Source organism: Falco punctatus, assembly GCF_963210335.1.
Source record: "Falco punctatus genome assembly, chromosome: 6".
Classification (NCBI taxonomy): Eukaryota; Metazoa; Chordata; class Aves; order Falconiformes; family Falconidae; genus Falco; species Falco punctatus.
In genome coordinates this window covers 44,917,686-45,020,167 of record NC_137585.1, presented here as the reverse complement: position 1 = coordinate 45,020,167, position 102,482 = coordinate 44,917,686, and the positions used below count along the sequence as shown (strand labels likewise).

The window sequence follows — 102,482 nt, the reverse complement described above, 5'->3', positions numbered from 1 at the left end:
AGAAGAGGTAGGAGCAGGTTTTCAGCACTGCTTCTCACATTGCTGTGAGACAGGATGAGAGACGGTCACTGTGATGAAGAGCATCATTACCACCCATACTTCAAAAATGCTATCAGGTGATTAACTAGAATTACATGACTCAGTGGGCCTTGGATGGAAATAAATGCCATTTTTTGATGAATGTGAACAACATGGAAGCAAAAATAAATTAACACGATTTCCACCATCTTGAGTCATCCTCTTAGAACAAGATTCTACCTTGGAAATGATTACACAAAAATTGCACCATTATCCAACATATTAGCTGGCAAAAGACACCCAACCCTGTCAGTTGATTTTTCGTTAACTAAATAACTTTGAATATTGTAACTTTTTTGCTATGTTCTCCGCAGTACTCACACTGAGCTAGATTCTTGACATCATGTTTCTCGTGTAAATTAATTGTTTTCCAACAGATAACAGCTGTGTAATCCTGATGTTAACACTAATAGAACCAAAGAAAGAATCTGGGCCGTGCTACCATTCCTGTTAATGAAGCTGTACAAGGGAGGAAGACTTCTGTTTAACCTCAGTTAGCATTAATATTTGTAGAGCTGATAGTAGGAGAAGTAATTTAAAAATTAGCAAGTTTGATATAGAAAACAAGAGAGGCACACAACTTCATAATACTGTTTGTAAAGATTTTTTGCATTGTAAAGCTGTGTAGAACTACGGCACTTCCCCACCCCCCCTTCCCCACCAAAATCTGTTTTGCACCGGAATTAAATTTCAGTTCATTTTGGAAGGTGAACTTTAACTTGCTGTAATGTTACTTATTTCAGTATAGATATATACACTGGTAGAGATTGAATACTGTTGGTATTTTATTTCTAATATTGCAAATGTATTGACCACAAGCACAAGATACACATAAAACTGTACAGCAACATCAGTTCCCAGTCAGACTTCCAGTGAAGTACTAAACTCTTGTCAATGTAGTGATGGAAGTGGCTGTAATACATTTTAGACACCCTCATATTAACTGAGCTTAGAACCACCTCTAGGGGAGCTAACTGTTACTGTAATCTCCAGATCTGTATAAAACTGCTGGCAATTTTAACATGTGGCTTTTTTCCTCAGGGATGTGCATGTCGTCAGTAATATCCATCTTCTAAAACACTAACTGAAAAAAAAAATATAATCCCTATTAAAGGATTAATCTTATTAGGGGACTGTCAATACCGGTCCAGATGATTGGTCTCCTACTTTAGTCAAAGAGATTTTAGAGAGAAATTGAGGAAGTTTATAAGAAGATCCTGTTCACAGTATTTCAGCTGCTCTTACAAGCTGATTTCTGTCAGAAAACAGTACCGCTGAATACGAAACATAATGCATACTTTTTTCCTCAGGGTTAGCCTCGGCTACCTGTTACCAGAAACTACCGTGTGCCGCACGACCGCGCCGTCGGGCCCGTCAGCGCTGCTGTTTCCCTCTCTCCTTCAGAGGCGAAACTGCAACGATCGGCTCGGAGCGCCGTATTTTGGTGCCGGAGCTGCACAGCGCCGCACCGGGACGCATCACCTGGGCTTTAACCCCACGCGGTTCACCAGAGGGGGATTATTTTGGTACGGCATCCTACGGTACTGCCCCTCGCCCCAACCGCGGAACGACCGCTGGCGCCGGAAGCCCGCGCAGGGGCGCTGGCGCACACGCGCACGCGGAGAGCAGAGGTCGCGCGAGCCCGTTTCCCCGGCAACGCTGCCCCGCCTCCCCCCGCCCCGCCCCGCCACGCCCCGCCCCGCGCGGCTCGCCTCGGCCAACCCCGGGGCGGTGGCGTGGCGCCCCCGCGCTCCCAGGATGCTCAGCGCCTCGCGGGACCCCGGCGGGCGGAGGCGCCGGCGGAAGGTGAGGCGCCATTTTTAAATTCCTCGAACCGGTGGCGGCCGCGCCGGCTGAGCGGGCCGGGATATGAGGGGCAGGGCACTGCCGAGGGGAGGCCGGGCGGGCGGACCGACCGAGGCCTTCTTGCTTGCGGCGTCACCTCGCGGCGTACGAGCTGGGCCTTTGCCCCGGCCCCGCTCGCTCCTCCCCTGGGCCGTTAGTTACCTAGCAGAGGGGCCGGCAGCCTGTCCCGCAGGGCGATTGTCTTTGTCTTGTGTTCTGCCTGGCGGTAGCAGCCTGCCGCGGCCTGTTGGCGGGTTGTGGGCTGGTGGGTTCGGGAATCGCCCAGCGCAAGCCGGGGCGGCAGGGTTCCGGGGCAGGGAAGGCCCGCGCGCTGCCCCCTGTCACCTGCTGGTTTGCGTGCTTGCTTTTGCACCGGTGAACTGCAGCCGTGTGCGGTTTGAGGATAATGATTATTTTCCCGCTCTTCTGGATGCATGACGTCCGTATTAGTGCTGTTCCTCAGACCAGGCTCCTATGTCCGTAAGCCACAGGAAAATTAACAGTAAAAATATTATGGTGACTTAGAGAGCTTGCTTTGCCTCTCACGTGCTCGTTGCCTGCATACTGTAAGGTGCATATAATCATATTTCTGCCTATAGGAGGTGTAGGATACATATACTAATATGAGACCTTTGCCCTGTCTGAACATCTTGGTTTTGAAGTCAGTATGAAAGGGATGTGATTTTTCAGAAGAGTTTTGGTTGTGGACTATAGGATTATTTGTGACAAGCAGTCATCTCTATGCCCTAGTTAAACTTTGAATGAGATTCTGGTGAGCAAAAGTTTCTCATATGTGTTTGAAGGGCTCTTGTCATGAAGAAACAGTGGAAAACATGTGTAAATTACTTGTTCTTGAGTACAGCTGGATTTACCCTCTGTGGCTCCCATACAAAATTTCAGTTTGATTAGTAACTGCTGTCAATTTGACCTAGTAGTGTATGTGGTTAGAACAAAAATTCCAATTCTGAGTTAAGACACAACCTTATTTGTTGCTTTTCACCTAATTATTAACCATATCTCTAGTAGAAGACAGAAATTGAACGGGTGATACTGTGTGCCATGTGTAGGGATGGACACTCAAATAATGTATGGTTAATTGGTGGAATTTGTAATTTGAACAGTGTTGTGGAGGAAGCAATAGTAGTTTGAGAGTGATGTCTCCTGTAATGAAGAAGCTGTACAGATGTTCTCAAAAACGTCTGCAGTAGGTGCACAAAAGTACTAAGTGTTTATTTTCACTGGATTCTCTACACTGATATCTGAGCAGTAGCGAGATTATGGAACTTCCTGTAATGAAAGTTTGCATGTTTCTCTGATATTTCCCAACTGCCCCCATATATATATATATATATATATATGTATGTATGTATGTATATTTAAGGTGATTACTTTGGCTGTTGCAAGTTGTTGATAGTGTGTTAGTAGAATATGGACTGTTAAAATAATGAGAGGTATCCTATCATATTTCTTAAATGATATAATTTTCTCTTGTTTTTTATTCACTTGATGTTCATGGGAAGTCTTATCTCTGTGGGTGTGTTGCATAGTCTTTTAAGGTAGGATGTGTTTCACTTCGACTGTCTAAAAGCTACGTATCTGGCTAGGTATCTAGCTAGGTATCAAAGGCTGTGATTTCGTGAACATCCAAGTTCATGATGTGACAACTCTGCTCCTGAAAGGAGAAAGCCTTCCTCCTCCTCCTGCCTATTTACTTGGCTCTTTTTCCTTTCTCCTAGCCAGTACCAGCAGCCTACTTTCACTGATGTAGCTTGTTGGATTTTTCTGAGAGCTACTGTGACTCACTGACCTCACAAAACTAGTGAGTGCTTTCTGCTTGTTTAAGTGCGTTGGCTTCTTGAGTCAAATCAGTTCATGGAAGGGTCTGATGAGTGACAAATCTAGGAATGGGGATGAAGAAAGGAGAAGTGGAATCTTCCCATTCCTGGTGACAGTGAGCCCTCATATTGTTCATTATCTAGTCTTGCTGTAGACTCTTAAGCTTAAGGAGTGGTGTTTGAAGGAGCACTTTCACGAGGCTGTGCTTCTTTTGAGTGTCTCACTCTTTCAGGCAAATGGTTTGTTTCACAAGACCTTGGCTGATGCGATTAAAAAAAAAGGAAGAGTGACAGAAGCAGGCAAACAGATTAAACCATACACTGTGTGAAACTGCTGTTTGGCTTTCAGCAGATTTTAATGATAATTTTATTGCTTGAACAAAACATGGCACAAGGCTAAATATTATTAATTTTTTCATCAGTAGTTGCAAAACTACATTCATTATATCACCTGTTTAAAACAGTGTTCAGAAATGATAAGCTTGCAAGTGTGACTGTGCTATGGAAAACAGAGCCATGAGCGAGTTATATATGTCACCCAGGTGAATTACCAATATGTGCTGAAATAACATAATTTGGTTGTGTTGGGTAAGCTAGAAGGAAACTTTGTTGTTGTAAATAACATAAAATAAAACTTGGAATATAAATAAATAAAATTATATTGATATCTTAATATTTTCTCTAAATGCAAGTATTACCATTTTAACTGTTTGTAGCAAACAAAAAATTAAAATAGCTGAAAAATCTTTTAAAAGAAGAAAAGCCCTTTCACAATGTCTAGATACAAAGAAGCGATGTGAAGTAGGTCTTTAAGCAATGTTTCCATATGAAACAAACAGTTGGAGAAGAAAGGCAAACCAAAAGTGATTCTTGGAAAAAGATTGAGTTACTTCACTTAGCTAGATATTCTACAATAAATAGTGCTTTATTGTGGATACCGAGAGTGCGTTTCCAAGGTTTCAGGACTCTGTACTGATACCTTTATATGTGTACCTGCACAAAATGATGTTAAGATTTCATAGTATGAATTTGGCACAACTGATACAAGTTTGCAGTTCTGTAACATGATAACATTTGGCAAATATATAGCTGGAGAATTAATTTTAGATATGGTGTGATTTTAGTTTCTTTGAAGTATGTTTTATGGTTCTCTACCTCTTGAACAGATCTCCAAGAGAGGAAGAAATTTTAACTAGTGTTCCTTTAAAGTATTTCTCAAAAATTATGGGTGTATTTTGTGTAATTTTGAAGATTATTTAAGTTCTGTTCATTGACTGTGAGCAAGTACTGTAAGTCATTAGCACAGAAGAAATGCTTGTTAGGAATATACGTAGAGTATTTGTAGCCCTGAACAGTGTTTACTATTGACAGTTCACTGACAGGGATTATTTTATGATTTTTTTTTTTTTGGTGGGGAAAGCTTTTTATTTCTAAGAATGTGAGTTGGTTAAATATTACAAGTTGCGATTAATGATTTCAAAGAAAGAGCTCTCATGAAGTAATGAAATATCTCTGTTACTGTAGTTTGTTTCAGTTATCACCAGGACTGCAAATCATGAAATATGCCACTAGATGTCCCTGCAAGCCAAAATAGTTTTGTTTCCTTAAATACATACTGCTTAGGGTTTTGCAGCCTGAAACAATTTTTTCTAAGATACATTCCCACCCCCACCACCCCTGTCCTTTCCTTTTTCATGAAATATTCATGCAGATGAATGCATGACCAGGTGTGTGCCTTGCTTTATAATTTGTGAACTTTTTGATAGTCGCAAAAGCTACAGATCTGAGCAAAAGCTACAGATCTGAGCTTTGGCTTACGGTTTGATAGTTACATTTCATATCTGTAGCTTATGAAAACAAAGACCTGTGACAGAGAAAAATACTATTACCTGGTGGTTGGTTGGGTATTTGTGGGATTTTTTTATTATTATTTCTGTTTTTGGGGGGGTGTTTGTGGAGGTTTTTTCTTTGGTGGTTGGTTGTTTTTCTTACAGTGATCATAACTGTGTTGGTATGCTTAGAAATTCTTAGGGATGTACTGCCTTCGGTTTTCTCAGTGTACCAGAACCTCGCACATGGTTTGTTGTCCTTAGGATCACTGACCAGTTCTCCATACAGCTGTTGGTTTAACAATTGAAAATGACTTTATATTGAGTTTGGAAACTGCTCGTCCTTTGTTTCTCAACAACCAACGAAATTCAGGAATGAAAAAATAGATACTGTATTGATTAGAAGGTTCTTTGAAACTTGTGCTATTAATGTTTGAAATTGGTTGTGCATGTAGGACAGTCACTGAGGAGAATGTTCTTTTTTTTCCTGATTTCTTCCCCCTTATTCTCTGAGCAAATGTGGGTGAAGCAGAATACAGTTGCTGTTGTTGCCTATACTGGTGGTATAATTCTGGTAGATTTTCCTCTGACCTTTTCCCATCTTAGTGATGGAGCAGGGAAAAGATGTGAAAGAAAATTTAAATGTAATAGTTTTTTTACATTGTTATATCTTTATTGGAATGGGCACTGACATGCAATGTTTATTTTCCTATATGGAAGATAGATTTTCATCTTACTACTTGTCCTGAACTATTGTTCAGGGGTTTATAAAATCAAATGTTAAATGTTTTAATATAGACCCATGAAAGGTTTAGAGTAGAATGGTAGCAAACATTATATATTAAACCATATATGTAAAGATGGGGAGGTAGAAGTGATGGTGGAAATTGAACATTTTTCCGGTTTTGAGTTTTACTTTGTACAAAGTTACAGTTTGTAACTTTGAATTAAACTTTGTACACTGCAACCATAGAGTTCTTAGGCATCAGTCCAGCTATGCCAAAAGCTAAAATGGCAGAGTAGTTGGTTTCACAGCTTTGTGACTTCCCTAAAATTCAGTTACAGTCCTTCCTGCCCCAGAACCCTTAGAAGTGTCAGTAATGATCAGATAAATACATCTTGCTTCTATTATTGAGAAGAATTAATGAAGCATATTAGAATATGTCCTCATTTCTCAGCATCTGTCAGTTTGCAGCTTTCTCACACCAAACTGATATTGTCAGATTTGGCAAAACTCTTTCTGGAAAGGTCACAAGAAACCACTAGATAAACTTTGAAAACAAGGAAGTGACATGTATCAGTGATATATTTCAGGACTGAACTCTGAGCAGCTATCTTCCAGTCTTTCCATGAAACCTTAACTCTTCTCTTAGGGCAACAAAGTTGAAGGGCCTAGAGCACAACTCTTACGAGGAGCTGCTGGGGGAACTGGGGTTGTTTAGGCTGGAGAAAAGGAGGCTCAGGGGAGACCTTATCACTCTTGACAACCACTTGAAAGGAGGTTGTAGCCAGGGGGGTCGGTCTCTTCTCTCAAGTAACAAGTAATAGGACGAGGAAATGGCCTCTAGTTGTGCCAGGGGAGATTTAGATTGGCTATTAGTAAAAATTCCTTCACTGAAAGGGTGGGCAAGCATTGGAACAGGCTGCTCAGGGAAGCAGTTGAGTAACCGTCCTTGGAGGTATTTAAAAGACATGTAAATGTGGCGCAGGGGTCCTCAAACTTTTTAATCAGGGGGCCGGCGCGCGGATGCAGTGGCAGGCAGTCACCTGCGGCTGCTTGGTTCCCCCCCCAACCGCCGGCGGGGGGGGGGGGGGGGCGGGGGGGTCTGTAAATACCGGGGGCCGGATTGAGGACCCTGGGGGGCCGTACCTGGCCCGCGGGCCGTAGTTTGAGGACCCCTGATGTGGCACTTAGGGACATGGTTTAGTGGTGGACCTGGCAGTGCTGGGTTAACAGTTGGACTTGATGATCTTAAAGGTCTTTTCCAACCTAAACAATTCTATGATTGTTATTCCAGAGAGGGCTTGATAGGGATTAAACAGTGAGAATTATCTGTTCTTCTTCCAGTTGAAATGGTCGTGTATCGAGTCGTACAAATTGTTAGGGTAGTGTGACAGACTGTGATAAGTAGTAGTAAAAGCTATGTGTCTGGTGTCTGTGGTGTCTGCTTGAACTCTGGATAACAAGGTGTAATTAGGGCATTACTAGCATCATAGTTCGATTCTTAGTGTACAGCATAAATAAAAATGTCATGTAATCTGTTAGATAAAGTGCTTGTGTTTATTTTGTATTGACTCAAATAATCTCCATATTTGTTTATTCAGTGCCCCTGGAAGGGCTTTTACTGTTCAGGGCAGGCAGAACATGCAGAGAAGAGTTGCTCTTTCTGTAGAGGTTTGTAACATGAGTTACAGCAGAGCTAGGGTTTTTCTGTACTGAAAGCAAAAGCAGCATGTGAAATCTTTGAACTGTGAATGTACTTGATTGCTAATTAGATGTGCTTGGTTTTTTTCAGGTGACTTGATCTTCTGGGATGTCAGCAGAAAAAGTGAATGGCTTTGTAAATTAGTTATAATTTTATTTTGTCCTTTCCATACTCATTGTGAACAGTCATCATAAAATGGATACTTTGGGCAGTCTCCTTCCTCCTGCGGTTGGAAATGGTGATACGGCTAATTCACAAGAGTTACAAAAACTTCTGATTGATGAAAAAATGCGATGTGAACACCATAAAGTAAATTATCAAACTATAAAGGCAGAACATCTAAGGTATATGAATTTAAACAGGTTTCTTCATTTGAACTGTTAAAAGGTGAAGCTGAATGTTAGGTGGAAGGGTGAAGGTGTGCGTGTATGTTAGCTATTTCTGTATTTAAGAACAGATTTAAGCATTGCTCGTATTAGAACAAACAATTCAAAATACCTTAAGACATTGCAAATACATGTTTCTGCAATACTTTTTAGGCTTGTAAATATGCGATGACTTTTCAGTATACTACAGAATAAGGATATTAATAGCTTAGTTCCAACATGGTATTTGCATGTTTGCTTCCGCACGTTAGTTTTATAAGCTTTAAGATCTAATTTTAGAGGGTAATTATAAAATAGCTCTGTATTTTATCTTGCAGATTACAGGAGGAATATACAAAATCACAAGATGAACTGAAGCGGTTGTTAGTTGAAAAGCAGACTGTACATGACAAATTTCAGTTTCTTCTTGCTGAATATCGAGAAGAGTTGCTGGGTAAAACTCAAGAGCTGGAAAAACTGAAGATGCAGGTGAGATAATTTAATAGCAGGATTTAATATGAATTTTAATCCTGTAATAGGGCCATGCATATATTTCTGTTTATGTGAACATGTATATACCTAGTTTGAATATATTTCAGATATCTTGAAATTCATCCGACCCCAATAATATTTCTTCTCTGGAGTGACTATGGGTTGAAATATTGTTTTCTTGTTTGTCTGAATCTTCCAAATCCTGTTATGTGCTATGTTAATAGTAAGACCTTTAGTCTCTGTCTGTGCATGCTGTTGTGTTATGGGGAGAACCATCTTCCCTGGAAAATAACCTAGATGCTTAAACTTGTTAGGATAAGTGACTGGAAAAATAGATATTTGTTTCTGTTCATGAACGATAGCTTTCTTCATCTTTAAAAAAACAACAACAAAACACAAAGCCAAACAAAACCCCCTCACATTTAAGATAACTTTTGATGACACTTTCTAGATCTGCTTTTTTCCTTAAACTAATTCAGGACATGTTCTTGGGAAACAAATACAGCATCTAACAAAGGATCCCAGGCTTCAAATGGAGATGTCCCTTGCTACCATAACTAGAATAGTTTCAGGGACTTCAAGGTACAGATAAGTGGAAGAAAAGTAGAATAAATTAGGATATGTTGGAGGTTGTGGATGACAAAATTTTAAACATTTTCTTGGTATTTAGTTTGCTATATATACACTTTCAAAAGTGTAACTAAATAATTAGTAGCTATACCCAAGAAAGCTTAACAGAATACCATGCAGCATGGAGCTTAAGGCAGGTTATCTTTCCTGATGTTAATTTCATTTAAAACCAGTATCCATGTGTCTGTGGGAGAACACGTATCTAATGTGTTTAACAAAGCATTTGTTTGGTGTTGCTCAGTTTGATTCTTTGGGGTTGGTTCACTTACTGTTTAAGGTTTTCCAAACACCAATTCTTTGTCTTTTATGTGAGACCACTTTTCCTTCCCCTCTCTCTCCTGCAAAGGAGATGAATCTCTTGGCAATTCAGCTTGACATTTGTATTCCTTCTACCAGTAAATACTGACATTTTAAATGCCTCAGTTATCCTCATAGAATATTTTTAGTTCACTAATCTGGTTTTTTGCTTCTGTAACTACTATTGAAAATTCTTCAGAAAAACATATAAAATTAAGCAGGATTCCTAAAATCTTAAATACTTTATTCCTGGTTATTTGTCCTATCACAGTGTAAATAAATGAATACGACTAGTTATTTATGATACCTTTCTGTCTTAAGGTGCTAACTCCTCAAAAATTAGAACTGTTAAAAGCACAAATACAGCAGGAATTGGAATCTCCTATGACAGAACGTTATCAGAAGCTAGAAAATGTAAGTAGTAAGTATTTAAATTCTATTTCATTTAGAGTAGAGATCACCAGTTCATAGTTGTTGGTAAAACCTTAGGAAATTAAAACTGAAAGGGGAGCAAAGTATGACATTCTTTGTCTGGTACTGTTGCCCCAGGCAATGAAGGTTGAAACCTTAGAAGAGGGAGGAGGAGGGATTCAATTCATCAAATATAACTTGTAAAATAATGGGAATATTGCATGGACATTTGAAGGAAATAAATCTGAAAACTTCTCTGATGTTTTTGTGTTGGTTTGGGGGTTTTTTTGTCTAACTTAGGAAGTGGAAAAATACAGAACAGAATATAACAAACTTCGTTATGAACATACTTTTCTGAAATCAGAATTTGAACATCAAAAGGAAGAGCATGCACGTATTTTAGAAGAGAAGAAAATCAAATATGAGGCTGAGGTACATTGAATCTTACAGTAGCTTAAAATGTATCTGATCACAATGTTCAGGCAGCTTTGCTAAGATGTTGGTACTTGATGGGTTGTCAGTTTGACACCATTTCATAATGTGGTGTTTGTTTCTGTTCTCTGCATTGTCAAAAAACTTTTATGACTTAGCCTAAAGCTGTCTCTGTGGGTTTGCTTCAGTGATGTGTCGCAATATCGTTTGTGCTATTATAAGTAATAGACTTGCCTTCTGATAACTGACAGTCAGTAGCTTTGCTTAAAAAAAAAATTGTTTAATTTTTTAATTGCAATTGTTTTGGAATTTGAGACATTATGCTAATCTGAAATTAAAAAATTAATCTAAGCTGTTGATGTAAGTTTAGATTTTAAATTACTGGTGTGGCAACTAATCCAGGAAGAAGGCTGCGGAAGACATTGTTAATAGCAGACAAGGGTACATTTTGCAACAAGGTTGCATCATGACAGTGGTGGTCAAAAAGATACTGAAAACTTTGGTAACTTTATTTCAGTTGTATTAACTCTTGAATAAACAATTCTTAAATTTTCTGTTTAAGATTTGGACTTTCAGAAGTGTAACTAAATAAATTGCCAGCTTATTTATGTTTTAAATATATGCAGCAGTGTAAATGAGTGTTGTATGTCATTTGCATATTCATTTAAGTATTTGTCTGGGAGCATATATCCTAAGATGCTAGACTTGAATGTATTAGTCCAAACATGAGACACAAATCCAAGCAATCATCACTTTCAAAATCAATCAAAATTTGCAAATGTAATGCATTGAAAACTGAACAGTTGTCCTTTTCGGAGTGAAACCCACATGCTGCTTTACAGCCAGTCTTTCTTGTGGGCTTGTTGAGTTTGTGCTAGTCCTGCAGCTAGTTAGCACACTTACAGAGAATGAAACTACCTTGAGCTCAGGGCACAATGTGATTTAGTTCCTCTTAGAGCCTTTTTAACCTTCCATGCCATTTAGCATAAGGAGGCTACAAAACCATCCTGATTCTTAAATGATGGCTTGGACATGTCATGCAATAAGCATTTGAATCTCCTCATAAAAGGGATTTGGAGGGCTTTTGCTGCAGAAATTGGCTTTGTTCCACAGAGGTCACTGATGCAACTTCTAAAAATTGCTGCAGATCAGAGTTTGGACTAGTCTCCAAATATCAAGAGAACTCTTACATACCATACTTGCTCACTCTTTTGCCCCCAATATTACATTTAGTCCATATAACTAATTTTGAAACAATAGAGTTTATATATTTATAATGTTTGTTAGGTACAGTCTTGAGATTAGTTTGTACCTATTATACTACCTTGAAACAGTAAGTTTTGGGGTTTTTTGCATTATTTTCTGGCTGACAGGGCCTGATCATGTTGATTATCTTGAGTTACTAGCAGATTTGAGTTCTGTTGTGGTTACAGAATTGTGGAATCATAAGTTGGAAGAGACCTCCTTATAGTCCAACATCCTCCTTAAAATATTGAAGTGTAACGAGATAGGGTTTCTCAGGGCCATGTCCAGTTAATTCTTGAACATTTGCAAGGATGGAGATTCCACAACCTTTCTGGGTAAACTATTTCAGTACTTAACCATCTTCGTGGTAAACTTTTTTTCCTAATATCTAATTGGAATTTCACATCTCCCAACTTGTGTCCATTGCCCCTCTTCCCATCACCATGCATCTCTTTCTCCTCTCCAAGCTGAAAAGGCATAGTTCTCTTAGCCTGTCCTTACATGTCATATTCCCCCACCCTGTGACCATCTTTGTGAACATCCACTGGACATGCTCCACTTTGTCGTCATTCTTCATGTACTGGACACAGACTCCACATGCAGTCTTAGGAGTACTGGAAAGGGGACACAGGATCACTTCCTTGGATCTGCTAGCTAGGTTTCTGCCAATCTGCATCTTTGCTGAAAGGGTACTCTGCTGACAAATGTTCAACTTATTGTCTGCTAGGACCCCCTTTTCCATGGAGCTGCTTTCTAAACAATTGCCTCCAGCCTGCACTGTTGCACTGGATTACTCCTTCCCAGATGCATGACTTGCCCTTGTTGAAGAGGTTCCAGGCAGCCCATTCTTTCAGTCTGTCCAGGTCCCTCTGAATAGCAGTTCTGCTTTCCAGCACATTGACTATTCCCCGCCCCGCCCCCCCCCCCCCCCCCCCCCCCCCCCCCCCGGTTTAGTGTCACCTTCAATTTGCTGAAAGTGTACTCCATTCAGGTCACTAATGAAGGCATCAATCAATATTGGACCCTGTACTGATCTCAGAAAGACCCCACTAGTTACAGGCAGCCTATCAGGCTTTGTACCAGTGATCATCACTTGCTGAGCCTGGCAGCCCAGCCAATTTTCCACCCACTTTATCATCTGCTTTCCCAGCCTAAATCTCACCGATTTGGAAATTATGAGAGACTGTATCCAAGGGCTTGTTTAAAATCAAGGTATACAGGATCCACTGCTCTCTCCTTATCTGCAGCGCTGGTCACCTCTTTCTAGAAAGCAGAGAAGTAGGTCAGGCATGATTTGCCCTTAGTAAGTCCTGCTTTCCATCACCTTGTCTTTCATGTGTTTTGAAATGGCTTTGAGAAGCTTTGTTTCATAACCTTCACAGAGACTGATGTGAAAGCCGATTGTCCTATAGTTATCTGGATCCTTCTTCTTGACCCTCTTGCTGCTCTTGATGATGGGCGTGCTGTCTGCCTCTTTCCAGTCAACAAGAACCTTCTCTGATCACCATGACTTTTTAAAGATGATAGAGAATAGGCTTATGATTATATCAGTGAGCTTCTTCAAAATGCTTGGGCCCATTCCAAGGATTTGTGTTTGTCCAGTGGATTAAATAATCCCTAACATTTTCTTCCTCTACTCTGGGTACTGCTTTACTCCCACAGACTGTGAGGGAGCTCAGGGACGTCTGAGGCCTGAGGACAATCGTTATCAGTGAAAACTGAAGCAAAAAAGGCATTGAAGAATGGGTCTGTTGATTTTCTTGCTCTAAGAAAGAAAATAAGTGTGAATGTAATTTAATAGTTTAAATGCACACTGCTGCTGTTTTCTGAATTGTCAACTGCTGTATTTATGCTGCCTGACACTTAACCAATGTAAAAGCTTTTATTTTTCTGATTAAAAAATATCAGATTGCAAGGCTGGATAAAGATAAAGAAGAGCTCCGTAATCAGCTGCTTAGCGTTGATCCCACGAGGGACAGTAAACGTGTGGAAGCACTCTCTAGAGAAAAGGCACAACTGTATCAGAAACTAAAAGGCTTAGAAGCAGAAGTAGCAGAGCTAAGAGCAGAAAGAGACAATTGTGGTGTGCAAGCAGAAAGTGTTCAAAGAGTACAAGTACGACAGTTAGCTGAGATGCAAACTATGACAAGGTCTCTAGAGGTAAGAATTTTTTTTCCGTTTTAAATTTTGCTTCCTTGTAGAGTGTAGTGAGGTTAATGCTTGGCCTGTTAGAACTGTCACTGAAGTCACTGATAATTTTGCCATGGACTCCACAATTTCAATTTGTACATTTCAGATTTTAAACCAAATTCTAAGTACATTGGGAGTCACATACTGCCAATTCAACTTTGGAAAGGTGGAGATCTCAACTCAGAGATTCTGTTGAATGATCTCCTTTCTAAACATGCGAGTGATATTCATGTTTGCAGTCAGTAAGATGGTCACGTTAGCACATGTCACTTGGCTGGAGTTAGAAACTGATGACAGTATGTTAATAATCTGCTATAGTAAATTTTTTATACTTTTCAAAAATGTTGTATGGTGCTCCCCTATTTCTTTAATCCTTTCCTCATCTGTTGTCTTTCTTGCCTGCCCATGTCTCTCCTTTCTCCAGCATGTTACTGCAATTGTTTAGTTTTTGGTTGTTGCTTCCCTTTTAAAGAACCTTTGCTATTTTCTGGCCTGTTATATGCTTCCCCGGGTTTCATTGTATTCCTCATCTGCGGTCTTCAGTCTTCCTCTCCGTTCTTGATCTCTCTTTAGGTAGTGAGTCTTTCCATGTAGATTTCTCACACAGTTGCATACGGATAGATTGTTCATCTTCCTTTTTACTGTTATCAGTGCAGTATATCTGTGTTACAAATGTTCTGATCAGAACTTAAAAAGTGCTGTAATATTCGTAATGTAGAAAACTTTAAAAAGTCTTGCTGGAAATAGGTCAGTTTGGAAAAAGGAAGTTGAAATCGTAGGTTAGATTAACTTTTTGATGCTTAGTAAATCTCAGGGTCTTGAGTCTACAGTACTCACAGTAATTGCATTTTATTTCCTCTCCATGATGTTAATTCTTCAGTTATTATAACTGCATAGGCCAACATATGACATCTTTTTGAGCACTGCTTGTAGTTATACTGGTGTTTACAGCCCAGTAATTTACTGGTAGGAATACCTGCTGCCTCCTAACCAAGTCAGATTGCCTCTTGTGAAGTAGGATTGAAAATATGTGATTCTGTGCAGGCAGTGCTAGTAAAAACAGTTGTGACTTTTGAGTAAAATTCAAGACCCTTGTTGTATTGGAACATACTGTTGAGCAAAGATAAATACTTATATATTATATTACCATATAATATAAAGGATCAGTAATATCTGAAAGCCCAGATGAATTGCACCTTTCAAGTGAATAGCAAGAGACAGCCTTGCTCCAAAAATCTTACATATAACTCCTTTATTCAAGGCAGAAAAGAAGTCTGCTGAACTACAGATAGATCGAATTGAGAAAGAACTGCGAATGAGTCATGAGCAAAACATACTCTTGACTAGCAAACTTCACAAATCTGAACGAGAAGTCAATTCCTTAGCTGCTAAAGTAAGTGCTTTAATGGTATCTTAAATACATGTTTCAAATCCTGTTATGTTCAAATTTTTCCATTTATATTTTACATGAAGAATAAAGTAACTGCTGTAACTTAAAATAGGTTTGGAATTTTTTTCGCGGTTTCAGTTGGAAGATGTAGAATATGTGACTTTACAGGAAAAATGTCACCCTTAAAACTAACTCTATAGATTGTGGTTATGCTGTTTTTATTTCATTTTCTAAATTTTTTTCTAAACAGAACACACCTCGAAGATGTGTCTGTTTGTGTTTTTAGTATTAATGAAAATAGCCAGCCTTATTTGATAGAAACAAGCATTACTTTTTCATAAAGTGTATAAAAGTGCAATAGAGTTTTAAATTGTTTTTTAGGTTTTGGTGGTTTGTGGTTTTGTGTTTTTTTTTCTAATGGAGCTATGACTTCTGGAGATCTTACAAAGTGTCCTTTGAATGGGCTGCGTTAGCAACAGGAAGCAAGCTGCATTGGAATCACCTGTGGAGATTTTGGTTATATTAGAAGGGGGATAGTCACATTAGCATAGCATTCCTCTTGGGCTAATGCCAGCATAGCTTGTACAAAAACATTTCTGTACAGCACTGCATAGTATCATTTTAAGTAGATCATTGTCTTGCAACATGTTTGAGTATCTTAGTTCTTGGGTTGGCACCAGATCTTAGAGGTTTTGGTCTATGTTTCTATACTTTCTTCTTTTGAGTTTTTAGAGAAATTTCTAGAAAAATACTTAATGAAAAAAGATCAGAAGGCTTCAAGTTTAGGGAAAACCTGAAAGTGCTTAAGGAACTTGACATCACTGTTTAGTATTTCAGCATAATTAGGTTAGTATGGATGCCAGATTCAGAGTTTTATCTGGTTGCAGTGACTCCTCAGCTACACAAAACAGAGAGATCCTTTATGCAATGCCATATGTGATGATTTGAATAAACAAGAAAAATTGAAACATTAGTAAACTGTTTTACCTTCAAATGTTGCAGAATACTTACATTACTTTATGTAAATTTGAGTCAGGACGCTAGCCCTAATGCAATAGTTACTCAGGTAAGTATTAGCTTTCTGCTGTCTCTTATTCCCTCCTTTCTGGAGAGGCTACTGGGTAATAAATTTTTATCACATCTGTCAGTTGCTGGTATTTAATCCCCGTGTTTTCTTACCTTTCTGGAGAGGCTTTAGTTAATTCTGAACCAATTGTAAAGCTAGTAACTTTGGTCTTGTATATCTAGTAGTAGTAGTGTATCTGTAAGTTCTAATTTACGGTAAGAATAAGATATACCTATACCAGTATTTAAAGCTCATTTATACAGTGTGTCATACTTGTCTCATATGAATAAATAGGAAGGGAAAGCTTCTGTTAAACATTTTTTTTCAGTTGTCTATTGGAATAGAAGATTGTTACAGTCCTTACTTTTTGTATTAACTGTTGTTCTCTGCTCACCTCTAAAAGGACCAGAGAATTAAAATGTTCAGTGGTGTTTCTTGAAGGGAGGAAACCAGAAACTAATTTCTATGCTAACCTCCACCCTCTGCTGCACCCGCTCAAACTTACTTCTGAGCACAGGTGCATGCATTTGTATTCCAGATTTTGGTCCTTAAAAAAGCCACCTTAAATCTTTGCAAGTTGCCCTGAAATGTCTCTGCTTAGTATTTAAGCAACCAAATCCACCATGTAGTTACTTAATAAGCTACTATGTCGTTCTTAACCTTTTGCCACTTGTATATGCTAGCAGGTTGTAATTACATTTGTCACTGTGAATGGATTTTTATTTTAAGTGCTTTCCTCTAGATATTTAATTCTCATTGACCGTGTAATTACTGCATACAAATGCCTAAACTATAGAAAGTTTCCATGCAAGCAGTAATTTTCTTTGATTTGGTGTTCTTAAAGCTCCTGCTTTTATGAGGCCATTTGATGTGCATGTCACAGTTGTAGAGAAATGCACTTTAAAATTATGAAGAACTGGATTTTTAGAAAGTACTCTAGCACTCCAGGAGGTCAGGAGGACTGTAGGTAGTCACTAAATTGAGATTAGTTGGGGGAGGCAATTGATAATCTGGTTTTGCATATCACTGTTTTGTTTTACTTAGGGAATTAAATTTATTTTAGCTTGACTGAGGGATCTTTAGTCAGAAGTGAGGTTTGTGTAAACTTGACATGCTAATGCTTGAGTTAGCGAGGCATCAGAGTCTTAAACAATTTGGACCAGTATCATAGCAAGATATTTCCAATGAGTAGTCTTTCCAGAAGTACCCCAGTATTCGGAGGCTAGCTTGTGGAACGTATAGCATTTACTCAGAAACCAAGTTTTCACAGGCAGTCCTGTGTATCTGTGCACATATCACCAAGGCTTCTTAAAAGAGTAACTTTTCTACACTGTAGCTTGTAATAACTGCCTGGTTAAAGATGGAATACTTGCCAATAGTCAGTTCACGGAATATATGTTGTGTTGGAGCACTTTGATTCTTTTGATCGGGGAATATGTAAAACTTGCATTTCAAGGTGACTGACTTCTCATTCAATGATTTTCAGTGTGTGACTTGAGGAATTAATAAAAACCTGTAATAGCCTGATTATGATTTAGGGAATCAGATCATGTCAATAGCTTTAGTGTTACAGTATCTATATAATAGATACCATTAAAAATTCTCTACAAAAGTGCGTATTCTAGATTGTCTTGAGGAAACTGGATAAAAAATAAAATTAAGGTAGGTTTAAAATAAGCATAGTCCATGGTCATTTGGCAGATTTTCTTGTTACCAAAGGATCACATGAAAAAAACTTAAAGCTGCAAATATATATTTATTTTTTATTTGGGTTTTTCTTTTTTGTAATTCATAGGTGGAAGAACTTAAACACTCACACAAATTGGAAGTAACAAATGTCAAACTGGAGGCAGCAAGAACAAAGAGTGAGGTAGAAAGAGAGAGAAACAAGATTCAAAGTGAAATGGATGGTAAAACATGCAATTGATTCCTAAAGATTTCTTTTGTAACTTCTAGTTAGAATACTACAATTATATTTCCTCCAAACATTTCCCAGCAGCCTTCACCTTCTACTTCTGGTCTAGATTATAGATCTGACAATTCATTCTGTATCTGAAATAACTGTGTTGTTTTACTTGGTCTACTAGGTTAAGAAGATCAGTTACAGAACAATTTTGCATTTACTTAAATTGGTGACTTTGTGACATAATCTGAGCGTAATCTGTTTCAAATCGTGTACTTCATATAGTTATTTTTTATATTATTGCCAAATTTTAGTCTTTCACACTCTGCTTGAAACGTACCATGGGGTTTCAGTAGATGTTTTGTTTTCTGATTCTGTGGAATTGATAACAATTGGGTAAGGCTGCCGTGTGAACCAAAATACAATTTCTAGCTCATTCTTTGAAGAAAATAGGCAGTGTTCTAAGCTACCTAATACAGCTGAGAATGTAGACAACTTGAAATAGCTTTCTAGAGTGAAAAGGCCAAAGCTTTCTAGTGCTAGTTATGTGTTGATGATTTAAATCACTACACAGCTTTTAAGTGGACTGTACTCACCAATCTGCCATAACCTCAAAACAGTATCTTTGTCTTCCTGGAATAGTTGTTTCTGTTCACTTGCTTTTAGTATTAAGCTCCCTTAAGAGCAGCTGAAAAGTGGTGTTTCTATATCGACACTAACAGGATATTGTGAACTAAAAATGTTGGACCCTATGAAATATGAAACCAAATACAGACAAGATTTATGCTAACCTGAATTTGCTGTGTAATCCAGGAGAAATTATTATAGCATGTTGGCTTATTTGCCAGTGAACACATGTGTCTTGGTCACAAGTTTTTGATTTTTATCTTTTGTCCCTGCCTATAGAGTCATAATTTTAGAATTGCCGTATTTGGTAATACAAGTGGATTAAAATTTGAGATTTATTGTAGCCAGGTTACTGTAGCTTTGCTGGTAACCAGTTAGTGTTTACCACAAACTTTTCCATCAAAAGAAAATGACAAATTTTTTTGCTTGACCTTCTTGTAGCTATTGTGGAACTTTTTTTTTTTTTTTTTTAGTCTGGACACAACTACTTAGCAGAAATTGCTTTAGACTTTAAATCTATAATAATATCAACTGTTTAATTACTTTTGTATGTTAAAATAATAAACCATCGTAGACTGATTCCAGTATAATGGTTAATCTTCAAAAGTTTTTGAAATGTTGCTATTATACTAAGAAAGGCCATGCCTTTTCTGTTTTTCTTGGGTTTTTTTCCCCCATTCATTCATTCTATCATGTGAATTGTGATTTTTAGCTCTCTTATATCAATTTATAAAGTTATTTTAATGCTAGATTTTATCAGGTTGATATCAATAATGATATTTTACCTTTTTTTAATGTATAATGCAGGACTGCTGTCAGACAAGGAAATTCTTAAGGCAGCTGTTGAACGTCATAAGGTGCTTTTAGTAGAAAAGGATCGGGAGCTAATTCGTAAAGTGCAAGCTGCCAAAGAGGAAGTTTTTGAAAAAATTGCAGCCTTACAGGATGAAAAGTATGTTTGTTGATTTACTGCTCAACTTCTAAAGGAGGAATGTTTTGAGTAACTTAAAAATGTTGTTCATAGCAACGAAATGCTTCTGGCATTTTGTCATGATTGTGTGCATGTTCAATAACGTCTCAGGTTAGAACTCGAGACCAGATTAGCTGATCTAGAGAAGATGAAACTGGAACAAGATACATGGAGACAATCTGAAAAGGATCAATATGAAGAGAAACTACGTGTTATACAGATAGCAGAAGAATCTAGCAAAAAGGAACTTCAGCGTTTGCGGTAGCGTGGCTTTTCTAATCATAACACAAATTTCTCTTCCACCCCTCTCCCCCCACTTTCTTTACAATAGTCAGGATAAAGGTTTTCTGTTCATAGATACACAAATATTCATTATGGTAAATTAAAATTATCTTTTGCATTGTGTAAAAAGAGGGCAGAATTTAAAATGTGCTGTTGAAAAAAGAAAAAACAAGAACCAAACTACCAAACCTAATGTTTTTCATCCAAACATTTAAAATTTATTTGATTTTAATTAAATTTTTTAAGACATAATTTTTCAATGCTCATGTTTGTTAAAACTGGGTTCATGTTGGCTTCTGCCATAGCCCCAATTTTAGAGTAAACCATTTCCCTTCCCGCAGTGGCACCGTATCAGCAACTGGCAAACGGTGACCCTAATACGATGTCTCTTTGAGTTGATTATTATAGTTCTCAACGGTTTTACTATAGCATTTATATGAAGGTCAGTATGATAAAATGAGCAAAAGTCACACTCCAAAAGCAAACAAATCAACGTCTTATTTACTCCTAGGTGAATTTCAATAATCAATAAAAATATATTTTAAAACATTATTTTGTTCAATATTTATCAGCCTTTCAAATTTTGCAATATATTCTATTGTCAGACTGATTTGTCTTAACTTGCAATATTTATATTTTAATTAGATAAAAATAAGGATGTGTTATACAATTTTAGATTAAAAATTCAACAGCAAGCTATTCAGACAGAGGAGTTGGAAGAAAAGAAACGTGAAAGTGCTGATCTGAAACAGGTAAGGTTTTATTGCATTGTAATGTTTTATAGAGAAATAAAATCTTTCCTGCAGTTACCATGTCCAGTGTTTGAAGATTAGAATGAATTTTTAAGGCTTTTTTTCCTGAGGGACAAAATGCATACAACAGAGATTTAAAAGCAAAAGTGTTCAGAAATCAGTCATGCTTTCCTGGACCTTTATGAATGGATTACAGCCTTTTGCTTCATACATTTTGTGGGTACCAAGGATTTCAAAGCTGAATGTTTATAGACTGTTATATTGAATACAGTTATGTGCTATTTAACTGTTTCCATGGAGACTTAGAAATTGTTTCTAGGTAATGCTTTGCATTTACACTGCATCTCTCATCTGAGGTTCTTCAAGTGCTTAACAGATGTTTCATAAATGAATAAACTAGTGTAAAGAGGTATATTTCTATTGCAAAGTGAATTGATGGCAGCGTTGAAAATAAAACCTAATTCTTTTAACTCCTGCTCACCCATGATGTTATTTAATGGGCAAGAACATAGCTGTGGATCAAAGTAGTCTGCAAGCTGTGTGCATTTGGAGTTCAAGGCAATATTTTTTTTCCCCCTCTAGAAATCAGAAGGTGGGGTATATGCGTGTCTGTGTAGGGAAAGGATAAGGAAAGGGAAACCATCCTTTCTCTGTGTTTGCTGCAGGGATTGGACTTTTTATACTCTATGCTTATTTGTTTTTCTGAACTGGTTGGTACAGCCACTGCTGGCTATCACACGTTGTGTGTTAAGAGAGAGAAGAGTCTGGGTAGCTCCACAGCTCTGTCACTACATGTTGTGTGGTGATCTAGTTCTGTTCAGCCCTGGGGCTTAATTTTGGATTTCTTATATTCTGGGGGACACATCAATGACTGAAGAGTCCTGCCTTGCTTATCTTTCTTATTTTAGCTACAATAGAAAACCTTCTTTGTCTAGTAGTGATTTACTGTAAAGCTTCTGGAGAAGAGTAAAGAGAAAAGGAACAAATAAGAAGTGCTCATGAAAAGATAATGCAGCCACTTGGTATCTGCCTTTTGCTTTGTCTCTGTATCTCAGAGTTAATTGTTAAGTTATTTATATACCTTATCAGATAGAAAATTTTCTTTATTTTTGGTAGCAAATACACGACATGCAACTCCAGCTTGCCTCACTTTCTCAATCAGAAAATGAATTGTTGGAGTCTAATCAGAAGCTGAAGGAAATAGTAGAGAGATTGAAACAAGAATGTCAACATGCAAGGACTCAGGCAGAAAAAGCTCAACTGGAAACAGAGAAGTAATTTTTTTTCTTCCTTTTGGCTTTACTTTTCCTTTTCATATTGCTTGTGTTCTTCCACGGGGATTACTTAACTATGGATGGTAAATTCTGAAAAATGAACCATTGTAAAAAATGGCCATACCTTCTCTTATGCAGTATATATTAAAGCTTTGCTTGTGGTAACTTCAAAAAATAGGAGTTTGTTTCCATTCCTGTCTGTTACAATTAATTATTGAGTAGTGAAATACACCATCTGTATAAAAGGAAATCCTATTTATACTGAAGTGAATTCAAACATATTATAGTTTAAGTGGATCTAGAGTTTCACACACAGTTCATCTAAGAGTGTGAAGCATTAAGGGTGAAAAAAACATTTAAGCATTGTGTTATGCTTTGATAAGCTTTCAGGGACCTAGTCTTTGTATGTGTGTGTATATACTTTTTATTTTTCTGCTCACACTAGACCCTTTTAGCTGATAGGAGGCTAATAAATGCTTAGTGGATATCTTATTGTTGCTCTCATCAAAATCAGAAATAATCACTTTCCTTTTATGCACAAGCTTGACCACATACTATCAAAATATGCTAATAAATGCTGAAGGAAACCAAATCTTGTTCAGACTCCACATAGCAATGAACAGTTTCCTGAAATGTAAAGATTAGTTTGTCAGTTATCTGAAATGGCTGTTTGGTATTTCCTATCCTAATAACCAAATACATGTCTAATTTATAGTGGATTATTGTGTGCTGGGGTTTTAAAAAAAATAGCATCCTAGCTTAAATAGAAAACTTCCAAAAGGTACAATGTGGCGTTTTTTGTTTTCACTTCTCTTTTGCTACCAATTGGTACTGCAGTTGCTTCATTGTCATTAGCTTAAGTATTGCTTTTCAGTTTAACGTGAGAAGAAATGATTGCATTGGGACTGGGGAGCACATTCAGTTGTCGGTAGCATGTTGAATACCTTGGATGTTTATTTTAGGAAGGTGTATTCATATTTTGAATGAGATTGTCACTGTTATTTGAGGGGGACTGTAAATGTAATTTATGTGTTTGTGGCCCATAGACCAGTCGGGTTTTCCTGGGAAGGCAGTGGGAGGATCCTGGCAGTCCTCAGAGATCTTTCTATAAGTAAGCAGCTTTGCAGCCTGCATGTAGGTCCTCCAGGTCTGTCCTACTGTTACTGTGGGAGCCTTGGGACCGGTTTCCGTTCCTGTTCTGACCGTGGGTGATAGGACTTCCTTCCTCTGTTCGGTAATTCTTACAAGCTTGAACTTCAAGTGTTAAGTTTCAGCAAAGCAACTTGGCTTAAAGAGGAAGTGAAATAAGGACCAAAAGATAAGGAAGCCTAAGATAAAAAGTTCCAGATAACTAAAATAAAGCCAGTTTAGTTGTAAGTAGGCAAAGCAGCTGCCTGCCTGCCTGTACCAACATTAGGCTTGGAAATGAAAATGTGAAATGAGGACTGAAGGCAAACTGAGACTGATACAGATCAGAGATGAGCTTAAACAGGCACTTGTTAAGCATTTCAGGAACACTGTTAGTGGAATTGGAAAAAAGAAAAAACTCATGGCATTTTTAACCACTTTCTCAATTGAAATTCTTCTGTTGTTAAGCAGAGCTTTTTGAGAAAGCTCTTTGGTTCCTAGATAGTAGTAGTTTACAGTCAAGAACAAAGTACAAACCATGCTGGGTCTACTAAAAGAACTGTGTTGGGTATCAAGTGGGCCAGAAGCCTGGTTCTGATACGAGAGTGGATGATTCCTAATACCTCTGCTGTGGGGAAGGAAAAGGCCGTTTGATGAGAAATGTATGAGGATTCATTCAGAATCCCTGTAGGTAAATGGCATTAGCCCAGATTTGGAGTGGAATGGATGCATGGATACCAAGCCTTGATCTGCATTTCTTAAAAATTGCTGCACAGAATCTCACTATTTATTTTTTTAATAGTAATGTAGTTAAATATGTAGGTAGTTCTTGTCTACTTTGACGCACAATGCAGATAGCCCAAACAAGGCAGCTGAGAGAAACTGGCTTCTTTCCTATCCCCTGCTAGGGAACACAGCCTCGTTTTAGTATGTTTTAACCATGCAAAGGCCTGAACAGATAGCGCATGCTGTTGGTGGTGTGTGTTCGGCTGGAATGTTGTCTAGGAACCATATTGGTGGGAGCTTCATGTTGTGTTGGTGTTTGTTCTGGCTGGGAGAACATACTGGTCAAGTCTGTACTTCTCTGTTACAAAGGTGTAGTAGACTGCACAGGACAACAACCTATTATTTTACATTTTGCTTCCCAAACAGAAAAGGTACTTGTCAGCTCTTCTGACAGCTGATGTTTGGCATAGGTATCTACTGTGCTCCAGTGTCATTGTTTGACCTGAATTTAGAAATTTTCCGTGGATTGTTGGGCAGCTCACCAAACCACCATGCAGCTGACAGTTAAATAGCTTAGTGGAATCAGTTTTCAAAATTTGCCTTATAGTTGAACAACACCTAGGATGATGTTAATGCACAGGTTCGAATGTTGTTAGTCACAATTAATTGTTAGCATAATCAAATTAAATCAGATCCTTCAAGTATATAAAGGTAAGAGCGGTGAAAAGATCTATATTTTAAGAGCCTTAAGGCATTAATCGAATGCACTGCTTTGTCTGTATAACCTCTTAATCTTTTAATCTGATTTGTTCGAAGGACTTTAGAATATAAACGTATAGAATGGCTGGAGGAGAAGCACATGCTTACTCAGCGCATCACAGAGAAAGAAGAGAAATACAACCAAGTGAAGAACAAGCTATCTCGAGCTGCTGTTGCTCAGAAAAAGGCATGTTGACTCTTCTTTTTTTGAATGATCTGGCTTATGAAAAGTTGAGCTTTATTTCGGTCAGCTAGAATAGTTTTTAATGCTAAGAGTTTATTTACAGCCAACAAGCCAACAACTTTGTTGTAATGCCATCAAAGATTTTGTGAGGCTTTTTTTGTGCATGTGTGTGTGTATACAGTTAAGAGGTGGACTCCTTGATTAGTAAGAATGATGTTTTGGATACCAGACAAATTATGTTCTACTTTTTCTTGATGGAATGTTATAACTTCTCATAAGCTTGCATTTTATGAAAGAACTTGAAAGGAAAAGCTGATTAGTTGTTTATAAAAGCCTAAGATTACTTGGCAATTTTATACATTGAACATTTACAGGCTATGAAACCTGCCAGTAGCTTTTAACTTTGTAAAAGGTTGAGGTCAACATGAGGAGGGGAGAAAAACCACATGCATTTTTTTGGTCATGTTTATACTTACTTATACACGGGAATGAGTTTTGTAATTCTCAAATACAGTCCGTGTTTGTTAATACAGTTGGTCACTGACCAACAAGTGACTGACAGCTGTGGTGCATATTTCAGTTGCAGTTGTGGATGATTTCCCATCTCATCTGTTTCCCATCATGGAGATTCAGAACCTTCAAACGCCACAGCACCTCCTCTTAAGGAAGGAAAATCCTAAAGACTGTCACAGCTTGAAACCATGTACAATGTAGATTTAATTTTTACAGGATCTAATCTATCAAGACATTACTTAGCTGTTTGAAATGTCTGTTTGACAGAGAAAGACTCTCAATGACAATAAACAGAGGAGGATGCAAGAGAAACTAGAACTTCTGGAAGCCAAGATAGAAGAACTAGAAAAAGAAAACCAGGTGTTAAACAGGTAATAAACTTTGCTTTTTCTTAGCTTGAAAAATCGTACATGCCCAAGATCTAATTTAAAAAATGAAGTATTTTTGAAGATACATGACACTTAGTTTAGTAACTGGAGTCCCGTCTGATGGCATTTTCAGCACTAGAATTATTTAAATGGAGTCCGTTTGGGACAGGCACCCAAGAGCCCGTAAGACAACTTTGGAGGAAATAGAGGAAAAAATATCCGATGGATGCTGTTGCAGGAATCTCTTCGAAAGAAGAAAGTGAAACAGACTTCGTATTTGTAAAAGAAACAGACTTAGCATGCACTTTAAAAGACAAACTCCTATTTTTTTTCTTTATTGAGCACCTACAGAGGGCTTGATTCAAATAATTAATGTAATGTGACTGCTGTGGCTTACTGCTGTGAATGATATTAAAGGCTTAATTTATTCCATGTAAATTCTAATCTGTAATACAGGAGATACCTTAATATGTAGAGGGACTTCTCGAATATGCACAGGTCTTTCACCTTCCAGTTCTTCTGGTATATTGTTTTGCTTCATAGGGATAGTGAACAGCAGAGTACTTGTGGAGAAGTATGCTTCTGTGTCGGGACAATAAAGATTTTGAGCAGTAAGAAATCTCTTCTTTCCTAGGCAGAACGTTTCCTCTGAAGAATATGCACGCCTCCAGAAGAGACTAAAGGACTTGCAACGTAGGCATAATGAATTCCGGAGTTTAATTCTGAATCCTAACATACCATCACTCAATCCAGTCAGTATAATGTCATCATCTGCCTTGCCTCCTGGGCCTGAAGTGTCCTTCTCCCTTCTTCAGGTGGTGATGTATTACAAGTTGTGAAAAATAATACGGCAAAAGAGGGTACTGGAACACTCCTTCATCACAGACCTTAGTCTTAAAGAAGGAGTATTTGGTCTTTGAACGGAGGAAGGAAACTTTGAGGAAAGCTTCTAGTGACGTTCCCTTCCTCAGAATAGGAAGGAGTTCTTGAAAGACAAATGATACATTGCAGAATATAACAAACAGGCAGCTTTAACCCAGTTCTCTGTACTTTCTCCTGACAGTCTTTAAATAGTTCGTTCTGGGCAAGAAATACCATAATGGTGTTCAAATACCATGGTTTCATTATTAGAAAGCATCATTGCTGCTCTTGATTTCTTGTGTGGTTAAAAGAATTTTACTTACTCCCATGGGCTTCTGGGGGTGAAAATCTCTCTGGCTGAGGCTGACCAGGCTGACTTTACAGATCCTTGGTAACTGAGACCTCAGGTCTATGTCCCTCTTCATCTGAGAGGAGGAACGCCTGCACACGTATTTCTTGCTGATGCTGCTCATCATGAATATTGGAACAATACCAACAAAACATTGAGGAGTAAAATTTAACAAATAAGGATATTTTAGACATCAGTTTTTATTTTAAAATCACTGATTAAAAAAAATGGAATTATTGCTCACTTTGGTCCCCTGTAGGTGTGCAAAATGTAATAGAGCCACTTTTTTTGTATTATTTATTTCAAGGAGGAACAGCATCAAAGAGAACTTTCCCTTCTTCGCAAGCGGCTGGAAGAACTAGAAACCACACAGAGAAAACAGCTGCAAGACCTTGGTCCATCTAGAGAGCGAGCAGCGGTGGGTGCGTACAGGGATTTAGCTAGAAATAAGATTGCTGGAGAAAGTGATGCACAAAGTGAGGACTCCAAATAAAATCTGTAAACTCTACATGCTGTTAGTTTTCAATAGGTTAATCTTTGTACGTGCTTTTAATATTTTGCCAAAAACATGCTTATATGTGCCTGAATAGCGTAATATAGATTCTACATAGTTTTGTATTTATTTTTGATAGACTGTCATAAATTATCAAATCTTATGGTTCAAAACAGAAGTATTGAAAGATAACTATATTTTGAAATGTGTTTATATAAATGAGATAAAATTATTTGGAAGTCAAAATATATGAAATAATCTCATCACACGAAACTTGAAAAAACACTTATCAAAGTTTGAGTTGTGCTGATATTTAAAATAAAAATTTAAATTTTTTTTGTAAACCCTTTGAGACTTACTTGATAATATCCTCTTATTTCTTCAACGTAGAAGTTACTGTATCGGTGTGGAGTTTTGCTGGGTTACTGTTTTGATTGTTAACAATGCTGTAATCCACATTTGGATTGTCATTTTGAAGTTCCCATGCAGATAAAGAGGATGAAATGAAAAGGAAGAAGTGCTGAAAACTTTTATTTGCTACCCTTGGCACTGTGCTTCTATTTTTATAACGGGAATAAGCAATAATCGGGGTTTTTAATATAATGTAGTAGAGATGAAGTATAACAAATTGCCTTCACATGATGAAAATGTAAGTTTGTATTTGTTGCTACTGTAATTTGTTTACTTAACTATTATAAAATTATTTATTCAAGGTTGAATGCATTTTTCCCCTTCATTATCAGCTTAGTGACAGAAACTTGTAAAGAATCAATTATTCTTTTTACTTGATAGCAAAAACTTTCCTGGAAGTACAGGGATGTTATTATCTGGTTTTTGTTTGGTTTTGAGTCTTTTTTTTTTTTTTCCCCTCAAAATACTGCAGTAAAAGTATGAGCCGGTGAGATACACAGTGCAATTTTTCTTTTTTTAATAGCTTATTCAGTATTGTTATTAGACTGTAGTAATAGACAACTGACTAATGACAGTGCACATGGTGACATTTCTCTCCTGAGGCTGTGGTTTTGATTTTCCATACAGTCCCCAAGTGTAAGGATTGTACTGCGCTCTCTTGGGGAATTTTGTTAGACATCTCTGAGGAAAAGTATAACTACTGGAAGTAACAGAAACTATTTCTGTGGTCTCCTGCAGGGTTAATTTGGAAAAAGTACCTACCTGTTCCCCACTGGCTTTGCCCAGTGTAAGGTTCATACATAATGGCTGGCGGCCTGCATGTCTGTCCTCAGCTCCGCCTACGTGGCCTTCAGCAAGGCTTTACATGACAGCAGGGGGCAGGGAGGGCAGTTTACACAAACTAGGGGAAGTCTTGGAGGGCAGAAAAAGGGGTAATAGCAGGAGGAAGAATTATGGTTATTTGCTGGGTCAGCACCTCTCTGCCCTCGTGTTGCTCGTCGTTGGTTTTTTTTTGTACTTTAGAGTGACGGAAGAGGTTTGTAACGCACGCCTTGGAGCCTCACAGGGCTGGAACTGCAGTGGTACTTCTCAGCTGACACCAGTCAGTGTCTTGTGCTTTGTTCCTTGCATGACCTTGGCATTGCTACAAGCTGTGCTTGCCTTAACTGTTTTAAAGCACACAAGTTAATCAAAATAACCTCCAAATGCATTTTATTCTAGATAAACCCATACAAACACCAACATTTGTCATTTGCACTTTTTTTAAACCATTCATTTTAAACAACAGATTAACTTCTGTACAACAGGAATTACTTTACACATTAGTAAGATTTGACTTCAAACTAGATGACTGCAAAATAATGCTCTGTAAGCTAGTGTTAGAAAATATGCTGTTTGCCATAGCAGTTTGCCTGTAAACATATGAAAATAAGTTAAAGAGAAGTTTGCTTTCAGTTCAAGAGGATGCTATTAGAATTGTTGGGTTGCCATAATTAATACAGCTTTAGTCAGAGGTTGTTTTTTTGGTCCGTGTAACAGTGCATTGCAGATGTAGAAGATGTGCCAATGTTTTGTGTGCTGACTCAAACCTACCAAAAGAGCCACAATCACTTAATTATACTTCACATCACTTTGTGAGATCCACTTGATGGGTTACAAAGTCTCAGCATGACTTTAAATGGTTTACTAACAGAGTGACGCTGTTTAGGAGGCTTGAATAAAAGGCAATAATCCTATTCCAGGCTGTAGGCTAAAGCTACGGGGCCTGCTTCAACACATACTTAATCTCTAGAAATAATTAAAGCTATTGTAGCAAACAAGCAGTAGTACAAATACAGAATAGGACTGATTTTTGTTTCCTCATCATATAAACACATATAGTGAAGTTCACAGGATCAGACCCACGCAAACAGATTATATTTTACAGCTTTTCAAGCAGAAATGGTGGTGGTTTTGTTTTTTTCTGCCTGTACAGAAAGTTACTGTTGAACAAAACTATCACAGTTAATTCAAATGCACTGCCAGCAAACACCTGAAATGGAACAGAACTGCTGAGACAGCTGTCTAGCTGGAAAATCTGCTCATGCCCCTCCTTTAATTACTGTGCTTTTTTATTTATTTGATGCTGCTTCAAAACGTTGGGTTAGGAAGGATAAAAACTGAGCCCTTAAGGTACGAGTATGCTAAGCTTAAGTGATACTCAAGCCATGGTCCACTTCTTCAGGACAGAGGGCAAGATAGGTTAGGGTTGGGGTGGGACTTTTTCTCCAATTAAAATTAAACTTATCAAAATATATTGTGCAGAGAAGAGAACTGCTGAAAGTACTGCAACACTGTAGTGCAGTTTCCTGAACAAAGCCATACATTCCATCAAGTATAAAGTGTAAACTTAATAGCGAGTGTAAGCCTTAAATTTTTTTTTAAAAAAAAAAAAGCAAGCCATCACAGTATGGGTTGGTGGCTGCCCTCTCTGATACGCAAGAGGTACAACTTGTGCAATCGCAGGGTAGGGAGGGGGCAGACCAGTAGGCAACGTGTTTTTGTGTTTGCTTTCATCCACGTTAACAGCCGGCCTTGCTTCTGCCAAAGCATGGTCAGCGACGTGCTCTGCAGTTGAGCCTGGTACCAGCTGCTGGTGGCCTCTGCCTCTGAAGCAGCCGGCTTTAGAGCCGTTGTGCTGCAGCCTTTGGGCTCCTCCAAAGCAGCAGCACGTGACAATAAATGACTGGTTCGCTCCGCTGCTCGGGAGCCCCACATGTAGGTGTCCCCGGCTGGTCACAGCCCAGCACAGGCTTTCTGTACTGAACTTGGGCCATCTGCACTGTTCGCAGCCCATGGCGCACTCGCCCCTGCCAAGGCAGCGACAGCTCTTCCCGCTCCTGCGGGCCACCGCGCTACGCCACTCACCTCCAGGGGCGGACCCCTCTGGAAACACGTGGAAATGTCTGTCTCTCATCGGCGCCTTCCCTCCATCCAGGGACGGGTGGAGGCCTGCCCAGGTGCCTCTGCGCGACCGGAGCGGACTCCACAGCAACACAACACTTGGGCTTTGCAGTGGGTGGTCGGCTGCGCCGGCGCAGCAGAGCTAGAGCCACGGCTGCCGCTCCACGGCCTCGCACGGCAGCCCCTGCTGCAGCCTCATCTCAGCGGCATGGCCACACACCCGCTCTCCAGCTGGGCTGACTTTAGCCACCGCAGCAACTGTAATGGCCACCCTCCTTTTGAAATGCCCACACCTCGCAAACCCACCCCCCCAGCAGGACCACGGCAGGCAGCTACCCCCTCCCCATCCGGCCCTAGCTGTCACATTTGCATCAGTTTCTCAGACAGTCAGAGATTACTCCAGCCCTGCTGTTCCTACGTATTATTAACCTAACCCTCTTTTGACAAAGTCTTTGCGCAGATCAACCTGAAAAAAAAATATGCTGGCTTCAGAGTTGGGAGGCCCTTGTATACAGATGGCAAGACCTGCCAGGACTGCCAGCACCGACCCATGGGCTGACCACGCACCTGAGGACAGGTTTGTGCACCGAAGTGCAGCCATCGTCAACTGCTTCATCAACTCGGGGTGTCCCCACACACTGCAGCTGCATGGAGATTTCACCTGTGAAGCTGCTCACGGGTGTTTCACAGCTTATTTAAGGATGGAATGGTAGCAATGTAAACACAGACTGATGCCCGTCTAGTGCCTTTCCCCAAAAGCCTCTCCCTTGCTCAGTGGCTGGCTTTGCTTTGCACGTGGAATTTCTAACCTAAGAAAGGTAAGTACATCCTGCCATGCGGCATCTGGCCTTCAAACCTCAAACCCACTTTTTCTGCTAAACAAACACACTTGTCCTAAGTGTTGCTTTGGTGCTGTTGTTTTGTTGGTTTTTTTTCTTTTTTTCTCCAAACAGGAACCAGTGTACATTTGTCTGGAAGGAAGGAAACTGCAGCTGACCCGTATTCTCAAGCCGGAGCTCATCCTTACAGTTTGGAAGTATGTGGCAAAACATCAGCTTTCTCTCTTAAAAAAAAAAGAGGCAGGCAACTTACAAGTTCACACAGGCAGCTCTGAACTTGCAGTGTGTTTTGCACATCTCCTATGAGCTTGGTTTTAAGTAAGCAGAAAGCTTACTTAGGCTGTATTTTTAAACCAAAAGGTATGTGTGTTCAAGTACCTAAAAATGCTGGTCCTGCCAACGCTAGACTCGCTTTCGCATTCACATGCCCATGTTTGAATATGTAACCCTGCCCGTACTTCAGTCCCAAACGCAGATATAAATTGGAATGGTCAGAGTGGAGAAGTGTCCAAATGTTTCAAACCCTGTAAATACAGTCAGTCAAAACAGTTCTGGGAGCAGTAGCACTTTTTTAAAATCCCCCACAGTGATGCTGTGAGCCAGTGCTCTGCTCAAAGCCATTTGCATTTTTTCTTTTCATCAAATAAGGCTTTTACTTGCTGGAGCTGTTTCTGGACTTCTTCAAACCCCCGTTCTCGCTCGAGTTTGCTGACAATCTGTTAACAATTAGCAAAAAAATATTTTTTTTAGTGCTTATTTTACTCGCTGTTTTTTAAAGCCTGCTCTTCTGCATTCCAACAACTACTGGCAGAAAAATCCATCTGAATGCCTGCCTATATGTAAACATTCTTTTCTGACTTTAACACTCTATTTTGGTAGTTTTCCTTTTAAGTCATTGTGATTACAGGATTTGATACGCTTCCACAAAAGAATGACAGAGCCAAGCAAAAAACCCAAAACAAATCCAACACATGTTCATCTCTTGAAGTGTGAGGCAAGGCCAGTGCTCCGGTTTCACCCTAGAGCAGACTCGCAAACCATATTTATTTCTCTTCCTCTGCTCTATAAACCGAGGGCAGTAAACTGCCTCTCTTCCTCTAACTGGCCCACTTGGCACCAGCCCAGGCGATAGCAAGGCGCACTGCTGCTGTCTGAAAACTCTGCTGGCAACTCTACAAAGCGACTGAGGTCTCAGCAAACAATGAATGAGGTTTAGCTGCTCCCAGTCCAAAGCCGGAGGGGAAGGGCACAGGGAGGGTTTCCTTCTAAGGATGGGGTAAGTTTAGCCAGTACTAGCTTCAAAAACGCAAAAATGGGCACTAAGATTAGAAAGTATTCTGAAGTCTCCTCTATCAACAATTTTAATGAGCTTAATACAGTGTAGTGCCATTCTGAGGATCATCCCAAGCTTCTTTTAAGAGGAAAAGATTTGATGCTGCACCCAGATGATTTGAGACGCTAAGAGATCAGAACCGGTAAGCTAGCTAACAGGTGACTGAGAGCTGGATGATTACAGCCAGTGCTGATGCTGTGCTGCCGGGGATGAAAGAGAGAAAGGTCTGGTTGCTGGGAGACCCAGACAACCAGCTGGAAGTGGTAACGAGACCTTCAGGCAACACACCCCAGCTTGGCTCTTATCTGCCTCCCTGCGCAGTCACACGCAGCCTCTGTTAAGGATGCTGAGCAAAACGGAGTGGAGAATCCTATCGTGCAAAGCGGAGGGCAGGGATTTTCTTACAAAGCAGCTTAGAGGTAGCCTGTGACTAAGTGCTTTCAGTTGAGAAAAGATTTCTTTTGCTAGCAATAGCAGGGACCAGAAGCTATAGCTTTTTCTCTTTAAGAGAAAGACTATGAAAGCAGAGCGTAAGAGGGCTATGATGGGAAGGGAGCAGACGCCTCTTGCTGTAAGGCTGAGTGTGCTCTGCCGAGGTGTTTGTACCGACTGTTAAATCGAGACCCCCGGTGCTACAGTCTAATCTGATTTCTGAATCTCCAGGGAAATGGAGCGTGTGCACAGGAGCTGCGACAGGCGTTAGCAGATACTCTGCAAACACAGTAAAACAAGAAATCTGGACTATATAGGAACTTCCTCAAAACTGCAAGGGAGGATTTTATTGCTACTGTTCTGTGAAATCCAGTGGTGACAGTAAAGGTGCATTTACTTCGGCCTGTGACCCCTCTTGAGAGGTGGGGCTCCAACTGCCCTGGGGGCTACACTGCTCTGCCCCCCCTCCCCCCCTCCCCAGCTCAGCAGGAGGAGCAGCCTCAGCTGCATCACCCAGGGGCTGTCCCTGGGGCGGCACCCGCTAAGTCACCCTCAGGCCAGCCCTTGGTTCCTTCCAAGCCAAGGCCAGCTTCCAAGCCTGAGGTTAACATTCAGGGATTAAGCAGGAACAGCAGACATGCTTACCTCATCATAGTATTTCACTACGTATCTGTAGATTTCAATCAAGGCCACTTTCTCATTAAATTCATTTTCATGTTTCTAAACCAGAAAAAGGTTCTAGTCAGATAGTTCTCCTTTTTAAAAAACTTAACATACAAGAAAATGAAGTTGCCGCTTCTCAACCATACCTTAGATTCCTGAGTTAGAAATTCTTCAACCTCTGAAGTGGTCAGTGGAGGCAGATCCCTGATGGCTTTATAGTACGCTTTCACCTCCTTCTTGTAGAGTGGAATGTCCTTAGCGTAGAGAAGTTTATTTGTTGGTGCTTCCTTAAAAGAAAGTATTTGAAGCCTTGTCAATTTTCACAGCACAGATTTCCTAACGTTCCACCTCCACATAGTTAATTGCATCTAATTGTGTCTGTTCTCTTTGTGACTCATTCCTCTTTGTGGTGGTTATATGCAAGGAATTAAGGTTATGAAATAAAGATGAAGAACAGATGCAGGACCTCAGTAACAACGCATTGTGTTTCATGACAGTTGCCACGTAATTATTTCTATTGGCATCAGGAGCAATGAACATTTGTCCCTTAGACATATTTTTCTTTCTCGCTTCCTCCTCACTGCTCCCCAGGCCTGAAAGATGGTGAAAGCTGAACCAAAGGGCTTGAGGCTGGTACCCTGTTTACGCACAGCATACTGCAGTGCTGTGGAAAGGTCCCCCAGGGTAATGTGCCAGAGAGCCTTGCTCGATCCTGTCCTGGCAGGGGTTTCCCTAAAACTCTCCGGTCCCTACTACTCCTTTTGCTCAGGGGTTCGAGTGCGTGCAGAACTGACTGCCAGGCATGCACAGCCAAAGGGATGTATTTTTTTCCCCAGGACTTCAAGAACCCAGGTCAGCACTGACCTACCAGGCAGCTTTAGGCTTATCTGTGGAAATAAACTGCTGATGTTTGTTTGGCAGGAGCCGAAGCCCCACCTGGAAACCATGTTTTCAGAACGTAAAAGTGGGGGCTGGTAGTTTCCTGTCACTGCTCTAGTTTAAAGTCTGGGGAATAAATGACATCACCACGTGACATCTTGTCACTACTGTTTCCACTGTGCAATGAGATTATTTAAATGTTTGTTTTCTAAGTGGCTAAAGATGTTTTAAGATAAAAGGCTAACAATCATGAAATTAAATAGATTTTAGTACTAAAAGGCCACAAGATATTTACTGCACTGAAAACCTTTATCACATTTCAGCATCCCTTTTCAAATGGCTAATGGAAGCCGTAGTATCAACAGTACTTCAGAATAGATGTTAAGCATAGAAACCTGACAGACCATGCTCATTTGCAGTTTTCCCATCAAGTTATGTGATTAGTCTGAATTCATGACACTTCACTCCTAAAATTAGATAAATAAATATTTTTCACTTACCTGCAACAGATAAGCAGTTGGTTCAGATCACACAGGAAATTAGTCTGGTTTTTTTTAGGCTAAAAAACGACTAGCCTTTTTTTCTTGGTAGCGTGAGCCTGAACAAATGCTTCCTGCTTTGGTCCAAAGAAAAGGAAAATATCCTCGGGGAAAAATGAAGTATTTCTGCTCCCCAGAGTCCTGGACACTATGCTAAAGAGCTTTTGAATGTAACCTTTCTGGACTTGTTACTCCAACAAATAATTTTGCATATAAAAAGAGGGCAGCTAGTACATCTGAAAGGAACTGTTTCAAACTTTAAAGCTCTTTCAAGTATTCTTACAGCTCCCAGTAGCTTACTGTGTGTGTTTTCTGCACACTGGTGTACGGCAGACAAAATTTGGACTACTTACCAAATAATGCTAATATTTTTAAGACCTGTGTTCAAAAATTCTTTAAACCTTCATTAAAATCTTACAATTTCCACCCTCTCCCACACATTCTACAAACACACTGTGCAGAGACCAACTGCAGAGAAGACAAGCAGCAGTTAACTATACAGCATTTCAGCAGCTGTATCTGTCTCCTCCAGTGAATTCTTCAAAGTCTTGTGAGACAGAGCAACAAGGAATGGAAACCCAGCTTAATTAGGCCACTGACAGTTTTGCCCCTGATGTCAGCAGATCCAGGACTCCATCCCCTAAATCATTACAGAGTTGAAAAAGACATCGTTTGAGAAGTGCAGAAAAAAACTGGAAGGGCAGCATACCTTCCCCAGAGTCTGTTCTGCTAGAGAAAAGGCATCCATGAAAGCTTGTGCGATTACAGACAAACAGCCATCTATATGCGAAGTCTTCTTAATATCAAAGACAAACTGGGGATTCTTCAGTATGTTCACCCAGAAGCGAAGAGGAAGACTAGACAGAGAAACAACAAGCATCTTTAAAATTAACAACTCGGGTAGCACAACTGCCTTAAAATGGTAGTTTAATTACACTGCACTCATGGAAAGAAGCACATTTCTGGCTGTTAAAAAAGGGATCAGGGAACAAAGGCTACAGAGCAAACGCATCACTCGGTCACCCTTCCATCTTCAAATAATGTCACAACCTGCAGGTACTTCTGTCTGAGTGAGAAGTCACCATGCAGACTTACAAGTCCTGGAAGCTATGGTGGTTTGTATCGGTATCCAATCAATATACTAGTTACTGGGATCCACAGAGCCAAACCCAGACCTGCCAAAATCTCAATTCTTCTGACCGCAGGTGACCTGTTCCATCTTTGCAACTACCCTTTCAGAGAGTGCACGCACTCCTGTGCATATCGTATGGGCATACCTGTTGGTTTTCCATATGTGAACCACGTCAGGGTCAGTAATTTTTTTGCTCTCAGCCTGGGCATCCAGAAAGTCAAAAAAGTACTTGATGGCAACAGGTGCTTTATTGTTGGGTAAACTCCAAATGCTCCTGAAGAGCTTTTCAACAACTGAATGAATTGCAACCTGAAAAGTAAGAAAATGAACCATGCTATTTTTGCACAAGTGCTTTTTCTCTCAGAGAGCTGAGCGTGCCGCAAGGCACCGAAACTACAATACACTCGTGGCAAACATCTAGGCCATAGGTTATTGGCAAACAAGACAGTCAATAGTAAAACTGAAACTACAAATACACCATAATGATCTGCTTTCAAACGTCACATGGCCTATCACTTTACCAACAGAAGAATTGTGGTGAACTTTGTGATACATCGTAGGTGGAAGGAATCACTCCTTTCAAACAAGACAATATCAGCTCTTCAGATACTGTCAGCACTGTTGCTAAAGGCATTTGGAGCTTGGACTGGAAGCAAGAGGAAGGTGAGCAAAAGGAGTTTAAGCAGTTTTCTAGGGCACTGGTCTCCAGGGTGCTGTCTGCGACACGTGTTGAACACAGGTGCTCATCAGCACTTCACAGCCAAGTGACTGTGGCGCTTGATCTAGTTCTAGGATAACAGCTTTGGATGGCATATGAAGACACTAACATTAGAGAGAACTGAAAACTGGGTATTTCTGATCCAGAAGTGAAACTACTTGGCTCATAAAAGCAAAGGCTTGGCTGCTGGTGGACTCACTGATATCACAGAGTATTCATAAGGGGAAGCAAACAAAGCAAAACTGTTTTGTGCTTTTTTTCTTCACGTCTGTTCTGAAGCTCAGTTCAACCCAATTTTCTCTCAACAAGAAGGACTTAAGTGTACCCCAGGGCCTCGGTGCACCGCTGGCCAGTTCATTTCACGGGGCAAACTCTGCATCTGTGTCTCTGTGTGTGTATGGGTGAGAGAGAGAGCAAGGGAGAGACACGGCTCAATGCCATTTCCTTTAGTGCGCAGCGTATCACGGGTGGAATTTCGCAGTGAAGGGTATCACGGCACTGTTGTTCAGAGCACTATCCTGCTCTGGAGAAGATGATTAATTTAAAGCCCTGTAAAAGGACTGTTTCTTAAGAGTCTGATCTTTCCTTTTGTACTTCAGCCTTCCACCGTAAGATGTTACTGGTTTACTCCACTAATTCCTAAGGGCTTATGTTAGTTTCCACAGCTAATGAGAAATGACCAGTCTTCATTCTCACTTTGGGCAGTGTCCCAAATTACTTCAGATGCTATCAACAATCTAACTAAATAATGACTGATAGATTTTTAAATGCAAGGTGGCCATAATCATCATCCCTTCAGGCCTCTTGCATCACACAGCTCTCTGTGTTGTGTACTAATTAATATTTTAAGAAATATGCTGTTGCAAAGAGTTTCATAACCCTTTTGAGTAAGTCAGAAACAAGATGGCATTACTGGAGGGAGTAGGAAGGACTTATTCCTAAGGAAAGTGCATTGTATAAATTGGGTAATTGTAGTAAAACTCCAAAAGATCTATTAAAATGAAAAAAAATATAAATTTTTTAAAATAAAATAAAATAAGACCTTGTTTTCAAAATTAATCTAGTTATTCTGGATGCTTAATTTGAGATCCTAAAAGATTATTTCATTTCATGGGCAGTATTTTGTGAAACTCAGGCCTTGGAAGTGGTCTGTAAGCTGGGCAAACTCTAGCAGAGAGTGAGAAGATTGTTGACTGAAAGCTGTCTCTCCAGAAGGGATCGTTCTCATTCTATGGGACTCAGTGGCGAAACTCGCTTTCTATAAGCTCAATAACCCACCTTTATTCTTTAACCTGAGAAAAGAAGTCGTGCTTACTGAGGAGATAGAGAGATAGGAGATAGACAACTTTAGAACTCTAGCATTAGAGAACCTGAAATATGTCTGTCTTTGCAAATGGTCATAATCCATACTTAGCACAGTGACTTTTTTTAGGCTACCTTTTTATTTAACATTGGATACACACGCGGGAAGTCTGCGTAATTTCTGCTTTCGTTTCTATTTCTGTTCTGCCAAATTAGCCAAGCCTAACATCAGCCCTCCCCCCAACAAGGCTTTTACAGTGTACCTTAGTTGACAGAAGCTTTGTCAGATACATTTCTTTCACTTTGAATTTTTGCTTTCCTTTGTGACCTCCTCCTTTCACATCCTTGTTTGCTTCAGAGTCTGGTAAAATCTGTCATGAAGAGATTAGAGAGATTACACAGATACAAATACAGCTCAGTACTAAATCTACCACTTAACAGTGTAATGACTGAACTCACCAAATGACAGTGTTCATCCGAGTAGTCCACATCTAAACAACAGAAAGGAGAGAGCAAAGAGGCATTAACGAAAGACATGGCTACAAGCTTGTGAATTCTGCTGGGCTCTGGGTTGTGCAGCAGGGTGCGTGCCCGCATGCCGAGGAAGCGGGCTGGTTGTCCTGCTCTCCTGCCTGTGGTGTGGGGGAAGCCTCTGAGAAACACACAGGTCATGCCTCCCCTCTCCAGTGCCAGCCTGTAGCTGGGACCACTAAGCTAGGGCATCATCATCTGCTGCTGGGGTAAGCTGGCTGCAGATTGAAGCTCCTCTGAAAGGAGGACAACAGACAGCAGGTGAGATGATTGCATTGGTTTAGTCTCTAACAGTACTCGGTGCAGGTGGGCTAAGGTCAGGCTTGAAAGCAGTGGCTGAGAACAGACAACCCTGTTCTTACTGAGGGCGAGAGCAGTGCCATCCCAGTGACTTGCACCTCAGGGATGCATCTCTCCTAACTCTTGATGTCGACTCTGACAGTGAGGACCACATGCTAGGAGTGTCTGTTTCTCCCCAGGGGCTACAGAAAGTCCACCTTCCCCAAGCCACCAGCTGGGATAGAGCAACCTGATTGCAGGGGTAGATGAGATGCACTGACCCCTCGTAAGCACCTTTTAATTCCTGACCTGCTGTTGAGACAGCCCAAAGAAAGCTTTCAGAAACACAGCCAAGAGAATAAAAAAAAATAAATCCCAAACTACACTTTTTTTGTTACGCCTGTGTCTGGACAGCGCACCACTATGTCTGTGATGCACAGCACTGGGCACCAGAGCAAGGCATGTTCCCTGTGTTGGTCCCACCAGTCACTGCTTTGTGTCGCCTGGGCTTTCCTGCCTATGAGCCCGTATCTTTAAGCACTCATATGCCGAGGACTGTAAGTCCTTCTGTCCTTCCTTCCTTTGCCTTCTTCCCTCCTCCTAGGCCCACTATGCCTACCAGAGGCCCAGAGCCAGGGTAACACGGCTCTTCGTTTGGCTCAACCATATCAAAGTGCCAATTTTTCTGACCTCCTATTGACCAGGATACAACCTGTCATAGCTCAGCTCTCTGCATTCCCAGCTCATTCCCCACAAAAGGTTAAATAGGTTGCAGCTCCTTTGTTACCTGATCGGGTGTTTGCCTTCTTTTTAAAGACTTTTACGGTCGCTCCATTTGAAATCTGAAAGCAAACCCAAACATATCATGCTGAGACAAAAGTGTTTAGAATTCACAAACCCCTCAGTTTCATTTCTCCTGTCTTTAAGCCGGTGGTGGTGAAGGAGCACGCCAGCCCGCCTCATCCTCACCACGGCGTGCGCGGCTGTCAGCCCACAGCCAGGGCTGGGCTTTCAGGCACGGGCAGCAGCTGCGGTTTGTTAGCCTTACCTGGAAAGGTGGGATGGCAGTTCTTCTGCAAACCAGTCTTTAAGACCTTTCCCTTTCTTTGATTTTTCTAGTTCAGCTCCTATTTGGACATTTTCATTTCCATGTACTGCTTTGTGCCGCTTCTTGCAACCCATCTTTCTACAGACTGCCCAGGCTGAGTTCCCTGGCTCCAGCGCAATAGGATCTTAGAGGAAGCTGAGGCAGGGAGGGGAAAACCAGGATGGTTTCTCTTCTGGCTGCCTTTCTTTGAGCTCAGTCCATTCCCCTCATGCCCTACAGCGGGGCCATGTTGAGGGCCTAGCCTGGTGCTCCCAAGAACTATTTTCAAACTTAGCAAAATATTTACACCCTGTGAACTGTAAAGTCAAGATCCATATCTAGCTACCTTGGGATTTCTAGGAAAAAAACAACCCCCGCCTTCCCTGAATTTATAGTGCTGCCGGGGGATGGTAACTATTATCTTTAAAAGAAACTGGCAAGTCATGCTTTTATTGTCGAAGAGTAACTGAAAAAAAGGTTCCCACTGAGAACTACACCACTGCTCTGCTGTCAAATAGTGGGTCTTGCCAAGTGCTAGTGTACTTCCCTCTATAATTACAAAAACAACTGGCCAGTTCTAGGAAGGGATCTCTGCCAAAATAATTTAAGTGTTTTTTAAACCTTGGCAGCCAGCCTGGTGTGAGAAACCAGTTTAAACATTAAGATACTCTATCAAAAGCTGTGTCTTGCGCCAAAGAAATCTGCACTTGCACTTGCTCCTGGAAAGTAAATACGATCTATTTTATAAGTACGATTTTTTGCAGGGTTTCCATTTGTCATACAGTGTTCCAGAGCTCTTTCAGGTAACACAGAGCACTTTAAAACCTACAAGTGGGAATACGCTCTAAGGCTAGCTTGTGAGGTGACACAGACAGTCCTCCTCCTTGGCCCTCGAGATATGTAAACCAGAACAGCACTACCCAGCAGCTGACACGCTCCCAGAGCAGTGTGGGCTATACGCTGCCTCTGCTCCTTCTCCAAGAAGCAGGAGCACAGCTCAGTGCTGGAATCTGTTGCCTCCTGTCCTGAGGGAGATGGGCAGAGCTCGGAGGCAGAACCCTGCTTCCTGCCAGGAACTGGAAGCATTGGTGCAGTGCAGTCATAATCCAAGCCCCCACTTCAGGTTTTATTTCTGGGACAAACTGTGCTTTTAGCATTGAGTGGAATACGCTTTCCCTGCTTTATCATTACTGCAGCAGCCATACCTCCTGTTTTTTCATTATGATCCAATAACAATAAAAGTAAGCCCTTCTTTTTGTGTCCTGATGCCTAAACCGCTTTTCATGGTGTGCTGCTCCCACGGGCACCTCAAAACATCTTTACTTTGTCAGGTGCATTACTGAGGGGCACAAACAGAGAGAGTGGAGATCTGTTCAGATCCACACAACATGGAGTACAAGCTACTTTGCAAAACATAAGATGTAGCAGAGTGGCTCTATGTATCTTTCCTGTTCTCCAGGCCCCCTGTCCACCCTATAATCCAGTTCTTGGCAGTGAGCTCCCTGGATCACTCATTCAGATTTACTCTCTGGGGCCGTGCCTGATCCTGGAATATGCAATGCTGCTACAGGTTGAGAAATTGGAGATCTGTGACTGGACAGCAGACCTGAAAGCGGTTCTCTGGCTCTCTTCTTATGTGGGAACCAGGACATCATGATAACCAGCAACTTTCTTGTCAAGGCTTCTCATTATTCTCATGCAAACAATACTGCAGACCTCATAAGAAATCACATCAATAACCCTACCAGGAGCAAAAAATTAGAGCAAAAGGAGCACACAAATCAGACACACATGAAAGTCTAGAAACAGCGACTTTTTTCACGTTCAGAAACACCACAAGAAATGCAAACATCCTCTACTTGTGCATTTTCAAAACCAGTGTAGAAACTATGTCTGCTTTTTCAAGAATGACCAGGTCTTCTGGGACCTTTGCAACACAACCCTCATCCTCCAGTACCTTAAAAATATTTGATGGTACTTCCCAGTTTCAAAAATCTGGTTACTTTCTAGCATTTAAGGCTGGCAAACAAAAAGAAAAAATCATACTTTTCACAAAACTCTAGGCACTGTTGAAATGTAAGTTGGAATTCCTCAGGCAATGCTACTACCCTCACACTGTGTATGCAATGTTCCTTTTTCTTGCTAACTAGACACCTTTACACTCCTTTTTGCATTAATATGCATACAAGAAAATAAACTAGATATGCTAATGGCTGATACTTGCCACTAAGCCACAACCTAAAATGCCACTAAGCTTCTGCCTAAAAGGTCCATTTTTGTGTCAGAAAAAGCAAACTAAAATATCTGAGACAACCAGCACAATTTCCATAAGGCAGCTGCTAAGCTATAATTGGTGTAGTTACAGCTTTGCAAAAACAACTGAGCCTCCAATCTAACTTGCATCTGTCTGCAGAAACCTCAGACGAAAACAAGGGCTGGGACAATGATACCCAGGAATGACAGTGACCAACTGGAGCAGACTCGATTGCCATGAGGTACGGCACCCAGGAGCCATGGCATGCCGTGAGCTCAGGAAGTGCCAAAAGCTGCCAGGTAAAATCAGGGAATTGGAATAGCTGCCTGTAGTAAAGAGTGGGTACTGTCACGTTAGAGAGAAGTTCAAATACCTAATCGGACTCAAATCTCCATTGACCTTTGCTGCACAGACTCCGAGTGTAACACCACAATGTCCTAATATGTACAAATCTTTACAAGTGGAGAGGGGGGAGTCCCACATTAATCTACAGATGATTCAAAAAAGGCACAGGAAAAGCGGTATTTGAGACACAGGGCATCGGGGTTCACTGCTGCCTCCCCAAGAGGTAAGGAGCGCAACAAACACCTACAGAAATCTGTAAAGTGACTCCAAATGAGCTTGGGCCAGATCTGAGCAGCTTTTTGTTCTGCCCAAGCTACTAACAGTCCTGCTAGGAGTCCTCGTTTCTCTCTGTGGATCGCACTGTATTTGCTTATGCAGACAACAATGTGTTCAGGGCTGGCTCAGGTTTCGCAGCACCATACTGCATTGCATGGCACAGACTACACTCATCAGCAAAACTTCTAAATAAATAAAAATAGATCATGATGTTAAGAGCCAGATTTTCAAATTCAACAACAAAGCATGAAGAAAGCTCACTGAAAGCACTCAGCATACTAACCTCATTTCCCAAATCCATCTGTAAGCATCAAAATGTGAGCTACCGTATCACCCGAGGCCAACCGTCTGTTGCACGTTGTACCCCAGCCTCTCACCTTCTACTTTGACTACTGTCAGTGGAAACTCCTTAGACAGGCAATGCTACTTGCTATGCTTTCGCAACGTGCTACCCCCGGAAGGGCTCTTCGACCAGTTGCAGCCTTGTGTGTTTTGCAACGATGGACAAATTACTGCAATATTAAAAGTGACTGGTTTATAGCTGCAATTGGAAGCAGAGGGGAAAACTTACGGTACAAGTGGTGACAGTTGATGGAAGCAGAAACAGAGAGAAAAAGGGAAGGAGGCTGACACAGGAGGTCTGAAGAGAAGAGCGAGAGCAAACTCATCAGTCCTTTCTATTCTGACTCGCAATGAGCTTTCACAAATATCACTACTGCCTGTTCAGAAAATCAAAATATGAGGTGGGAAGAGATAAACAATTGCTCATGGTGCAACAAAACCTCAGCAGCAGAGACTAGAAAAGACTCAAGGCAACATTCATAGCTGGAAATCAGATGCTGTTCTAACTGAAACGCTCAACAGAAACAACAGTTTACCTGGTATGCTTAAACCAAGCAACCCTGCGACAAGCAAACCTCTGAAAAGTAACAGAAAACATATGACTCATTGGCAAGTTGTGTGTCACGCATTCCTTCCCTTCTGTTGATAATGCTCAGTGCTTTCTTCAAGGTTTTGGTCAATCAAGATACTTCTATGAGGACAGTATAGTCGTCTATAGACTTCTGGATTCATTAGTATGGCTTCTGTACTTACCTCATAATGACCAATGGTATTTAGCTTCCTTATCCCATCCTCCATCACCTCTGAGGAGCCATCAATATCTAACAGTTCTCTTTGCTGCTCTTCAGACACAAGTTCTGCAATATGACAGCAACAGAAAACAATTACATCCCAACAACATTCTTACTGTACAGATGTTTGTAAAGAAAAACAACACCTAATTATTTCTAGACCAGTGGCTCCCAACTGAGCTGTTTCTCTCTGTCCTTGTGCTAGGTCATATGAGAGTCACTTTGCACTCCCCACGCTACAGATTCTTTTTCTGAGGTGACAGTTTGGGTGGCTTCCACTACTGCAGGCTACTGGTGCTTCACTTTGTGTTGGAGTTCTTGGAGGTGCTTTCACCTAATCTAGCTATTCTGTTGCACAAGCGTGCCCGGGTGTTACAGCCACATTGAGACTAGAAGAAAGGTTCCACAAGCCACTTCTAAAAGATCACCAAAACGAGCTGCACGAGACTGACACAGTATTTGTGAAGGGTGGTCAGGCACTGGTAGTAGATATAAACATCAGATATGAAAGTAAATTATCACCACTTGCTGACATAGCGTCTGAGAAGGTGAGGAAATACCAGCATCTTAGGGGGCAAATCTGGGAGGTGACAAATACAAATACAAATAAAGTTTGTTAGATTTCTTACTGGATCACACGGGAAGTGGTATGGTGGCAACTACATGGTGGCTTTTATCTGACCCTGGGCCCCTGAAGACCTGAGAAGGAAAGGTGGCTCGACTCATCTGCTGGAATGGCCTTATTTACATGTGTAGATATTACAGGTATCTTTGTGATTCACATGCAAACTATTCTATAAACCTAATCTGGCTGTAAATAAACTATATTTGTGGGTTCTCCTGATCAAGTGAAATGTAGGCCTGTTGGAAGGAAGGGCGGTAGAAGGGATAGTAGATAGGGACTAAAGTACTTGGTAATCATGACACCTCATCTTACCCACTGACAAAATTTATCAACTGGCTGTACTTAGGTGGATGGGCCACCTTAACCCAGAAAAGAAACAAATAAATTATGTACGTTCAATAAATATGTGTTTGTTAACTGCATGCTGAAGTCCTGGCAGAAGCACTATAGATACAGTTCCAGTGCTCTAACTGGTAGCATAAATGCTCTAGTATTTCCCTAAAATCCCTTATGTTCTTTCTTCTAGAATGTATCTTTCTTCTAGAAAGATATGTTCTGCCTAACCACTGAAAAAAAAAAAAAAAAAAAAAAAAAGCAAAGCCAAAGGTAGGAATTCCTAACAAGAAAACTCCACAGACCAGTGAATTCCATGAAACTATAATAGAGTGACACTCTCTTACCAAGACCAATTTCATCCAGCTGAAGACCATAGAGAAAGCCATTCTTATTAAGGAAAGCCTGAAGGCTCTTCTCCTTGGCTTGGCCTATGGTGTCGCAGTCCAGAACATTAACTTGGATAGTTTGACAGGCATCTCCACTCTCATTTTCTGGGATTTTTTCAAAGATAACGTTCACTGTCTGGGGAAAGAAACACATGTTATTCTGACTTACAGGGAATACCTGGCATGGGAAATTTACAAACTCCTGACAGCAAACCTGAGAGATTTTCAGCATATTTATTATTAAAGCAATTTCAAATAAAGATTATTTGAAGGAATTACACAATGAAGCATTCAGAAATCCTTGTGTCTGAAGAATCAAAGATATATAGCTATATATTTCCAAAAGTGTATTTTGTACTCTCTTTTTGTGCAAATCTATACAGCGAATTACTAAAAAAAGACAGGACACCAGGAAAAATTACAATGCATGTTCTAAAAAAAAAGTGCATCATTTATTTAAAATGAATGCCTTAAAAGCAAAACTGTAAGCGACTAGAGATCTGATAGGGTTGCTAAGTAAGTCGTCATGGTAAGCATGACCGATTTTGAGTGGATAGGAAGTAGTGTTAAAATGCCTATTTACACCAGCAGATCATGCTGAGTGCCTTATACCATAGAAAAAAATACACCTCCCCTGGAGACATCAGCGCCTGTCTGCATACAGCTGTGTCTCCAGAGGCAGCAGAGACAGGGCTGCTGCAGAAGCAGTGGAAAGCAAAAGCATGTTGCAGCAGACAGAATCCAAAGTGGTCCAGATCTGCACAGAAAAGCGTGATTTATTCTATCCGTTATTAATCCAGGTCAAACACCCCTGCCCTTTAGCTCCCTCTTAGCTGGGGCACAACTCAGCTGCTAGGCTGCGCACAAGGTGAGTACAGGCTAGAGGGAGGTGCCAATGAGACTGGGTGACCATCTCCAGAGAATTTCAGTCAAGTCATATTTCTGGTCAGGTCAGGCAGATCAACTGCCAAAAGGCAGGGGAAAAGGGATGAGCACAGAATTGCTAGTGCTGAGTGATAACAGCAATCGCTTCCAGTGCCACAGCCTGCTCCACGCAGAGAAATCACTGTTCAGCTACACAGGTACAGATGTTCTGCTGGGGATGTCTTGGGGCAGAATTCAAACGAGTGTTTCAGGTGCTGGCACTCTACTGTAAGTGGTGCAGGAAAATCTACATACTCAAACTGTTCTGGCTGTTGGACATCTCTGATATAATACATATCTTTTGATTGAAATGAGAGGACCGCAGGTGAGACTCAGTGAAGGAGTGACTGTGAAGAAAGGAAGCAACTAAAAAATTTTTTCCCCCTGCTGTCACGTGAAGGAAAGAACTTCCGTCCAGGTCGCTGCAAGGACAACTTTTCCCTCTTCTTAGAAAAATGGGTAGCTATTATTTAATAACTACTATTTAATAACAAATGTATTTAATAGTTGTAGAATGCTGTTTTCTGCTTTATTACCCAGCAAGAATGGGAATTATGACACATTGGTGGTGAAAAAAAGTAGTTCAATGAGACATAATTTAACTTCACTGTTTCTACAGAAGCAAAAGGATTATTAAAAACAGGGTTGCGAGACTATGAAGATCAGGATTTAACTAGGCTACAATATAACTGAAGTAACTGAGAATAACTTAATCAGGACACCAAGATGTTTAATTGTGAGGAAAATGAGTCCATGGAAAGGACAGACAGAACAGAAGAGGAGGATATGTGGGAATGGTGCCTACAGAAGGAGAAGCAGACTGAACGCCATGCCTCAGGTTGGGATTTCATGCAGAAAATTAGTAAAAAATATATTGGCACAGGAATGAGGGAGTCATGCTTGGTTAGGCCCACAGACCCGCTGAACAGACAGCAGTCCTGTCCTTGACTTTGACTGCCCTGAGGTCGTGGTCTTGTAGGATAAAAATATGGACAGGGACTAACTGTATTTTGACTTTGGAAAACTCATGTCTCTTCTAGTCTCCAGACTGATCTTTGTGGAGTAGCTAGTCACACTTTAACTAACGTTGATTTGTCTTTACATCCTTGGAAGCATCCCTTCCTTTACTTGATCCTTTCCTCCTAACATTATTCCTACACTGCAATATGCACATTCCTGATTCCTTTATTTTCTCTTCCTTTCAGACCATCAGGAGAAACTGTCTTTTTCTCTGCTGCATTCCCTTCTCAGCACACGGTCTCACACGGATCACACATAAATGTGCAGACTCTTCAGTTATTAGCATGTGAGAGCTCTCCCATCCCTGTGTACTCAACTCATTGCAGGATGACAGGACTGTAAAAAGAGAGCAGCAGTCCTTTATGTAGGTGGAATACAAGTAATTTATGGACTCCTTAATTGACAGTATCCACAAAGTGAGGATAATAACAACACTTTACGACTCAAAGGTGGTCAGATGGGAAGAAATATTGAAATGCATAAAAATCTAAACCAAGTGAGCCAGACAGTTTTGCTGATATGATTTCCTGCAGAAGTTAATCTTAAGTGATGAAGCAATTGATGGGGAGCTAGGAAAGCCAATTATTATTAAGTCTTCCTTCTGCAGCTGAAGTCCTCATAAATCAGATTCAACCTGTCTGACAGCACGATCCCTGGCTTTAGAAACCATTAATCAGAATCTGACAGTCACAATCACTGCATTTAGACACAAAGTGTAGAACTGGAAAAAGGATCAGAAAGGACTGTAAAATTATGAAAGCCCTTTTATGATCAGCTCTGAAGGTCAGAACACATTTAAGAGAAATCACAGGAGGATACATGGAAGGCACAAGGAAACATTATCAGGCCCTTTTCTAAGCTTTCTCACTTTATAAAGTAAACAGAAATACAAGTTAACTTAGGGAAAGATTCAAGAGAAAACTACATGGTTCAGCCTAGTAATGTCTAGAGTTGAGACTTTGTGCACTAGATATTAGTGACTAGCAACACAAAGTCACAGTGCTTTTCAGCAAAGGCTTAACAAAGGTTGCAAGAATTGTTAGAGGCTACTGAAGGAGAACAAGGCAAGCACCTGCAACTACTTGTATAGGAACCAGTTTGGTACCTAGCTAAAAGAAAGGAACAAATTTTAAAAACATTTTTTTTCACTCATGCAGTGACAGAAATAATGACATTTGAAGACAATGTTTATAGATGATTCTTCAGTTTTGCAGTTTTCTTGAAAATGAATTTCCAACAATGAATTACTTAGTAAAGCTATTAATAACCATAGCAGATAAATGTCATGTGGTTTAATAAGTAAATGTGATAATGCCGTATTTTCTTAGAAGTAAAGAAAAATCATCTGGGATATATTCAAGGGTTCTTACTCATTACTCCGTTCTCTATTCAGCTATGCATCTGAACAAAGCGTATTTCCATTTAACACACTGACTGAAAAAACAAGAAAAACTTTTGACTGCTAGAAATTAAGAGAATTTATGTAAAGGAGACAGCACCATGATGTACAGCGCAACAAAACTGCCCTAGACCTACACTCCTGTCACCCAGACTATGAAATACAACAAACAGGAAAAAACACAGTGATTGTATGATCCTTCTGTAGCAGCCAGAACAGTTACCCATGAAGAGGTTATAGAACAGCTAACAAATTGGCACCGAAAATGTTACAGGAGTTAAATTTAGGCTAGATGGGCACTATGCAAAGCAAGGGTTCTACTCTCGATGCTACAACGGTACTCAATCTGTACCTAATTCAGACTCTCCTGCAGCCAACATCTGCCCTGCTTGCTTCCTAGAGAGGGCTGTTGCATCTTCTTTTGCTGACAAAAATCCCCGTATGTCACATGCTCTTATAGCTTCCTTATCTCTCACAAAGTGTGCCTAATAATACCACAAGCATGGGTATTATTAGGAAATTGGGTTCCCTTTCGCTGCTCTACTCCCTTGCAGCCCTCCCACTTCTTTTAACACCCTTCTTTAACTCATAAAGCAGTTGGACACTTTGAACAACCTTCCACCACTTGGCTTTGCTTCACTGTCAATAAAAAGCAGTTGGCTGAACAGGTGCATTAGATAATTTCTTCCCATCTCAAAATGCAAACTCATTTCAGCAAAGAATTCGACAGCCCAAATCCTCTCTTTTAAAATAAGCAGTGACTATTCAAAAGAATGCTGGAGCACCAAGTCTACCACAGGAAGAAGTCCCCTGGTTTTCCACAGGAGAGATTCCACCAAGAACTTCTCCCATGCTAGGCTGACATTGTGTAGCTTTTCTATTTAAAATGAAACACTTCAGTGAAATGCTAACACTCAGCTGTGCGCTGCGCTGCTTCATCAGTCATTGAGCAAATTATTCACTGAGGGGTGCAGCTGCTTGTCTGCCTGTGAGAAAGCAGACTTGCTTCCCCAGCCTGTGAAAAGGCTCCACAACACATCCAAGTCTCTTTCAAGGCAGTTTTATTTCTCAATACCCAAATATAAGCACAGTGTGAAACCACACAGCTCTTCAGCTCATACTGGACCAGTGCTTTTAGAAGCATCTTTCCTTCAATTCCTCTGCTTGAGTATTTACTTCAGCAGCTCATCTCCGTTCAATATCTGACCCTTTCCAGCAGAGAGGGCTAACAGTAGGGGGCTGGCTGGTTCCAAGGTCTGTAGCCTTTTTAAAAAAGGCATGGGGCCCAGCCAAGGGCCAGCTCTAACACAATTCAAAACCAACATATTTCTTAGTTCTCTTTTTGACCTGTTACAAATGGCCTGAATTTTAGAAAATGTCTTGTCCTTCCTTCTTGCTCTCTGCTCGGTGCGTCTTCATTGTCCTGCCCCAAGAGTTTACCTGCATAGTGGTGTGTTTAGGAGAGAACTGGTGGAACCCCCCTTGATTTTTTTGAGCCTGTCTGTATTTTGCTTTTATTGGCTTAGAACTGACTCCCGATCCTGAAAGGAGATATTTGCATGCAGAATGCCTACACCCTTCTTTGCGCCCTGCCACTATTTTGAGAGTTAAACTCCTTACCAGATGCATCTCTGCATCTTCAAGTGGCTATACAGCTTAAAAACCTGGACACTGAGTGCCTGCAGATGTGCTTCAGTATCTTTCTGTCACTCTCCTTTTGGCTGTGTTTTTATACTTTGCTCTGGACAGGTAGGTTTTAATGTACTGCTATTGTAGGGCTGTGGAAAGGGCCAAAACAAAATACCAACAAAACACTGCAAGACTCAGAATGTAACTGCAGTGAGCAAATGTGCAAATGCATTTGAAAATTCAGCTCAGAATTAATTCCATCTAAAAACCAAAACCTGCAATCCTTTAGGGAGAAATTTTCTTCCAAAGAAAGGAGAAAATACTTGGTTTCCTGTTGGTACGCTCAAAGGTCCTGCATTTCATTGCAGTGCACGCGAGTGGTGTTAGTGAGAGGAGAAAAGCTGACTCCTTCCACTTGAGCATCCTGTTAAATGCTATTCTTGAAGAGAAAACGTGCACAGCTGGCCTGCTTCCCCAGCCCAGAAAGCTTCACTGTTCCACCTAAATCTCTTTCACAGCTGAGTTCTAGTTTCTAGCATAAATCTTAGACAGAACACCGAACAAAACTGTTTCCCTGTCCAGCCAGAACCAGAGTCCTTGGGCTTCATCTCTATAATTTTACCGCAGGTTTCCCTCCCCTTTTCTGACAGTTTTAAAGGCAACATTCAGCCACTTTCAGCCAAGTCCAATACCCTACTGGACCTTAGTGGGGAAAGCTGACTTACTAACTAACCCTGGAACAGTATCATTCTCTCCTACTAAAAAGCAGGAATACAAAGCACAAAGGCAGCAAACAATGTTCAAGAAAGGCTCTCTGCTCTCTCACTTCCTCACCCATCTGCAGCCAGCCTTCCCCACTGATACCGAGTCCTTCAGACCGCTTCCCCTCTCTCCACTGCAGGCTGCCCACAAGACCTTATCAGCAACTGTATGCATAGAAGTAGCACTAGGGAAAGTATTTAAGGCAGTGTACAGTGGTTCAGCATCAGCTATCCCCCCCAAGGTGCTCTCAGTTTGAATTTGTGCTATAAATAAGAAAAGTCAATCAATTCCACAGGACCAGATGTTCCTGCGCAGTCTACTAGGAACAAGCATATTGAGCTTGCTTGAAAATTGTTGCTCTGCATAACTACTGGGTTTTGTATGCTATGGCTATATATAGTGATATATTTAAACTTACCCTGGATCCCAAATGCATGCCAGAACGCAGCGCACAAACAAGGAAACCAAAGATACAATATTATGCATTTAATTTTTAGTCACAAACTTCCTTTCCAAATGCACATTGTGGTAACTTAGCTTGAAGTACCTTCAAATGAAGCTTCCAACAACAGCTTTGTAAACAGCTATAAGAAGATCTGCCTATAAATTTGTCAGTCCAAGAGCTTTTGGCAGAAAATAACAATTCAGAAATGTTTCACAGAAAGGTTGTCATTTCAGTGAGCTTCCTATGTGACCCAGTGAGCTAAGTCCAATGGGTTACTGACCAGCCAAAATTTTCAAGGTCACATAGTCTGCTCCAGTATATGGCATCTTAGGACCTCCAGGTTCTTGCTGCAGAAATGGAAAGATGGACAGACCTAGAAGCTCCAGCCCTACCTGAGGCTCAGAATATGGGCTCTGAAAAGTACTGAATTCTCCTCCAAAGCCACCAGCACCTGCAGTGTCCCTGCCATGGCAGTTTCTGCTCCCAAGCTCTGAAGCTCACTATTCAGTCACGCTTCTCATACTCCTAAGTATGTCTGGTAACTCTAACAGGAAGCCAGGAGTTAAGAAGCAAGGAAGCTATGGAAATGACTGGAAACACAGATTTTTAAGTTCTCAGGCTCAAAATCTGGAAATTCTGGAAAAAAAGTGCTCAGGTTATTCTGAAACCCTTTTTCAGACCTTCTACTCAAAAAGCCACAATTTTTACATGCTCCAAAGTACAATAATCCTTGCTGCCCTCCTCCCCTCAGTGTCAGAATGACAATCAGTAAAAGAATTCCAGCTTTAAAAGAATTCTGGGTGTAACTGGAAAAGAGAAAGCGCTTTGTAATTGCTTTGAGAAGGCAAGAAATCTATGCTAAAGTTCAGAAATTTAGCTAGGCTTCCCAGACACCTTGTTTTTAACCATGCAACTAATTAAAATCCACCACATTAACCTTGCTAATTTAGAGCTAGTAACATGGAAACACAGAGCAAATGATTGCTGCCTGAAGATTAGCCACAAGTAAACACAATAGAAAAATAAAACCTCAGCATTCCATTCTTTCATTCATTGGAAAAGTGTAATTTAGTTTAAATTCTAAGCATATGTTTATATTTTTGTAGTACACTTTAAAATAAGAAGGAATTTTAATACCCTGAGACTTGATTAAACCTAACCTTTGGCGATTAAGGCATGCTGTGAAGCCACGAGTGAGTGCTATTTCTGAAATGTGTATTGGTGAAACACTAGCTAGTTAAACTCTGTTGCGTTTTGAAATTTTGTCAGCAATAACAATTGTATTTTCGGGGTACTTAACCATCACCTTAGCATCCAAGAACCTTAATTTAGCTTCCTAGAAAAAGACAAAATGCGGTAGTTGTCCATGTTTGGAGGGAACACAAACTGGCAAACATACCACTGTTTTGAACTCAGACACTTGCCACAGCAGCCAGTCTTCGTTAAGCGTGTACAGGGCTTTGCAAGTTATCGCGTCAACAGGGCCTTTGTTTATCCTCTGATTGAGGGTTGTCACTAGCAAATAGAAAGGTTCACCAATCGTCTCCTAGGACATGAAACAAATGCAAGGAACATGTTTATTTTTGCAATAATTAAATGGGCACGAATAATGAGAGAAAAATATCAAGTGTAACAAATTATTTCCTTTTAACTGACTTGCTATCTTGCAATTAGAAAAGAAAATCCCTCTGAGCCGATTTATCTAGTTATTTGTTTAAACCCCATCCTTTGCTTTTCATGTGAAAGTCTCATGCAAATAGCAAGGGACAGCTGGAGTGTGTGGCAAGACAGCTCACAGCCCCTTGCTGTGCACAAGCACACTACAGACAAGCTGCTCCTACTCCACCTGGCAGATGCTTCCTAGTTCCACCAGAGAGTGGGTGGGGGGCGAGATGTGCATGTGTTCACACACATACTTCAGCTATTTCAACCTTTTTCAGTCCTGTGAGAAAACAAGCTAACAACTGGTTTCCTTTTGACTTGGTGTCTCCCCTTGCTGTCCCTGAAAAAAAGCCTTGGGAGCAAGGTCGTGGGACGTAGACTGGTGTATTAGCAAAAGAGGGAATGAACCTGGGGCTTCCCTCTCCTGCCTGAACTGCAGGCTTCAGGGAAGTACCTGAGAAAGGAAGGATGGATCTTTGTTTCCACATGACACCATTCCTGCAGCCTGGCTAAGGCATCTCACTAGCACAGCTCTGTAAAGATGACTGGTGTACCGAGAACAGATCTCTGACAGTTCCTTGGCTTTCTCCTGGGGTTTCAGGAAACTGGTGTGAGCTGCTAAGCCTCAAACAATTCTGCTGCTATATTAATGCAAGAACTGATATGAGTGATACCAACAGTACAATACCATCACACTGGTAAGAGAAACAGGAAGCATAACCAAGCACTGAAACCAAGAACGAAGTGCTATGAAGTGGAATAAAATAAACAGCAAAATGAAAGAAAATGCTTATTTTGTTTCCACTTGAAGTCATTTAGTTCTTAAAATCTGCAGGCTGTTTGGAGGTTAAAAAGTGTGGAAAGAAGTTTAGTTTTCCAAAAGATGGTATTCCTTACATTTCCATTACGTGGTAGCTTTCCAACAGCTTGCACAGAAAGGTACAGCTGTACTTAAACAAGCATGTCAGTCTTTTAGTATGACCAGAATACATCTCCTGGAGATGAAATGTCTAACACGAGAAAAGAATATGCTTGAACTGCAAAACTACCCAAATCTCAGCCAAATAAAGGACGTGATCATCGCTTACATACGTGCTCTTTTCCTACATCCCATTGATGACAGCTAGCTAAGTCATCTAAACTAGAAGAGAACACATTAATAATGTTAAATTGAATGCTTTAAACTTATCCCTCTAACAATTCCTATGGAAGAAATCAGTTAAAACAGTTCTTTGCATATCTTACATAGTAACAAGATGTACACGTACCCGAAGAAATCCAGAAAGGCAGACAGACATCCAGTTTGTCAGCAGTTTTTCTACCACAGATTCTGTTCGCCTGAGCAGGAGCTTAGGCTGTACATTGCTTGATTGCTCCATCAAGTCCTTTGTCAACACTTCCAAAATATGGGTTAAATAAACTAGCTTAGTTTGTAGTGCAATAGTCAAGAAGGATGCAAACAAGCACCTGTTAAACAAACAAACAAACAAAAAAAAAATAAAAGGAAGAAAAAAAAAGGAAAAAGAAGGGGGCAGGAGGGAAGAATGCTATAGTATTTGGAATTTCTCTCCCCAGTCATCTTTAACAAATGAAATACACTTTAGTGCAGTTCATATCTTAAGTTCTCCCTCCACAGGTACAGAAAATGTCCACTGATCTGTACGAAAATATAAAATATTGAAGTCCATCTGCTCTTGTGATTATTTTTTAAACACAGAATTTGTGTCTCTAGATTTAATTCTGCAGAACAACACCTGCTTCAGTGACAGAACACTTCTAAACTGTAGAACTGTTGATCTAACTGCAGGAAGTGTTTACAGTTTTGAAGTGAGTTTTCCTGCTCCTCTGCCTTTTTGTTTACATGTGCAAACATTCTGATTTCTCTTTAATGGCTTTATTTAATGGCAATATTTTTTCTTCCTCATTGTGTGCAGATGGAGAAGATGGAAAAATGCTCTGGGGTAATGCAAGTGTGTTTTGCAAGAAACAGAAATTACATTTGTGCGCTACAATCCATGTTGTTTTTTCCTGCTAATTCTTTGTCTTGAAGATGATAAGCATAATCATACTATACCTGTCTTTCACAGAGAAATTTTTCTGCTTTTCAAGGGTGTGAATGAGAGTAACAAGAAAGTTCTTGTTACAAATTAAAGCATGCAACATGTTGAAGCTTTCGTCCTTGCTTGTTTGGTCTCTGCTCTGGAATAGTTAAACAAAAATAAGCAAACTGTAGTTTGGCTATGATGGATTCTTAATGCTCAGAAAAATGGTAAGCAACATATGGGATAAGAACCTGGCTTCATTCAAATCAGTGGGAATTTTGCATTTACTTCACGGGTCTCAGGATTTTACCAAAGATACAGTTGCATTTCTGTGCAACACAGAGTACACACAGGCAGAGCACACATTTTCTGTCATATACACAAAGTAATGCCAATAGCTAAGTTTGCCTGTCATTTTCCATCACTAGATTCTGTTTATTTCATTTAAATAAATCATAATATACATTGGGTAACAGCATCTTACATACCAAATTCTTTTTATACATAAATCCACGTAACCTTCCTCATGGAGGAAAGGGAACACACTGAAAATGCAATCCAATGTGTTCTAGAACAACACTGAGATAAGGGATACAATTACTCTTGAAAAACTGTTTGTTAAATAAGGCGTATCACACTACATCAACTTACCTGTGGCATGTCTTCACTGAAGATGGATGCAAAGCCTCCTGACTAAAATATAAGACAGGTGATATTTATCATTCTTAAGCATACCAAAAATTTCTAACACATGTATGTTAAACATGCCAAGCACGTTCCTGATGGCATACGACTTGAAATAAAACAATGCAAATGCTGTTTTCTAACACAGCTACAATATAAAAACTCTACACAATAAGGTGCTGCCAAGGTTCGCTGAAAAGTGAACTCTCAAAGATGAGCTGGTACTGACTTCAGTGCTGCTCTGTGTGTTACTCTGTGCTGCTGAGCTGCACTAGCACAGCAGTCAACTATCGGTCCGCAGGAAAAGCTGTTCATCACCCTCATCTGCAAATGTGCTGGCGTGTGAGGGGTGCTGTAGGCTGCATCCTTCTAGGGCAGCAATGATAGCCTTCCGTATACAGGGTTTCTGTAACAGAGTGACACTCAAGTTCATCTGCCTCCATTCATTTCAAGGCACTTCATGAATGTTCACTAATGAGCTCTCCAGGAGGTTCATGCTGTCAGTCTCCAGAGAGGCACAGGTGCCACCACACATCCAGTCCTAGCAAAAGCTCTCACAACAAAGGGAAGCCCCCAGTTCTCCAATACCTTGTCAATGCCTCTTGTCTGATTCTAACAGCCTGTAAGGTCCCAACACAGCTGCATGTTCCCAAAGCAGCACCCTTGAGCAACAAATTCACACTCCTAACAGTCATCTGCTCTATCTGTGATGCTGGCAGCCCCTAGTTTCCTTACAGAATCATAGAATCACAGAATTGTTTAGGTTGGAAGGGACCTTCAAAGATCATCTAGTTCCAGCCCCCTTGCCATGGACAGGACACCTTCCACTAGATCAGGTTGCTCAAAGTTCCATCCAACCTGACCTTGAACACTTCCAGGGATGGGGCATCCACAGCTTCTCTGGGCAACATGTTCCAGTGTCTCACCACCTTCATTGTAAAGAATGTCTTCCTTATGTCCAATCTAAATCTATCCTCTTTCAGTTTAAAACCATTGCCCCTTGTTCTGTCACTACAGGCCCTGGTAAAAAGTCTGCCTCTGTCTTTCTTATAAGCTTGCTTTATATTGAAAGGCTGCAATAAGATCTCTTCAGAGCCTCCTCTTCTCCAAGATGAACAATCTCAGCTCACTCAGGCTTTCTTCACAGGAGTGGTATCCCAGCCCTCCAACCATTTTCATGGCCCTCCTCTGGACTCACTTCAACAGGTCCATGTCCTTCTTATGCTGGAGACACTCTTGTGAGAGCAGGGTAGGGAGGGAGGATCACCTCCCCCAGCCGGCTGGCCAGGCTTCTTTTTATGCAGCCCAGGATATGATCAGCTTTCTAGGCTGCAAGTGCACATTGCCAGCTCACATCTAATTTTTCATCTACCTATCTGATTTTTCATCCCTCCTTTTCCTCATGACTCCTGTTCTCTTCTCCCCTACCATATTCTTCTTCCTCTTCCTCCATTGGCTATTCCCATTTTTCCAGAACTTTTTCAGCCCCCCCTAACACCATCTACCAATAAAACACACACACACACACACACAGAATGAAACAATCAAAACCACGTTAAAGGTTAAAAATGCTTGTGAACAGGGAACAAGTATGGTAGCATCAAACCAAACAATGTGGGAAATTGAGGGAAAACAGAAAAAATCTAAATTGAACAAGTAAAGCAAAAAACCAGGCTGAACAGAAGGAATATTTTAAGAACAGATGTAATATCCATCTAAAAACCTACAAGCATTAAGCACAAAACAAAAGCTATCAAGCCAGATTAAATATAAAAAAAATTGAAGCAGCAGGAAGCGAGAAGCTCAAAATGAGATGGGGTCTATTACTCTTCATTTCAGGTATCTGATTCAGGTATCTGATTCAGGTATCCTTAAGCAACTCATCCCATCCTGAGACAGATTCTCAGACGAGTGGGATGGATCGCTTTCTTGAGCTGCCTGTCTCTGCACTGACTACAGAAGATGCTCAGTGAACAGCTTTGATGTCCATGTTTAAACAGCTTAGGTTAGAAGAGACAAAGCTCATTGAACATTGAACACACTGGAAGGCAGAAAGAGTACAATACAGGCATCATTCAAACACATGAGGTTAGTGAGGGAAGTGGTGGTTTGTCACTTTGACCCTTCTGACACTCGGTTGCAATCTACTACCCCATCACCTTTTCTGTTCACCAGCAATATTTGTTTAGTAGAGCACTGCTCTCCTACCACATTCATAAAGCACAAGGCATGTTTGGACACTTTGGTAATGTAAACGATAAGTACTTAGCAGGAAAAATCGGTACACAATACATTAAATAACTTGCCTGACTGACACTGCACGTCTGCAGAGAGCTAATAGTGGCAAGTTTACCTTTGTGGTATCAGTATTTCACACTGAGATAAGATCTAATTGGAATCGTTTTCAGGATGCAGCAGCATGAGTCTCGCCAAGGCAAAACAGGAGCCCTTCCCTTTCTGACCTCACATAATGCAATGGAGTGGCAGACTTCATGTCTTTTTTCCTTTCCTTTTCATTTGCATAAAGCAAAGCATTTCCACCCAGACAGCTTCTACAGATTGTTACTGTTTTGACAGGAGACTACCACTAGTAAAAGATGCATTCCTAAAAATAACCACTATTTTAATTCTAATATGCCTGGCAACAAATTAAACTGAAAGAAAAGAGATACACAAAGTAACGTTTCCTTGGTCCAATTCCTTCAAACCTCCTAGTGACCCCATAAAAATTACACTGGGGGCATCCCAGCAGTATCAGAAGAGATATTCCCAGTTTCCTTTGGTGTGAGAGCTGGACTCAAAGCGTACAAAGATTATGCATACGTAATTGTTAAATATTAGTGTACCTTAGTATCTGGTATTTGGTGGTGTACATAAAAAGACCCTCATTCTGCACTATCACATGTTTAACTTTATCACAATGAGCTTTTAGTGGAATCGCACATGGCAATAAAGCGATGCAGTGTGCAGATAAGACTGCAGGATGGGACCACAGCACTGATGAGTAATACATGAAGACTAGTGGGTAGTTCGCATACATACCAGCTATACCCTACAAAACCACAGCACTAACCAAAGTTTTCTACTTATTGGTGACAGTTACACAGCAAAATATCACCAGCTGAGATCACAGCTTCTACCAATTAGTAAATGTCGGTAAGCATTGCTTAACATCATGATAAAATTTTGAAAGCTGTGGCAAATGCACTTATCAGCATTGTAATGTGCTACATATGCAAAAAAAAACCCCAACAGCAAAAGAAGTAAAACATTTGAAAAAAGGCCTCTTCGGTCCTCTGATGCAGTGGCACAAACTGCTCCAAAGAACAATGAAAATATCCACATCTAAACCAGACAGCACTTAGGTACTAATGAAATTTTTAAGCATGTGACCTGCACTCCTCTGAATCGAGGTCTTACCATTTCTGTCAGCAGCTTGGAGCAGAAAGTTAGCACAACCTTAGAGCCATTTCTTCATCCCACAAGTTAATTAGGAAGTGTCATGATGTTAGTAGCATGTTAGCTAGCCTGACTGTTGCTTTAATTAGCTATAGCATGGAAAGTGAAAGCATGAGAACAAGAAAAAGCAGTAGATAAATTATAGCTTAGTTAGGATGGCCTGAAAGGCAAGCAGCTTAGGGAGGCTGAGCCAAAAAGAAATGGATGCACACACAACCCTTGAAAATTCAACAATAGTTCTTTATCTATAGCAGTTAGGCTTCATTAAATATAGAGATGTACAGCCATAAGTGTTCTTTGCTAATTCTTGACTTAAGAAAAGTTTCTCGTGAAAACAATGTGCAATCACTATGTAGTATTTACTGTAGTTATTTGATCCTGACCTTCCTAGCTTTTTCATTATTAGGCAGGGCTGACAACTGAAAGACTTGTAAATAATTACCTCTGGAAAGAAAGTTCTAAGAGCAAAGTGTTTGTAGTCAAGGAAGGGAACAGTTCCAAAACTATCCACCACATCTAATTCATCCATCTGCAGCTCAGCAAATCCTGAAAAAGCAACCCCCCTCCCCACCCAGAGAGTTAGTTTAGCTGACACAAAATCATCTTTACGATTATAACTTGGCCCCAGTAGATATTCCTTAAAAACAGTTTTCAGGGAAGAGAGGTTGTTTTACTACTGAAGCTCTTATGAACAGGAAAGTACCAATCCATTTTTTTCCTCCCACTTTTGTTGAAGAAAATATTACGTGCAATCCTATTAGTAGCTCAGTGCTTTCTGCTACTGCAGTGCACAACATTAAAGAGGAACTCTGATACAACACAAAAATATTCTAACAGCTATAAAATTAAAATGTTTATATCATGTGAGCTTCTTGACAGTTTCAGTTCAGAAATTATCCTGTACTTAAGCTCTATAAAGCTCTTTAGACCTACCCTCACGTATTTCCTTCCGAATCTCATATTCCAGCAGTTCAAGTTGCTGACTCTGTTTACGAGTTAACTCTTTGGATTTGTATCTAGTAACTATGAATGCCGCTAAAAAGGAAGAAAAAAAGATTCTGAGTACAGAAATTGCAGAACAGAAAACCCCTATATAAAATATATATTAATATTACTTTAAGAAACAGAAAGATTAACATACACTTGCACTCTCCAGGAGGATTACTGTTTCTACTGTTGTTAGTGTGCTAGTACCCATGAGCCCTGGTTATTTGGATCTAAACCCTAATGTTTAATAAAAAACATTCCTTTTAACAAGGTCATAGAATTGTCAATCCAACTTTATTTGAAGAACACCCTGCTACGTACAGCCTGCACAGTGAGACACAGAATCTAACAACCACTTCTGCTAGCAGCCTTCTTAAAGTAGCACTGATAGAACAGGAAAACCAGTTGTTTTAAGCAGCAAATCTGAATTAACTTCTCTAAAGCTTATTTTGAGAGAGTAAAGGCATGAGATACGGTTCCTGTAAAGGTAATGCACTTTTTAAAAAGAAAACCAAGCAAACAAAACAACAAACTCCTAAACTTATTACAATAGATGGAAATTCATCAAATACATAATCAGGTCAACACGTTCAGAAAAAAAGTGTGACAAAAAGAGGAGGGTATAATTATTTACCCCCCTCAATTTAGTAATGACCTACAAATTCATGAATGATCCAAATGAGACTGAGCAGAAACACCACAAACACTGCCTGAGGATAAGCAGTTTGTTAGGGAACATCTGCCCCAGGGACAGGAGGGAAGCCCAGCTGACAGCTGGAAGGGCCCAAGTTGTGACACAAGGATGTCAGTCCTACGGCTTGCCTCACTAAATGATGACAAATAATCCCAGCAGAACAGACATAACTACTGTCTCCTAACGTGCTGTAATCTGACAAGATGGACTTCACCACCAGACCAGAGTTAACTTTGTCCACTCTTATTGGGAACCAGGGAAAACCATCGGACTGCTTGTGACAGTCCCAAACATGTATGTATGCATGTATATGTGTTTTATGTGTCATGATTATACCCTTCAGCAAATCAAAAACTGAAAACACTTATTGTACTTACCTATAATGACACCCACTACAATAGGTAGCAAAATAAGAACATATAAATATATGTGTGATGATGTTGGTTTGACTTCATGCTCAAAATTTCCTAATTTGACCTGAAGAAAAATAATGGCTGTGTTAATAGAAGACAGGCATTATACCGGTGCTTAAAATGACATTTATTGTATTAAAAAAAAATAAGGCACATGGAAGACACTGGTTCTGCAGATTATTGGGAAAACAGCAGCAATTTGGGAAAATATGTATGAACCAACACAAACTTAACTTTTAGTGTGTTTGATGTTTACGCAGGATAACAGAGCAGTGACAAGAGAAAAATTTGGAGGTCTTCATGCAGCATCAAATTTTGCCATTGCTCTCACTGTAAACTAGAGCCCTCGAATGGCAAGATCTGGCCTCAGGCTGGCCAAGTGGCTCATGGACTTCAGAATCGCTGCTAAACATTCTGGCATTTTGAGGTAAGGAAGGCGTGTTGTTAAAAATATTCCTTTGCACTCACAGTGTTACTCTGCTGAGCAGAAAAGTAAGGGAAGACTCATGCTAATAATAAGGGAAATAAAATGTTTGACATACACCTAGCCCACAGCCCTCTAACCTATTTCTTTGCAGAAGTTTCAAGCTCTTTATGTAGGATGCAGGGCATTCCTGAAGGTCTGTTTGAGAACAAATACAACATACACGCACAACATCCCCCAACAGCCACTGGCATTAACTCTTAGGGATACACAAAAGTGCTGAAGTCTGCCAGATGCCAAACTGAGGCATTCACCACTGATAATTATGGCAGAAGAAATTTCACAAAGGAGGATCTCAAAGAGGACTGTGAAAGCACATAAATAAAGGGTAGCTAAGACTATAAAAATACTAGAAGTAAAAATACACTTTGACACAGGAAAAGAATACCACCAAGTGCCAGGGACAGAAATGAGCCTGGGATAATTGAAAAGGAGAGTCGGGTTGAAATTATTTTGGGTTACAGCAGGGAAGGCAAAGATCTGGTGATTTCAGTCACTGGCTTGTCACAGGAGGCGAGCAGCCAGGGCAGCTGGAGACTGCCAACTGGATAGTCACATTGCAGCTACACAGACACAAGCAAGCAAAGAAACCCCACAGGGCTGGAAGGACACAGACCTCGTATTGCTGGGGCTACAAAGAACAGAACATAAAGCAGACCTATTTCCTCTGTCAAATGTTATTTTTTCCTCAGTGGTTTATATGTTTTCACAGTTCCTACACAAAGTACTTCCGATCTGAGCCTTCCTAAGATCCTATTTGCCATTTCCAAGACTGAAATGCATTGGTGGCTAAATACATTAATCATCCTGTGACTAATACACCTGCTTTTCTCCACTTGTCACATCCAGCCAAAGCATTCCTAAAGCAGAAATTTCTGTTCCTCATCCCCGCTTATTGAAAATAGAGGCAAAACATTCACTTAATTTTCTGCTTATATTTAGATTATCTTTAATCTTCACCATAACCTTCGTATCCAGTGGCCCCATTTCTTTCCTTATCTTTTATTTATCTTGCTTATGAATCACAGACTAAATAAGGTACAGCTGAATCAATCCAATTCCTATTCCTGAACTCATATTCTTCCTGCATGGCATTATAAAACCTCCTCTGGACAGGTAATGCCTCTGAGCTTTATGTCATCACCAAATGTTATTAGCACATGCCTTATTTTTGTACTCAAGTCACTACTGGTGTTAAATAATAACTGTATGAAAATCAACATTGCCCAGTGTAAGCTTCCCCTTACAGAGCATCCAGTTTTTCTAATCCCTAGTGTCTTCATAATCAACATGTTAAGTAGTTTACTGAATGACTTCCAGGTACATGTGATCTACTGCTTTTTTGTTGCTGAGAAAATAACTCATCTTATAAAATAAAGATACCTAGCATAATCTGCTTTTATTGAAAAGAAGTTGACACCCCATTTTCCATTTACCTCCAGGTCTTTCATGAGACCCTCATTCCAAATACATTATAAAGCTTTACACAGAGGTAGGATTAGATCAGCACATCTCCATTTGCCTAGTTATTTTTTTCTTCTTTTGAATATTGGCTTTATATTTGCTGCTCTCCAGTCATACAGTATGTCTTCTGACTGCAGTTTTCCTTTAAATTCTTCCTATGAAGCCTACAGTATTACGTGCCATTTCCTTCACAGTGCTGTGATGGGAATGATCCTGCTCCTACTGTCTTGAGCCCCTTGATCTACCTGAATCCTGGTACTGTAACAAGAATGGCATTCTCTTCTTTGACACCTCCATTCAGACTGATCCTGTCTTTGACCCCACACTCAATAACCTCTTTCATCCTGAAAACTAAGGCAAGACATACATTTATTCTTAAACCATATCTATCTTTTATACCCATCTTATCCTTTCTTCAGGGTGGCCCTACTTCTTCGATGATGATTTATTTATAAGGTTGGAAAAAACACTTGATGGTTTATGACATTTACATTTTTCTTGATGTTGAAAAAAGTAATTTTTAAGGTACCAGAAGTGAAATGTTACATTCTAACTATTGCATGTGATTTGCCTTAGCAAAGTGGTGACTTTTTGATGACAGTGACTCCTATGAAGCTTGCAGGATGAGCACGTGATATTGCAAGGCAACGTTAATATTTAAATGCAACACCAATCTCAGAAAGGCTTTTCCGTGCCATAACTGGCTCAGACGGCAGGATTCACAGATGGGGGATCAGTTAACAGTGATATGAAATTGAGAATAGCTTCGTTAATCTTTACTATGAGCCATATGCCTTGAAGTCAATAGAGTGATTTCAGCTTTATGCCACCATACACTGCAAATAAGGGTCTGGCATCATTTTTCTCCCTCATAAATGGTGATGATTGCATTTTAAAAAATTCCTATCTTCATCTTTTTCCTGGAGCAAATATCTTAAGCTGCCATTTAGCTTTGACATCCATGCTAATGTTCTTATGTTTGGGCCTGGCTTTGTGCCACGTGTTCAAAGCATTTTGGCCTTCCCAGCGCACAATGAATATCACCCCCTTTTTCATGCAGAAATGCCTTCTCTTCTGTCTAGGTGGCGATCCCTATGCACTCTCCAAGATCCTTATCTACTTTAGCAAAAAAAAATAAAATACTTATCTACAAGCAAATGGGAGGACACAATCCTTTTAGTCAGGGCCACGGTACAGCAGCAGATTGCTTACAGATCTAAGATGAGGGGCTCTCCTAGAGCCAGTGATGCTGTATCAGTGATGTCTGTGCTGCAGCTAGAGGTATGACAAACTACTGCTTTCCTGGAGCTCAGCAGAAGTGAGCTCAGTTTGGGCTGCAAAGCCTACCTCTGACACTACAGCAGTAACCAGACAGTAAATGAACTCAGTACCGTCAGTGGTACCTAAGCTAGGCAGGCATGCTTAGATGTGAGGCGGATAACTGTACTACCGAGTACCAGTACAGCAGAAAACGCATCCAGTTCCTCCCTCTATAAAGAACATTCACGATGGCAGCATTAATGATACAGTTTACTACATTTGTATAAACATCCAAACACTGTTGAACTGCAACAAAAGGGAATTCTACTTACAAAAACTTTCACCGTGGAAAAGTCAATCTTGTCTGTTCCTTCCCTTTTGAATTTGCACAGTATAGTGCTACGGTCTGGCTTTTTGGTAATATTTTGGACACTGAACCATATCTTTTTGGTCTGTGCACCATTCATATATGACAGATAAACTTCTACCTCAGTTTTAGAAATATTCAAGTTGTCATTTTCTTTCTAGAGGAAAAAACAATGAAATAATAAAAACTAAATAAACTACATACAGCAAGAAACAAAATCCCCAATAACTATTTTAAATAAGGAATTAAGAGTTTATTACTTTCAAACTTACATATATTTTTAATTCCAGATCAGGATCCAGCTCAGTGTGCAGCTGGTAGTTAATGAACACTGGGTCAGGGTGATAGTGTAATTTGACGCATGGTATAAAGGTAGTTTCCACTTTTAACATCATATCAACAACTTTACCCTCCGTTGCATGGCCCAGGCTTGGTGTTAAGTAATGATATTCAGATTCATTTCCAGGACACCTAGAGACCTAGAAATGCAATAGCAAAGCTGTAAGTCATTAAGTACTCAACAGTGAGCACAATCACAAACAGGCACTCAAAATCATTTTAATGTCTTCCTGACTTCACACAGGTATCTGCTAAACCTCTGCGATCAGGGCTGCATGCAGAGCACCTGGGAAAGTTTCTGTGTTGAGCCTGTGTCTACCTTTATGCACATTCACCACACACTCTGCACGCTGCTTTAAGGCTGATTGCACACTGCTATGGCAGCTATTTCCTGCAGTGAGACAGGAATAGTGACAATGATTTCTCCTTCCTTCCCCTCAGTGTAGGTGACACGAGAGGAGCAGGACAAGCCCTCCGGCACCCCTCGCACTGGCTCTCCCCAGCTTTACTTCTGAGCAGGGTTTGCTACAGTCACCCCATTGTTTACTCCATGGGGTTTTCTGGTCTCTGTGCTGCAAGCCCAGGAGTCAACAGGGTGCCTACCTCCTCACAGCCTTGGAGAAAGGGTTTTGTCCCAACATCAGCTCCACCCCTTGCTGAGGCAGTGGCACCATTTGGGTGCTCAACACAAAGCCAGAGAGAAGTACACCACCCCCGTCTCCAACAGACCCATACATGGAGGCTGGGGAGACTCAAAAAGGATGGATTTGGAACAAGTCTCTAGAGCACAGTAAAAAGACTCAGGGAATTATGCAGGAGAGTAGCTTTTGTGTATCCATGATCTTGTACCAAGAATGTGTGCAACTGTAATCCTACAAGTGGTCACATTCATTTCAGTAGGGTGTCTGACGTGTGCCTGCAAGTGTTCAAAAAATATTGAGATTTTCCTGCAACCTTCGGAACAAAACCTTCAAGAGACCTCTGTTTGGTATTGTAAAGGAGATTAAGACTTACGGTGAGGTTTGATCTCTGGTCATCTGAAATAATCACACTGTCCACCACATTAAAATTTCTACCAATCGTAGTAATTTTGCGACCACCACTGTAAAAAAAGAAAGAGGGGTTGGAGGGCAGTGGTTGGGGTTAATATTATCTGTTTTCTCACAGATAAAGTCCTGCATTAAGGCTTCAGCCATGAATAAACTACTCATGCATTTTTCTTTGGTAGCAGCCAATATAATACACTCAAGCTGCAGGACAAGATAGTATGAGCTATACAGTGTGCTTCCGTTCTTTTCTCGTAATGTAACGGTAAATACTTTTGCTACCACAAAACCAAATGACTTGATAGCACAAACATGCATACTCCTTTTCAGGGACTTGCTTTCTATTCATGCAGCCAAAGAACTAGACCATGATTTAACATTCTGTCTTGAAGAAAGAACGTCAGGGTCTTTCACTGCCCCAGAGTAGCCCTGCCTGTGCTTAATTCTTGCCTTTTTCAGGACGAACCAATGGTGCCAGGCACCTCACAGGAAACATTCTCGGCAGTGTTCAGACCATCTGTCTCAGCACACACAATGGTGCTTGTGTCTGAGGGCTCTTGGCTCCCAATCTCTGCTGAACACAGCTGGAGTAGTTTAAGGTATTATTAATTTCCAGCTGCCTGAGCTGCCTCTCACCTGGAAATGAGGGCATGCATCCTAGCTGCTCAGCTGCTGCAGCTGCCAGTCCAACGTATTGCCTCAAACCCACATATGCCAGTGCTTGACACCAAGTTACCAGATTAAGAACAGGGAAGTGGGTAAAAACAGTGCAGGCAGAGGACAGGTGGAAAGCTGTGCCTGAGAGTATCTTAACACCACCCTGTAAGTCTTTCACTGGAGCTATGAGTCTCCAACAGAACACAGCAGAGGCTTGAAAAGGGCTCTTTTGGCTTTAGGGAACCAAGTACTAAAGCAAGTCTAGGTGTATCACTGCAGTGGTGATAATTTTCGTGTGATTTCCAATTCACTGATACTTTATACTGTTTCAGAGGTGAAGGGTATATTAGCATCAAGAAATCAAAGTTAACTGGAGTTTGAATTCTTGCATGCTACCCATATTTTGGATTTAGCTTTAGTATGAAGAGACTATTTTTGACTTCTGTGGAAGTCAAAAGAAGACCTGGGGTGGGCAGGGAAGTTTACAGAATCCTGACAAACACAGAATCTGTCTTGCATGACCCTATCTGTATGCTAAATCAGTTCACCGGCGTAAATTCATTCTTCATGACAGGTTACAGCAGTCATCCAAGTTTACATCAGCTGCAGTCTTGCCAAGTAGGTTCATATCAGCTCAGTGGGACTACACTTCAGTAAATAAATAAAAAGTATAAAAAGACAAATTTACCTAATCCAGGAAGTGTTGGGTGTGATTCCAAAACATGATGGCAGTGAAACATAATGCAGGGTCATTGGTGGTGAGCATTTTTCTCCATTAGCCTGTATACATATACGTTTGGCCTCTTTACGTGTTGGTGGGAGAGCAAATGTCATTTGTGTATCATTTAGCACACTTCTAACCTTAATGCTGGAAGGGAAAGAAAACAGTCAGAAATGCAGAACCCACTATGCCACTCACTGCTGTTACTACACAAAGCCTATGACCTATAGCAAAGGATAAGGAGAAAAGAGAAATGAATCTCTGAGTTGCCAGATGGAGGTGGAAAGATAGAGCAGGGAGCTGAAAAGACAAAGTAGGGCATCTTTTGAATGAAGTTGCTGTGTGTCACAGTAATCAGGCAAGACAGTACAGATACAGGTCTTGTGGCCTTGGGATGAGGCTGTGTAAGGCAATGTGTGATTTTGCTGTTTACTGTGTACTCCTTTGTGCTACCAACACAGTCCACGAGCTAGTCAAGAATGAGAACCTTAAACTTTCTTTTCTTTCTTCTTTTTCTTTCTCTCTTTCCCTCTCCCTGCCCCTCGCCCCCTTCCTCCTTTTCACTCCTTCCTCTTTCTCTCTACTTCTTCTCTCTCACTTCTTCTCTCTGTTTTTTTTTTCTGCAGTCCCCAGGAAATCCATGGTTGAAGTAAAAATCAAACAGTACCACAAGAATGCTTTTTCAAGTGCTAGCTATGGAAAATGGGCTTGGTAATCACAGGCAGCCATTGCAGATGCATCTGAAAATGACTGATTCAGAATAAGATAGCCTAATTATCTAGGGGGTAACACTGTGCAATCATTAACAGAGAAAAGTACAAGCTATTGCATGAGAGCTTCCCTTCCCTGGCACGGCGTTTGTGCTTTCACAAGCAGAATCCTAGAATATATGGGGGATATTCTGAAGCAGCAGTGAGTCAAACAAAATCTGAGGCTTTCTTGTGACCTAACTTCTTGCTGCCTGCTGCAAAGCACAGAGGACCACAGGTACAGAACTGTCCTACTACTGCTGAGAGAACTGCCTATCTACACATCCATCCCTTGTATTGTACCCAAACACCAAATTAATTTCCATCCTTTGGGAATTTAAAGTGGAAGTATAACTAAAGGAGTGCAGAGCATCCCCCACTCTGCTGAGAAGGGTTACTGGACAACTGTATTGCTAGGGCAAAATGGGCATAATTTTCACCATGCAAAGTAACAGAGCTTAACTCACATGTCTGGCTTACAGCCTGTGATTCCAGTCAGTATCAGTTTTATGCCCGACGCACGTGTAAAGTTTTCTCCTTTGACTGTTATTTCACTTTTGCCTAACGTAGAAATCCACAGAGGTTCAATGGAATGAATGCTGATAAGCTATCAGAAAACAAAACAAAACAAAATCTGGTTATAAAAAGGCTAGGCAGTTAAACAACAGCTGCAAAACCAACCACCACCCAGGAATGCAATCTTTATTGCATTGGGACAGATTTGTCTTATTAATTTCAAATCTTGTTAAGCTTGACCCTGGGGATAACTGTCAATCAGAACTTCTTTACAAGCCAACTATTTTTACCTACATATTTTCTATTTGAATGTATCTCATAACAAAGTTGTCCAATGGAATCACAATCTGACATACTGGAAGGTAAGCATCATAAAAACCCAGCTTGAAATGATACATCTTGTGTGACCCTTGAAGAACTAAGAAACAATGCAAGACGAAACCTGTGGTGCCGTCACTATGAGAGATCAGAGAAACAAATGAAGGCATCTCTCATGACCTGAAAAGGGGAAGCAGGGTCAAATCCTAGAATGAAAAGTTGAGAAAGAGCCCCGGGATTAGCTTTACTAGAAAGTCTTTTCAAAGTTATACATAGAGCTAAAGGTACAACACAACTGCAGGGATTTTTTGGTATCCCATTTTGATTCTAAGAAGTTTACAAATCTCTTTTCCAGCACTGAAGAATAATTCTAGTTTGCTCTGTCACAGTCTTGCAGAAACGTGGACAATTTTTAAACTGTGCTTTTCTTTGGCTATCTTTGCATTTACTTATTTTAACTTACTAACGCTACCAAGCAAGAAGAGATATTTTTTTTCCCCTAGTGTATTTACTTGATCCATTTGACAGCATCTCATGTTTAATCAATTTTACTGCTTCCTCGGTTTTATAATCACACAGACTGTTTCCTCTCAGTGTATCTTTCAGACAACAAACTGAAGACATTCAAAAAAACCAGGAAAAAACACATGTGAAAAAAACACAAACTGTTTGGGACCTTCTCAGCCAAATGATTTATTAGCTTGCTTCTAGACTGCCTATAATATTAAAATGAGTTTTTAGAGTATTATGATTATCCTGACTTCTTGACTTCTGCTGTGCACCTGTGGACACCTCCACTGGGCAGTTCAGCCTTCCTGAGCCCAGAAAAGCTGCTGGTGCAAAACCTCCAGGAAAGACCTTCCCACAGGGTTTTTCACCCCAGTAATCTTCTCAGAGCAACACCAAGACTTCGGGCTGGTGGTCTGTGGGGACCACTGGGGTCACATCACCATCCTCTGCAAACACAGCCATTGCCTGCTTCAGAAAGGTCCCTGGCACGTTGTTCCCACACGCCACCACAGCCTGCTGAACACCAGAGTGCTCTGGAGCAAATGTGAGACCTGTCACAACTGACTGAAAGCTGCAACTTGTGTCTCAGGAAAAGGCAAGAGAGTGAAAGGCTGGGGCCAGAGGGCCTGCAAATGGGCCTCCAAGATGACCTCTGATATGGATAATGGGGCAAAGGAAAGCCCTGACAAAAACAGCCTGAGGCTGGGGGGTGGGGGTGGGTGGGTGTGGGTGTGGGTGTGGGTGGGGAGAAATTCGCTCCCACCCTGATCCAGGGATCAGTTTAACCCTCAGTATGCAAGCAGGACAAGCGAAGCAGAAATCTGAGAGATCAGAGCCAGCGAAGCACCAGTGCTTTTCTCTACCCACATCCCTGTCCCTCTGCTTCTCCCCAGCCTCAAGCGCACCAAGGACAGTCAATATCCTCACACAAATGCAGAAGCCAAATCCTACAGAAATGAGTAAAACACATGCTTTGGGGCTCTCACTGGTAACCAGCAGGGAGCTGTGAAGCACAGGAATAATGTAGTGTCACACAAACACATGGCGACCCCCCAGAGCTGCACCAGGGCTGTGAGCCCCGGTGAGGGCAACGCCAGGCACCCCCAGCCACTGGAGAGCCTGCTTCCCCGCTTGACCACCGCGGTCTGTGACACTTTCCTCAGCAGCAAAAGAAACTGCGAATTTCCTCACTGAATGCAGGAGGGACCAAGCACCCTCGCTGGAGCCTGGGGTGCTCATCTGCCCAGTGCTAGAGAGCTGCTGACCTCCCAGTTGCTGCATGGTAGGGCGGGGGGGAGATGCCTGGCAGCGAGAGGGGAGGGAGACAGTTGAGAGGCAGAAGGGTATTTATAAAAATCACTAGTGGTGAGGCATGTGATGAAAGCAGCGTAAACATGCAGAGAGACATACAGATCGCGTGTGCCAGGTCCTCAGGTAATGTAAATCAACACAGCCCTGTCAACTTCAATAGAGATCCACATTTCTGAGCTGCAGCCCCTGGTCCCCTGGACAGCCTAGCACTTCCCTGGGGCTGCGTAAACAGCAGCAGCCACATCCTCAGAGGTGTGGTTAGCATGGCTGCAGGTCCCAGCCAGATCTCTGGCAGCAGCCCAGGTTAAGCAGCCTCTGCCACCCAGGGGAGCTCATCCCCACTCCCGCACAGCCCCTCCTGCGGTGCTAGCACGGGCCCGAGGCCACGCGAAGAACTGGATCAGGGAACTGGCCCAGATGAAAAATAACCTGCCGAAAGACAACAGTTATTTCCAGCCGAATCAGTTCCCCAGCCAAGCGTACTCGCGCAACCACTCCAAGTGCTGCTCTGGCACGGGGAGGGGGAAGGCGCATGCATGGAATCCAGCAGCTGGATTCAGGAGGAGGGCTGGGGCTGTCACTGAAAAAAAAAGTATATTAATCTAAATGCTCAGCTGGGGTTGTGGGAAAACACAAATCCTCTTTCTCAGAACTCCAGTATGTTCTCCTTAAAGCACCAGCAGTCAAAGGAGAGCAGGATTTCAAATGCAATTTCAAGCCCTCTGAATGGATCAATCACTTCTAAATAAACATCTGCCTTTGGACTGCCTCTGGTGCTTTCACTGCCTTGTCCATCACTGTCTTTCCAAGATAAGGCCCGTGGAAGAAAGCCATCTCCCAGGCAATTCCAACTATTTACCAATGTCAAATTAATGCACTTGGAAGCAGAGCAAAGAAGAATTTCCTCTGTTCTTCCACCAGCCATAATGTTTTATATGCAGACCAAATCCAGAATATTAATGCTCAGAAGCACAAGTATTACAATCCCACTTGTCTCTGTGAAAAACAAAATGGATTTTGTGATTTTGTTTAAGAAACCTCAGCTGAACAGCTGAATTTAAGAGGCAATTCCTGTCTTCACAGGTAAAAGTTGGGGTAATTCTAACAAAACGTTTCGAGATAAGAACACAGTTGCTATTTATACCAGCCGTGCTATCACTCACAGAAAAGCAGAAACCAAAAAGTGTAGGCAGCAAATCTCTGTGTACTTACTCATCAGTCAAATTTCTCTTCGCTACTCATTTCTTTCCTAACACCTGCATGCCATAAGCAACCACTGATGTCAAGATTGCTCAGTTTTATGAGAAAATAAAACCATTTTGGCACCTTAAATAATGAAGGGATAACCTCATGGTTGAAGGGCTGGCCTACAAGGCAAATCGTGTAGACTGCACACTCACATACAGTCTATATGATTTCAATAGAGAACTCAACAACCAGATTCAGAAGGGCACCAGTGACACTCCTTCCTTTCCAGTGATCCAGCTTGAGCAGGATGGATGGAGAGTAGCTCCATCTCCCGTTCTGTCTACAGTCTGGAAGCAAAGAGAATTTTTCTGGAACTGTGAACCAGGGATTTACTAACACCCAGGGTTTAGTTTGGGTTTTCAGTTCCTGGATGCATCCTCTAGCCACTTGTCTGTTACACAGAAACTGGATGACACGTCCTCCCCTTCCTTCTGCTCTCCTGGCAGCTATGTTTCAGGAGAAGCTGTGATCTGGCTGCATAAAATCAGGAAGAGGTTTGAGACTCTGAAACTTAGTTTCCCAGAGGTGTCTGTGAGAGAAGAACTCTAAACAGGCATTTAAGTCCAGGTGAGAAACTAAGTTCAAGATGTTCTCCTTTGGGTTTTTTTGTTGGTGGTCAGCTTATACATCCCAGCTCTCAGTACACTGGCTCCTGTGGAGTGCCTAAATATAGCACATGTGGACTTTGGCATTTAAAGCAATATTGTAAACACTGCATCTAGAGCTAGGCATGTAACTGTTGTAGTTTTCACTGTCTCAGTGCCTGGATATGAAACACAAATCTTTGTTGGTACCTTTAAGCATCAACAAAGCATTAAGAAAAAATAGTATCAATCCAAGTCCTGCATTACCTTTCTATGTAACCTGACTGCCTTCTCATCCATATCTCTGTTCTTCCTGCAAAGTCCTTTCATTTTGAATAAATTTTTCCCCCAACCCACAGAACCTCAGTAATGGTGATCTTAAAATGCCAACTAACCTCTGTTTTCTGCGTAGTGGCGATCCCCTCGGAAGCAGTTGCATTACAACTATCCTGAAAAAAAATCAGCATTTCTCCACGTCAGGACAAGGAAGAGACACACTGCTCCTCAGATATTAAAAAAGAAGGAAAAGGCATCACAGGGGATTCCAGTCCTCCCCAATAAACTTCACCTGGCAGGTGGTGGCAGGAGAGACACGCGTCCATTTACAGCTGGCACACTCACCCTTGTGTATACATCGTGAGCAGCTGGTAACACAGAAAACAGAGGTTTTGTAAGACACAGGAACTCAACCTAGATTCAGCCATGACTGTGAAATTTCAAGTGACAGAAAAAAGCTCAAACCCAAGAGAACAACCTGGCAAACATATAATGAAATGCATAAAACTTTACCCTCTAAGTCTATTGTTCTGTTGTGCTTATTTTGAGGACAAATTTAGTATGAAATACAATCTGTGCTGAGATGCTGAGTCAAAAATTTCCAAAAAGCATGAAGCAGACAGAACACTCTGTGTTTCATTTTGCTGTGGTTTTCTCCAGTACATAAGTGGCCAGATAGTACTTTTTAAGCAGAGAAGGGCAAAAAACCATCACTGATTCTTTCACAGCCTACCTTAACTTCTGTGTGTGTAGAGCTAGCAAGTACTGCTAGTTTACTATTGCCTTCTCTTACCAAATAATACGCCTGTTGAAAAGTAGTTTGTCCCTATCTTGCTTTGCAATGCATCTATCAGCGTGGAGGAAAGCCAAGAGCAGCACAGGCCCTCCCCACACCTGCTGAGAAATGCTCTGATTTAGAGAAAGACAGCTCCTTCCCTGTGTTGCTCCAGGGACAGGGAAGTGATGTGCTGCTTCCCAAAAAACAGGAGTTCAATTTCATTCCAGGTGCCTATGTGCCAAGAGGCCAGATGCCCTTTGTATAGGGGAGGACCGTTCTGAACAGGAACACTGCAGTTACCTACAGTATATGATAGCCATGTCTTTCTAAATTTTAACAACCACATATCATTATGAGTTAGGCCGCGTACTGGGCACAAATGCTTTCTACTGCGAGCTCTCAATAAAGAGTACAGCTCTGAAAGATAACGTATACAGAACAATAGGTATTAATTATTCCTATTAGCAGATTAGATATTACTTTCTGGTTTAATTGTATTCATGTTACCCCTGGAATATATTTCAGTTGCATCTGGCTCTATTAAAAACCAGCTCCATAAAGTGGCTTTTACAGAATCTCTTGACTCCTCTGATCTAGGTCCTATCCCGAGTTCCAGGGGCCCACCTTTTTCACAAGGACAAAAAGGATTTTAATGTCATTGTGACATCCTTTATTATCTCTTCAGGCACTTGTCTTAAATTCAGTCATTGTAATAACTCTCCTACAGCTAGCTGCCAGGGTACTGATAAATAAAAGCGTCATCAGAAGAAGTAGCTTTCTAAGGACAACAAAAAAAAGAGAAGGAGGAGGAGGAAATGGGCCAGGAAAAGGGATTTGACTGTCTTTAGCAAAATGCATTTCTCTAATAAATACAAAAAAGAAGAATGATCATACTTCAGCCCCCCTTCCCCACAAACACACAAACCCCTCAGTGAACTTGTATAGGAACAAGGCTCTTACTTTTTCAGCTGAAATGTTTGTGTGATATTCCAAGAGCTTGAGGACAGCGATGCTTCAAGAACTAGACAATCTGGAAAAATGTGACTGTTAGACATATAGACATATGCTGGACATTACAAGAAATAACTGTAAAAAAATAATTCAGTTGAAAGCTCACATGCCTTCAGCTGTTCTCTACGTGGTATGCACCTTCTCTCACACATTCATTCACACTTTTGACTGATACAAATAACTAGATTTTGTCCTTCCATAGCATCCTTCAGCTGAGTTATTCCAAGACTTTATACACATTCATTAATTAAGCTTGATGCCACCACTGCATGACATACAAAAGTAACGTTATTGTCAGCATACAGATAAGGAAATGCTACCATGGGGCAGGGATCTAGAATCATCTCCTGAAGAGCACACAATGGTATACTATAATACAGTCAGACCCCAGATTCAAGCCTTCTAACACAACAGACTGTGCTAATGTGAGGGACCCTAACACACCATACTTCTCTCGCTTTCTGTCTCAGAGACTTGGTTTCAGAGTCTTCTTTTGTAATCTATGCAGTAGCAATTTTCATCCTATTTAAATCTTTTATGATTGCATGAGTCAATTTGCCATTATTTCAGCTAGCAATTACTATACCAACAATTCACTGGCAGCTGTGGAATGAAAGAGTATCTTCCCCTATGAGCAGAATACCACATCGAAAAGCAGAGTTAGATATATACCACTTAAGCCATGGTCCCTTTCATCTGTGTGCCTGCAGATGTGTACGTCTGTGAAATGAATGACTGTCTGAGATCAAACAAAACACGTGTGTGCAGACTTTTCTGGCTTCTCTATGCTAGGAAGTAGATAGCTTTTTAATCCAGGAAAGTTACAGAGATTTAAAGTATATCTACCTTGCAAAGGTAAAGAAAGCTTTGTCTTTGTCACAGGCTGGCTTGTTCAGATGAAAGCTAGCTTTGGCTACATCTAAATTGTTAAATCAGAAGTATCTCCTAGCTCCACATGTCAGCATGGCACTAGGGGTGCTCACTGCAAAGGTTGCCTGCATTGCTTGTTAGAAACAGCCCTTGGGACTGTTCCTATGCTTAAATATCTCACTACATGGGTAGCAAAGAATCTGATTTTTAAAGGTGTTTTAATGCTTGAAGATGTGGATTAGCACACATAAACATTCTGAAATCCTTCACCAAGCACCTATTGGCATCTCCAGAAATCCACGTATCTGCATAAATCTGACATAGTGGGCACACAGTTGCCTAAATCATTTGCCTAGGTCATTACATGAGAAAGGTCTCAAGCTGTGTACTACTGAAAAGTAGCATTTTACTAGGACTACAAGTAGAAATAAGGAATCTATTTGCTTCTGGCAAGGCGTGTCTTCTCTTACAAATTTGTGTAATTTTTTAAAAACAACACGTCAAATATGGTTTCATGATTTCACCTGTGTGGAAATTCATGGAAGCTATTATTTTCTGTAAGGCCTGGTCTGACCTTTCAAAATGCACTTGATTGCACTGAGTAGCAGGCATTTTAATTTTTTTTTCCAGAAATGATACCTGAAGGAGTTTTGCAAGTGCATCTTCTTGTGAGACTGAGACCACTTTACATGAGGTACCATAAATAGTCAACGTAACTTCCACACTTGCATAATCCACTAATACATCTCAACTCACAGGAGCATGTGAGCAGTAGTAATACTGGTGGGCACAAGCTAAGCTTCTGATTAATGCTGTTAAAGGGGTCATCTTTGGCACAAAGCACAGGCAAGGCAAGCTGGCTTCCATAACACTATACTCTGAAAACCTGCTAATGGAGTAAGGGAAAGCCTTAGTCCGTGAAGGCACAGAAACTAAACAATGTACTCCATAATTACAAGAAAACGTGGCTTTTGGGACTGGGTCAGTAAAGGACAGTTTTTCCTTCTCTAATGCATTTGTCCCTCTTAAAAATCCACTAATAGTGTTTACTAGAGACAGCTTAATAGACCAGAATACTCACAGATATCAACCCTAGCTGTCATCTGCTAGTGACAAAGTCTCTTACTCTAGATTCCCAAATCAGTATTGGACAGGAAATTGACACAACGCTTGTATGACGTCAGAGGAGCTTTTCCCATACAAAGTCTGTAGGATGAGCTCCTGAGATCCCAGTATTCCAAGAAACCTCCCTCAAGGGCAAGGGTCCCCAAGACAGCACTCTTTGCAGCACTGAGCTCTCCAGAACAACAGGTCATTGTAAGTTCTGGCTAACATTTCATACCTCTTTCTACACAAAGGTGTTATAAAAGAAACATATTCCTGCAAAGTATTAGGTGTCTTTTGGGCTATATTATCCGGGGAAAAATAAAAGCAGGCATTTATCTGAAAATTTTGTTTCCTCTTCAAGTCACTTAAGAGCACATGGTATCCTTGCTATCTTTGTCCCTCAGTTTAGATGAAAACTCTCTTTTGTATTCTAACATAAGCGAGCTTAAAAAAGTGCAAGGTCAATCTGTATTCAAAAAGCTTTGTGCTTCCATACAGACCCTTGAAGCAATGCAAGCAGGACATTTTCCTCCTAGCAGTCATATAAGACTCTATTGTGAAGGATTATCATCTGATCTTTGAGACCAAAGCTTAGAGAACAGCTCAAAAGTCCAGACATTCAGTAATTTACCATCTCATTCTAAAACTTGTAGCTGCCCGTAAGATGCACAAAACAGATCACATGCATTCAATATAAATGGCTCAGGTCTCTAATTCTGAGAACTACTGGTGAACAAAGTAGTATAAGAATTATTGCAAAATGACTCAACCAATAATTCAGAAAGATGAATAAAATCAAGTCAAAAAGATGTACCAGCCAAACTGCCCCCAAACCACTTATTTTTCTGCTAATCCTCTACATGGGGCAATCACTTTCTCACAAGTGTCTAAGTTAGGTTGAAACAGTTAATTGAAGGTTAAGTTTATTTATTGCACAGATATTCATAGTCAGATTCTCCTCTTATTTATACTAGTACAGTTTCTTGCAAAAACAAGTTATGTTTGCAGGTGAAAGAAGGGTTAAGATGGGTTGATTTGTCAAGGCAGAGCACTGGACCAGCTTGCATAGCTCTAGTCAGCTTGATTGTCATTGGAGCTATCTTAAGTTTCCTTAGACAGTGATTAATGGCACCATGTAAATACACCCTAGGCAGTGCTACAGGCTGAACTGAGGAAGCTGTTTCCAACCATAGGTTAACCTGTTTTATTACTTCTAGAAATAATTCCGTATCTTTGATTATCAAGAATAGTGTGACTATACTCAAATCAACTGACAAAATGCAAATCTTTTTTTTTTCAATGACATTTAATAAAAATCACTACCTACTCTCACATTCATTAGGCCTGTATTTATGCTCAATTCTCCCCAGAGATAAAGGACACCGAATAAGCATTACATACATGTAATTGTAACACATACCATGATTAGATATCGCTGGAGTGGTTAGATTGCAGAAGCAGGATGAGTTTTTCAGCACTACATTTTCATAAAATATTTCAACAGGTGTTACAACTTTTATTGTACAGGAAGTAAGGATTTTGCTTATGCTTGCAGCCACAGCAACCTAGAAAACAATAAAAACAAGAACACAACAGACTTCTTGTAATACTTGCTAAGTGGTCACCTTGTCTTTGCAGAAAACTACAAAACCATGAAATGTACAAAATGGAGATTTTTGTGGTGGAAGCAGACAATTCACTAGGTAGCCTCTCAAAGGAGTGGGCCTCTCCCAGCTGAAGAGGCAATACAGAAGGAGTCCTGACAGGAACTGCACTGTTTACTTCCAGAACCTAAATGGATCTGTAAGGTACGTTAGGGGAGCAATCTGGAATAATTTTGGATTTAAAAACAAGAATTTTGCTATAACAGTGTTATATGCTGTTATAGTTCCTTAAAAATATTTGAGCAAGAATGTACAAATCCTCACAGATGACGACATTTGCATCCATAATCAAAATGCACTTAATTATGAAATAGAATTTGTCTTGTGAAGAATTATCCTTTGTTTCTGGCTGAGAGTGCTTTACAAATATGATCACATTAGTGCATTCAATCAGGAAACCAGAAACAATGGCATGCAGATTAAGTGGCCAGTCACAATACTTGATAATCAGATACTCAAGGCTGTGTGTGCTGTGAACAGATACTGAGTAAATACTAGTATCAAACACTTAAAGATGCATTTGTGTTAGCGTATGTGTCCCAGTGAATGTTTTGTAACTTGTTACAAAGCTCAGAGCTTACATAAAACACTTGATATATAGTCATTAGAAAGATAAAAATAGCTGATAAAGTGATATAACAGAAAGATTTCCTTTGTCAGCATAGTGAATTTTTGACTCAACATCAGAAGTATGGCTTCAGGACACATTTTACAGGAGAGGAAGAGGACATCTATCTGATTGACATATTCAACTTACTGGGATTTCCAATACATTTGCCAGTTGTTGAGATAAGAGACTAATATATGGAACATGGTGACAAAAGAAGGGAAGCTGCAGCAAGTGACAAAATGACACATTTTAAGTCACAATAAACAAACACGCATAAAACTCGATGTACATACCTGATTTTTGCCAGGGAGACTTAGCAGGATTTTCAGATCTTTATCAGGTGCATGTGAAATGTTATACCAACCCTTTATGCTGTTTGAACGTGTACAATTTTCTTTTAATGTGCACCTAAAAGTATACATAAAATTATACTAGCCTCCTTATTGTGGTTTTGACTTCAGACACTGTACTTCTATTTATTTAATGTTACTGATTTTTTACAGGAACACTTGATTTTTTACAGAAATATGGTTATAACTGCAAAAAGCTTCAGGAAACAATCAGTAAAGTCTTCTGCTTATCAAAATAAATTACAATGCATCGATATATGCCCTAGGGTCCTGATTATGTCAATAGGACTTGAGCAAATATTAGACGCTTGGCTAGTAACAGTGGACTTGGTAGCCTGGTATCGAATTCATCACCCGCAACTTGATTGCACCATGGTACAGCTCCAGATCTGACCCTTCCAGTTCTCTCTACACTCAATGAGGAAAAAGATGTTCTTTCAGGGTACCAGTCACCTAACCTGCTTTAGACATTCATACAAAAATGAAATGAATCACACTACAAAAGCTGCTCATTCTCTCCGAACAGTATAAAAGGAGACGGGGATGAAGCTCAGATGTAGAGCTATGCTACAAATGTGTATAGCTATATATCTACAAATACGAGATGCATCCTCCTTCCAAATATCCTCTGTCATCTATTGATGTGAATTGTAATCTTTCCCTTTTATGTCAGTGCACTTGGTTAAAAACACCAGGTTTGAAAAGGTAGCTCAAAACAGATTTCTCTGTCTTCAAGAATAAAACCCATGTCAGAAGTAGGATGGCACAAAGTAAATAAAAATGTTAGCTGCCAAATTGTAGGAAACAGAAACTATACAAGAGAAAAGGAAGAAGGACGAAACACTGGGCTATACAAATACTACAAATATTATCTGTATTAAAAATGTGTGATAAGAAAAAGAGAACATAGGCATACAACTTAGATGTACAATCACCGAGTTTGGAAGGTGAATCCTTAAAATACCGTCTGCTGTAAAGAGTTAATGAACAATCCACAGATTAACTCCAAGTAATTTCATATAGCTAGCAATTAAAGACAAGTAAGTGCTAGCTGTGTATCTTAATATTAAGACTGAATATTTATAAATGAATGTAACATCAAATATTTTTAATACTACTATTTTCCTACCAAATGTAGAAGCGTGTATAGCTTCGATCATGTGATCACTGACATGTGCCTTAATGAACTATTCTTTCACTAAAAGCTAGAAATTAGTACATACTTGAGAAGCATGTGACTTTTTCACGAGGAGCTCACTGTATAAACATATTTCACAAAGTGTGTTTTCTCTCCAGAAGGAATAACACAAGAATGACTTTTAAGAAAAATACCCACTGCTCTCCAAAATGCCTGAAATAATTCCACAAACCATAGAAACGATAAAGCCATCTTCTCTGTACTTCAAGACACTGGCAACTGGAATGCAGTTAAGCAAAGGTCACTTCCTTTGCGGTCTAACTCAGGAAACTGAGTTCCTGCTGCACAAGAACCTGGTGGGGCTTTGCATCTGAATACATTCAGATCATAACTACAGTGCAAGAAATCGGGACTATGCCTGACATATTTCAAACTGTCTGAACCAGGACAGATTTCAGTCCCATGTATGTCTCTCTTTACCTTACTGAGATCACAAAGGTCCATCAGCACCACTGTTTTAGAACCACAGAGGATGGGTTCTGGCATCAACAGATGTGCATAAACCAGATATTTGGATACATATGAGTAAGTAACTCTCAGTGGCAATGATGCAGGAGAAAGAGACATCCTATAGTTTCTGACAGGCTGAGGATCACGATGTTGAAGATGCAAGGCAACACACTTGCAATACTTGATACTAAATAAGTATATATGTTTCAGTGACGCATATTAAAATACTAAAAAAGAAAACTTTTTATAAAGCTGAATATTTAAAACTGCCCTAGGACAAAGTTATTTGCCTTAGACTGCCTGAGAAACACAAGCAGTGAACTTGTTTCCCTCATCTACAATGAAGAATCTAAGAGTTTAATGACAAAAAATGTAATGTCACCCAAGACCCAGGGTCATGCTTGTCTTCATGGCAGGAAAAATGTGTCTTTTGTGGCTTTAAAAGCTGACCTTTAACACTGAAACAATATGCTATGGAGAATAGTTATTTCATAGGAAGCAGTCGCAAAGTGGGCAGCAGAGCATCTGATGCCCCTCAGCACAAATTCTCACAATTGCTCTGCACAGGACAAGAGTAACAGGAATTCCAGTGACCTAAAGATGAGACTGTTTTGTTATATTCCTATTTTTAGACAACTGATATTGTTTGCAAGCACATTGGAATGAATATAACAGATAAATATTATTTGTGAACCACATAGTTCTGAAAACTAACATACAGACTCAGACAACTACCAAGTCTCACTTTCTTGGAAAGGTGGACTAGACCAGACCCTACACAAGCATGAAAGTATAAGATATAAATTCCTAGGATCAGGTTTCAGTCACGCATAGATATGTGCACAGAGAAAAGCAGAGTCAAGATATTTTTTTTTTAAATCTTTCACAGCAAGCTAGTTCTTTATGCTACTAAAGATTCCTCTTCACAATTGGAATCAAGCTCCTCTTATTTCATTATAACACAATACCTAAGCATACCAGTTTGTTCATATGTACTTAAGTCTCTGCTTCAGTAATTTTGCATTAACTACAGATCCTACTGAGTTTGCCCTCTCTAGCTTGCTAAAGCACACTGATTTCATCATGGAATGAGAACTTTGTTTCAGATAAAATTTTGGCTTCTGAGGTACCAGCCCCAGAATGAAGTCCACAGATTTCACACACACTGACCAAATTAAAAAGTAAGTCCTAAGCTGAAACCAGGACAGTCTGGTCATATCAGGTAACTAACTTATTGTGTTAGTTCCATATGGAAAATATAAGTAAAACATCAGTGCCTTGTATTGGAATAATTTCAGCATACTTCAGGTAAATCTGATTCATCTATAGAAAATGTAGAAACATCAAGAAAAATCACACAATGTTATGACTAATTGTTTTAAATTACTGTGAAAAGGAGAATTTATATATTTCTCTCTATGGAAGAAAGAGTAGAAATATGAACAGCAGAAACACTTTGTTTCATTTTTTTTTACTTGAAATACAAGCTGCAGATCTTTTTTTCAAAACACTGGATTTGAGTTCACGTTGTCTTTAAAATGAAGCATTACTGCTAAGTTTTATTTAAAAAATTGAGTACATATTTAATATAACAGTTATTTCCCAGTTAGAATATAAAACATATCATCAATGTCAAATTTATTATGGAATATATTGCTTTAGTGGACATGTATGGGCTTTGATTAAAATATTGGCTAAAAACATGTCTTCCTCTTTTTCTAAAGTTTCATTCAGAGCTCTCTCTTCACAAAACCAAGTATTTAACGATGCTAAGTGCTTAACAGTGAAAAATTATGTGGGTGTTGAATAGGATTCATATTATAGTACGTAATTTTTTCTGCAAAGGAGTAAATTGTTTCTGTTTCAACCAGATGGAAACTTTTGGTGATTCCCCTCATAAACAGGGGATTTACTGACTAAAGCTGTTATTCGCAGACAGTAAGGTAACGAAAAGCCTGAAAAGCTTAGTATTGTAACATATACCCTTTCTAACAAGGTAGAAAAAAAGAGAGTTTGAAGAAAACAGGTAACAGAATACACTGCCACTCTCTTCTAATAACTACCTTTGCAAAACAAAGTAGCAGGTCTTCAGCAAAATCAAGTTAACATTGTAACAAGCCAAAATAACCTACATGGGTAGTATTAACCTTCTAAAATAAGGCTACTAGTAGAATTCCTCAAAAATCAATCTTATAACCACTTCTGTTTAATGTTTTAATCCATGATAAACTGGCATAAAAGAAGGGTTACACTGTCAACATCTGACGATGATAAAAAATTGGGAACATTACCATGCAGAGGAAGATGACAATATCACAGAGGAAAACTTGGACAACCTTGAAATGGGATGACATTTCAAAGCATAAAAGTACAAGAACATGTACCTAGAGCAATGAAGATCTCACAACCCATGTGTTATAGACTGGAAACTCATCAACTGGAAAGAAAACAAAGAAAGAGAAGGACCTGGGGGCATTATTTGATCATGGGTGATTGTGGCCCATCAATGTGATGCTGTCATGAAAAAGACGTTTGTGATCCCAGGACACACTAAGTAAGGTGCTTCCTGGACAGACTGATTAAACACCATTGAACAAGGCACAGCTGAAATAGTTTCTGGAATACTGTGACAGTCCTGGCCATCTTTATTTTCAAAATAATACATAAATTTCACAGACAGCCTACTGGAGTGGAGTTAAGAAAGGAGTGTCTTATGTGAGAGGATCTTAGTGAAGTTAGCTGTTTCAGCACACCAAAATGAAAGCGAAAAAAGAGACTGCCTTCACAAAACCATTGAGGAGATTAAGTGCGAGGGAAGAGGAAAAAACCTATTCAAGCCAAGGAGATGCGAGCACTAGAACAAATTAGTGTACCAGTGTAACCTGTCCATGAACACACACATGATGAAAATGAGCAGCCAGATTTTAACCAGCAGAAAAATAAGACTCTCAGGTAGCCACACAACCAGGCCAGGGAGGACAAAAAACCCTATCTAAACTTAGAATGGTCCTTGATTAGTTTATGAGCAGGTTTCCATGATGTGGTTGTCGATTAGTTCATGAGTAGGTTTACATGACGTGGTTGCTTGCAATTGCCAAGACTACACTTGATGACCCAGGAATTTCTCCAGTCCAGGCCAAAGATATACAATAGCTTTCAAACCTTCAAAGAAAGCACCAAAACTATGACCCAAATGTGGGAATGAAGTGTTTAGAAAGAAATTCTCCTCTGACCTAAACCAAAGGCAGTGATTCCAAAGCAAGGAACTATGAATACAGAAGGCAACTGAGCACTTTCTCCATTCTCACATGCAAGATGCTCTCAGCAATTGAGATGCTTCAAGCATGAGCATACAGTTTTATCTCTCAGTCAATCTAGAAAGCAAAAACATCTGTTCTAAAACCAAAATAATTTATTCTTCTTAGCCCCAACATATATTTTATAGGTAGATCTCAAAAATCTGAGGGGTTAACATGGTTTTTAAAAACTGCAGAGCTCCCTTCCACGTGAGAGTAGTGTCTCATTTATGGCTGTGACTGATTCCATAAAAACTCAGTAGATACAATCTTGATGCTGAATAGTCCCAAGCCAGTCAAAATGTACACTGACTAATAATGCATTGCTTTTATATGAAAGTCTAAAATACAAAAAATACCTGCGACTCAAAGAACACCACCCACAGTAGGGATCCTTCGCAGATAAGCATTCTTGCTCAGAAATGTATCTACCGCAATTTGCAACTGGTATTCTCCTCACCTAAAACCAAAGAATGCAGTAACACACTGAATTAAAATAAATAGCCTTCATAAACAGGGAAATTGAGGGTTACTATTAAAAATCTGACAGCAACCAAGCACAATCCCTTTGGGGAAGTTTCATTATGGACTCCCCTCTGCCAGAAGACCTCTGGATAGAAATATGCAGCCTATTTTACACACACTGTATTTTGCCATCAGATGATGAAACGCCTCTTGACAATGATAATTGGGTTCTACTACTGAAAGGCCAGCATGGACAGGCTAATGCAAGAAAGACTGATTAGCATAGCGAATTATAGATAACAATAGAAAAGAGCTTTATTTTACAAATAATGCTCTGCTTAGCAGAACACTGTTTTCCTCTCATCAGAACTGAGATTTTTAAATGATTGATGAAGGTGCATCCAAAAATGCATGCGCAGAACAAAATGCATCTGTGTTTGCATCACCATGTCAGGTTACTGCATGTGCACATTAGAACAAACGCATGCAACTACTTAGCATGCATGAAAATGCCATTTCAATAAGTAAATGTAGATAATTGTGGCTATATTATATGTAGCTATACTTGTACATTCATCTTGAATATCCTAGCCAGCCATTTTCAGAAAAGGAAAGGAAAAAGAAAAAGAGAAATCTGATTACAAATACAAATAATATTATTAATAACAATGTTAATTAATAATCTTAATAAGAAAAATATTCCTAATTCAAGCCATTATTTTTTTTACAAATTCGCAGGAATTAAAAATTCCTATGCTTGGAGAATGGAAACAAGGATACGTGGCTTTCTGCAAAAGTATATTTACTGTTCTTTCCAGCCATATCTTGTAAAATTAAATTTAGCTGCAGGTGTGCAAGATAATCAGTTCAGAAACCAGCCAACTTCATAGACTACTAGCAAGTTAAAAAAAGATAGTTTAAAAGCATTATTTAAGCTCCAAGAGATGATCACAGAGAGGCATTTATTCCTAAAAGTGCTGTTCCTCTATAACAACTTGCTCTTTTACCAAAGCTGAAGAAAATTCGAGTCTTTACTTTGAATATCTACATATACTTTTGACTGAAATTTTGATTCCTTCTGCATTTGTGATAGATGTTTGTATCAGTCAGGAGCTCTCCTACCAACTTACCCATTCTCTCAGACGACAGGCTAAAATGCCATGTTCACTGCTGGAAAAGTGATTTTATTGTAAATGAAAGTAATCAAGTGCTGGGTGAAATCCTGTCCGGCTCAGATGGACAGCCAGCCCTTATGTTTCACTGCCATCTTCCCCGCTGCTAGTGAAACAAAGGAATTTGCCAAGTTGACGCTCAGTAGCCCTGCTGCAGGATGTGCTGCAACAACTGCACTGGCTCCTGGGAGCTGCTCTCTGCTTGACATGAAGCTCTGATGTGTTTGCTCACATGCAGTAGCTCCCAGTGATTGCTGAACTCCTTGGCATCACTATGCAGACACATTAATCATTTCTGATTGTGGTTTTGTTTTGGTTTGGTTTTTTTAAAATCTATGCTTAACTGAAGATTATGAGAATTTTATCATTGATTTCAGCAGAACTAAGACTTCAAACCCATCTCTTAAATTAAGAGTTTTCTCCACATTAGAAACTCCATAACTGACTAGCAGACCCCAGCCTACCAATAGCCGGATTGCTAATTCAGAGAAACTCCCACCTCCAAAGAGTCTACAAGGGTTTTTTTGCTACCTCCAAGTTTGATTCTGCATGATGTCTCCAGGTAAAAGAGAAGCAAAGACTCTGTCCACAGAATGACATAAAATAAGCATAGGATTAAGGGTGTTGCTGGATCACAGCAACAGTAGGCAGCACCATTACAGTGGAAGCTCTTCCAAGCTCTGCAGAAGTGCAGCCCAAACTTAGACGACATAATCAGATACTAGATGTAAAGTTGTTCACTGCAGTTTGGATACTTAAGGTCTAACTCCGACCAAAACTGATGCTTCAATTATAATGTGGCAGAAACCCTTAAAGCAGCAGCTTATTTGAACCTACTCCTTTATTTAATATTGCGCTTACCTTATTGGCAGAGGACAGATAGATGTAGTTATTATCTACTGGATCAAGTCGAAGTTTGGGGAAAATGGAGGTTTCTTCCTTAATTTCATATAAAACCTCTGGGCAATTAGATTCCATATCCTCATTAAGAACAGCCTAAAACACAAGAAACTAAATTATCCACAAGTCCTTTTACTGATCAGTCAGTATTCTAAACAAAATCCTAATTTCAGCTACATCAGAGCTGCTGAGATGATTTATTGTGCCCTGATTCAACTCACCTACTGCACTGGTTCTCACACTGCAGAAAGATGGAAGAAAAGAACACCAGAACAGAATTCCAACAAAATCCAGGCCAGACACATTTTGCAATGAATCTCGCACTGGTTTAGTGTATGAAACACCCCTCCCACCAAGTATGTTCCTGATTGACACAGAAACTTAATGTGGAAGAGACGCCTATATCCCAAAGCCCTAATGTGTTAACTACTCCTATGAATGGAGAAGAAAGTATTAGCCTTCAGAAAACAAATCAACATCCAGACACCCATAATGTAAATAGGAACTTACTGACAACTGTCTTCAGGACAGAAGTTTCTCTGTGGCTTCTGTGAGTATACATCTGTGGTAGTACTTCTTTTTCTTACCTTGCCTAACTCTACAGTCTTCCACCACCCTTCACACAAAATTCAAGAGAACCAGAGACCATGGAAACTTTATTTTGCAAGTTAATAATCACACCAATATTGATATAAGGTTTTCCATAAACATGACTGAACAAGGGAGATACATTCATGCATTCGTGGTCTCCACTGCACTAAGGAGACAGGGAAGATTTCAATTTTATTTTTCATTATCAAAAGCACAGTGAAATCAAATGGGTAAAAGCTTTTCAAGCTCTCTACTATATTCCTCTCCAACTGCCTGCTTAATAAAAACAAAAAATGAGAGTCATCCTTTGCAGTGAAGACAGGAAATGCACATTCTCGCAAAACCCGGAAAAAAATTGAAGCATAAAAGACATTTGACTGGATGGTTGAAAAGTTTGATAATAAGATAAGATAACTTTCACTTCCAGGTGATTGATTTAAGGTAGCGTAGGTCGACTATTCAGAAGTTAAAGCAAAATGAATCTTGACTTTTCTCTTTAATGGACAGCTGTTCACATCACAAGACAGGCCAACAAACAAATAAATATGTTTCCAAAATCTAACAATATTTAACATTTCTACTGGACAACCAAAGCAAGGAAGGAAACAAAAGACCAAGTAACTGAGAACTCCACAGTCCATAAATTGATACTGTAGGCATTAGCAGTTTAATGAAATGTTTCCATGAATTTTAAGCAGGGTACATAATTGCTTTTGGAAGTTATGTTGCTCTTCAAGTAACAACACAGCAGTTACTTCACAAACCAACAAAAAAAGAAATAGAGATTCAGGAGATTATATCTGTTCATAATACAGTGCCTAAGCCAGGAAACATTTACCCACTTGAACACAGTGGCAGCTGATGGAGAAGGGAAGAACTGCCACTCTCAGCTTAGCTTACCTTCAGTAACTGTCCATCATCTGTTCCCAAAAAGAGAACTATCTGATCCAAAACAACTGTGCCATAAACAGCCACTAATCCAGAGTGAATCAAGGTAGGTAGTTTCTTGATTGATCGCGCCTCCTGAAAATCAGATACAAGAGAAATCTATTACAAAATCATTCACCTATACTGTAAAACATTAAGAAAAAGAAGAATCCCCGTAAAGATTTTCAGAGAACTCAACTTTAGCCAATACTTTGGCTAACATTTTAATTCTGACACAATTTCAGTGCCACATATCATTGGAAATGGCACATGAAACATTAAACTACTTACTTTTTATACATGGCAACTGACCACACCTGTGATAAAGATTACACCTACTGCAGCTAAAACACTGACCTCAGTCGGACATAGGCTTGGCCTAACAGCAAGTTACTTTGCAACAGAATTCCTCTTTTGGGGGCTTATTCTGCCCTGGGCTTATTCTGAATTGCCAGTTCTTCTCAGCGAAGCCATGCTTTGCCATCACCTGTCTGCACCTACTATGAAGGCTACAGATACACTCAGCAACCATGCTGCAACTCAGCATGTTAATATTCTGGAGAAAGAAAGCACTTCAAACACATGGACTTTTGGGTTTTTCTAGTATGCTTCAAAAAATGCAAAGCTTCATCCTCCCCTTTCTGGTTTCCTGCTTTACACTAAAGGAAGTTGAGACTTGCGTATTTACATAAATATGAGATAAAGTAGTATAAAGTTCATGCCAGGGAAAATATGAATGTACCTGTATGAACTTTAAATTTAACATGTTGCCTACAATTCTCCATCAAAGCCGGAGGAAGTCAAGTGACAAATGTGTAAGGAGCTCATGAAAGAAAACATCACGCAGGAAATCCCTGTATCTTGTGGAAGGAAAAACCAGACGAAGTAACTCCGGTTGTAAACAATCAAGTGCTGAAAGGAAGCTCTGATGTGTGAGAATAAGGTTATTCACCAGGTGAGAGGTGGTCTCTGCCCTGAACTCCCTACAAGCCCAGGTATCTCCCCAGCAAGCAGTAACTCAGGTGTGCAGTCCTGTAACTGCTTTCAGTCAACCTCCAAATGGGTCCAACCACAGCCAAGCTTTGCCTCCCCTTCCCCTCTATTAGTATAATACTTTCCGGTAAGCTTAGTGAAGGAAATTACGTGCCTGGAAAATGGTCTGTGAATCCATCTATCTACCTAATTTTTCATTTGAGTCATTCTCCTCACCACATGAACGTGTGGCTGCATGGACACCAGCGTGGGCACAAAGGAGTAGCAGGCATGGAGAGGTGGGGGGCAAGAGCTCGGGCAGGACCAGGACCTTGGGAACAAGCCCTGCAGGTCAGCTTACAAAGCCCAGAATCTCAGCCTCAAGGACAGATGCCTAAACCTACAGGCACCCTCTTACTGTGAGAACCTATTTTGCTTTAATGCACAAAACAAAGTGTGAGAATAGACCATTAAAACTGACATTTTGCAGAAAGGTGAAGGCATTTCTCGAAGTTATGAAGGGAATCTGTAACACGGTAACAGCTGAATTCAACTCTCTGGCATGCTAGGATGCTGGCTTAACCCCAAAAAGTCTTTCCACATAGAACTATTTTTTTTCTGAACTGCAATCCTAAATCAATTAAAATCTTTTTCAGTCATCTGAATCATTTTAATTAGCTTGCAAGAACAGCCACTTGGAGTAAAAGAAGACTTGATTAACTCATATTTAAAGATACTGGTTTTTTTTCATCCAGGAGGAAGACGACTGGCACCGAACTTCAGTAAAACCCGCCTAGGCATGAGACTCCAGTGCCATGGAGATCTGTTTTAGATATGGGGCGGGAAAAGTGATTGCAAGTATTTTAAGGTGGAAAAAGTTAACTCACTCACTAGATCAGAGGGTCACAAAACTCCAGCACTGATGTACACAATGAGGCTTCACTCAGGCAAAGGACTGAAGTGAAGCTTCGCTTCCTGGCTTTCATTTCTGCCAGAATTAGGGGGTTTCTTTCTGCAGTGCACCATGCAGTAAGTAGTGTAAGGAAAACAAACCACCCCAGGTTCCTTTGCAGACTCGGCACAATAAGATCACAGAAGAGCGGAGGACTCACCCAGTCTCTGAAAAGCTCTGCTGCCAGATTTTCTTTTGACCCACATACTAATAAAATAACTAGTGTCATATCAGTGCATCCTCCTCATCTGACTGAAGAACCAATACTGACAAGTGTGGAAGCCCCCTCCCCTCACTCGGCTTGCTAGAGGGAGGGTCAATGCGACACTGAGCTAATACAGATAAGAAGAGGGGGGGATTTAGATGGTGGGCAGTCACAACAAAAATTGCCTTCTCCCTTTTGCAACCTATTTCTCCAGCTTGCCCATTCCCTCCAGGGTGCAGCTGCTGCTTTCACCCTTCTGTCACCCCTTTTCCATGTGCATTTATTTTTTTAACAAGCCCTTTTACTTCTTCCACTGTGACTAATGGGGTTACAGCACTGTAGGGCCTTCCCAAGCTCTTTCTTTCGCAGCTATATCCATCCTTAAAAATGCATTTACAGTCCAAACTTCCTTTATACTTGAAGAGTCACTCATCTCCACAATCATCCGTCTATCCTGTAACACTTCCAGGCTCATACCAACACAAGAAAAGCAAAAGAAAAGACATTACTACTCTAGAAGACCTTTGGGTTTTTAATTCTTCAGTTCTACCCTCTGCTCTATTCTATAGTCCCCCAAAATCTTCATGTGTACAGGTAAGCCTAGAGTTCTCCTGAATTAACTTACATTTTGCTTTTAAGTTCACCCCACTATGAAGTTCGGTTATTGGCATGAAAAGTATTTATACTCGTTTTCTATTTTACATGTAATTTTCAGATTTATCACTGCATGATTCCAGCTGCAGCAACCATATTCACAATTCTACTTTCTGTCTTTATTTCCTCCTGATTATTTTACATTGCAAGCCTCAGAGGGAAGGGCAGCATTTTTAGCTCACGCAGCATTCATCATATTGCAGCTGGCCAAAAAGTAAAAATAAAGGGTTTGAGCATCACAGTGAATGAACAGATGGAGCTATACAAAAGGACACAAGACTTGTGAGCAGCGTATAGCAATAGTCAACACTGGAACAATAGATCGATGCTTTTCCTAGAGGGAAAAAAACTTCTGCTACCTCATCCTTCTTTCTTAGTTTCACCACCCTTCAACCACCTGCATCAATTTTTATTATAGCAGAGGGTAACAAACTTAAATATTGGTGCATGCAGCAAGCCTTTATTAGGGCTAAGGAACGAGGAGATTAACTGTTCCAAAATTTTATTTCCAGGAAGTTTTTTTAGTTTGTGTACTGCATAGCAATGCTAGGTAGACAAACCATCTCAGGCAAGCAGACTGCAAAAAATCAGGGTGGATGACCAGTAAATGACAGGGTCTTTACAGAGATCTTGCAGAGGTAAGATCCTGAGCCTCATGACGCAAGGCAGGAGGAATAGTCAGAGGCTACACTTGAGCGAGAGGTTGATGGAGACTCTTGAGATGGGGAGGCTATAAATCTGTGACTCCTTGCAGCAGCAGAAACACTCCTTCTCTGGCCTCAGATCCAAGTTTACAGAATTGGTAAAGTGTCCTAACAATGAGGAAGAACAACCTCCATTAAGGAAGGCTTTGAAACCAGCAGAGCTTGAACAGAGCATTAGCAGAGAGTGAGAGAAGTGGTGAGTGACCATGGTCAGAGATTCCGTCCTGTGAGGGCGGAAGGCACACACCTGCTAAAGTCATGCTGTTACAAGAAGTTTCTTTTTTTTTTTTTTTAGGGGCCCTGATTAACTGCAGAGAGACTGCCAGTGATTTTCCATTCCTTTGACCACTACCCATTGTTGCACATACACGCAGACACCAAGGATGTTGCCTAGTGCAGATCAGGACTACAGAGCTCTGTGGGCAAAGTGAATGAGATGGGACCCCAGGATTTGTTAACTCCACAGGGTCAGCGAAGGGTGATGCTCTTCTGGATTTGCTACTCACAATCAAGGAAGAACTGACTGGAGCTGTGATAATCAATGGCAGTCTTCACTGTAGTAACTATGAAATAACCGAGTTCAGGATTCTGAGGGCAGTGAGGAAAGAACAGCAGAGTACAAAGCTGAAAACTAGGCTTCAGGTTGTTCAGGGAACTGGTTTGTGGAATCCCCTGAAAGGCAGCTTTGAAGGGAAACGGAGCTCAGGAAAGTCAGGTCTTTCAGGACGACCTCCTCCAAGCACAAAACTCAGGAAAACAGGCAGCCATATCAGGAGATGGCCCGAGCTAAGCAGGGAAGTCATGACTGAACTACAATGCAGAAAAACAGTATGAAAGAGGTAGAAGCTGGAACAAGTGACTAAGGACGAACTGCCTGGACGCGTAGGAATGGTGTTAGGAAAGCCCAAGCTCACCTGGGTTTGAAACTGGCAAGGGATGTTACAGGCAACAAGAAGACCTTCTACCACTACATGAGCAATAAAAGAATAAACAATGAAAATATGCACCAGCTGCTGAATAGGTCAGGTGATTTACTGACAGCAGAGGCAGACAAGGCTCTGGACTACACCAGCAAGGTCTTGTAGTCCTCACAGAGTTCAAGGAAGAGAGAAACTACCAGTACTGGAAAAGGATTAAGCCAGCGATCTCTTACAAAATCTCAGGCAGGCCACGTGGGATCTGCAGGAAGATGCTGAGAGACTGTCTGATGATACTGCAAGGCCATTCTCTCATATTTCAAAAGTTGTGGAGATCAGGGGAAGTCGCCAAGAACCAAATAAAGGCAAATACTGCACTCATCTTCAAAAAAGACATGGATGACCTGGGGAACTACACATTGGCCAGTCTCACTTTTTCCCTGGGAAAATCATGGAGCAGATCCTCTTGGAAGCCACTTCTGGGCACAAGAATAAAGTGACTGTGGAAAGCCAACATGAATTCACCAAGGATGAATCATGCCTGACCAACCTGAGGCATTTAAAAGATGTGTAGATGTGGCACTTAGGGACACAGTTTAGTGGTGGACTTGGCAGTGCCACGTTAATGGTTGGACTCAATGATCTTAAAGGTCTCTTCCAACCCAAACAGTTCTGATTCCGTGACTGCCTTCTGTGATGATGACTCAGTTTGTGGAGGAGGGATGAACAGTAGACGTAATTGACTTTAGCAAAGCTCCTGACACCATTTAGCACAGCATCCTTGTATCCAACTTGAGATGTTACAGCTTGGATGGGTGGAAAAACTGGATGGATCAACAGGCTCAGAGGGTATTGGTTAGTGGTTTGTACTCTACCCAGACACTAGTTACAAGCGGAGTTCTTAAGGGAACCTATCCTGGGACATGTCCTGCTCAGTATCTTTATCAATGACCTGAAGGAAGACATTGAAAGCTTCCAGATAGTATCAAAATGAGCTGATATTCTTTACTGCAGGGCTGCCATTCAGAAAGACCTAAAGAAGCTGGAGGAACGGGCCAACAAGAACTGCAAGAAATTCAACAAGGACAAATGCAAAGTCCTGCACCTGGGATGGCCTAACCCCCTGTGACAGTACAGGCCGGGGAGCAGCTCTGCTGCAATGGACACAAGGGTCCTGGAGGGCTATAGGCTAAACAGTGTAGCCAGGGAGCAGTGAAGGGTAACAGCATCCTGGGCTGTATCGACAGGAGCACAGCCAGATCGCGCAAGGACAGCGATCATTCTCCTTTAATTGGCACATGTTCTGTTGTGTCCAGGATACTGTGCTCAGTTCTGGGACCCTTAGTACCAGTGATCTTGGTAAATCAGAGTGAGTTCAGCAGTGGGCCACTGTGATAGTCGGAGCCCAGAGCAGCTGACCTATGAGGAAAGGCTGAGGGACCCAGGCTGATTCAGCCTACAGAGGAGACAATTTCAGAGGGACCAGAGAAACAGAGCCAGGCTCTTGACTGAAGTGTATGCAGGACGAGATAATAACACAAACTGAAACAAGGGAGGTTTCTAGTGGACAGAAGATTTAAAAAATCACCATGAGGACAATTAAGCAGAACAGGTTGTCCAGAGATATTGTGCAGTCTCCATCCCTGGAGGTTTCAAGACCTGACAGGACAAAGCCCAGAGCAACCTTGTCTGATATCAGAGCTGACCATGCTGTGAGCAGGGGGATGGACGGAGACCTCCTCTGAGGTTCCTTTCAACCTGAACAACTCTGTGATCCCAAGGAAGTGAATCTTCTGTTCGAGAGCCCCCAGGCCTTCAAAAGTTTCCACTAAGAACACCTGGTGAAGCCAGATGACTAAAAGCAACTCTTCTTCTTACTGACAGTGTGAGTTTACAAGTCTCCTATGGCTTACTTCCCACACCAAACAGGAACGAACTGAAAATTCATTGTAACTGGACAGAAATATTCACTTCAGAAACAACTCTAGAAATCTGTCAAACATCAGATGAAATACTAGCAGTCTGGTAATACACAGGAGATGACTTTACTACTAGAAAATTAATTACAGGATCAATTTTGATACCAAATGATATTTAGAAGCCTGTAATTCTTTCCTTAAATAAAAGACCATGAATCATTTTGGAATGAGTTACCACACAAATTCAAATGTCATTCCTGCAAATTAATGGCCATGATTAAGCTGATGTAACTGTGTTGACTTCAAAATCTCTTTAGCAGAGCTTACACCAGCTAACATTTGTCCTACGATTCCAAACCATGCTCTAAAAAGGGGTATATACCAACCCACATATTTATCACCCACTGAAAAATGCAAAAATTCAAAGAACAGACTGTTATACATCTTTACTTGCATTAAATGGCAGATTAAAAACCAACCAAGATAGCTTATAATTTAGTAACTATCACAGCTACTTAGCCTTTGCACATCATAAAATAAACACCTTAATATACACTACAGCAACTTGTCTCTGTCTTATAAGAGATGCTTAACATTTTTTTGGATTTTCTCCCTGAAAAACTGTAGAATCCTTTTCTTCCCATACAACCTCTTATATTGGCAACACTAATTTCCAGATTTGTCATTGTGGTTAGATAACACCCTACAACTCTCTCCTTTTCATGTTCTCTAATTTCAGCACTTCTCCTACTCATCTGCTTGGCTGTGATCCATGAGATCCTAGGATCTCTGGGAGAGATCTGAGATTCTAGTAGCTTCTGTTCAGCCACAGAACAACTAAAGAAAAGCCTTTCTTAAAGTTCACTAGCTACTGTGAGCAAGTTTGTGACAAATTCCAACATTCCTCCTATGTACTGGCTAAGGAGCTTCAATTTCATAATTGTAAACCACCAAAGATGTTTGCTAGTGCTCAGTCAGGTTTCTGAAAAGAAATGGAGAATGAAATTTGGCAAATTCACATTTATTAACTAAGAAAATTGTGAAGAAGATGCACTTATGTACATGCAGGTTACGCTATTTTCCATTGTCCATTAATGCATACACCTTGACAGTGCATGTAAGTAGATATACTCAAAACAGAGACGTGTGGATCTGAGGAAAACCACCCATATAAATATAAAACTGCAAAATATTTTCAGAGTAGTTTAAGATACCACTTGCCTCTTGCTAGTTCAGAATCTTGTCTTTGGGAATCCAGTATTACATATGACCAGAATAAACACATCCAATTAGGACAAAATGCTTTGTGCACAATACTTCACAAAACAAAACCAGAATTAGTTTGTTCTTCTAAGGAGCAATTCCACGGAATCTGTAGCAGTCACATAGTTTTTGATAAAGCAAGGATCTTAAAAACTACTAATTTTCAATGACAGACTCAAAACCAGCATTGAAACTTAATGCAAATGTCAACTTTGGCCTAAGTAGCAATGCAAGGCTAAAGAGACTGCACACCTACAATCAGTTCCTACAGGATGCAGAGCAATTTGGTTCCAATCCAGTGAAGTACTCAAGTTCATGCTTAACTTTAAATGCATGGGCATGAAGATGATGGAAGTACTTATAGGCCTAATGTTAAATATGCCCTAAAGTGCTTTACTGGGTTAAGGCCAGAAAGCTCAGTACCTTACAGGAATGAGTTTAGAGCAGAACATGCAGCAGTAGCATAGCAGGGAATTCAGGATCACAAATACCTCAGACTCAGTCCCTCTTGCACTGTACTATTGAGAAGCACAGTGCCAACACACACTGCCAACACAGTGCAAATACAAGCAGCTGTGTGAGTGCTGACAGGTAACAGGACGTCTTGCCTAAAGGTAATCAGAATAATTACAGAAATCTGAAAAATTACAAGATCAGAAGGAAAACAAACTGCCACTACTCCCTAACATTTACTCTTGACTATAAACTGCATTCCTGCAGTGAAAAAAAGTATTTTCAATTCCTACACAAACTGACAAACTGTGTCCATGATCTGTGTACCTCATCACATCTGAGCTCCAGAATTGAAGTGTACCCAGCAAAGCAGACTAAGATCCACAGAACCCTGCAACACCGCACCCACAATGCAAAAGTCAGGTTGACACTCAGCACAGTCTACCCACCACAAACAGTGTAGGGGTCTTGCACTCCAGGCAATCATAACACTGCGACACATTCATTTGCTCAGTATCAATACTGTCTTTGTAAAAGACTGGACTTCAAAGCACACGTTAAGTACAGTTGCTCGCTGTCATTCCTGCATGTTGTACTACGATGTACTCCCAACAGCTCCGTGCTACGAGGCACTCCCTTCTGGCTAAAGCCACTGCTAGCTACTGCACACACTTCTACAAGCTGCGCACTGACGGACACACTGTGCACCATCTTCCTGCCAGTTCTGAAGCCCCGGTGCTTCTGAATCCAAGAAGAGCATATTCCACATTTGCAGGGACTGCATGATTTGGTGAGAGACAGTAGAAGGATCTGGTCTAAAACAACCCAGAAGCAGCAGCATATGGGCCTGTCATCTCCAAACCTACTCTGCAATAGCCTGGCCTAACCTTCTGTAGTATAAAAAACATATTAAAGCTGAACTACATGCATTTATTTCTATGTTTATATACCATAAGCACATATAATTAGCTTAAAAAGGAAGTCTAATTAGCCATGTAATGTTATAGGTCGTATTACTACACAACACCCAGATGTCCTGCTATCTCACAAAATATTAAAACACCACTTTCCTGTCAGTGGTAAACTGTATTTATTGTGCCAAGATATCATTATTAATAACATCACCATAGTTAGGAACATAATGTTAAGCAAACAATCCTTTAAATAACTTTTAAAGTTGGGATTCTTCAGCATTGTACTCAAATATAATCTACATTTCCAGGAGGGACGAGCCTTTTGGGACATGAAAGTAACTCTGAAGTCACAGGAGTCTGACTTGAGTCAGACCAACCCTTAAACAACTGGGTCATTGATTTTTCATATTCAGGCACTGGGAGGCAACAGGTACAGGGGATTGAGAGGAACACTGGTCAGACAGAAAAACCTGCCTCACCTTACCTGCATTACGCTACTCTGAAATCCATGAGACTCTTCTGGAATTTCTAGCCTAGGGCTTTGGGAAGTGGTTATAAAGGATCTGCTGCCCAGGGAGGTTTCTTTTTCTTTGTTGTTTTGCAGTCTCAGAAAGCACCTTGCAAAGAAACTCCACGAGTGATTAGGAACAAAGAATACGAATTAAAAATCCAACTAGTAAATAGGTGTTCTGAGATGAAAATGAGACTGCAAATTCATTCAGCGAGTTTGCCTTGTGAGAACACAGAAATGCATTGAGCTATAAACTGGCATTGGAAATCCAAGGATCGGCTCCCTCTCTGTTGCGAGAGTTTCACTATTTACTTCAGCACAGTCATTTCACCCACATACGGGGTTCTCATTCATAACTACGTCCTCTAACACTGGCAATAGTCTCGCAACTCATCTGGGAGATGAGCAGACTGAACCACACGTGCCCTCCGGTAGTTTGTATTTGGAAGAATCTCGGCACTGTGCTCTGCTACAGGCTACATTTGGGAAGCCAAGGAGTGACCTTAAATCTACCGCACTTTCTTTCAAAGAGTTTCCAACAAACTCCCACCGTAACACAGCAAGGATTCAGGGGTTAAGCTGCAAAGTCCCTGGACGGTGGGGGAACTGCAAAAGGCCACGGCTTGCTTTATGTTGGCTTGCTTGATCCCCTGTGGTTCTCCCTGATACTTTTCAGTACTGTTTGCCACTGCTCTGAAAAGACTTCTGAGTGTGACTTCAAAGCATGGAATGGCCTTGCAAAAGCACCTTCTTTGCCTGAACTACATTTTTTAGCTTCTTGAATTCAGTTTTTAGTCCATTCCTTTACTAACTACTGAGGCAACAGCAAAGCTGGTAGCCTTGCCCATCCCACCCTGCACGTACCCAGCTCACCCTCAAAAGGAGGAAGGAGCTTAAGAGTGCTAGAGAAGTAGGTGACCAGGGGATCTCCATGGGATACCGCTGCCTGTGAAAATGTAACCAGTGCAACAACAAAGATGTATCACCTATCGCTTTCTGCTCAGCATACAGGCTGGGGGGGTGGCTGCGAGCCCTCTTGAGCAAGGCCAGTCCTGGGAGGTTTGGGAAACACCTACCACCGAACAAGCAACACAAGCAACCGTAAATAACTAGTGAGCAACAGGGATAACAATGCACACAGCCCAGTGCACAGAAGTCAATCTGATGGGCTTTTTTTCCATTTCCAATGTAGCTGCAATGACATGAGATGTGAATGCACAGAATAAGGTAGGAGATGCTTTATCTAGGCTGTAAAGAAAATACAATGAAGTATGACTAATCCCTGGCAGAAAAGGGCACACAGAGTGAGGACCCCGAGACTCAGGCCTGACCCAGGATGCCCTCAGGTGTTCCCTCAAACATGTCTTCCCTGAGATGTAGGTGGGAAGGACACTCCAGGATCTGATAAGGGATCAGCTTTTCAGAAACAGAAAGTACTCTGTCACCAGGGCTGATGGAGCCAGGGCTGACACACAAAGCCTGGTGCAGCTCTGAAGTTCCCAGCGAACTTCATGTGCCTTCAGGTCAGGGACACCCCGTGAGTCATGCACAGCGACACCAGCCACAACAACAACAGTGTCAACAACGGTGTGTAGGATGAAAGCTTAGCAAAATGATGCCTGGACTTACACAGCTCTCCCCGTTCATGACGAAGTGTGTGGATGCACAGGCTTGCTCCTTCATCTCCTCCATCCCAAAGATGCAGACAGCAGTGGCGTTCCAGGCCTTGGTGCCACGGCTGTGGCGGAAAACACCCACCCACCAGCCTTGCTCACCCTGACGGACAAGGCTGGAGGAAACAATGAGGCTCCTGCACCCACAGTCCAAATACACATGCCCTTGCAAAGCGAAGCCACCGTCTGAGGGGCGCAGCTGGTGCAGGACAGCCATGCTCGGTGGCTCCGAGTCCTCACCCAACCTGGCCTTCAACCTGTAGTAGGGAAAGAAGAGGTGATCCCCCCACCGGAGCGCATCAACAAAGTGCAAAGGCTCCTCCTTGCGCTTGATGATGCCCAGCTCCTCCTTGGACTCCAGGTTGTCCATGCTGCGGACCGTGATGACGGTCGCCTCGTCCGACTGGGAAGGCTCGCAGCCCAGATGGTTCCCATAGGGGCCGGCCGAGTAGGTGGCCGCCACGGCCAGGTACCAGGCGCCAGCCAGCTGGAAGACGACGCCAGCGGTGGAGCCGTCGGGCAGGCAGCTGACCACCTCGCTGCGGTTCAGGCGCTGCCGGTAGGCCGGCTGCTCCCACACCTGGCAGGTGCCGTCCTTCTGGGTCCAGCCGGCCAGCAGGACGCCCTCCCCGCCGGCCTCCTCGTAGGGCAGCAGCAGGTTGCTGCGCACGCCGGGGGGCTCCCCGCAGCCCTGCCCCGCCGCCGCCGGCACCACGCGGCGGCGGGGCCGCAGCTCGGGCCGCAGCTCGTAGAGGCAGCTGCCGCCCGCCACCAGCACGCCGCCGCCGCTCACCTCGATGTTGTCGATGGGGGCCCCCGGCAGCTCGAAGCTCTGGGGGCCGCCGGCGCCCGCCAGCGCCGCCAGCAGGGGCAGCGCCCAGCTGAGGGCGGGCGGCGGCGCCGCCATGGGCGCGGGCTCGGCTCGGCGCCGCGGGGCGCCTCAGGCGGCGGCGGGCGGCGGGCGCTGCTGCGCCATGCTGTGCCGAGGGGCCGGGCGCGCTGCCGCTGCCACCGCCGCGGCTTCTCCCTCCGCCGCGGCCGGGCTGCGCGCGGGCGGGGAGTTCCTCTTTCGGGGCGGGGAGGAGGGGGTGCCAGCACGGGAGAGGTGGGCCGGGCTCCTCCGGCAGGGCTGCCGAGCCACCTCGCCGCCGTGCGCCGCCGCTCCCCCTCCGCCCCCCGGCCCCGCCGGCCCGCCTCGCCGCGGACGGGGGGCGGCGGCGGCGGCGCGGGAGCCCGCCGGCCTGTGGGGGGCCGGGGGCGGCTCCTTCCCCGCGGCGTGGCGGGACGCGGAGGGGGCGCGACCCGCTTCGCCTCAGGCGGCCCGCCTCGACCGGCCGCCAGCCGGGGCAGCCGCCCCCCCGCGCCGCCCAGCACCCGGTCCCTCACGGGGACGCCTGCGGGGCAGGGCGGCCCCGCGCACCCGCTTTGCCTCGCTCCCCGCCCGGCCGAAGCCGCCCTGCGGCCACCGCGCGGGCAGCGGGCGGCGGGGGGCGACGGTCCCTGGCGGGGGCAGGCCCGGACCTGCCCGCCGGCGGGCGCGGGGGCCGGCAGCGCCCGTGGCACACGGCTGATACCCGTTACCGCGCGGCGACCGCCCTGCCGCACGGCGCGCCCCTGGGCCAGGAGGTCGCGGCCACCGCGACCGGCAAGCTTGGGGTGTGGGATCTCCCGTTAGACATGTCACGGCCTTCCCTGAAGCAGCAAGAACAAAGGCTTCGGGCTTTTTCCCCCGCGTTCGGCAGGGTTGGGGAGAAGCCCTGCCCTCTCCTTGCGGGACGGGCACCCGCACAGCCCGCGCTCAGGGATGGCCACGCTGCGTGGCC

At 41.2% G+C, this 102,482-nt stretch overlaps 2 protein-coding genes across 4 annotated transcripts; one reads left to right on the top strand and one right to left on the bottom strand.

The window, feature by feature from the left end:
- Positions 1-1,360: 1,360 nt before the first annotated feature.
- Positions 1,361-28,439, top strand: CEP83 (centrosomal protein 83). Of its 3 annotated transcripts, none has more exons than XM_080392600.1 (16): positions 1,361-1,884; positions 8,104-8,357; positions 8,717-8,867; positions 10,119-10,211; positions 10,509-10,640; positions 13,794-14,045; positions 15,337-15,468; positions 18,327-18,441; positions 19,869-20,013; positions 20,143-20,292; positions 20,990-21,065; positions 22,182-22,339; positions 25,010-25,139; positions 25,917-26,020; positions 26,652-26,710; positions 27,535-28,439. In XM_080392600.1, exons 2-16 carry the CDS (start codon positions 8,209-8,211, stop codon positions 27,630-27,632), a joined length of 1,944 nt encoding a protein of 647 aa, XP_080248726.1. In that variant the 5' UTR covers positions 1,361-1,884; positions 8,104-8,208; the 3' UTR covers positions 27,633-28,439. The 3 variants fall into 3 exon arrangements, with proteins under 3 accessions (XP_080248726.1, XP_080248724.1, XP_080248725.1); XM_080392598.1 differs by having other exon boundaries at positions 1,746-1,884; positions 26,652-26,832; XM_080392599.1 differs by lacking the exon at positions 1,361-1,884 and adding an exon at positions 2,104-3,742 and having other exon boundaries at positions 26,652-26,832.
- Positions 28,440-29,326: 887 nt separating this feature from the next.
- PLXNC1 (plexin C1) lies at positions 29,327-102,118 on the bottom strand. The gene is made up of 31 exons (XM_080392597.1): positions 100,616-102,118; positions 89,496-89,618; positions 87,966-88,100; positions 85,827-85,927; positions 80,467-80,581; positions 79,320-79,464; positions 75,872-75,941; positions 74,426-74,501; positions 74,253-74,306; positions 69,838-69,977; positions 68,589-68,768; positions 67,212-67,299; positions 66,131-66,337; positions 65,824-66,015; positions 62,248-62,347; positions 61,123-61,224; positions 60,632-60,735; positions 56,698-56,739; positions 56,079-56,203; positions 55,273-55,471; positions 53,742-53,888; positions 46,122-46,299; positions 44,779-44,882; positions 40,509-40,563; positions 39,371-39,402; positions 39,175-39,282; positions 37,037-37,200; positions 36,469-36,616; positions 34,488-34,628; positions 34,324-34,398; positions 29,327-32,629 (listed from the first exon to the last, which is right to left on the bottom strand). The coding sequence occupies exons 1-31, from the start codon at positions 101,564-101,566 to the stop codon at positions 32,525-32,527; spliced, it is 4,506 nt and encodes a 1,501-aa protein (XP_080248723.1). The 5' UTR covers positions 101,567-102,118; the 3' UTR covers positions 29,327-32,524.
- Positions 102,119-102,482: the final 364 nt, after the last annotated feature.

Excerpts from the sequence above, each read along its gene's own strand:
- CEP83 (XM_080392598.1), top strand. The coding sequence starts at position 8,209 with ATGGATACTTTGGGCAGTCTCCTTCCTCCTGCGGTTGGAAATGGTGAT. Across the intron at positions 20,014-20,142 it reads GCAGCCTTACAGGATGAAAA|GTTAGAACTCGAGACCAGAT; the intron begins GTATGTTTGTTG and ends ATAACGTCTCAG. Across the intron at positions 26,021-26,651 it reads GAAAACCAGGTGTTAAACAG|GCAGAACGTTTCCTCTGAAG; the intron begins GTAATAAACTTT and ends CTTCTTTCCTAG.
- PLXNC1 (XM_080392597.1), bottom strand. The coding sequence starts at position 101,566 with ATGGCGGCGCCGCCGCCCGCCCTCAGCTGGGCGCTGCCCCTGCTGGCG. Across the intron at positions 56,204-56,697 it reads TCAGTGAAGACATGCCACAG|AGCAGAGACCAAACAAGCAA; the intron begins GTAAGTTGATGT and ends TAACTATTCCAG. Across the intron at positions 34,399-34,487 it reads TTCTAACTCAGGAATCTAAG|AAACATGAAAATGAATTTAA; the intron begins GTATGGTTGAGA and ends TTTCTGGTTTAG.